The sequence below is a fragment of the Patagioenas fasciata genome, chromosome 4, assembly GCF_037038585.1.
Source record: "Patagioenas fasciata isolate bPatFas1 chromosome 4, bPatFas1.hap1, whole genome shotgun sequence".
NCBI classification, from domain to species: Eukaryota; Metazoa; Chordata; class Aves; order Columbiformes; family Columbidae; genus Patagioenas; species Patagioenas fasciata.
Genome location: NC_092523.1, coordinates 12,015,271 through 12,133,883, shown reverse-complemented (window position 1 = coordinate 12,133,883; position 118,613 = coordinate 12,015,271). Strand labels below are relative to the sequence as shown.

The window sequence follows — 118,613 nt, the reverse complement described above, 5'->3', positions numbered from 1 at the left end:
GAGAGTGATTGACAGTGTAATGCAACCAAAACACTGACAGAGAAAACAGGTAGATTAATTATCCATTAAATTGATACTCATCTACTCCTCAGAGTTCTAGTCACTGGAGCTGAGTCTGCTTAACAAATAAACCATACGTGAGTCCAGTGCAAGTATGTTATAGAAACCTGGAGCCTGATCCTAAAATCCGTGAATTGAAACATGTGCTTGAAGTTAAGTATGTGATTAATACATTGGCAAACATTGAAATCTGGTCCACGCTAGAGTTCTCATGATGCAAATATTAAAACTTCTCTCCAAATCTCTGCAAGTGATCACAGCTTGCCAGTCCAACATGTATTTCATCTGTGATTGGTAGCAAGTCCATAGTAGCAAACCTCATTAACTCCAGGTTAAATATACTATAAAACATACACAATGCATTCACATTAATTTTGCATGCACACATTCAGTCTATACACATATAAGACACAAAAATGGAAGTGAATATAAATAAGAATACAGAATTGTAAAAGTATTCATTAGGGAAATATGAAGATGAAAGATGACTTCTGTGGCTAGCAAACACTAAAAAGCCTGACACTGGAAACTTGAAAAGAGCTGTTCTTACCCTTGATCAGTTAAGAACACTGGTGGAAGTATTGGCAATAATGTTTAAAACATCATCTAACAGATATTTCCTTCTGTGATACAGAGATATTATCAAATGCAATAACAAATGTGGCAGTCAATTCATGTTATAATGATGACATACTTTGCAGTTTAACAGCAGCTGAGGATGAAGTTAGACAGCTGGATCCTGATTCTAGAGTTTGGCTTTTTGATTTTATTTTTTATCTTTTTTATTTTTTTTTTCTATTTCTTATTTTATTGGGCAGTTCAAATAACTTGTAACTGTTTTAAAAGTTGTCTAAATTGCATAATAGTTCACGTTAGCTTTCTGTAAACCTTAGAACTGTGGTGATGCTCCATGAATAGCTCCAAGTGAGACTGGAAGATCTCTGACATTTTTAAGGGCTTCTAATTGAAGAGCATACAAATAATCATCAAAGGGTAGGTTTTTGATGGGAAAGGGTAGGTTTCTGATGGGATAACTCTGCAGCTGATAAAATTAACTGAAATTGGAAATAAAAAGTGTCTGGAAAAAAAGGATGACTTTGTTTGCATTTTCTGCAGACCACAGGAATAAGAGTCACATGACAGTAAGAGAGTGAGGGCGGAGGTCACTGTGGTAAATAAACTTTGACAGATAAAATGTTTTCTGCAACTTATTTAAAAAGTAGGGGGTTTGCAGTTCAAATCTATTCCAGACAGTGATTGATTCTGGACTAGTTTTTCAACTCCTTCTCTGCTTCAGTTCCTCCATCTATTAGATGTCAATGGTAACAATTTCTAGCATGAAGCACTCTAAAATCACAGGAAAATAAGATTTTACTATCAAATTGCAGATTTGTCGCTGTGTGATAAAAAATGAGACTCAGTGAGCCTGTGTGGTCTGCAAGAAGGTCAACGTCTAGATGGGCGTTGCCTCCTCTCCGATGTTCAGTCTCTTCACTGAAACCCTAGTTCATGACTGTGAATATGCGCTTTTATAGACATCTGAATTCCATGTCTCAGCAGGGTAAAGGCAATGTGCCAAGTTACTCAGGGTGATGCCTCCAAGCATCCTAATGTTTAATTTGCCAATTTGGACTGACTTTCAGCTGACAGTTTAAATTTCTTTCTTTCTTTTTTTTTGTTTTTTTAAATCTTGATAAGTCACAATCAATTCTCCAACATGTTTTGTTCTCCTGGCTTAAATTCCTCTTTATCAGAAAGAATTAATCCTGTGTGTGTTTGTTTTTTTCCTTCTTTTGTGTATGTTTTCTTTGTGTGTCACATCTCAAGTAGGAAATTCTAATAGGATATTAAGGTTCTCATAATTTAAAGACAGAGTAGTAAAAATAAAATTAAGGTACCCCTTAGAACATGTCTTTTTTTAGCCTTTGTAAACTAATACCATACTTCATGTCATTGGAAAACCTCAAAGCTAATAGGTCAAAAAAGATTAATTCAGCATTGACAGAAAATCTTCTACTTGCTTATAAGTTTTTGAGATGAAATGTCCCATGCTTGAATCAAAATTCATTTGGAAGGCAAGGATGATCTCAATTTTTATATGATACAGAGGAAGAAAAAAACCCCAAATGAAATGTCCTTCCTCTCACTTTGAGAAATGTGACCAGATGCTCTCTTCATTATATGATATTAAAAATTTGAAGCAACTTACAAAAGATATTTGCGTTGATACATAGACATATAGGCATCTTTGATTTGTTGTCATCCAAAACCAAAAGAAAAAGGGTAGCAAGTAAGGGCAGGTTCTTGAAGTCCATGGTATTATTCATGTCTATAAGCTGTATCCAGTGCTCGAAAGGTGATATGTCTCACAAAGTATTTTCAACCAAGCAGAAATCAGCCCCTGGCCAGTAGCTAACTGACCGACTCTGCTGTGGAGTAATGCATTATTGTGCAAAAATTGCTTCTGTGTTGACAGATCTTATCTGCACAATGAGAGCAGCCGTTTGTCTGAAAAGTTTGGTTTTTTGGAAAACAGATTTCATTATCAGCCAGCTGCAAAGTAAGTCAGCATTTGAACAACCAGGAACAGGAGAAATCGCCATAAATATCTTCACATGTTAATAATGTGTTTGATTCTGGAAGGTCTGAAACATCTGGGAGCAGCTGGAGTGTTTGCACTATGAAAATCAGCTGATGGCTTTAAGGTGCATGAGAAGTGTCTGTCTACGAGTCACCTGTCCACCTCCTTGTAAATCTGTTAAAAGGCAGAATATGCATAGACTGGCTGATATTCTCTATTTTTATACACGGAATAATATAGCAGCAGGTGACTCCAATATAAGGTAAGTAATTTGTGGACATTGCACAGTATAAACTCATCAGGCAGCAACTTTGATACTGGCAAGACTTCTGAGCAAGCCAATTTTGAGGAGGAAAAGAGAAGACAAGGTTTATTCCATTTTATTTGATTACCCAAGATGCAAAAATCCACCCAGCCTTTCTGCTAGTAAAGCAACCAGAAGACCCATTAGGGATCATGCTAGAGCTGTATGTTATGTGCCTCACCACTTAGGTTAGGTTGTCAAATTAAATAGCCTCTGGCTTTGTGATCCCTGTCTTTCCACTCCCACCCATTGTTTTTTGCCAAACTATGTTCTCCAAATAGTTGCAGCAGACAAGTTTGGGGAAACATCAGGCAAAGCAAGGAGGGATTTCAGAACTGACAAATCTGAGAAACTGTAATTTTTTAACAGTTCCTGTCTTGTTATTACCTATATGCAATATTGTAAATCAGAGTGAGTGGCAAGACATATTCATTACTTTATAACGATATGAAGCTAAATAGGAACCTTCATTTTAGCATGGAAAATAGTGGGAAAAAAACCCAAAAACATTAAGCCGATAAGCATTGATAAACTCTGTTTTCAGTGGTGAGACTAAGAAGCAATATGAAGAAGGCAAAGAGTAAATCCACACACCAGACAATCACTTCCATCTTTGGTGCAAATACAGATGAGGTACTACTCTTTGTGATTAAAATTACAAGCTGCTGAGAAATGAACTAAGAGCAACAAACTCCTTTTGCATTTGTCATGAAACAGCTATAATTTTATGTGAAGGGATGACCTGGATTTGAGCCAAACAGCCAGCTGGAAAATATACAGCCAGTTTTAGGACCTCTATAAATTACTAAGTTGATTCCTTATGAAGAAACAAAGCTAAAAGTGTTCAGATCCCCTTGAAACACTGCAAGACTCAAATTGCAGATACGTCAAACCAAATGGTAGAGAGTCTAATCCTTCTCTTCTCTTCTCTTCTCTTCTCTTCTCTTCTCTTCTCTTCTCTTCTCTTCTCTTCTCTTCTCTTCTCTTCTCTTCTCTTCTCTTCTCTTCTCTTCTCTTCTCTTCTCTTCTCTTCTCTTCTCTTCTCTTCTCTTCTCTTCTCTTCTCTTCTCTTCTCTTCTCTTCTCTCCTCTCCTCTCCTCTCCTCTCCTCTCCTCTCCTCTCCTCTCCTCTCCTCTCCTCTCCTCTCCTCTCCTCTCCTCTCCTCTCCTCTCCTCTCCTCTCCTCTCCTCTCCTCTCCTCTCCTCTCCTCTCCTCTCCTCTCCTCTCCTCTCCTCTCCTCTCCTCTCCTCTCCTCTCCTCTCCTCTCCTCTATCCTGCTCTTAATATGCTAATAAATAAAAATGCAACTATGTAGTTGCAAGGTGTTCCTCCCTGATAGTCTTCTCAAGGAGCACATACAGTCAGTAACAGTAATGTGATTATGTAATGATCTGTAGTTTTTAGCTAAATAAAACAGAGTAAGCTTAACCTCTAAGAAAATGTTTCTCTCAAGTGAAAGGAATTTTACTCTGATTGGGCTGAATTCCAGAACGGTTTAGGTGTATCCTGAATTTTAAATATAGTTAGCTGAGACATTGACCATTTTGGAGTAAAGAGATTGGGACCTTGAGCTTCATTCAAAGTATATGAGGAGTCAGAACTGTACCCAAGTTGTCACTGAAAAGACGTATTTTGCACTAATATTTTCTAAATTATGAAGGCTTTTAGGCTAAATATATAGTCATTGCTGCTGTTGAAGCGAGAAATATAAAAGCACAAATAACTGCCATTACTTGAAATAGAATCAGAACACATAGTTCCACAAAAATAGCCTAGATGTCATCTTATTGTTTTTTCCTAGGCTAACAAAGGTATAGCTCAATACTCAAACTCATTATGCTTCTATTCAAAATATCAGATCCAATACATAATTAAAATACGGTGCAATAGCAAAATCTGGTCCTAGTCTCTAATACTGTGAGAGTTCATCAGTCTACCCAGGTATATAAATACAGAACTAGCAAAATTGGTTTTCTAATACTGATGCTGAAGCAGAACAACAGTTGAATCAACACCAAAGCCAGTTTCACAATATATGTTGTGGAGCTGGATATACTGATATGTAGATTTAACTTCAGTGACTGCACTAGTCTCAGAGCCTGGAGACACATTTTTTAATACACAATGAAATTATTCTCGTGACATCTCTTGTAATATTATCTTATTGTTCAAACAGGATTTGAATATGAAATATATATTTATTTATTTTTTTTAACTCTATGAATTTGTTACAACTGTGTCTTTAGAACAGCTGCTTTGTTCCTCTGGGAGAATCTCCCAATTAGTGGTGGCCTTTTGTAAGAATGCTTTTTTGGATGAGGCTTCTTACATCTTTGGCTGAAAATTGGAAAAAATAATCCATAGGATCTTATTGTTGCCTTGAATTTTGAGGCTGTACTTGCTTCTGCAATTAGACCAGCTCTTTTTCCATTACTTTTCTAAATCCATTTATGGTGCTGCAGAAGGTAATATGACCAATAATGGAATATTTAGAAGACTCCCATAGAATAGCTTTAATCCGATCCTCAATAGCGTGTAATAAAATTCTATCCTTTAGTAAAGAGTTATCTGATCTTGGAAAAGAACCTTTACCACCTTGCTTTCCAGTTCTAAATAGACATAGTTCTGATAAGACTGTTATTAGGATTTTCCTTTCTGAGTCGTGAATGAATTCAAATATCCCTTTTTAAAACTAGACATCTAACTGCTGCATGTACTGCAATGAATTGGGTCTCCTCTTCCACTGCAGACTGGAACCTCTTCAGAGCAACAAACGACTTTACTCCCTGCCTGCTCAGCCTAAAGCTTACAGTCAGGGCCCAGCTACTACTGAACTCTAAATAAGTGCATTGACTTACAATCTCACTCTGATTTAGCCTGGGTTTGTGGTTTGATAGATTTCCCAGAAGCTTCGAGAATTTAGTCAGAGATTTTTTGCATGCTTGGCAAATGGCTTAATGCACAAGCAGGAGTGTGGGAATACACTTCCCCCCTCTCCTCCTTCTCTCTCATCAATAGTAAAAGACTTCATCTGTGAAATTTTCTAAAGTCGATCAAAGTGCAACAGTGGAGCCACAGAGGTAGACGTAAGAGAACAGAAGTAGTCAGGGGCTGAGCAGTTCTGGGATCGGTCCTACAGCTTGTGTATAAACTCTTATCTCCATCACAGCTTCCTTGATCTTCTGTTGGAGACCTTATCCCAATGAGGGCTATGGGCAGTATCAGTTAGTCCACTCCATACAGCAGATGTGCTACAGTCAGCAGTGTGCTTATTTATTAAGAGCAAGAAGGGACAGCAATTGCCTCACTTTTGTACTTACTGGAACATGAACATTATGGAAAGGTCTTTTTTTTGTGTGTGTGTGTTTCACGGGGTTTTTTTCCATGTCTTTTATTTATTTCTTTCCACACAGGAAGTGGATTTAGTTCCATTCAGACCAGTTGACCTTTAAGCTCTCAACAGATCCCTTTCATGGATTACAATAAACACAGTAGCTAATTGCACAGGAAGCAAGAATGGGAAAACTGGAATTTCTTACTCAGTATCTTATGAGTGCTGTGTGATTCCTGCCCCGAGGGGAAAGAAACAAGACCTGATTGGATTAGATTATGAGGACTAGGGTCTGAGAAGCTATCTCAAATAAGTCTTAACTGAGATTAGGTACTGAGATCCATTATTGCAATATTGAAACGTCTCTCCTCAAGTGCCATTGAAACTGAGAAATACCTAAACTGCAAAGATGTGCATACCTACAGCTGCCCCTCTGCATCTATCCTATGTCAATGCAGCTGTGACGATGCTAAATACTGTAGTTAAGCCAAAGTCTATGTAGGGAGCTGGGGTCTCTGCTCCACAGCTTGCTCTTCTAGGTGCTCTTGAAGGGGTGCTATGCTGTGTTTTTTTTCTGGCTCCTTGTGGTGGTTTCCTCTTTCTTTAGAAAAACCCCAAACAACAAAAATATGTTTTGTAGGGAATACACCCTTTCAACACAGCATACTCGTGACTCTGCCACTTGCTCCAGAAATGTGGAATCAGGCTTTGATTCCATTCATTGGTTAAGGGAGTTCAAACTAACATCTCTCATCTTCTAGTAATATTGGCTGAACTAAGTCACTGTCAGGGAAAATGGCAAAAACTGTGCTTCTGTGAGAAAAAAAACATTTAACAATTGTCATTTCTGAGCAAGGGTGAGGAACAAGCATTACTTATGAGTAACTCTGCTTATTGAGCAGAGTCACCTGGGCTTGGTACTTGGGTCTCAATTTTGGAATTTTATCCAAAGACATTTTTCATGGGATGGTCCTCAGATGCTAAGGACCTAGTGTAGAGTTCTGGACTCAGTCTTGGGAGCAAGTACTTCAGAGCAGGTCACCTGGACATGAAGTCCCTGTATCATTGTCAGTTTTAGAGTTCTTTCTTTTTGCATGTTTTTTTAATTGCACTGAGTTTTTGCCTATTTTTATAGTGCTTTCTCTAAAAGCAGTGGAAGTGAACCCTGAATGGGCTCTCCTAATGGAAAAAAGTCTTAAATCAATGTGAAATGTTCTCAGAAACAGGTTGTCCACATGCATCCTTTCTTCTTTGTGGGTGGCTTTGGAGAATAACGATCTTATTTCTTATACAGAGGCAAAAAGGTGAGACAGGGGAAAAAAGTTGACCCAACTGTAACCATCACTGTAAGCAGCTCAGGGGGATGAGGATAATGCAAACACAGTTCCATAAGATGGAAGTTGCTTTATTAAAAGCATCTGGCATGCAGAGAAATGGGATATTTTGGCACCATCAGAAACTTTATCAAGACCTAACCATGTAAGGCTGCACTGATTGTTATTTATATCGTCAGCTTTGAGGGGGTATGGAAATTATACCAGGAACCTTATTAGTATCAGCATGACAGACATGGCCAATTTTGCTGCTTTAGTGATTGTATTCATTCCATCGCACAGATACAGCAAGCGGCCAGGGAGAAATCTTCCCCATGCCTTTCAGCCTTATTATGGAGGAAACATAAAAAATGGAGAGCAACTACAAAATTGGCCAGGCAACAGATTTCAGAGACTGTTACCTACCTTCTAGAGTCATGGACAGGTGCTGACATCCCACCTGCCTGTTAACCGACAGAGGAAAGGAGATTTCTGTTTTCTTGAGAAATTAACTATTGGCAAGGGGAAAGTTTCTAGAGATAAAGCTTTAAAAATTTGTGATTGTTTTCTTCAGAGGAGAGTGTAATATAAACTGAAATAGTCAAGGGATGACACACGCCATTAGCGGATGTGCAAGTTATCTACTGCATGCATCCAGTGTGGCAAAATCCAGCACGAAATTGTTTTAGTTGTAAACCTCTTATCACTTTGGGAAGTTTTCAGTCTTGCAGCATTTATTTTCCTTAACTAGGTCACCTGATCCTGAGCCAAATCAAAGAGATGGCTGATTTGTTGTCTAAGGCAAGATGCTGCCAATTATTAGTATTTCCTATATAATACAAACACCACTATAGGTGTCACATCTCTGACTTATCCTTAATTTTCAGGCAATGTGTATCTGTTACAGTCTCATTTTGCATGTTCGCTGTGCTCACAGGTTTTGCTTCAGAAAGCCCTTATTCAGGTCTGAGCAGCTGATATATCTGTCACAATAGCTCTGGTCAAGGGAAAAACTGGAAGAGGCTTGGTTTTCAACGGGCCTGAATGACTGTTATGTATATTTGAGGGCTTTGGTACTTTGCATGTTTGCAGACTGTATCACCAGAGAATTACAGAGGGGACAGACTGATCTTGACGAGCCTCAGTCTGTATAAAGAGCAGAGCTGCAAAAATGCTGCTGAAAAGAAAAATCATAGCTTGAAGTGTAGAATTTTCCCTATGTGCTTGCTACTGCTTATTGTCTGCACTTAATAACATATCCAGATTTTTTAAAATTCAAACTCCTATGCAATCTGACTTTAATCTACTAGTTTTATATCAGGTAGATGAGTGGAAAAAGGCATGCAACAGAACTATATTTTGAAATTCTGCATTCCTATGGGAGTCTGTTAATTTTCAAAGGTTACAGTTCAGGCTTTAACTGAACAACTGGGATAGAACTTAACAGTCTGAGAGTTTTAAGCATGCCTTAGCTGAATTGGATTTAAAGTTGTTGATTTTTTTTTTTTTTAATCAAGGTTTATCTTTCATTCTGTACTAGCCATAATGTGTTTCATTTACTAGATTCTTTATTGATAGTAAACCAAGCAACAAAGCACACATGAAATACAGCCATGTTGGTAATTGAAACATCTGATTTAACTTGTCTCTCCACTTTGGTGCAGTCATTCCTAATTGCTTTACCTCTGAACTTTTATTCTCTGTGGATTAACTAGACAGGAAAACTTATTCTGATAGCCTCACTCGTAACTGGAGTTACATTACGTTCAACCAGTGCATCCATCCAAATGTTTTCCCTTGGGCTGAATGTCAGTTTAATACATTCTCTTGTCTTATTCTTTGGGTATCACAGGAAAATCTGAAATGTCTAGACCTTGGATATGCTATTTCCAGGTGGGATTTTCATATACAAAATTGATCTCTTCTTTCTAATAATGTTCTAATCTGATCTATCTTTTGCAACAGTTCCCTTTGAGTCCTTCCTTACAAAGGCTAATTAGATCTACTACAACAAATGTACATCTGAATTGACATTTAAAAATCTATTGTTAATTTTTTACCCTTGTTGTTAAAAACCAGTTGGAGAAACAACACATATCCTCAAATGACTAAATGGTATAAGTTTTCTCACTGTCAGTGCAGAAATCTTTCTGCATCATTTACCTATGACATTGCTGCTTCTCCTGAACATTATTACATCTGCAGAGAAACTTCAGGATTCCTGGTAGCCATTTGTACTGAGAAATTACCTGCCACATGCATTTGTCTGTAACTCCAAAAGAGTGTCTCTCATTTCCTGATAATGTTTTATGCTGCTTTGTTTAAGATCAGGTGTCTGTAATCAGAAACTTCCAAACCTCCAAAGACCTTCTTGACCTATTCTCTTGTAAAGTGACAATAGATAACTGAAGTTATGTACTCCTGTGTTTTCTGGGGAAAAACTGCTGAAAAGGTAATCACTTTGTTATTCTCAAACGAGCTATTAAATAATGATAGAGGATCGCATGGTTTCTAGTAACTGCACTTGAAGTGCAGCAGACAGACGTTAAACATCCTGTGCCTCCCATTTGTGTAAACATTGGTTTGGAAATCACTAGGTTCAGTAGTCTTCAAAATCTTCGGTAACCACCTGGCTACCATTAAAAATTAGATGTACAAGCCTCACTTCAGGACATGGATGACCACTTGGGAGATGTGGGTTCAGGATCATGCCCAGACCGTGACTAAAACCTGAGCTGGTGTGACAGCTGGCAGCCAAAGGGTTGCTTTTCATACATCACTCAATAAGGTGAGAGGGAAGGGAGCAGAACATCAAAAGGACCAATAACAAGGACCAATGACAGCATATTTATACCTTGCAAGTCATCACTGCTTCAGGTCCTGAAAAATTTAGCCAAAATACAGAACCACAAAAGAGAGGTGTCTGCTTTCCTATAAGGGAATTATGTTTTTCCATGCTTCTAAGGCTTCTGTGTCACATGTTTAAGATTGTTTCAGGATACACGCTGTGCCTAGTACCTGTACCCGAGTTAGAAAAAGCATTATTGTCCACTGAATTCATGAGAAATGAGAGCTTCCTAAGATAGGTGCTGATGGCAGAGACATGAGTATTTCCCTTCATAACTTGTTGTTGAGTACCCATTTGAGTGTGGTGATGGAGTGAGTAGTGTTATACTTCAGAGTTAAGGGTATGAAATAACTTTAAATATTATGTAGAGATTCCCACAGAGATAATGACAGCCAAGAAGAGAATTTGATAAAGTAGGTAAGGGAGGAAATGCTATTAGACAAATTGGAAATCGGGGGTAATGTGGTGAAAAGGAACAGTCTGAAGAATACAGGAGTATCTGGCAAATGTTACATAACTAAAATTGTTCCGGCCAGCATTGGGTAGAGAAGAGCCAAAACCCAGAGCAGGCTCTGGTAAGGACCGCCCAGAAAAACAGAACTGGAATGGAAAAAACTTGCGAAGCACTTTCCAACTGTCCCAAATTCCTTTGTCAGTAATGCAAAATGCTCTTTACTGATTGCCTTGGATGGGGCTGGAGGTGGTGAGGTAGCGTCTCAGCTTTAGCATGGGCCCAGCAGCTTTCGCGCACGCGCAGGTCAGACTGGAGGGGAAAGATGAGTCCTCAGTATTTCTACAGAGACAAAAAAAAACCCAAAACTATTCTATTTCATTGCTGAATTTTGCCCAGTCTACCTACCATCATTAAGCCATTCATTGTCTCCAGAAAAGGCATTACCAGTGCAGCAGCTGTGGTGTTTCAGCAAAGCATCTTAAATTAAATCACATGAAGCTGTTTAATTTCTTATTTTCAGATTCCAGTAAAGCCTGTTTTCTGGTTCAAAAACATCTTGAGTGCTCTCAGCTTTTCATGACCTACATTCCATGCATTAGATAGTCTTGCCCTGCCCCCCCACCAGTGACAGACACCCAAGGACAAAATGTCAATAATATTTTCCCCAAAATAGAGATGATGCACGTCTGAGTCAGCAACAGAGAAACCGAAGGGTATATAAACATTACAGACACAACAAGATGAAATGATACAAAAGAATCTGCCAGAATTTGTCTTCATAGTTTTATATGAACACACAGTATATTCACAATCAAAGCAGAATTATTTGCCTTTCAAAGTCTTGAAGGTGAAATAATTATTATTTCTCCATTTAAAAGATATTGTTAAATTATGCATCTTATTTTTTTCTATGATTCCCTACTGTGTAAATTGACCTGTGCAATTGTTTTTAATGTGTATACCTCAAATGTGTGATGATGGAATTCTAATTTTTTACTTTAATACTTTTAAATGACATCTATTAGTATGACTTATTATATTATATTTAACTATATATTAGGTATAACTATATATTAGGTATATATTCTTGAAACATGTCTGAGCAGTGTTATTGCTGAAGTTGTGAAGCAAAGGTACAGAGAGATTTAAAGACAACCCAGAACAATCAAAATGTGGTAGCTTGAAGCTTATGACAGCCAGAAAATATGTAGCCCCCTTAAATGTCTAAGCTTTCTTTTCTGTCTTTATCCATATGATTAAGATCTCATACTTTGGAACATTTAACTTTCTTGATAGTATGAGATTAAATATTGTGATCCAAATGGGGGTGGTGGTGGTGGTTAATGTGTTTTTTTTTAGAACAAGAACACAGATGACGAACTTGAGAGGGTACAGAAATAACAATGGTCTTTTTTTGGCCAAGTATCTTGTATTTTTCTGGGGCCAGTAACATCTTACAAAGAAATAAAGTAAGAACAGTAATCAATGATATGTAGCCCTTGTATTATTTTCCCAGGAAAATATTCCCCTGTGACTTGGGGAATTTGAGCTTCAGTTAGTATCTGGATTTTTGCATGCAATAATGTTCCTAGAAAGACTTTCTTTCACTAGTATATCTGGTTGCTATAAGAGAATCAGTCTACATACTCCCTGTATGTAGACTATATTCTCCTTAAGCATCTGAATTGTGTTCTTGAAGACAAAATGATAGATTACACAACCAGAGCTGGTTCTCCCTTTAGGATGGTGCTTTCCATTCAGCCTTAAATTGGTTGACTGCTTTGGTTAGATTGACTCATGGTTGCACAGTTGTAGGGTCTTCATTCCTAGAGATTTTCAAGATCAGTCTGGACAAAATTACAGGTGGTTGATCCAGCATTGGTGACCAACCTGCTTTCAGTGGGAGTCTGAACAAGATGACCTTCAGTGGTCCTTTCCAGTCAACATTTCTATGGTGCTATGATAACTGATGTGGTCGAGGAAGTCTGTAATATCATTTCTTGTGGTGAGGCATTTGTAACACTTAGGACAGTAATTGGGAAACGTGGATCGAGTATAACAGTATTTGTGTCTGTAGTCCCATTCACATTAAGGAGAAGTGATTATAGATTGAGACAGTTCATCCACTTGTATTAGCAGATCAGTTGCATAGACTTCAGCAGAATATGCTGGATGGTTTCAGCTGCTGGATGGAAAAGTGTTTAATCAGAATTGCAACGTGGCAATGCTCCAGCCAGTGGTTTGCTGTGACTGCAACAGAGGGCCTTTGTGCCTCCATTTCTGTGTCCAAAAAAATCTATGTTCAAATTCTGTAATATGCTTTGTAAATATTCTGGTTTTACCCCTAATAAATTGTTTTTCTGTTTTGATGGTAACTGTGGATGTTTCAGATAGGCCAAGTAAACTGAGGTAACAAATTTTCTTACATACACAGAGAAGAAATTTGATGATATGAACCTCTCCCATAGGTTTTCTAAGGGAACTTTGATGCCTTCAGACACCAGTGTTTTTAGTTCATTGACCCACTGAGTACAAAGAATAAGTATTTATGAAGTACATACACTCCCTTTGAACAGCGGGGGGAAAATTAGACATCTCGGAAAATACAAAACACATGTATTAAGCAGGGAGAAGATTAATGCTAACCAGTGGGAAAAACTAAGAACGGGGGTTTTATATATTACGAATACTATCCCTCTCCAGAGCATAGACTCTGGATTCAAGCCTATGGAATGGTGTATCCATTGATTTTAGAACCTAGGGTCTTCTGTGGCTAGACATTCTCATCTGTTTTTTGAAAGAATTAGGTTTATGCTTTTCTTTAAAAATAGGACTCCTGAAGATGAAAGTGATACCCTTGTTTTATATAAGAGTTTCAAGCTTTAAGCATTTACCAGGAAAAGAGCTGGTCCAGCTCTTGTAGAGCATTTGACCATATTGATCATTCCAGTGCTCTGGCACCCTGGGCTGTGCTTTGCTGCTGTGCCAAAAGGAATCCAAGGTCCATCAGGGAACAAAGCCAGAAGGGGTACACGACTTGTGACTGGTGCAGAGGAGGGAGTCTTGGGTTTTGGTCCATTCTAGCACACTTAAAATTTGCACTGAAAATGATTTGAACAGGGTATGAGAAGAAAAGTTCTACTAAATATATGAACAATATTCTGTCTTTTTCAGGATAAGGATTTTCTTGGAATTAGGATCATCTCTAAATTAATTTCTTGGACTTTTTTGGGCACAACTGTAGGAATGTTTGTTCCTGTATCACAGATGGGCACAGAGGAGACAGCACCTACGCAGAAATTTTTGAGGCATCGGTACCTTTATTCCACCAAAATCCTCTTTTTGTGGTCTAAGTTCCTCCGTGGCTGCAGCTCTCGATGGCTTCCTTAAATCTACATGGTTTAAACCAAGGCCTGAACCCAGACCACCTCAGTCTAGCATACAGCCTTACTACAAAACCATTGCTCTTCAAATGTATAGTACTGCTTTAATAAGCAGTCTGCAGGCCTTTACATTTGTAGATAGTTTCCTCCTCCGATGATTGTTCTCAGATTTCCTTCATTTTTGAAGAAAATCCTGAACCAATGGTGCTTGATCAGAATCCTAGCAGGTCATCGAGCCTTGGGGTATGAAGCCTTGGAGAGCAAAGACAAAATGTAAGCTGCTTTAGCTCAAGATAAGCTTCAACCTTTCTGCTGTAGACAAGAGGAAGAATTTAATTCCATGGCGCCGAGTTTTCTGTGTTTGATGCTGAATGTAAAGGAAAGCTTTGCTGGCACTGGTGGACACAAAATCAAACTGTATGAAGTTAGAGGCCAAGCCAAACAGTGGAAAAAGCAGTGCCTGACTCTTAAGCTCAACTGTAGGTGATATAACACCTTAGGTTTTTCCAATCAAAAAGTCAGAAATTTCGAGGTTTTTTTATTTACTATACAAAACTCATTAAAAATATCCAGAATGGTTTGTAATTTTCTACTTTAGTTTCACAAATAAATAATTGAACAGTGAACTGGACTCTGGGCAGCATAAATTCTGGTACCCAGAATAAAATTCCTTATACCAGGAAAAATTAAACCTGATGTGATGAAAAAAAATAATGCACAATGAACAATTCATATTTTAGGAAATTAGATGTGTAGGCACATATGGAATCTTTTAATATGCCACATATAAATTTAGGGACCAAAATCAGTCACTCAGAAAATAATTCATTGCACACAAACTTTTTTCTTCCATTGACATCATGCAGCATTATACCAAATGAATTAACAAAAGCCTACTGATTAATTTTCCAATGACTTCTGAGTTTTGGAAAATTCAAATTCTTTCATTATTCATTGTGTCTAGGCCACGTCCTAGCTGGAGATTACTGTCATTATGAGTTAGGTGACTGGATTTTGTGAAAGCTCTTTGTCTGGCTCAGTGCACCATCAGACAGGTCTGAGCACCTTGCAGCAAAAAAGTCACCAGGGTTCAAACTGATGTGAAGGATGAATTTTTAGGCACTTAATTTGGTGATGATGCAGCCATTGGGACAGTTAAATCCACCAGAGAAACAATAATCAGCTTTGTTGCAGAGGGGGCAGTGTCATCCTAAGCTGTGGTACCCATTTCTGACCAGGTCAGAGTTCCTATTTCTTTTCTAGTGAAAAAAAGAGAGATATATCATCATATGTCATTGCTGAACTCAGCAGGGTGCTGTCGAACAGTTAATTTATAGCAGAAGTAAATTGACATAATTTATAGAGACCAGCTGTAGAGGAGAAAAATGCACAGAAATCGCCAATTTTTCACAGCTACTATCTGGCAACAGCAAATGATGAGACTTAGGAAGCTGGGTATCTATTACAAGCTAAAAATACTATGTTATGACTGTCAGCTTGTCACTTTGTGCCTCACCTTGTCCAACAGGTTCCTATGACTGCATTGATTCTCCTGGGCTTCTTATTCCATGTAGTTTGGCCAGGCTCAGTTCCCATCCCACAGCAAAGGTTTAAATCTTTGTTCACTCATTTTCAGACCACCATTCACTTCAAGGATCTGTCTTTGCCCCCTGTTCTATTCTTAGTAGACCATTTCTCCTCTCTGTTCTCTCACACCCAAGTTCATGTTTCATCTGCATTGGCATCACTTAGTTTTCTGTGCTGAAATGTCTGTACCCCAAAAAAGGGAGAATCTGGAAGAGACAGGTATCCTATTTTTCATTGTGAAAGTTGAGTACTCCAGGAGATGTGAGAAGCTTAAGACCATTCAGTGAGGACAGAATTGGTGCTGCTTAACATTTGAAACAGAAGCTGTTTCTGCTGAGCCCATTTAAGCTATTAGTTCATAGAAGTTTATCTTGTAAAACTTTGTCTAGATTTGGTGGAAAAAAATGAAAGCATGCTCCCCATAAGAAAGCATTATTTTTACCATGTTTCTAATACCTGTTGTAGCATAGGCTTCTAGCTTCTCCAAGAAAATGTCTGCATACTTTAAACATTGCAAAACATGTTCAATTTTCCCAGTTTTATTCTTGGAGAAAGCTGAGGATTTTCATAATTTTGGCAAATACTTGTCAGCAGAATTCAGCCTAAAGCTAAATTTTCCACACAACATGTAAAATCTCAGCCCAAATGGTTCAGGTCTGACAAAGCTATAAGCTGTTGACTACAGAGTCTTGTAAGTGGAAGTATTAGGAAATTTTAATAGTAGGCAATGTCACCAACTCCACATTCATAGAATATTTTAAATATACTATTAGGTCTATACATTAGATTATGCTAAAAGTAGTACTAAATAACAAACATGTTTTTGTCAAACCTGAAACACCGTAAAAAGCTTTCCAGCCTTAAGCTGATGTCTAAATTAAAGTTCTGATCTTGTAATATATCCTGAGCAGAGGCAGTCAACACTTTTCAGTTGTGATGTTGGTATTCCCACAACAGCCTATTGGCAAAGCTTCTCTACCTTGATCTGCTAAATGAAATTTCTGTGGGAGTTCCTGTGCTCTGCAGTTCATACCCTGAAATCTCCACTCTGTCATTATATGGACCAGCTCTCACTGAAGTCAAGTTTCCTCAAGAGAGTATTGAGCAATAACTGAATACGGACCTCTGTGTGTAGAAACATTTTTACTGTAACTCTAGCTGTGTAGTGTTTCTGTGATGTTTTTATGATAAGGGAGAGCAGGATCATGTTGCAGATGTGGAGGTGGGAGTGAGAGAGCAGGCCTAAATTCTTTCTCAGTTGCTGGAAAGCAGCTGTTAAAGGCATGAAAACAAAGAAGAAAGAGAACACTTGCTTCAAACAAATAGGTCCAGTAAAGTTTTACAAAGTTTATACTGAAACTGTGGTGGGCAAACAAATGGAGAGTGGAATGAGACATCAGTAATCAAAATGAGGTTTTGTTGGTGGATAAAGCTGGTAGACAAACTGATGAAAAGATGGTCTTCTTTCTTTCTCTCTCTTCTTCCCTCTCTTTCTTCCTTTCCTTTTTATTTTTCTCTTTTTTCTTTTTCTTTCTCTTTTTCCTTTTCCTTTTCCTTTTCCTTTTTCTTCCTTCTTTCCTTTCTTTCTTCCTGGGGTTGGAAGGGATCTCTGGAGATCATCTATTCCATCCCACCCTCTAAAGCAGGTTCACCTAGAGTAGATTTCACAGAAATGTGTCCAGGTGGGTCTTGAATGTCTCCAGACAAGGAGACTATATAACCTGTCTGGGCAGCCTGTTCCAGTGCTCTGGCACCCTCAAAGTAAAGGAGTTTCTCCTCATGTTTAGATGGAACCTCCTGTGCTTCAGTCTGTGCCTGTTGCCCCTTATTCTGTCATTGGGCACCACTGAAAGGAGCCTGGTCCCATCCTCTTGACACCCACCTTTGAGATATTTATAAACATTGATGAGATTCCCTCTCAGCCTTCTCTTCTCCAGGCTGAACAGACCAAGCTCTCTCAGTCTCTCCTTGTAAGAAAGGTGCTCTAGGCCCCTAATCATCTTTGTAGCCCACCACTGGACTCCCTCCAGTATTTCCTTGTCCTTCTTAAACCGGGGAGGCAGAACTGGATGCAGTACTCCAGATGCAGCCTCAGCAGGGCAGAATAGAAGGGGAGGAGAACCTCCCTTGAACTGCTAGAAAAGGGATAAAAAAAAAGACACATAAGACAAAAAGAGACATGAGACAAAAAGTATTAAATGTCTTGAAATAGGCACATGGTAACCCAGCTCTATAGCTACAACTTCCCCTTGATATTTCACCATAAACTAAGATACCCTCCTACCTTCTTCTACTAAGTGTAGCAAATCCCCAATGCTCATTTGGATTCCCAATGTCTTTTCTTCTCTCATGTACATTTTCCCTTTCCACCTTATGTCATTGCATAACATTTTTGGTAGCTTTACAAAAATTTATTTTGCTTCTATAAGGCTCCTATACTATTTCTGTTATCTTATTGCACAGAGACATCTGTAAGCACTGGCTAGAAGGTCACAGCAGAAGTATCAGTTTGTTGGATCAAAGAGAGTCTGATGAGATTTTGTGCTCGAGACTACCTGGAGTGCAATGACAACTCAGGTTTAGCAACAGAGACAGGAGCTTTGTTCTTCTTTACCTCTTCCTACTGATGTGGGTTTATTCTGCAGAATCAGAATTAGCAAATGCAAGAACTCTCCAGTCCCAACCTTTGTTGATAACTATCTTCCTCCCTGAAGAACTTATTACTGTATTTAACACTAGAAGACTCTCCGTGTTCTTTATTATCTTTGAGAAAATACAAGACATTTTTAATTGCAGCTGCTGCTATGGGACTAAAGGGCTGCTATCTGAGCTTTTACTGTAATGTCACAAATCACCAAGATCAAGTTAATGTATTTGGGACTCTGGTTCTAGTTCTTCATACCAGTGGAACACAAAAGCTTCCTTCCTGAAAGTGGGAGAAAATTTTCCCCTTCTTACTCGTTTAGGGAAGAAGCACTTCTCTATAGCTCCCCTGTCCCATTGATTAGATGGAAATAATTTCTACTACTGCATTGCACTTCAGACACAGTTCTTTGGGGTGATCGGCTGTTAGTTTGTTCCACTGCAGAGAGAATGCTCTTCTTTATCTAAATTCACAATTCCTGCAAGTATGAATCAGGTTTTCATTTGCTTCTGCTCCTCTTAACAGTGAAGACGAAGGTGGAAAAGATCAAGCAGGGATTAATTTTCAGTGTGGAGAAGCTTAACCACCTCTCTCACTGATTGTTACAGACTAAGTCTTTTGAGAACAAACACTATTTTAAAATAAACTTTTGAAAAAGAGGAGGATTTAGCTCTTAGAGTACAATGGGACTATATTGAACAAATCAAGGATAATCATGCTAAATTAATTCCCCCTCAGAATGCCAACTTTCCTGAAGGTATTTAGAAGACAAACACTGATACAAATGAACTGTGTTTCTAATAATGTGTATGAATAGAGTCCAGGCTTATGAATTCTTGAGGAAAATGAATAAAGGCATTTTCATGCTGGCTCCTTGGCATAATGATAAAATAGAAGGTCTGTACTGCTGCACATAAAAGGTATATGAGTTTTCCCGAAATCTAGAGTCATCTCTTCAACCTGTCAGATCTATTTCCCTTATTCTTGCTGTGCTGGGAATGCTGGTTCTTAACACTACTTAGACTTTTTGTCCTCCTCAAAATTACATCTCTGGTAAAATGGAGTGGCAGGATTAATATATAATAGGAATTCAGAATATTTGCTGAATCTGGACTTTATAATAGCATGGCATAGAGTCTCACTTCAGAAATAAATTAAAAATGACTTGGATAACTACACTTTTAAGTCGGCTGGCAAGCAGACAAGGGACCATAAATCAAGGTTAATGATAATGGCAATGTACCAATTTGGAAGGGAAGATGAACATAAGGAGTATTGCAAGAATTGGTGCTGGGCCCAGCTTTACTAAAAGCCATTATTTATTATGTTAATGGAAACTAAAGAACACTGAAGTCAAAGAGGTTTCCAAAATCTATGCAAAATGGAGAAGACATCTTGCCTAGTTTCAGATATGAGAGTATTACTTGCTTAGAACATTCTAGTTTTCTAAATTCTCCTGAAAAAGAATGTACCTCAAAATGAAGTGACAAGGCTAAGAGGAAGGATATACTGTCTACAGGCACTTTTCTACAGGTTTGGAAAAAGCCCAGATGAGTATAGTACTTAGATGACTGAAGTACTTTCAGGATGAATAAATATGATTAAATCTGGAAAAAGGTTAAATTATGTTCCCAATTGGATTTGCTTTGGACTGAAATATACAGCTGGGGAAAGATGTTTTGAAATCTTAGGCTAAATAAAGGAGTTTCAGCAGAGATCAAGAAGTAAAAATCAGCTTTTAACATTCAATAGTTTCAGAATTAAGTGTTATACTGATTCATGTGTAAAGCGCATATAGGTATTAAATAATTTAATTACAACAATAATAAAGAAATGTAGCTTGAATTTGAAGAGTAACAATATTGAATAAGAAGTCAAAGAGATAGTTCAGCAAATCATATATTGAAAGTTCAAGATAAAAGAAGTAAGTTTGGCCAAATTATGACTAAGAGGAAAAAGAAAACCTGCTAAAAGTATTTATTTAAAGATGAAAACAGCAAGAGGAGTGACAGCCCAAGGGACATGAATAATGAAGATGAAATCAGTGTGACTATAAGCTAAATATTAAAAATATTGCTTAATACTAAATTTCTTCAGACTCTGAAAGCTTTTGCAAGAAAAGATGGAAGCCCAGTAACATCAGAGTTGTGCTTTTTTTGGTGTTGGTTTGATTATTCTTAGGCAGTTTTATAAAACAACAAGAGCATGCTGTGGGGCATGTTTTCATGCTGATCGTGGTATGGGCAAATTAGAAGTGAAGTGAAGTGAAGTGAAGTGAAATATAAAAGTAACCCTCTAAAGACAGAAGAATATCTATCAATGGTCCTGTAGTAAGTTTTGATCATACTTTTAAGGCTTGGCCAAGGAAAAATGAATGAGACAGAAGAAGTAATGAAATCACCTCTCTAATCCAGTGGCTGGGTCCTTTCCCTGAAAGATGGGAACACGTTCTTCCAATTCTGCTTCATTTAGAAACTGTGCATCCTATTTCTACAGTATCCATAGTAACTGGGCAAGATATTTAAACAGGTCTTACATCAAGGACTGGAACCCAAGTCCACTCTCCAAAAGGAATTCTTTAAACGAAAAAAAGAAGAAGGATTATCTCTTGGCCTAGTGAATCTTTTACAACTCCAGGGAAAGCTGGCTGTCTATAGGGGTGTATGAAGTAATCCTCCAACAGTTCCATGTTTAGATCCCATTCCTGTGACATGTGTATTCGATATTCCTTAGGCTAAGAAAACAATTGGAAATAGGTGTTTCATGGGCTATATGAGAGCTCTGCCCACTGCATTTAATAGGTGACAAACCAACACTACAACTGCCAAAACTTTTGCTGTCATTTCCGTGAAGAACCTTGCTCAGTAGACATGCTCTAAAAATGTTTAATGGGCAGCAGAGATAGAAGGGTATTCATTGTCTCCCGATGTAACTGATGTGTTGGACTTTTCTACATCGTCAGTGCTAGAGTATATGTGGTTGATGCTGACTGGGTACATAAGTTACTGACTTTATCTGACTTTATACTGCTGATTCTGAAAAACATAATGTGCTGATGGCACCATCCGGCTGGAAATTCACTGGAAAGAATAGTCACACAGTCAATAAAAGCTCCAGAGCTGACTTTCAGAAAGCAGGAGTGGAGGACTGGTATCTCTAAAGGCTACCTATTTGCACTGCGTCACCTGGGTTATTAATCCTGAAAACCTTGTCAATTGTCTGGAAACAATTTGTTCTGAATACCTTCAGGAGTTCTGGACCCTGTTTCCACCTGCCACAAGCAATTCCCTGAACTGCAGGTAGTCCATTAACCAATACAGAATTCCTGGTTAGGGTTTAAAATTAAGACTTTTGCTTTTTAGCAGCTCTGTTTGGATTTTTATTGACTGGATGTAGTAGACTATTGTGTCACTTGCCCTATAAAATACACAAGCTGTGAATAACATCAGTGCCAGAGATAAAAATGAAAGGCCAAGGTCTGCAAAGGGGCTTAAGGTACTTAAATCCAAAACATAGATCCTTGGAACTTTTTCGTGCTTTTCAAAGAAATTGAATTCCCATCCGTGCAGATTTCTAGATGTCTACATTTCTCACATTGGAAATATTCTTTCAAAATCCTGACAGCAGATCAGTATCTAAGTCCTCTCAGGGTTCCTACGCTCAACATCTCTTCTTGTGATGTCCCTGTCCTCTGGGGCATGGTCTCAGGACATGTCCCAGTTCTGCCCAGGGCAAAGCTTGGAGGAGGAGGTGAAATCTCTCTTTAATCTTTGACAGAGCAGTGGTTAAGACACTCCGTGGACGAAAATTCTTGTGGTGTCTACTCTGGCCCCAGTGTTTTTGCTGAGATCTGTATATCCTCACATAGGTCAATGAAGCCTCTCCTGTCTGTAACTCCCCTCAGTCTTTGGTGAACATCTTTTATAGAAGAGCAAGTGCATGTCTAAGTGTCCACCAGTCTGTCAGGAGAGAATTCAAACCATCAGGCTGTTTGTGGACAGACTGACTCAGGTGCTCTTGAGGTTTCAAGATGGATCATGTCACTGTGCATAAGCTGTTGAATAATCAGTGGATTGTGGAGGAAAGTGGTGAAGAGTCTGTTATCACTGGTAAGGCACTGTGTCTGGTGCGCAGGCAACATAAACAGAGCTCTCCTACCTAGATGAATGCCCTGATTGTGTGGATATTTGACAGTGGGAGAGATCTGCATCTTCATTTAAGGTGATTTGTGACAAAAGTGCTGAGTTAAACTGGGGCCTAATTCTAGGCAGAACTCATCCTAGGTCCTAAGAAAGGGGATCAAAACCCTGTGTTTTCAGGAGCATGGCAAGCAATCCATAGGCTGGTGATGCAATAGAAAGCAGAAGATGTAACCTAGGTTCACTGAAGTTTGGGAAGTTTCAGTAGGAGTCCCTAACCACTAGTCTAGAGGCTATGCTAGACTGAGGTAAAGCACTCATGTGATAGGATGTAATGCAGAAAAAAAAAGAGTCTGAACAGGCACAAGTAAGCCATGACTTTAAATATTCAGGGAAAATGGATGCCTGGGTGGCAATCTCAGGAAAAGCATCGGGAACATAACAGAAATAGTTTTCTGGTTTCTTAACTAGGTATACCTTTACCTCTATCATAGGTCAGCCCAGGATGGATGTTTAGAAAGCACTTATACGGGGTTAGATAGTGGTTAATAGCTTCAAAATACTGCAAGCAGCCCTTCCACTGTCTGCAGGGTGTGTTGAGAGTGATGCTGAAGAAGTGGGAATTGAAGCAACATTCTTTGGGTGGGTGGATCTGCTTGTCACCATTGGCAAGGTAGGTTCTGTGTCAGGGCTGTGCCTGCCTTCAAGTTTGCATTTTTAGACAATGTGTTCTCGTCTCAGATCTTCAGATATCCCTGATGTTTCATGTCATTACTAATGATAAAAATGTCTCTGTCTTTTTTTTCTATTAAAGACCTGCTGTCTAGCTCAAACCAGATCTTCACTTTTCTGAACACTTGCTAATATCTACCTGGACTACTGTTAAAGTAAAAATCCACTCAAATGTCATCTCTGCAAAACGTAATTTCCATCTAATGCTTGAACTAGACCTAATGAAATAAGATGTTGAGAAAGATTTATGAGTCACCAAGGCTCGAGTTAATGTGCAGATAGCTGTGGAATTTCAGATGTTCAAATAAAAGTACTCACAGCTGGGGTAGGAATTTCCTAATTTGCCAAAACCCCTTAGAAAATAACCCTCCAACAATGGTAACTGAAGATTTAACCTATATGTGTGCAATTTATTTTTGTTACCATTTTAAATAGTTCTTACAATCAGCAAAAAATAATTATGGAATCATCTTCATATACAAATGTTCTTCTGAGGGTGAAGCAACAAGGAAGAATAAGACAGACCTTTCTGACTGCTCTGCTCCCAAGAAGTCTCCTGAGCACATACACCTGATGGCACCTGCCCTGCAGAACAGCTGCCGACACATCCAGAGTCCTCTGGGAAGTCTTTTACTCACAGCTGATTGAGGTTTCATCAGCTTCTAAGCACAACATATATGGTGTAACAGACCAGCTTCTGCCCTGAATACTCCTTTGAAATATTCAGTGATATTAAGCAAATGTTTTACTTAGGTAAAGGCTGCACCATCAATTTCATTATTAAAAATAATAGAGGATTTGACACAATGGAAAGCTGATTTACGAATATGTTACATGCCAAATCCAACTTTAGGGTTTTTTGTTCACTTAATGTTTTTTCAAGACATTAAATGGTCCATACCCTGTGTTGTTTTCTGCAGGAAAGATGGAGTGCAATCCACTTTTATATGTTTCACACTTAGAGTGAATGTTCAGAAGAGGGATAAAAAGATATTTGAGGAGACAGGCAGTGCTTATAATAATGTAGCTGGAATTGCTTAAGAGTGTTATTATTTTTCCAGTGTATATATGTTGGCATAATTCTGTTTTGGACACAGTTATGAATGTATATTAATAAAAAGTTTTTGACCAGTATAATTCCTTCCCTGGTCAAAATCAGCTATACAAGTGTAAGCGTATGTATATAAGTGTTTATACCATTACCAGGTGCAGTTGAAGCAGGATAATCTTTTGTCTAGGTAAATCCAAGTCCTTCATCTCTTCAGTATGCACCAAAATGACACCAACCTTAATGTTTAGAAATGTGACCATTTTTTGTGAATAAATAATAAATGACTTTACTCTCCTCTGCATTTGGGGAACTGTCCTTAAGTGGACATGTTTAAAGAGATGCCTCACTTCCAATAGAGACACCATAAATATTCAGGTTTTTGTAGTGTCTTTCAAAAGCTAGTTTTGTCAAGTGTGCCAAGTGTTTGATGTTGGTAGTCCCACACAAGCACTTAGAAATGTGTTGTTGTTTGTGATCTGATTTTGGATAACACAAGCATTGCCGTGCTTTGATGAATCCTTGATGTTTTAGTTCTTCAGAGGAAAGATGACAACAACATCAAACTTCAGTCAGGAAACCTCCATTCTATTTCAGTTGCAGCCAGCTATCCAGCTGCAGGGTAATGGAAATGTAGAGCATTCAGTTTAAAACAAAACAAAACAAACAGTTTGTGAACGGGCTATCTCATACTTGGACAGTTGGTTGGTACCATCCTATAAGACTGTATTATAGACCTGGTAGTACTTCTGTACTAGTACATGGAGTTAGTTTAGGACTAGAAGCAACAATTCCATGTCCATATTAGTGAAGAGACACAGTGGAGAGGTGCAGCAAAGACACCTCAGTTGATGTGTTGATTGAGCAACTTGCCTCTCCATCCATGGCATCATTTGCAACTCAGGTGACCCACTAATGGTTAAGTGAAGTGGAGTCTGAATGCATTCATTGGTGAAGAAATACATCTTCTAAAGCAGTGGGAATTTTACGCTTAATAGAGCAAATGATCTTAATTCTGTTCTCAGAAGTGAAGTTAGATGTAAACTCAACTAATTTCTTTATAATTTGTGGGTCATTGGAGATGAAAAAAAGGCAGCACTTTTAAAGGTCTGACCAAAAGTTCATTGATGTCTATGGATACTGCTCTGTTGTTTTTCATGATCTTTTCTCCAGCCTCTTAGTAAGTCTGTATGTGCAATGCCTGGGCTTCCATGGTTCGTTACATTATTCAGAGTTCACACTGAGATGGAATGTGTTATATCAGTTTGAAGAGAATAAAAAATCATTACAGAATTGTTCCAAAGCCATCTGGGAAAACCTATCATAAAATGAGGTTATATATTTTCAGTCCTTTATGTAGCCAGTCAGTACGTGTCATTCCGAGAAAAAACAGTTGAGTTAGGATCATGTCCAGTTCACTGTATGTTTTCAGGAATTTGCTGTAACAAATGAAAAATCAGTCTGTCCTACAAGGAGAAGGAGCCTACTAGACATCACTGGGTGTGGGGACTTGGACAAGCTCTACAAAACAAATATCTTCCAAGGGATCAGCAACATCAGATGCTATTTGAGCACTGATAAAACAAATGTGCTAGACACAAGCAGTTCAGAACAGGCTAGGGTAAATTTTATACTTTGCAAAACAAACATCTTTGCAAGTGCGAATTCAGCATTCAGTCAAGGAAGCAGTTGGTTTTGTTTTCCCTCATTCCTTTTTTTTCCTTGTTAGTTGCTTTTATTAAAGAGGTCTTTCTTTCATATTTCCTAGAAGATTCCTCTCATTCTCTTGCTATTTTTGATAGGTATGTTACTACAAAAATATTGCTGTGCAAAATTATCTCCTACAGTGTCAAATTTCTCTTCATGTTCAATTTGTTTTAAAAGCAGTTTTGTATTTAAATATTGTGTAGTATAGAAGCACTAAACCATATTAGTTATCATGGCCTGTATGTGCCATAGCAGTATAGAGGGCTTTATATTTTAATCCTTAACTTTTTTCAAGTGAGTAGCTGTTTAATGTGAACCTGTTTCAAGACCATTCTACTTTCTAAAGTCCTTCCAATCAAACTGGATAACTTTCTGATATAATTATTTTTTAAAAATACGATCAAACTTGTGATAATTTTTATTCTGTATTGTAAATTTCGAACTATGCTTACATGCATAAAGAAAATGATGTTACTCTCATATAAACCATTCTACCTCCTAGACAGCTTGTGTATACCTGCTCAAGTACAGTTAAATAGTCTAATGTTTAGGACTGAGTTTGGATATATGGCAACAGTGTGCTCCTGTCTGTAGCTCTAATAGGAGATTTAAGCCCATATTTAATAGAGTAGCTAACTTAGGGCTGAAATTGCAGACTTCCTAATGAATCTGTCAAACTTCGGCTGTAGCTAAAAGCGAAATGTGGCAATGGCCTGTCCCTTAGATGCTGGTGCTCTGCGTTAGTTAAGTGCCTTTGTGTCCAGGACAGGGCTGGAGATGGCATGGGTTGGGATGGCACAGCAGAGGGGGTTCACAGTGCATGAAATGTGCTCCCAGTGCTGCAGCCAGGCACTGGGAACTGCTGAGCACTGGAACCCTCACATGTGCCCTTCGGAGCCGCATCAGGCCCACTGGGATGTGTGGTCATCCCATTAGCATGCATCATCTGGACTTCTGGGCACAGACACTCTTTCAGAGACTCAACTCATCAATGGCTTTTAAAGAATAGTTGGAGATGTCTCAGAATCACAGAATGGTTGGGGTTGGAGAGGACCTCTGGAGATCATCTAGTCCAACCCACCTGCTAAAGCAGAGGTAGAGAAGGTTGAGCCAACACTAACCTTTTGGGTCATATACTAATGACTATAAATTGGACCAGGAAATAAGAAAAGTGGGCTAATTGCTTCATTTTTTAAAAATTTATTTGAAGGTTTCCAGCTACTACTGCAGCCTGAGAGGGCTCCTGGCCAGGCTCTGCCTCTAGGCTGCTGTGGTGAGGCAAGCATGGATGTGCATGTGGAAGGCTTTACAGAGAAAAGTGAGCTACCAGTAAAACTTCGATGTTTCCTGGATTGACAGCAGCTGAATGAGAATGTTCCACATTGCACTTATAAATTTAGATTAATAGTCAATTACAGCTGACTTTTTTGGAGCTAGCCTATAACATTTCTGCCTGCCTTTTTCTCTGTAGTGGGGATATGTATCTCTCACCTTGTACCTCAAAGAGCGGTTTGATATCTGTCTTATATTACTTCATCCGTTCCATCTTCCCACCCATGGATGATTGTTCCTGGGAGAAGTACTTAGGACTTTGTGTGGTCCAGCTTTGAAAGACTTTGGATGTAAGAATCAGCCTCTTTCCTTTGGGAGGTCTTTGCATCCCACTTTGTTTTAGTGGTAGAAATGGTATTCCAGTTTAAATTTTCCTTTTTCAGTTCATCCTATGAAAGTCCATTTAATTATATCAGGCAAATAAGCCAAATCTAGTTCAGCCAAATTGACACTGGCTAAATTCAAATTTGATGAGTCTAACTTCCCTTGAGCTTGGCAATGCATTGTGCAGGTGGCAGAGCGGTAAAGCAAAGATATTCCCCTAATTGTGTTGGATGTGGTTCCTGAGACCTGAAGACACTCATGCCTTGGCATGAGCCTGAGTGAAAGCTGAAAGCCTGGGCCCACATCTCCATCATCCATCCAGATGTTCCATCAAGTTTATCTCTCTTTATACCAGCTGCTAAAATAATAATAATAATAATAAAATATGCTTACAGAGCTGAAGTCTTGAACTTTTAGCAAAAATCTCCTGTTTTTCAGTCCATTGGTATTTACCACAACTGGGACTGAATCTTATTGCTCCCTGCTTCACTTCCTGACTCCAGGCTACAGGTAAATTGGAAATCTTTTGTGGCAGACTGCAGGCCACATGTGACATATGCTGGGTGTTTTGAGTGGATTCTGGAAAGAAATTTAGCTCTAATTAGAAGATGGAAACACTTTTGTGTCTAATGTGCAATTAGGGAATCGCAAATCTTTAGTGAAAATCCAAATAGCTGGGATAAAAAAATTCCAAAAGCCTAATACCTCTTGTAACACTCAGGCCTGGCATTTAGATTAAACATCTCTCTTTCAAAGTGTGACAGTCTTCATTCTCCCCTTCACAGCCACAGAGCGTCATTTAATGTCAGGTGCCTACTGAGGGAATGGATTGCTTAAAATCTGACACTTACCTTTGTAAGAGCAGTTGTTTGATGGGAGTCAGGCCAGGTTTGGATTGCTTCCAGAGCAATTCCTAGAGCAGGAACTGTGAAAGTCCTGTAAAAACAGCAGCCTGAATCATTTATGTGCTGTCCTTTGCTATTGCCTTATCTGCAAGCAAACTAAAAATAGAATGAATGATGGGGCTCCAAGCAATTATGTTGAGTGGAGCATTTGAGATGACAGTGTGTATTTAACAAGAAATGTTTTATAATTGAAACAGAAATAGCAGGAGCTAAATATAGACTTTTAAATTCGTTTGGAATCTGGAGTTGGCAGTTTTGTATTTATGGTATTTGTACCAATTTCCTTATTTGAAGCAATATGAAGTGCTTGCCTTTTTTTGTTTTTTTTTCCTCTAGACTCCAAGCTTTTCAGCGATCCAACAGTTTCGGTACACATCAGCATGGAATATCTGATAATTACAAGTCAAAATTTAAAATCTGGTTTTGCCCCTAGACAAAGTTCCTGTGAGGAAGGGGTCAAACTGGGTCTTAGTCAACTCTCAAACCGTAGCGGGGGAAACTATACATTTCTGTCAAATCTCTTTGTTTTACTTTCACGAGCAAATCCAGGGTGATGTTACTTTCACTCTGGTTGTAAAGATACACAAGTTGCTTCCTCCCATGCTCATCCCAAGCCAGAAGTTCTCAGGGACACCTGAGTCTGGTGTGCACAATTTATTGCTGCCAAGTCAAGCTAGAAAGTACTCCTGTGTTATTTCCTTCTTGAAAAGCTGTTGCAGAAATCTCTGCACCACACTTCCCCACACATTGCAGATGTTCTCCAAGTTCTTCTGAGCAAATAGGAGGCAGACTCCTTCTCTGCAGGACAGGCGTTGCATACCCAACAAAAAGCAAAAGCATTGCCCATGGATAGCTGGCAATTAGCGGGCAATACAAAGTGTGGCAGAAAAGCAACCAGTGGAATGTAAATCAAAATGCCAAGGTCTCTTAGTCCTTAAATTTCCCAGCAAATATGCACTAAGCCACCAGGAGTAGTTCTCTTATCTAGCTGCAACTGCCTAAAAATTAGGAGTCTGGTCTCAGCTAATTGTCTCCCCTGTAACTGGGGCTAAAGGGGATTCGTCCCATCCTAACACAGATGTTTACTGCTGCTCATTGAAGGCGTACCTGTCTCTACCAACTATTGAAAAAGCCTGGATGCCAGTTCAAAGGTAAATAATCCTATTCTAATACTAGAATTACCCACGAAAACTCAAAGATTAATGTGGGCCAATAATTAACTCGAAGGCATCCCTTTAGGAGAGATTTCATACAAATTTTTTCTTTCCAAAACAAATTATTTGGCTAAAATTCAAGTGCTGCTTCAGTTCAATCGCAGCAGAAATACACAAACAAACAAGTTTTTCATTAAAGACTGCAATTACTGAATAACAAGATATGACTTTCCACCACATCCTATTTCTAACTGCAGGCTTTTTGAAAACACACCAGTAGCCCCGTCACAGAAATGCTGTTGTTGACTGAACTTGCCGGTGATGGAGTTTTCCAATGTCAGCAAGTTTTGTCTTCACCTCTCCATCGATTCTGTCTGTGGGTGAGTTAAGAATTAAGGCAGGAGGGGCAAAGACATCACTGCATCATCTTTCAGCCCTTCAAAAAAAAACAAAGAGCACATACTTGGCAGCACTTTAATTTCTATGGTTACTGATGAATAACAGCACAGCTGGGGAACTGTTGCTACAATCCATGAGCAGAGATAATTTAAGAGGTCACACATTAGCAGATCCATTAAAAAAGCACTTTTTTCAGGGATAATAAAACCGAAGACTCTTGCATTAGTATCGAGTGGACTACACCACTAGTCATAAACTTGCCCCCACTACCGCCATTATTTAGAAAACAATAAGAGGAAGGATGGATCTTTATTTAAGACAACAAAACAGGGCTGGTGGTTTCTGGACAAAATCTTGACCAGTAACACAATCTGATTGGATTTTGTCACAGTCTCAGATGTTGTTGTCTCCAGTACTAGTGCAGGCTCTGTGCAACTTGAAGAGCCTTTCTGGCCAGGAAGACCTGTATCATGGCTTTGCTTTCTACCAGGGGAACGTTGACACAATTTTCCAGTGAAGTCCGGAAAAAAATAATTGAGTAACCCTGAATCAGAATGGTTTGGGAGCTCTGACACAGACTTATTGCGAGACATGGGTGAAATGGCTGGTTTGTGCTTTAAGTTTTGATCTGTACTTCCTTTCATATCTATTAGAGTACCAGCCATGAAGCCCTGGTAACTTCACAGCAATGCAATAATTGACAAAACAGACGTTAAAGGCCTTTTAGGCAGGGAAAGCCTATTGCTTTGTTTTACACAGTGCCATATTCAGGAAGGAAATGAAGGCAAGATTCACCTTTATTTGGTGTTCCATGTCCTAGCTGTGGGCTCCTCTGAAATAAATCCATTCAGCCAGAGACAACAAAGACTTTCAGAATTTGCTTTTACTTTTTCAAATTCAAACAAGTAACATGTAGTCAAGGAATGGAACAACTACTATTTTATATGCCTGCGGGTAGAATTGTAAGGGCACTGTTTTAAAAATATAAAATAATTATTAGTGGGCTGAACCTGTGAGTCAGTCCATAGAAACAAACTGTTGCTGTCAATGCAAATGTTGCAATTTTACATTTCATTGCGTGTACTGCAGGATTAGTACCAGAAAAGACAAATAAAATCCATGTAAGTCCTTTTGCAAGACTTGTCTTTCTACATATTGTCTCTACACACACTGGAACAAGCACATCATTGAGAATAAAACCATTGACATCAGTAGAGTTTCACCTGGGACGGATTTGGCCTACTTTTACTAATTGCGTCATTGTGCTCAAGCTATGCTGAACAATCCATTAGTGACCGACAGCTGAATTTCTAAAAGTGTGTGTAACTTAAGTCTAACCACCAGCACAGTCAAAACTACTCTCAGTAGCTCCTCTGGGCAACGAAAGACACCATGAGATTGAATAAATAAATATAAACAAAGAATGTTTTTCAATTTGCTCTCCATCTGGAGTACTGGATATTTTTCCAGCTCTGAAATCAAGGCATGTTTATACACTATTAAAGACAGTCCTCTTTATCTTCTGCCATCTCTGATGATCCCAGGGGATTGAAGAGCATTTCTATATATTAGACTTACTTTTTGCTGCATTAAAAGAATAAGTCAATATGCCATGGGCTGATTCATTTTAAAAAAATTGTGCTTAAATCTTTCTTTTCCTAGTCTAAGGCAAAGGTGAAAGTATGAGTTTTATTTTTATTTCTTTATTACTAAATCCCTATTTTCACCTCCCAGTTACATTCCTACAAATAATTAGGCGTGCCAGACACTGTTCCCGGCCCTTGGAGCCGAGGTGGCTGTTTGTGATGCTGGGCTGTCGAAGCAGTGACTTGAGTGTGAGTAGTGGTGGCCACACATAGCTGTCTTGTCTTGGAGCAAAGATGAGCTCACTAGCAGAAGGGCTTGCTCTATGCCAGCTGGACTGAGTGCCTGACAGCCTTTCTGTACTTGTTTATTTTATCAGCAGAGGTTTAACCTGGCCATCTGAGAGGTGCCTTTCACTGGGAGATACAGGTTGGGTTCTCGTGCTTTTTTACTTTTGTTTATTAAAGAGGAATGGTATTGACTCATCCCTTTTGTGTTAGATGCCATATGAACAGGTTGTTTCCTACAGAACTTGCACTCTGACTGATGTATTTAATGTAAAACGCAGGACTTAGGTAATAAACACCCCCACCCTAGCAACCTTAGCTGTTGCCTAAAATTTCATTTCTTGAGATGCAAAAAAATGAACTAATCTGAAACGTTGTTATAGCTCTCATCTTCTTTCCCTCTCTGGATCACGTTCATATGGAGAACAAGTCTGATAAGAAGTGGCTGAGGGAGCTGGGGCTGTTTAGCCTGGAGAAAAGGAGGCTGAGGGGAGACCTTATCGCTGTCTACAACTACCTGAAAGGAGGTTGTAGCATGGGGGGTGTTGGTCCCTTCTCCAAAGTAGCAAGTGATAGGACAAGAGGACATGGCCTCAAGTTATGCCAGGGAAGGCTGAGGTTGTGTATTAGGAAAAAATTCTTCATGGCAAGGGTTGTGAAGCATTGGAACAGGCTGCCCAGGGAAGTGGTTGAGTCACCATCCCTGCAGGTGTTAAAAGACGTGTAGATGAGGTTCTTAGGGACATGGTTTAGTGCCAGAGTTAGGTTATGGTTGGACTAGATGATTGTAAGGGTCTCTTCCTACCAAAACGATTCTATAATTCTATGATGTATTTGCTCAGTTGCAGCTCTTCAGGAGCGAAGAGACCACCACTCCACCAGTGGGACATATTCCTCGTTCCCCCCATGAAAACTGAAAAGGGCAGAGGTTATAGGTGGATATTCGCAGGGTTGTTTCTGGATCTCACCAGAGCTGGCTGGGTGCAAACACAACAGATTTGGGGACATGCAGATATAAACTTACAGGTAACTCCCCTAAAAGTCCAATTATCTCCCCCTTCTAGTCTGGAAAAGAGTACCTTTATTAGTGTCTTAGTTCTCCTCATGGACAGCATAGAATGCTGCCCATCTCACCCCACAGAGACCTCTGAAAAAACTTATGAACTGTACACTGTAAGTGCCTGTTTCTATTCAGTGATTATAAAGGGATTTGAGACGATCACCTCCGCTGCACCATTCGGTCCGTATCTAAGGTCAGGAGAGGCTGGTTCAAACATCAAACCCCTATACTAATTGTAGGTCTAGGCGGAGGACTGCTCAGCTTGCAGCTTGACGAAGTATCACATACTGTAAGTGATTTCCTCACTCAGACACTATCCACAGGCTAAAACAATGAGAGTAAATCTTCTGTTTCTCCTGCATGTCCCTCCACACCCCAGTATATTCAAGGCCCTTTGGCCAATGTCCAGCTTGCAGACGAAGCCCAAGTTTTTCCCCACCCTGTCTGACTTGTACTTGAGGAAGACCCGCTTTTTCATTTCACAGAATCGGCAGTTTTGACAGTTTTTTGGGAGCTGGAGTTGTGTCCAGTGAAGCACCCTGGGGCCTGCATTTGTGAATATTCCTGGTAGATGCTGACTAATGCGCACCTGCTACTCAAATGGGTCCCAGTAAACATACTGGTTGTGGTTGGGGTTTGCTGTTGTCTCAGATGTGCTGATTCATCAGCGCCTCTCCCCTTGCATGATGGTGTTATCTTCTCCTTTCTTCTGGAACTGAGTCCAGACCCTATCATCTCTAATAGCACAGAGTTCCCAGGAAAACAAATTACTCTTCGTGAATCGCCTCATAAGGCAGGCATTTGATAGTCCTCCACCTCTGGTGATCTACAGAGGTTCTGTGTAAATAAAGGAGCTGATTCATCATTTTCAGAATTGTTTAACTCTACCTAGTCTGTTAAAAAGACTATGAGCAGGAAAATATTTCAAAAAATATACTGTACATGGCCAGTTTCTATCCTCATCTTCATCATGCTGTCCTTCACCTCCTCCCTGTCCATTCAAACTACCTGCTGCAAGTCCATCTATTTTAACGCTTCTCTGCATTTAATGTATGTTTGCTAATTTCTAAGCACTCAAGCAACGCATTACTTTACAGTTGATTAATGAAATGCACAAACCAATATCAAACTGAGAGTGTTCTACATTTTGTTTTAAACACAAAAAAATATCCTGTCTGGTTACTATGAACTAGATAGTACTTTTTGAATTGCAGTAACTGGTGGAGACCCTGCTGTGGAACCGTAGCCTCACTGGAGATATGATACAATTACGCAGTTGACAACACTCCTGCTCGGCTTCAGCCAAGCAAATCAAGGAAGGTTTTGTGCCATGGGCTTTAATGAGCACAGATGCAGATGGGACCCACGGCCCAAGTCTAACCATCTACTGTTGAGCTGTAACTCTACCTCTGACATCTTGTGATGCCTAGTTTCAACAGGAGGGACTCTAAAACCATTCAGAAACAAGTAGTAAAGACACTTCCCTGGGAAGTGCATTGTAGGCATCTCAAGCTAAGGAAGGAGCCAGATGATGTCCTCCCCTTCCCTGAGTCAGTACTTCAGAGGTGAGTGCCACCTCCTTGCTGGTTTTAAAAACTCAGACTTAGCCACGGAGGAGGTCTGTGGGCTCTGAAGTCTCCTGGGTGTCAATTGTCATCCTGAATTAGGTTCTGTAGCAGCAGAGAGGAGCAGTGGTTTGGATGTATCTGTCTACAAGGTGCCTCCTGTTAGCAAGTCCTGTGCCTCTCCTGTTCATAATTTGTACAACTTCTTATTTTTGTGTTCCTGCATATGGTACCTTTCTCACTCCCAGTTGTGTTATGCAGTTTTGAGCAATGCGATTACACTTAGTTAGTTTAACACTTCAAAAATAAAGCCAGAATAAATATTGGTATGTTTAAAAGGTGTATTGGACAGTTTAGATTGGGACAGCAAATAGTTGCCTTATTTAAGACAGATTTCTTGATATAAATTTTTCAAGGAAATGTCTTAATGATTATATACAGTCCAAAGAGGTAAATAGGGCAAGAGCAAATAAGCTTTTCAAAATTCAAAGATATGTAGCATGTAGCAAAAGTAATTCAGCACAGAGCTTACACAATAGATTTCATTTTTTCTTAACAGAACAATAATTGAAAACTGACTTAGCCTCTTAAATAAACCAGTGACCACTGGGAAAATCAGAAGATTGACCCTTTGTGCCTGTTTATAATAGATTTTGGCAGTGAGATAGTTGATATAGTCTCTATAGGATGCAGTTATTATGTCTTCCAGATGTACTTCACCTTTTTCTTGGATAAAAAAGCATCTTGCCATAGAAACTATCAATTTATATACTCCTAACCCAAGTCATCAGCTCCTTTAAGATGCTGAAAAAACACTCTTGTGATAGTTATGCTTCCATTACCATTCAGTACAGATATCTTGTGAGTGCTTAGATTTTCCAACGTGAGTACATAGTTTCAGCTCAATGTGCGTGTAGAGCTTCTAACATGAGGAAGATCAGTAGTATGATAAGAGTTGCTCAGTGTTTGCAGAGGGACGTTTAGCAGGTCCTGCCTTGGTTTGTTACTCACAGCGGGTGGAAGTAAAAAGAAAAATGACAATAGCTTCTTCATGTGTTGCCTTTTATTATTTACTTATGTGTACAGGATGATGCTACTGTTTTCTCCAGTTCTTTGAGGGAACTCTATCAAACACAGTTCCCAGAAAAGAGTTAAGCTACAGATGGCTTAATGCTGCCATGCCAACTAGTTAAGAAGAGCATGGGCCACTCGTACCCATGGGTGAGGACTCCAGGGGACATGAGCAGGAGTCCCACCAATGCCAAGCCTTGGCCAATGTAAACTGTCCCACTGCCAAAACCCTAGAGCCAGGAAAGTAAGAAGGGAAGCCTCTGGCTATAAATGCACTTGAGTAAAGGAGGATTTCCAGTATGTTCATGTGACTGGATCAAAAACTATAGTGGCACTCATATAGAGTAGAACAAGAATAGATTGAATGTCATGAATGTTTATGGGGATAGGAACCAGGATGTAGTGGAGTAGAGGAGAAGGAAGGAAATGGGTAGAATGCTGTGGGACAAGTAGGGAGCTGTGGGCATCCTGGATATGGCTTGGAGGCTGAGAGGGAGAGGTTGAGAAGGACACAAATGGTTGAAGAGAGGACTTATTTTGACAGAAAATAAAGCAAGGCAAAATGTTGAGTGGGTTGTACTTGCTGTCATATGCTGCCACATCTCTGGGCTGGTAGCTGAAGAGCTATGGGTCCCTGCTCCCAATGGCTTTGTTATATCTGTGTAACTTGGTTAAGCCTATGGTGACTGAATTTATTGCTTTTCCTTTTTTTATAGGCCTCATGTGAAGTCTCCTGAGGCAGAATCCATGTTCAAATACAGGAAACCTGGGTGACCCACTAGCTCAGAGAGCCACGCATGCTGGTGAGTGCATCTCAGACACCCTCAGTGCAGCACTGAAGATCTTCTACCAGCCCTACATGCTCCTTCCACCATCACATGAGCCAGTATGTCTTGGCCTCCTGTGACCATGCAGGCTCACAGATGTGTGTCTGTCACACGATCTGAGGCATAAGATTTCTACAGGGCCACCTCATTATGTGACTTTGTATACAGATGACTTGTATTGACATTTTAAAGGGATAGTGGTGGCTGTGACAGGGTGGACTAAGGTTATAGCAGAAGAAACCTAGCTGAAAGAAAGACTAGAGCCAAGCTATGTGAGCCAGTGGCCCACCAGCATGGTCCACTGACAACGACGGGTGAGACTCTGCCCTCTACAGTGCTGTGGGACAGAAAAAATAGCTTATAGCAAGGCTGGGGTATACAAATGATGAAGGGAAGAAGCAAGAGAGAGTTTGAACAACATTGTCTCATGTCCCAATTTTACCCAAAGATAAAGCTTTTGATATCTTGAGACACAACAGTAGGCCAGTTGCAAGGAGTAGGAGGATTCTGGAATGTAGTTTCTGGAAGACCATGTAGCAACATTTCTGCAACTGATTTTTCTGAGGAGTTGTTTGTGGGAAATTAAAAAAAGAAACAAACCCATGGTTATTGTTCAAATTGACCAAAATTGCACACAAATAAGAAATCTTGTTATTGAGTCTTCGTGGCTGTCTTCTGGCTCTTCTACTGAGACGACTACGCCAGCTGGCAGCAGATGGACAGTGGTTTCTGAGATATTGTTTCCTGGAGATAGGAATATTTTTCAGGAGAGGTGATAGGCAAGTGAGAACTTTTCTTCATGGTACTGAGCTGCTGGAGTAATGTTATTGGAAGGTGTTACTTAATTTTGCAAAGTCGCAGCTCTAAACAGAGCTGTCTTCCTGTGTTTAGCAAAGACCCCAAAAAGGGATGAATTCTGTCTATAAATTCCTGTTTCTTTCACCACTGTGGAATATCTAATGTTACACATGCTAATTTGTCCACATTTGGGACTTTAGCTATTTCACAGTATCTTTAAATTATGAGGTAAATCAGAAGAGGCAGTAAAGCAATATGGTAAAATGTATTTCACTGAAATAACAAAGTTGAAACAGCCAAAAATAAAATGGAATTTGACAGGTGGGAGGAGAAAACAGCTGTGTCAGCTGTTACTGTGCTGTGTGAACAGTTTAATGCAATCATAAATTCTCTCCTGGTCACACGAGCATAGATAAAAAGGTTTTTCACATATACTCTTCCTCTGCTTTCATCAGAAGTCCTCCCCTTGAATCACAGCCTGCTTCAGTAATGTGGTAACATATGGTAAGCTGTGTTTATGGAGTGATGTGCAGATGTTCCAGTCCGAGTCCCCGCAGATGCTCTTCTTGTCTGGGATGCTGGGGATGGGCAGGTGCTGTCAAACCACATGGTCAGAGGCGCTGGGTTCAGGCTGTTCCTTATGCTTTATGCTTGCTGAGATGGGGAAACCCACAGCTTCTCTTCCTTGTACTCCCCTTGTGACTCTTCCAAAATGCTATTGCTGCTCAGATTTAACCCATACTTGTGACCTTTGCCGTATTTAACAGATTTTGCACCCTGTCACTCCCATAGTTCATGAATTTTGAGTACAAAGAATTCAGGCATTTTCCAAACTGCTAGACCAGTTGTATTAGAGAAAGGATGATACACGAACATGGCCTGTTTGTGTGTTATGGCTTGACTAGAGGATAGCAAAGCACTGCTTTTATGGAGCTGTTGTCCTCTTCTGCCTCCCCAGGTTCCTGCATGTGGAGTAGGCCAGTGCACATCCCTGGTGCTGTGGAGGTGGCTTCAAGGCCCCGGGCGCTGCTCGCTTCTTCCTAAAGTATGTGGACTCTGTAAGCTGCAAACCTTTTGCTCAGGAGCCACTGCTTACTATAGACTGCTCAGCATTGGAGGGTTTTTTTGATGGTTTAAACATTGATTTGCTTGCTTTGCTGCACACACACTGTAACCTGCATGAGACATGGCACAACCTGGAGAAGACAAAGCTCCGGGGTGACCTTGTTGCGTCCTTTCAGTACTTAAAAGGATCCTATAAGAAAGATGGGGACAGACTTTTCAGCAAGGCCTTTTGTGATGGGACAAGAGGTCACAGCTTTAAACTAAAAGAGGGGAGATTCAGGCTAGACATGAGGAAGAAATTTTTTACAATGAGGGTGGTGAAACACTGGTCCAGGTTGCCCAGAGAGCTGGTAGATACCCCATCCCTGGAGACATTCTAGGCCAGGCTGGACATAGCCAAGGACATAGCCTTTTACAAGGACATAATGAGGTGGATAGATGATGGCAGAGGTGGTCTACCTTGACTTCACTAAAACATTTGACACAGTCTCCCACAGCATCCTTACAGCTAAACTGAGGAAGTGTGGTCTGGATGATCGCGTAGTGAGGTGGACTGTGAACTGGCTGAAGGAAAGAAGCCAGAGAGTCGTGGTCAATGGGGCAGAGTCCGGTTGGAGGCCTGTACCTAGTGGACTGCCTCAGGGGTCAGTACTGGGGCCAGTATTATTCAATATATTCATCAATGACTTGGATGAGGGAATAGAGTGTACTATCAGCAAGTTTGCTGATGACACCAAGCTGGGAGGAGTGGCTGACATGCCAGAAGGCTGTGCTGCCATCCATCGAGACCTGGATAGGCTGGAGAGTTGTGGGGGGGGAAATCTAATGAAATATAACAAGGGTAAAAGTGTAAAGTATTGCCTCTGGGCAGGAACAACCCCACGTTCCAGGATAAGCTGGGGAATGACCTGTTAGAGAGCAGTATAGGGGAAATGGACCTGGGGTTCCTGGTGGACAGCAGGATGACCATGAGCCAGCACTGGACCCTTGTGGCCAGGAAGGCCAATGGCATCCTGGGGTGGATTAGAAGGGGGGTGGTCAGTAGGTCGAGAGAGGTTCTCCTCCCCCTCTACTCTGCCCTGGTGAGACCACACCTGGAATATTGTGTCCAGTTCTGGGCCCCTCAGTTCCAGAAGGACAGGGAACTTCTGGAGAGAGTCCAGCACAGGGCAACAAAGATGATGGAGTGGAGCATCTCCCTTATGAGGAAAGGCTGAGGGAGCTGGGGCTCTTTAGTTTGGAGGAGACTGAGGGGTGACCTTATTAATGTTTACAAATATATAAAGGGTGAGAGTCATGAGGATGGAGCCAGGCTCTTCTCAATGACAACCAATGGTAGGACAAAGGGTAATGAATTCAAACTGGAACACAAGAGGTTCTACTTAAATATGAGAAGAAACTTCTTCTCAGTGAGGGTAACAGAGCACTGGAACAGGCTGCCCAGAGGGGTTGTGGAGTCTCCTTCTCCGGAGACATTCAAAACCCACCTGGACACCTTCCTGTGTAACCTCATCTGGGTGTTCCTGCTCTGGCAGGAGGATTGGACTGGATGATCTTTTGAGGTCCCTTCCAATCCCTAACATTCTATTGATTCTGTGATTCTGTGGACGGGGCTCTGAGCAACCTGATCTGGTTGAAGATGTCCCTGCTCTTTTCAGGAGGGCTGGACTAGATGACCTTTGAAGGTGCCTTCCATCCCAAACCATTCTATGATTCCATAGGTGCACTGTGTATGGAAATTCATATACTGCCCAGGAAGGAAGGGCTTTAGACAGAGTTTGCCTTTGAAGCGTGGAAATAGTACAATGTAATAATTTAAAACACATCAAAATGTGCTTAAGTAGTTCGGGAGGGTGTGTGCCTCAAAATGTAGTTTGCATTAAACCTTCAAGCTTTTCAAAGCATTTATAGTTTACATAGCTATAGGTTAATCCACACACAATCTATAGTTCTGAATATGATCATAGCAACCACAGATCAACAAATGATTTCCCTGAGCTATTTAGGCATACCACTGCTCTTAGGACCTCTGATTTTTAATTAAAATGAAATAGTTCTAAACATCTTGAGGTAATCAAAATGATAATATCTTCTGCAGGATGCATTTGTTAAAGCAACAGTAATTCCCCTATGTGAGTTTATTCCTCAAAAATATAACTGCAACTTCATTAGACAAATGATATAATCAATTTTTTTTCATAAACTTAAAATGCAAAATACGCTTGCAGTTCTGTTGCAATTCTTGGGTAATAAGATAATTCCCTTTCCCACATTTTACATTGTAACTCTTGAGATAATTATCTTATTAACCTACACTATAATTCCAATAAATATGCTATATCACAAATAGTTTCTAGTTATCTCTTTGTCATTCATAATGCTTTCAGAAAGAACTGATAACTGTATTAATATTATGACTCCATATTAAAAATAATGTACACACACACCCCCCTAACTTTGCACATTAATTTCTGGCTGAATTCTGACCAAAAAAAAAAAAAAAAGTAATAACCAGAAGAAAAACCATTTGACTAAGTCTGCTAAAAATCTGTTTATTTTTGCATCTGAATACACTTGCATGGATTGAGTTCTGTAAATAAGTGTGTGTCTGTGTCTGTCTATGTGTGTGTGTGTGAAATCTGTATCTGTAAAATGAAAATGTTGCAACATGTTGCAATAAACCACTGGATTTCAGAAGTTTCTAGAGAATAATATTATTCCAGGTGTTGCCTGGATACATATGGAAGAAAAAAAAAATGAACAAAAATCACCACAGATGTAATTACTTCAAGTAGCAGTCGAAGGAGAGACTTCCACTGTGGATGAAAACTTCCGGTCAGTCAGTCTGGTCCTTCTGTCCAAGCTATCTCAAAATCTGAAAACTCCTTCGAGTTTCTACAAAACCTGTTGACTTCCTGCTCTCTCATACAGCAAAACTTACTCATGAAAGTATGTACCCGTTATTTCATTTTCTCTGTCCTTGGAAAATGCACCTCTGTCCTTATAATTTTCATGCTAAACACAAGTGACTATTTTCACTTTCTCTTAGCATAGGACCTTGGCTCTGTCCCTTGCTTTCCATGTCTCTCCACCATCTTCTAGATTAATGCAAGTGCTTGGTCTTTACTCTCAAGATTCATCATAGCCTAATATTAATTTTGAAAACTTTTTTCACTGATAGGAAATTTACTCCAGCCTCCATGATGCCATCCTTGATGTCAGGTGTTGGCTACCTATTTTCTCATAGGTTTCCTTTTGAAATTAGGAAGCTCTCAGAAAATGTCCAGATATTTTTCCGCCACCTTCTTTTACATCTCACCCTTAATCTCCTTTGATACCACATGAATAAAAAAATTGGCTAAAACTGGCAACGGGAACATTGAGATTGCTGCACATAGCACTTATCCAGTACTGACATTAATTTGTTCATAGTGCATTATTCTTGTTTTCTGTTTAAATTGTAAGGTCTTGGAGATATATTTGTGATATCATTTCTCATGCATTACAGTAAACCTTTCTCCACCAAGAATCTACAAAAACATGATGAAAAAATTCTATATTGCTAGAATAACAGTCATGCCTATTCCAGTATGTTAATTACAATTTAATATTGAATCTGTATTCAAGAAAATGTCAGATTTAAGGACTAACACAGATATAGTTAAACTTGTCTTGAAGCACAGCATTTGACCTGATGATACCTTGAGTCACCTCAACTCTTATGAGTCTGTATGGGACCTTCTAATTGTTTCTCTTGAGCTTCTATTGCATCCCTGAATGAGAATTTGAAAACACATGGGAGAATCATTCTGGTAATTCAGAGGTAACATGAGAGTTCTGAGAAGTGGTAAGACACGCCTCACTACTAATGATGATGCGATCACGTTCCTCTCAAATGAAACAAAACACAATCAATCATGCTGTGAATTGAACACCTAAGGAATGTACATTGCTGTAGAAGTTTTTGCACTCTAACCTCAATTGAAGGAAAATACAGCATGAGTCTTTCAACTCTGAGTTTTCTTAGGTCAAAATGAAAAAAAAGTAATTTTTTTTTTTCTTTAAACATGTAGAATCCTGGCTTGTGACATTGGCTGGTGAATCAAATTTTGGATAATATTATTATGGGAGAAGTCAAGCAAACAGAAAGATGACTCAAAGAGTTTAGTGCCAGGACTGTTTCTTAACACAGAGGAAAATCATCCTCTGGTTGCATATGGAATCCTCCCACAATGAACAGGAAGCCTGGCAACAGAAATAAAACTGCAAATGCTCCAACTTTTGCTCTGGAACTGGCCTCACAGCTGAAGCATAACAAGGAGACGCCAGAAAACCGGACACCAAGGAGGAGAAAACATAACATGGATGAGTATTGCTTTGCCTATTTCCTTGTTTGTCAAAACACACAACCTGTTATATAGAAAGATAAAATTCTCTTTCATCTACCCTCCCTGTTTAAAAAACCCAATTGAAACATAAAGCACAAAGTGGGGCAAAAACATAGAGTGAAATTTCTTAAACAAGTACTTTCACTGTAAACACGACGGACTGTGCAGTCTAAGTAGAGTACAGCAGGACAGCACTGCACCACCTCCAAAATATCATCTGGTGACAGTTGTGGGGCCACCCTGGAGCCGAGCCCACCAGTGAGACCAAAGAGAGGCTCTGACTGCAGCCATGCCTGTGGATTGTGCCCTGGATGAACATTGCTTGGTGCAACTGAAAAAATATACAAGGTTTTTATCTGCGGCATCACGTAGCTCAACTGCAAGAATATTCGTGTGCTGAGGGAAGAACTGGGCTGCTGCTTGGTCAGCTTCTTAGGCACTTGTGTGTTTCTTCCTTTTTATAATTTTGTCAAATACTGGATGGTGGTACCCTTCCTCAGGTGGGAAAGGTGGTTTTTCTACAGAAATACTTTGTGAAAATTGTGCTCCCACTGCCCCACTCTTCTGGCTGTGGGATTTATTCACAGCTTTGGACTGGAACAGTTTCTGTGGAGCTGGGAGACATTATTTTAACAAGAAATTGTAAAGAGATCAAAATAAGCACAGAAATCCAATTCCACCCTATATGTATCAAAAATAAATATACGACTGGGAATACTCCCCAGGAGATACGTTTTTCCTGGCCCCTCCATCACACTAGTGAAATACAGCCAGTGCTCAGTTTTGGACTTAGCAAACACTCATCATTGATAAACCAGATGGAAAAACCCGAGTTTTTGTGTGGGCTTGAAAAAAATCACTAATTAATGACACTCAGAGAAGTACATTTTTTGAGAGGAGTTCAAATGGCACCAGCTGTTCCGGAAAGGAGATTTAAAGGACCTTGGTACAGTATATAATAAAACTATAGACTGTTGTTTGGTCATCCCAAATAATGTGTGTATATGCACACAATTTCCTTCAAAGCAAACCATTTCTTTAAATCTCTCCCTAGTGACTGGATACAGATTAGGCTTGTTTTGACAGTTATCATATAGTTCCACTTTTGGACAATCTGATAGTACTGTAATCATATAATATTTTAAGCTCGTCTTTGACATGCTAAACATTGAATTCTTCTGGTTTCCCACTGTATCACACTTTTCTCCAGATTTGAAGTCAATACTGTTGCTCTTTTTCTCATCCTTTACTAGTTTGTGCCCTGAGGAAGCAGTAGTCTGGCACCTGGTTTTTGCAGGCAGAGACAGAGTTACTCGTAGAAATTTTCACTTTCCACAACACAGTTTCCATTCTCCAGGCAGGCCGGCATTTTTACAGGTCTAACTTTGTATGTGGCTTTTTTGAAACTAGGGCTGAACAAGAAACAATTCTGTGGTCATGTTAAGGTTGTAAGGATCACATTTTCCTACTCTTCTGTGACGCTCCTGTATCTTTTAGAAAATTATAAAACACACCCTTGTCTCTCAAATACATCTCTGCAGGTCAGTGGTTGATGAAAGCAATCACCCATGTGGAGAGGAAAGCATTCAACTTGTCTCAGCTTTGTCTGACCTAGAATGACAAAATTGCTCTTTAACCTCATAATTTTGAAGGAGCTGTTGCACACTTGAGTCAGCAAAACCAGGCTGGTTTAAACTTTTTAAGCATTTTAGACTATGCTGTATGTCAAGTCTGTTTTCATCTTTATTTACCAGTCCACCTATTCTCCACATTTTATTAAAAGAATTTTTACAATTACTTGCAGCTCGCCAAGGAAAATAATAAGCAGTGTCAGGTCTAGGATTATCTTCAATAACAACCCTAAAGCACACACAAATTCTCCACTGATGCCTTTCTGAGATTTTGTCAGTCAGGAAGTTCCTAATCCAATTAAAGTGTTTTACTGATGGAATGCTGATTTTTTACTCGTAGTCTCATGTAACACTAAGCATGGTGCCCTAGAAGTGTACGTGTACATTGCATGTCACACATATTAAAAAAAAAAGTCTGAGAATACCTGGGAACTCATCCAAAAATGAAATATTCAGCAAACTCTAATCTGAAAATTGCTTTGGTACTCTTAGGTATAGCAGAAATTCATATGAGTGGGCCAGTCAAGTAATCTTAGCCAAGCCTTGACAATCTTTTGTTGCGAGTTGTATGGGTCTGTTGGTTTTAAAATGTTTACCATAGTATGTGTTGCTTAACATCCTCCTGGGTTACTAAGAGACTTGAAAATATTTCATCACATCCCAGTGATAAAAGCATGTAAATACGGTGCAGAATGACTTGTTGAATACTTTTTTTTTTTTCCTCATTGTAAACAATTTTATCATCACAGCTCATATTTTTGCTACAGGGAATGATGTCTGTCTATAGATTCCTGCTTTGACTCTTATATTTTACAAAAATTATTTGTTACACTGTTAAAGGAGGTTTTGTTCTCAGGCAATGGTTTTCTGTTCCTAATGTACAGGCATAGTGTGCAGAATGTGCTGTGCAGCATATTTGCAGGAGAGTTTCTTTTCTCTGGATGCTTTAGAAGGTGTCCTGGCCCATGGATCACCAGTCGAAAGCGTGAGATATGTCTCTATCACAGTCACAGGTCTGACCAAACTGGGACTCCATGTTGGTCCTTCCATGGGCTATTATCCACCTCCTGGCTATCTCTCTGTGGCAAGAATCTGCCCGTCTAAACAAAATTGTCATTATGGATTGAGGTATTTTCTCTAACAAAGAACTTACAATTTTAAAATATTCTTTGTATAAAAACAGGAATAACAGTGGATAATTTATGATTTGGCAAAAAATGCTTTTTTAGCAAAGCTATGAGTACAGAGATGACAGGTAGGTGAACTGAGCTGGGAAGAGCACTCTGCAGGAGGCTGGAAGAACATGGGCAAGCGACAGGGGCTATTGCCCACTGACACTGAGTCTTTGGAGTCTTCTGAAAATCTCAGCAGATGATATATACTAAAGCTGATCATAGTTCCCAAACAAACATTTATAAATAATGTGTAAATTTACTTCAGGAAATCCACTGGGAATTGTTCTATCCACACACTTGCTGGTCTATCCTTCGACAAATACAGTGAAGAAAATCCTGAAGGAAACTGTGTTCATTTGAGAGACATATGCTGTGGGAATGCTGAACAAATGTAACCAGATCACAAAAATTTGAGAAAGAAAGAGGCAAACTAGCCAGCGGAACTGTTGCTCTCAGCAAAGCCTGCATTTGTATCTCTTTGTGCCCCTGGAAGCAAATGATGTGAAATGCTCTGCTTATGTTTGATAAACCTGGGACTTGACTTGCTTGGAGAAGAGTGAAGCTTTATGCTTCTGTTCCCACCGACATGTTGCGGGCAGCCTGCTGCAATCACAGCTGACCTTCCCGTGGTTGGATCTGTCTGTCTCAGATTATACTATCACATGGATGTCTCCTGCAGTGAGCTCCCCTTGGCTGATGGTGCTCCTTGGGCCAGCAAGCCCAGCTAAAATGATTTGGAGCCTTACTCTGATCTCAGGGTAATGAGAACTGGGAATAACACAACTTTGCTAAGGTCTGTAGAGGTACAGTGCTACAAAAGGATGAACAGGCCTCTGTGGTGTTCATATGGTTACATCTGAGAGACCGGTCATGCTGACAGCATGTGCTCATATTAAATCACCACTCAGGTTTGAAAACACATTGAGTCAGTAAAGAAAATACGTGAATAAAGGCAAACAGAAGAGAAACCTGCTACCCTGCAGAATGCACGATAAATATTTTATTACAGTGGCAAAGAGGCTCTCAGACAGAAATGGCAGTTTATGAGTCTACTTATCTTTACAGAAAACATGTCCCTCTGGGAAACCTGTATCCACAGAACTTCAGCTGTGAAGATGGTAGGGTTTCCATTTGGCCCTCTAAGCCTTTTTCATGAGATCATCGCTCCTACAAAAGATTATGTTAGATATTAATGTATTTATCTTGCTACATCAGCAAGGGAGATTTGTGCATTGAGTGTCCTAATTCACATGAACAATCTGTTAATTTTCTTTTTTTTTTTTTTTTTATAGGAAAGAGCTTTTTTGCTTTAACTGAGTCACATCAGCAGAAATATCACATCACAGAGGAAAGCAGCTTGAAATACCCTTGGTAGGCTGGTGGTTTGACAAAGTCACAAAGAAGAAAAATGCCACTATGTGGGAGACAAGTCATTATGGCCACAGGGGAAGCAGCGGGCTATGGCTCTTTCAGGCCTACTTGGATTCAACTTTCTGGTGACAGATTTAGCTGCCTTTATGTGGCAGCTTGAAAGGAGACATTCCCATGGCCAAATTGTTTTGGACTGAAGTGATTTGACAGGCTTTGACCCAGCTCTCCAACCAAGTTAAAATGACACATTCAACTTTGTTTGGCATTTGAACTGGGAGGGAAATGACTTTTCTGTTCTGTCAGAGGCCTCTTTTATTTAATGCCCTGTAAAGCGGAACAAACTACATATAATCATGACATCTTGTGGTAGTTGTTCAATTATTGTCCAATGATTTAGTAGAGAATTGGATGCCAAATTTCATGTCATCTTTCTCCCTCCATGCTGCAACTCTGCAAGTTCACACTTACAATTTCTACTGCTCTGAGAAGCTGGATGTAGACGACTTCAAGAACCTTTGGCTTATTGTTGACTTCAGAGGAAAAGAATATCTTGCTCATTTGATCGTGCAGGTCTGGCTTAACACACAGGTCAGAAATTCAGTGATAACTCATTAAAGTACGGTTATCCAGATATTCACACAGAAAACAATAGAGTTTTGATAATTATTGAGTGCAGAGTGGCTCCGGCCCAGGGAATGGGCCTGCCTTTGTTGGGTCATGGCTTTGTACTTGTACTGAGAATAAATGGAGAGAGCCTTTGCTGGCAGCATATCAATTCCAACAGCTGTTAAACATCTGCACTGAGCTTGCAAACAGTCTTGGTGAGCAGCCACCATCACCCTATGGCTGGGGCAGAGAGATGTGGGGTGTTAGAAAGAGTAAATCCCCAAAGCCTCATGGTACCTCTGCTGTGATTTTACCTATTTCAGCTTTGGTGCTCGGGTGTCCAACTCCTGCCATGAACTGGGTGAGTATCCAAGGACTCCATGAAGCTCATGCAAGGTGTGTGACAGATCATATTACTGTCCATAATCCTGACATTTTACTGAGTATCCCATTTTACCTGCCCATAATCCTGTTCCTGATGGTGCATTATCTGCAGTGATTGGTCTAGCCTAAATTAGCAGCTTTTTAGAACAGACTGCACACTTTCCTGCCAATTTGTACAGTCCTTATCAGCACAGAGGGACTCAGCATTTCTCAGACAGTTTGGATGTTGACTAAACAGTCATAATAAATATGATTAGCTGGAACAGCTTAGGGATGTATTTCTACAGAGGTGTCTGCTTTTCTCGTCATGTGTTTGGTAGGTATCTTTGGGGGTCACCAGGTCTTCAGTTTTCTTCTACTGTGACACAGCTGATTTCTGTGTCTTTTTTCAGAGGAAGGTGGCTTAAGCTACATACCAAACAAACACCTTTGTTTTGTTTTTCTGGGCTACAAAGCCTTCATAAATTGACATGTAGTCTAGATGCAAGACATATATACAGCTGTGCTTGCCAGCTGTGAGCAAGGAGGCAGGAAAAGAATGCATCACTTCAGAAGAGCTCAGAGGTGATGGTGACATTGCATGTGTGGAAGATAGTGAAATAATGCTGATGATCAGTTAATACTACAGGATGTGGTGTGACAGATCAGTGCTACTGGTCTCTGCATTTTATGTAGTTGGGCATCTCTTTCTTCCCCACGTGCCCCTTTCACTGTCAGAGATCCTGGTGTTCACACTGGATATTGGGCACAATGTGCTCCATCTGCTTCCTTCAGGTCTGCACAAATACAAGCAGTACAGACTGGTTGGGTTCCCCAGATACAGAAAATAGATGAAGGTAATAATGAGGCCCCATGGTCCCCTAATATTTAATGACAGATATTTAACTGTATTGATTTTCCTTTCGTAGGATGATTGCCACCTATTGGACATTATTGAAAGAGGCAAAACAGCACCAAGAAAATAAATACTTTTTACTGGGATTTTTTTCAGCAAAGAAGGCTAAACTTTTGACTGCTTCTTACAGTTTTATAGCTAGACAAAGAGCTTCTATTGGAACATTCTGAATTACGGTACCTCGCTGGAAAAGAAAAAAGAATAGAGGCAGAAAAATACAGGGAACAGATTATTTCTGGCAAAGAAAATGAAGTTCAGGAAAAAAAATACAGGTAAGGTTTAACAAGATAGTTTTTACCAATCTTCCTGATGTTTCAGTTTTGGCATTTTGGGGTTTTTGTTTGTTTCCTCCTTCCCCCCCCCTTTTTTTTTTCCTGAAGTTTTTTGAGAGTGATTATCTTTAATTGACCTTGAACTTGTGGTGGTGTAATTACTAATGTTGAAGATGGACAGGTCTGCCTAACATGTTGTCTTTTCTAAAAGAACATTCCTTTCAATTAAAAGCTAACAGTCTGTGGTTGTTTCTAACTTAGCACTTCTGAGCTAAGATAACCCAGGTTGTACTGCTACTGCAGACTCCACCATGAGCCATTTCTTCACACAGTCATATTACCTACTGCTTGGCAGTTAGCAAACTACCTAAGGAGTCTGCGTCTCCAGGGATGGATACCTGGCTTTGTTAACGTGGAAATTATTACTTTTACTCACCTTTTCGTTTTTCGGGAACAGAATATACGTTGGGTCTCTTCATTTAGTTGGCTGAGAACAGGGGAGCAGAGGCGCAGATGTTCTCCAAATGTTCTCTTGCTATGGTCCTAGTTAAAAAAGCTTCTGTCTGACCCGTCCGAAATTGTACTTGTGTTATTACACACTTGGAGTCACCAAATTCTCTGATAAAGTGCTTTTAAAACAATACCAGCCACAAAATTTTACCTGAGCTCCGTCAGATTTAGATGGAATCAAAGAAGCCGCTATAGAACTACTTGGTCGTGTTGTGGTAGTCTGTAAAGACTTAGAAACTTTCATATATCGACACTGCAACAACAGATGAAATCGTAAAACCCCACAAGGACAAGAAGGGAATCTGCTCCGGTAGAATTCAACATTCAAGTATTGAAATTGCATTTATTTAATAGCCCAAACCATAATTAATCCCTGATTACTATTATAATACTCAACTTTTTAGTTTATAAAATAATCTCCTTGGCTTGATAGGATTGCTCACAACAGCAATAGCAACAGGAATTTACTTTTAAACATGCAGTTCATAGATATAATAAAGGAAATAATGAATTTGTTTTTGACAGCATATCTAAAACATTCTGAATTTTCAAAGCCTCATTAGTCTCTTTTCCATTTCTGAAAAAAAAAAAGATAGTTAATATATCTGAAAGAGAAATATCCTAGTATGTTCAATAATGCCTATCACTGTCATATGGTCTTATCAGAACATGTTTATAATACTTCATTTGAGTATATTCTGACCTAAACCAGAGATGCAGTTTCAGGTATCCCAGGCTTGTTACTGCTTTTGCAGTACTGGAAACATTGTAACCAACAAAGAACATATCTAAGACTTAAAAGTTTGCATTACTATACTTTTTTTTTTTCAAATATTTATAAATTAGTTATTTTCAATTAATTTTATCTACAGAGTTACGCACAATTCAAAGACAGATTATCTAAAATCCCAATCCTCTCCTGCACTGAAAGAGTAACCAAGTACTTTAACACAGAGGCATATGAAGTAGATCAGAAAAGCTTCGCAGACTTCAAAGGGGCTTTCAGAAATTATTCCCATCCTTTAATACAGGTTTATCACTGTTGGTGTTCTTGATGGCTTTATTCTTTTTTCTTCAAATTCTCTTTTCTTTTGCCTTTGTTCAGTTTATTCATAATCCCTGGTGGGAGAAGTTTTTTAATTATTTAACTTCTGTAATATGACAGTAAAGTCAAGAGACTTATTCTTTTATGTAACAGAAACTTTACAAAGCAGTGATCATGATGAATCTTCATTTTTTTTGTATTTAATTGAGTAAATATGAATAATTTGCAGACGTGTTGCTCTTGCTCTTGTCATTATTATGTTAACAGTCCCTGAGACCAAGTTGGACTTGATTCCAAAGTTATTTTAAAACTTGGCACTTCTCTAAGAAAATCTCTTTCATTTTCAGTGTTTGACATATAGTCTCATTTCCTCCTGATGTTTGAAATACGGTATCCATCTCAGGTCCATCCAGCCTCTTGCAAGTTGCTTAGTTTACAATTTTGACCTCAGCCTGCCCATAACAGGTTTATTAACACAAAATTCTGCCCACCATGAAGGTCTGTTCAGAGCTTTGTTGCCTTGAAGGATCTCTGCCCACATATTTTTATATAACTGCAAAATAATAACAAAAAAGATTAATTCATACAGAAAATAAAACCAATAAAACTTCTGCACGATAAACTATCTAACTTACTGGTTGAAATGAGATTGTGATTGAATTTCTAGATAACAAATGTGAATAATTATGTACATGCAAGAACAAGCACAAAGATAAATCACAGAATTTCAAAGTACTGTAAACATCAGGTATCTGTGCAAATCATTTAGGCCATCCTTGGGATAAAAGCAGGAAACCAGTAATGTTTCTAATTTCTTGTTTTCAACTTGAGTTGTATTATCAAAGGTAGGAATTTGGAAACAAGGTTCTATTAAACTAATCTTTATTCTGTCCGAACCTGAAGAGTGTGTCTGAAAGCACTCATGCATGTCTGTTTTTACCTTTATTTCAACACATTTCTGGAAAGTAACATAACTTCTCTACCAGATGTGAACTGTTCAATCTGAGCATAAGAAATTCCTCTCTCGTAAGCAGGCTGTTAATTCATCATCTTCATCAATTTGCAATTTTATGTGGAATGGTTAAAAAAAAGTACATGGGAAGCAAAGTGTGCAAAAGTATAATATTAGCAATATTTGGCAGTTCATAATTAACTGAAGCTTAAAACTTTAAATAATATTACAGAAAGATGAGGAAAGGAAGGCCATATTTTCAGCAGTAAGTTGGAGTACAGTATAATACAATGTTAACGTAGTATAAAATCAGTCAGTGATGTAAACTGAAAAACCTTTTTTCTACATCAAAAGATAGCTTAGCCATTTATATTTGTGATGATTTAAATAAATATTGAAATATGAGATATTTTATCTTAAATATATTTTACCTTGATTACGTGGGCTAGTGTTAGCTATTTGTTCTATTCCAAGTTTGATTTAATATTGTCTAAAACGTTTTAATTAATCTTGAAATGAATGTGGCGATAACTTCCATACTTAAACTGAGATTGTCAAAGCTTCTATGGGGAGATTATGTCCACACCACCAAAGTTTCTTTTAAATAGAATCTGAATTCTTATTTAGTGCTTAAAGTTTCCCATAAACATTTGGAAACTTTTCTTCTGCTTCAATTATCATCTGTGGCCTGTGGTGCAAGGCATTCTGCTGCAGTATAACATAGATTATTCTGAATGAAATTCATTTTCCTGTTATGCTTGGATAATCTATTCTTTACCATGCTGTAATTCTTACTAAAATGTTTGCATTGGTTTTCAGAAGTTGTGAAGATAGCAATGAATAGAGAATTAAATATATAGACAGCCTGGAGACAAGGAGCTTTATTAAGTATTTTCTTTGAGTGAAGGATTGGCAACCTTTTTCAAATTTCAGTTGAAAATATTTACAGAAGTTGAAAACCACAGACTTAGAGGGAATTCAGAAAACCTTCCTGAATTCTGCAGAACACGGGTTGGATATCACTGCTTGAAATTATTTCCTTAATGCGAGTCAATGAATTTACAAAAACCTTACCAAATATTTAGTATACGAGGAAGTCAGTAGTGTTTAGAGTCATATCTGCATGTGTCACATATTATATTCCTAATATTAATTTCCAACATTAATTCCTAATATTAAAAGCCTCTGTGGGTTTTGTATTTGCGTGAGATAAGAGCTAGCCAAAAAAGAGCTGGCCAAATCCATTACATGACAGATTTATCAGCTGCTGCTAAGAAATCTCCATCTGACTGCTAGAAAGAGGGTAGTACCCTAGGAACAGATCACTGTGTACTTGTACCATATTTTACATTCCTGCTTGTAGCTTCTGCTCACAGCTTCTGTTAGAGGTAGAATAATGGGAAAATGCAGTTTTGGACAACAGAGATGTTCTTAACATTGTTACAGATAATGTTTCTTCTCTTAGAGTTACCTTTGAAGCTTCCCTTCCATGATCTCTTTCATTAATTTAATCCTCAAAAATCTACAGAAAGGAAAACAAAGTTTCCAGGGATGATCACAGTCCTCTCATTGAGGTGGCTGAAGATGTAGAGTCAGCCTTTCCTCCTTTATTTGTAGAAACCGTGTTACCAAAGTAATCATTCTGTTAGGCCGGTGTCTCGTTAGAAACATCTGGGCTGCCTTCTGTATTGCTTGATCACCATAGGAACGATGGAAAACTTTAGACATGAAGACACCGACTGAGAATATTGAAAAGCATCGAGTACACTTGACTCAGCAAACCTGTCAAACTTCCTGGCAGCCTCCCCAGTCTCGAGTGATTCTCTACAGGGTCCATCCACACCACACCAAACTCCAATACTGTGACACCAGTCTCTACTAACAGTTATCGTACAGCTTGGCCCTGCTGAGCAGGGTTGGCCAGTAAGCAGGTATTTTGGTTGGCTGAGACTTTGGAATGAAATACAGCTCTTTGAATGTGTCAAGGAAAAATAAAACAATAAGAGAAGGACCATGACCTAGTATAGCCAAATCCATTGTGCAATCACATCCTGAATCCTCCTTGTAGGTCTGGTTATGACACTTCAGAAAGGATATGGCAGAACTAGGAAGGATGCACAGAAGGAAATCAAGCACTCTCAGAGGAATGGCCCCTTCAGATAGTAAATGTACACAGCCTGGGATTAGGAAGCATTTTTTCACGATAATCATAATTAAATTATGGAACAGGTTTCTGCAAGGTGTCAGAGAATGCAAAAGACAACTGCATGGGAAAAATGAATGAAAGATAGATAAATCTGTGGCTATTAAACAGAATAATACAAGGCCAGGCTGTACAGGGCTCTGAGCAACCTGATCTAGTTAAAGATGACCCTGCTCATGGCAGAGGGTTGGACTAAATGACCTTTTAAGATGCCTTCCAAACCAAACTATTCTATGATTCTAAATACAACTGCCAATAGTTAAGACATCAGGGAAAGAACACCTCAATATTCCACCTGTTTCATATTTCATATTCATATTTCATTTTATATTTCAGTGTTCTCCTTGGCTACTGTGAGTGAGAGAGTATTCTCTGAACTGGATCAAATATTCCAGCCATTCTTATGCTCTTGATTCAACTCTTGCTTTGTGTAATTTAGACTATACAAAAAATATCTCTGAGTCCTAACAAGGATGGATTATATATTAATTAAAGCAAGGAGAGGTGCTAACAAAACAGCATCCTTCAAGTCTGTATTAAGATTACTGAGATCCCCTGGGTAATGCTGTACCTTGCACTGGTTAGTACAAGACAGGCAGAGAAGAAACACACCTTAGTACCTCTCCAAGGTATTAAGCTATACACTAAAGACGTATTTCTCACTAGGAAATCTTAGGAGGTATAATTTTTATTTTTTATTTTTTTTTTTCAGTTCACCAGCACAGATGCCCACAAGAGCAATCTAGAGCAATACTGTATGTATTTCCCTTTGAAGCCTATCTTCAGCAAACACAAAATGTCATTTTCTGCTGACATCAATTTACCTCTGGTACCTTCCACTGAAAAAGGGTCTTCCCTTTCTTTTGTAGCTGTGAAGTGTCTCCTATATGTTATGCCTATTTGCAGGCAACATCTTTCTTAATGACTACACCTGCAAATTTAAAAATGGGTTTTCTTACCTCTCCACTAGCTTTACCAATGGCAGAGTTGAGAATGAAGTCAGGAGGAGCAAAGACATCAACCAGTGCAACTGCATCATCTTTCAGCTGTTTAGAGACAAAAGACATACATTTGGCAACTTTTGTAGTTGTCTATGGCTACCTGTGAACTGCAGAGCTGCATAAGAATTATTTTCATGAAGTACCAGCTACTGGTAACTTAAGAGAAATCCACAATGAGGAGTCAAGATTCATTTTGCTTTCTTTACTTCCAGGGTAACTGCCAAGAAAGACTGCATTTTAGATGTTTTCCTCTTTTGGTCAGGGGTTTTTAAACACATTTTAAACAAGGTGGTACTGTTTACACCACATAAACATGTAATTAAGAACTTTAAAAACATAACTTTCAGATTCTTCTTTGAAATTGTACTTACCAGTTTGAAAACCTCTTGTGTTGAGAAAAATATTCCATGAGCTAACAGAATAATGAAATAAACAGAACTTGATTGCAGCATTTCACTGCCTTTCCAATGAAGATTGCAAGGCCACAAATGATGTAGTGCTCTTTTATAAGATATATTGCTTTTCATTTTTTGGCAAATAAACTAGGCCTAGATCCAGAGTCAATGAATTACTAAGCTTTACAGAAAATTTTTCAGAAACTAATAATGTAAAATCCTGCTAAATTTACCCCTTGAAGTATAGAATAAATGATACATCTCTTTTTTAGTCTTTGTATACTATATTATTATTTAACGACAACAAACAATATTGAAGGCTTACCCTGCAGCAAAGCTCCAGAATAGCATTCTGGATAAATCTACCAGCTTGTTCACCTGAAGCATAGCCACCTGCAAATACATTCACAAATAAGCTTATACCAGTTAAGATTTCACTGATACAATCCTTTTACAAAGGAGTTTATCAGTACAGTATTCAACAGACTAAACAGAGGCTCCTGTGTGATCGCATTGACTGTATTTCAATAATGACGTGACTGCAAAACTGCCAATCTAAGACATTTGGATCCTTTTACATTAACAAGCTACACCACAGCATCTGGCTGCCTGTTCTCCATCCTCTCCCCCAAGCACCCGGACCACAGCAAAACTTGTGAGCCCTCCACCAAGTCCGAGATGGATTCATTTGTAGATCCAGATTCCTCCTGAAAATTTTGTCCAGAGTGGGTGTTTTACATTACACAGGCAGTAAGAAAATGCTCTGATCTAAATCCTAATTAGGATTCCCTTTCCCTGCCAAGATGCAACATGGGAAAAAAAAATCCTAATCTTTAAGTCAGGCCTTTTATAAAAGTGACACACACAGTATATTCAGGGAGTTGATCTCACCTTGGTAGAGCACAGCCAGATGTTTACTTAAAGACCAGAGTCCATACAGAGCACTGAGGTTCTTAAGCACTGGCTGCAGAGTAGCTGGTATGCTGGGATCATGAGTGTAGTCATGATATCTTTGTAAGACTGTTTGTTCAATAAAAGCAATGGCTAACGATCGACAGTAATACACCTTAGGAAACAGAAAAGAAGGACACTGAGTAACAATATACCAGGAACCAATCCTCAGCTGGTGCAGAAGTGCATTGCTTTGGTGAAGTCAATGGAGATTCGTTGATCTAGATCTGCTATCTAGGCTGAGACTGAAGAAAGTCTAAGAAGAAACTGTAAGAGAACACTCTTTCTACAATGTTTTTGCAAAGGTTAGTCATGAAATGCCTCTCAGAAATAAGATCCTAATTTCCCACTGTGTTCCACTTTGGGTAGTCTCCTATAACATTCCAAAGGGAGGGCATATTGTGTGCCTGTTACCAGTGTAATTTGGCACTTGTAGCCAGACTTTATGAGATCAAGCGGCTACATCAGAGAGAAGACCACACCAAATTAGATTTGATGACTTTAGGATCATTAATCAACTCATGTAACTTTACGAAGATAAAGTTAGGTTTATATGTATTTAATATTATGCAAAATTTCATAGAGAGGATAAAATCTTCAAAGTGGTTCAGTAACTTAGTGGGAACTTATTACAGTCCATTCAAATAATAAATAAAAAATCTGATCATGTCAGCAGGAGTGGATTCTCTTTATGGATTGCAGTAGATTGCAATATGTTTTGAAATAACTATACAACTAATCCTTGCCAACTATCTAATCAGAAAGGCAAGTCACCAGTTACTGCTAATATGGAGTATAAAACCTTAAGTGATTGTACTCACACAGGAACACTTGCCTACTTTTATATACTTCATCTTTGCTGTATCGTGGCATATGTCCTACCATGAAAGAGACCGTTGACTGAAAACATTCCAGTTGGTGAACAGAAAGGGAAAATAAAACCATTACTGTTCTGGTTGATTTGTTGCAATGCTGTAAACTGGTGTTTGTTTTTAGCTCATTTGTTCAGGCATTTTCCAAAGATTACTGTCTCTGTCTTCACAGCTGTTCAGTGGCATACTTACATCCAAGCTCAGACACCAGTATGAACTGCAAAATACACACGTATTCTCTGCAGATTTAGGGAGGACTTCCCCCTTAATAGATGGATTATTTTATATATGAATGTCAGTTCCCTAGTCAGAATCAAATAAGTCTTACCATGGCAAAGTAACTGTAGAAAATTAATTCCCTGTTCTTTTCATGTATAATTCTATTTCCCTCTTTACCTTTGCTTGCACTTCTGTATTGTTTCTATCATGCTATCTCAAAACCACAATAGCCTATGGATAGACTACGAATCTCTTCCAGATCTCCCATAGCAAGAACAAATATATATTAGTCAGGCACCGGGCTGACAGAAAAGTGATTTTTCATGCCCAGAAAGTTTTACATTAAATATGTACATGTCTTTAAAGAAAGCTTGTAAATTATTTTCAGATGTTTTTGAGGCATGCCACTTAAAATAAAAAAATCCCACTGTCCTGATGATGAATGGTAGGGAGAAAACCTAATGATCTAAGGTATATCAATGCCTATCTCAAAAATAGTTGTGTGCCTAAGTATCTTTAAATTTTAGCACATTTGAACATAAAAGCAAGGTGAGCAACCTTCACACTGCTGAGCAAACCATCACCTTCAACACATTGGCCCTGGCACCAGCCTCTCAAGAGCTGGCCAACTGACAGGCAATCAGACCTGAATTTCTGGCAGTTTCCATTCTGAATTGGACCCTGAAAGGTTTCTCTAATAAGCTGTGTCAAGGGTAAAAGCAGGAAAGGTTTCCTACACTTTATCAGTGGTTTCACACAGATAATCCTCTGCTGAAGCTAGCCTGGCTTTTTGTAGGTGCAGAGTTGAATATTCCTTCCTGCTCTTTGTTAATGAGCTTTCCAGAAAAAGTGACAGTCACCACCCTCAGGGAACTGATGTCTCACCTCAGTGACAAATGACAAGCGTTCTTTTCTTGGATGCAAGCCAGTTTTTCTCATGTAGGTAACGGAAGAATTTAGGGAGCTTGGGAATATAGACTGAAATTTGGAGTTAAGCCATTCCTAGCTGTTAAAACTCACTGGTGTGAGAGTGGATCTGCTGTATGTAGATTGTCACTGTTTCCTTTTCAGGTTCCAATGCTGTCAGTCTGGTATCTTTCATGACTACTTGCGCTACAGAAATTAGAGATGGAAAAGACCTATTAGGTCATTTAGTCTACCTACCTGCCAGAGCAAGATTCTTTCCTACCGTATGTATTTGGCCACAAGAGCAGATGGAGATGTAATAATCGGATGCTGCAGTAGGTTTAATGGTAGTAAATTCAGTCTTCACAAGCTGGGATATCGAAATTACAGATATCACCTAGCACATGCCTGCAATGTTTCTCAAGGGAAATATATCTTGGAAGATGATGATAATTGTCCTCCTGCTATCATGTTTGATATAATGCACATGGACAGGTATTACATTTTATTAGTTGTACGACTTGCTGCTTTATGCCTGAGGAAATTGTACTTCATAACACAGGAAGATAAAACTAATAGGATCTGACAAACTTCAATGAAAATTAGTAAATAAAATAAGAAAGCTGAGTAAGTGTTACCTGACAGTTGTTTTTTGCCTCAAAATCACTTTGCCCAGACTGCTTCTCCTTGCTCAGCTTTAGGTCACTTTCTCGGAGCAGGTAGCAAACCAGCCATTTGTATGCTGCTAAAGGAACTGTGAGACAGAGAAAAAGCAAATTCTTAACATCCACATTTATAATGCAGAAGTCACATGCAGATTCTACTGTAGTCTCAGTTTTTGTTACCCGAGATGAAAAATGTTAATTAATCAATCCATTAACATGACACTTTGCCCACCACTGTAGATACAGAAAATAAGAGTTTGGTAAAATAGTCAGATTTTAACTGTACAGTGAAGATGTGCCATGCCTGACCACACACTAATTTAAACTAATCCCAAGCTAAAAGACAAGGTATATTTGTGGATCAATTTAGTCACAAATATTTTCTGACTCAATCAAATTTTTTTAGCTTGTTGCCTTCTTCCTATATTAAGACTTAGGTCTACAAGGTACTCAGTCTCTTCTGAGAATACAAGAAGACAGTTCACATTTCGTGGACCTACCCATTTGCAATTGAGAAATGATGCTACATACTGTCAAGCACAGGACTTCTAACATTGCAAAGGTGGCTAAATGTAATAATATTTTAATTAACTGCTTTGTACATACGTATGTTAGAATTTAAGAGCAGCTTGGAATTATTAAGGAAAACCAGTACTCCAGCATCAAGTCCTTCTATGAATCCTGCTTGCTTGTGTCTTAGCTTTAGATTTAATATAGGATATTGTTTAGGCAATTCTGAGTGTTCATATGTTGCCTAAAATTAAGCATCTAAATTAATAGTCCAGTTTCTAACAGAATGCATCAATAAACAGATTCGGATATTTTTAAAACTATAGTCTCATTCAATTGGTATTACAAGAGAGGAGAGAACATGTGCTTAGGTATCAGTTTGTGCTCTGCTGGATTTCACAAGTTGGAGACATACAACAAAAAAGAAAGCAGACACTTGTTTTGAACTAGTCTTTTTCTTATAAGCCTTTGTATTTTGAAGTTATTCAGATTTTACCCCATAGTTATTATGATACTACGTCACTTGGTTCTGTGCATCACTATCTGAAGTCCAGCTTTTTTCAGTTATCTGAGCACTGAACTGGTTACTGAATTCTAGGAATCAACTCAACTGCTCCTTATATATTAAGACGGGAGTTTCTTCCCTCAGTATGCTCTTGGTTTCACAGATTTACTTTTGCTCAATGCTCTGTGACTATCTCATTATCTGTTAATTTCTTTGTTAATTTTTGCCTCCAAGGGCCAATCTGGGCTTTCAGTGATACAAAAAGGGGAACAGCAACTAATGTCATACTTTATTATAGCAGAGTAAGCCAGGAAAACTGCAGGGAATTTTCTTTCACCATTACTCACTTTTCTCCTTGTAACCAAAAGCAACTGTCAAAAGTGGAGACACTTAAAACCTTTTCAACATATTCCTAAATTACTTGTATGGTTTTCTACAGTAAAATAGTTTAGCAATATAAGGTCATGGCAATCAATGGCCCTCCAGACAGTGTCACTTGAAACAACAATTAGGTGGCAAAAAAGCCCTAGATCAGAAATGCTATTTTAGAAGAACAAAAATATCTGATGCTATCCCCCATTCTAGAATTAAGGCTGGGGACAAAAGGACATATTTTGAAATGTAAACTATGCTCTCAGCAAATTGAAATGCATATAATACAAAGAAAGTCAGCAAATAGTAATATGACTGTCCTGGTTTTGTTAAAAACAAGTTTCTCTTTTAGTGAATTTTCTTGTCAGCTAAAGCCTTCTTACTAACTGTGTTTTCCTGAAAGCTCGATAAATGTTTTGGTAGACATAGCATGGTATGCAAGGTCGCTGGACTGATAAGGATGGATGTACATCCCATGAGAGGGGCAACGAGTAGTGAACTGAAACTGACCAACTAAGTATTCCATCCCATTCACGTGATACTTCATATAAAAGTGGGAGATCATGAGGATCTCATCCCTTTTCCTTATGGCTGACATTAGGAGAGGACCTCGTGAGTCATCCCTGTGAACTGAGGCCTAGTGACAGACTGAATCCAGTTCCAGGTGGCCACAGACTCCAGTCCAGGACTTCGGGTGCCAGCCCTACATCTGCCAGAGCAGTTGCCAGGATTTTTCAGGATTGGTTTTGTATATTTTGTACTATTTTCTCTATTTTTATTAGTAGCATTATTAAAACATTTTTAATTTTTCTAACTCTCTTCTCTCTGTCCTTCTTTGCCTCCCAATTACCTGTCCTTAGTGGGAAGAGGGAGGAGCTAAAGGGGAAGACGGGTGGAGAGGGGGTTAACAATTCATCTGCCATGGTTTTATTGTCACCCCACAATCAAACCTTGACAATGACAAATTTCTAATAAGTAGCAGAGGTTCACTATCAAATTTCTGGATTATTTCCTTTGGAAAGGAATTTAAGATTCTAGAAAGAGTTTAACAGCAGCAGAATACTACCTGAGGAGTCCATGCAATCTTCAACACTAACGGCTGTGAACTTCCAGCCAAGGATATGATCGTAGTCTCGCAAAAAGTTTATGGTTCCAAAAGGGGATTCAAAAGGAGCTTTATCTGAAATACCAAAGAAAATAAAAATGATTTATGAGAAAAGAAATCAGACTCTTTGGAACTAGAAGGCTATTACAAAGCCATGCATACACTTGACAGGCCAGATGCAATTAGGCCTTAATGTTTATTTTATTAGGGTCTAGTCCAGCCAAATGAGGACTGGTGGACAAGTGCTGAGAAACCTGACATTGCTGCCTGTATGCCACATAAGATTAAACTCCTGTTGCTGAGTTTTGCAGTTCTGCAAGATGCTGATGAAACTCACTGCTAGAAAATGGAAACAAAATCATTTATCTAGAGAAATACAAAATGTGCTGATGGATATTTTACCAAGTTAGGCAATATGAACTCTTTTAAGTACAATGAGCAGAGGGTATTCAGACTTACAACGACTTTGGGAGTAGTTCCACTGAACGTAATTGCATTCTCAGAGAGTAAGATTCTACTTAACCTGATTAGGGCTGGCAAAACATCTAGCTAGCTTCTGCAAGACTTAGGAGAAAGAATATTTGTCACAGCAAATATTTGTGTATTGTTAAAGTATCATATGATGGAGTCTGTAGCACATTATTTATGCTCTACAAAATGATTAAATGACTGTCAAGTGTTTTCAGCATGAAATTACCTCCTAATTCCATTAGCTACACACTGTTGGGTCTAGCATAAGATTCCACAATAAAAACATACCTCTTATGCAATTCATCCAGCTCATTAAGTAGTTACTGGTTTGCTGAAGCAGGACATTGTTATCTCCCTCATATGTGCAGTTTGGATCATTGTCATTTCGGATTTCACCCAGGCGATTAACTTAATAAGAAAAAGTGCACAATTTAATATACTGCAATGTATTAATGGATGCTAAGAGAGATTAAATAATTATTCTGTGATAAAATGCAAGAGAGATGTCTGTTCCTGTATACCAATAGATGAGTTTGAAAGTTCACTCGTTAGCTTGTGAAAATGAATATACCGGAAAGACCTTAGAAAAGTGTGGCATTCATCTTACAAGGGGAATTTTAATCTATAAAGTCTGTATCTTTATTTTTGGAACTGAGACTGAATCACATGTACAGTCTTATTCTGTTCAAATGCTGGTGAAGACAGAGCACAGTTTTAGATCTTTTTGTGGTATCAGGTATAAAACGAACTTTAAAAACACAGATGTAAGGAAAAAACCCTTTTCAAACAGCTTGCTAAAATTCAGACATCATGATGCAACAACAGTCAAAGAATGCATCAACATAACCATTGTCTTTCTGATCAGGGTGTGCCACAGTCCGTAACTTACTGGCAAGGTAACCGTGTCCTCCACAAGCTTCTCGGCACTCCTGGGCCGCCTGCTGGGCCGTCCAAGACGACAGTGGTTTGCTGGCAGCAGACAAAGCATGAATCTCACGTCCCAAATCAGCCTTTGTGCAAAACAAGCTACAAGTGAGTAATGACTTTCACATAGAGCAAGTTTATGACTGGTTAAAGCCATAGCTTTGTGTAGTGCTTTAAAATGAACAAGAAAGTAACTTGCAATACATATATAATGTTTTCTGAGAACTGTGTAAATCCAGAGCATGGACACATGGGTACATTTAAGCTCAGACATGCCAGCTGGCATGGCGTTGCATTGCACAGCTCACTGCTTGCCAGTCTCTTCCTCCCAGAGATGGAGAAGCAGGTGATTGAAGGTGGCATGTCCAGAGAAACCTTCTGTCCCCTCTGGGACATAAGCCAACCCTCTCTCCTTAGTCACCAAGGGGGTATTTTTAATATTTAAACAATGCCCCACATGGTTTTCGCATGGTTTGGCAACCAATGACAGAACTCGAGGGAATGCCAGGGAGATGTGCCAGGGGAGGTTCAGGTTCGACATTAGGAAAATGTTCTTCACCCAGAGGGTGCTGGACACTGGAACAGGCTCCCCAGGGAGGTGTCACAGCCCCAAGCCTGACAGTGTTCAATAAGAGACTGGACAACACCCTCAGACACATGGTGTGAAATTTGGGTTGTCCTGTGCAGGGACAGGAGATGGATTCAATGATCCTTGTGGGTCCCTTCCAACTCAGGACATTCTATGATTCCATGAGATCTTCCAAGCATCAATTTTGCAAAGAGAAGGAAATAATAATCATAAGGATTACATTCTTAACATTGTTGGCGAGCAGATTTTTATCTATCACAATATTTTTTTTCTGTTAGCCACTGTTTTGCACTGGAAATGACCAAAGATAAAATATCAGATAAAAAAAAACCAGATTCTTCTGTGGTGTGTGCAAAGAGGAGAAATTAGAATACCCAGTCATTAATACACAGATCTTCCATAAGCTTTATTTTAGTTGTAAAAAGCTGAAGTGTTTAAGTGAGATCTGAGTAATACATAGCCAGTATGTAGGCCCCTAGTAATTAATATTGTCAAAACTTGAAAAAAAAAAGTATATGCTATAAAAATATACTGCAGCTATTTTGGTTGAGAATCAAACCTTTATAAAGAGGTAACTTTCAATGGCCTGACTCTGGATGAGAAGTTCAGCATTAAGACTCAAAAATCTTAACTTTCCTCTCAAAAAATGTTTATCCTAATGCATGAATATTACTTGCAAACTCAAGTCAGACTCACAAAGTCTGTGCAGGAATTAAGAATAGTAACATTTCAGAAAGTCTTTGATATATGAACCCTGCAGTATCATTTAAAACATTATAAGCTGAATTTGCATTATCATCATATATTTATGATAAACAATTCAGCAAGGGAACATGACCTTAAATCCCACAAACTTTATCCACTCCATCAAAACAAAATTTCTGAATGCAACTTCAATCATTACTTTGTATCTTCCATATTTCTGAGACATTAACCTGGCATTCTTGATTGTAACATGGCCTAAGACTTTTAAGTCAGTCTTTCATTTAACAATTTCCATTTTATTATAGTAAGAACTCAGATAAGGAGAAATGTGTTAATATCTCACCTGTCTCCGACTCCTTTGCTTTGTTAATAAGCCTGCATAAAATTCTACAAAGTTCTTAAACAGGGATTTGGAGAAATAATCTAAAGCATATGCAGCGGCCAGATAAGGAAGAAGACGCCATTGCTAGAATAAAAATTAAATAGATTTTATTGTAATCAACATGTATTTTTTATATTTATGTGCATGTAACTGTCCTACAATATTGAACCGATTAATTAGTTTTTACTTTGTTCAAATTGGAAAACTGTTTTATGGAGAAGAGAATTTAACAATAACCATCTATAAACATAAGTAAGTGCAACTATTCTATACATGAGCTACGGTTACTTTATTCTCTTTCATGCATTTTATGAATTTGTGATAAACATTCTGCTAAACAAACCCACTAAACAAAACCAAAAAAACCCAAACCAACCAAACAAAAACCCCAACCAATCAACCAACCAAACCAACCTGAAAAACCCAAACCACAATGCACTGGGAAGGAGCAAAAGAAGCATCTTTGCTGCTCCATGAAACTTGGAGCCCATGAAGGAAAAGAGAAACTGCTTGAGGAAGATTTTGTGGTGGAGCAAGAATGGAATGAGAAGGGAACTGAGCAAAAATGAGAGACTCGAAGAATGAACAGAAGCAGAACCTGGCTTATTTAGAGCAAGTGGAAAGAAGGCAGCTTTTGCCAGTTTGTAGAAACCCATGAAATCTTTCAAAATTGCAAGACCTGGAAAAAAACCACCATTTTTTGCCAAACTGGGCAGGTTTGTTTTTAGGACTTCTTATATATTAATCTTTCTCATTCAGTAGATCTGAATTTTCTGTATTTCTGAGTTACCCTACATACTCTTGCTCTCTTTTTTCAAAGCAAAAGCTGTTTCTCCAGAAAAAAACAGTGGTTATACTCCACTCAGAATTAGAGCTAGCTTGAGACCTCACCACAATGAATGTCATTGACTTCTATACTTTAAAAGAATAAAGGCTAAAAAAGAGAAAATTAGCACAGCAGCAAGAGGACTGGCATTCTTAAACAAATACTAGCTTCTACATCTGCAGTACGTTCACATGTGCATAGAAGACGGTCCTTCTATAAAAAGGTTACATTTTAGAAGACAAACGTTTCTACGTACTTCAAAGAAACATGAATATTTGGGGTTTTGCTATTCCAAGAACTTTTGTCAAAAGCCTGGTCGTGCCAGGAGAAGTCTAAGGAGGTCCTAAGTTGGAATGAACCCTCACAGCTGCATTAGAATGGCACTTCAGATGACATAGACAACTTTAGTGTCACTATTTTCATCTGCAGTAGCTCTGAATATGAGTTTGAATATATAAAAGTCTGTACATGTGAATTTCAAACTATTTACCTGTGTTTGGTATTCAAGAACAGGTACTTCTTCTTCATCAGTTGGTCCAAACTGACGGCGAGCTGCTGAGAAGCGTATGGCTATTGATATGGCAAGCTTTAAATTGGTCATGGAAATTGCTGTGATCAGAACTCTGCCAGTCGACAAGGATCCCAGAGATGCACTAAAACGCTCTTTAACATCCTGAATGAATAAAAGGCACAGACGGAATGGTGAAGCTAACATTTCATTTACCTCCCCCATAAAGGGACAACTCTGGTAGCACGATCAGAAGCCCACAGGACTGGCCAGATTTATTTCTTAACACATTCAGATAAGGCATCCTGGAAAGACTCGAAGTAGTTTCTCTAAATTACTTTACAATCAGTGGTGTAGCACAAAAAGCAAGAAGTTAGTAAGATCAGCAAGGTGAGTTGAGACATTTCCAAAAGGCAATTAAAAAGCCAGCATTCTGACTATCTCACATGAAATGGTCAACAGCCTTATGTAAATGAAAGTACTACTTGATTCTTACCTTGACTGAACTTGAGTACTTCCCATCAGCTGTGATATCTCCAGCTATATTGAGTATGTTTTCTTTAGGTATCCTGACATTGTGGAACATGGCAAATCTGTTTAAACAAATACACAAGCAATGCAAAATCTACCTTAACATAGTCTGAGGAGTCTACATTACAGTGAAAAGGTCACAACAAAGACACGATTGTACAATGATCTCAGGCATGTCAGTGAACTGACAACAGCAGCCATCAAGCCAGGTAGGTAATTTTAGGAGAGTATGCCTGGAAGAACAGAGGCTTTCAGACTCAGGACAGCAGAGGAACTTCAAGATGGAAAATTATTTGTTTTTACTCTTCAGTTTGTTTCTAAAAATTAAAGACGATGCTTAAAAAAATCAAAACAAGCACTTCATTGGCTCTAGCAGACTATTTCAGCAGCTTCATAAGTAAGGAAGTAAACTACTAATGGAAAGATGAACAACATATTCTGTTTGAAGGGGAGTGACAGATAAAGTTACTTATTAGAGACCTTACCCAGAGGCAGTTTGACAGACACTTTCACTGACAGCCTCGAAACCTGAACTGAACTCTCAGTCTGGATGAGTTTAGGTAAGTTACTGAGCTTGATACCTCAGCTATCGAAAATCTTGGGCAGATGAACAACTTCCTTCTCCTGCTTAGAACCTGACTGGGCCATTCTGACTCCTAGTAATTCCCTGCCACAAACAATTCTGCTGAACCACGTCCTTTACTGAAGTGTTGTTCAGTCCAGTCTGAAGATTGCTTTGGAATAGAGACACGACATATGTTTTGAGTCTAAAATATAGATCTGTAAGGATCATTCACATTATTGAAACACAAATGAGGACATCACTGAAACAGTGCCCTGAGAAGGAACTGAATGGAGAGTCTTCCTTTGTGTAAACTCAAACTAGGATTTCGGTCCCCTGGAATGTGGCATTTTAAAAAGGAACAGCAAGACAACCTTTTCTAAGCTCTGCACCCTGGCAAAAACAAAGGAGGAAGTTGTCAGAATAGGCAGAATGTCCTGAGTATTCATATTCTTCAGGAAGAAGAGTATGAACTGTGTCACCCAAACGGGCAATACAACTTGGCACAACAGCAGCAGCATCAGATCCACTCATGAATATCTCAGTATCTAATAGCACTTGAAAAGCTGTATTTGTAATCAAAGCAAATTCCCTTTTCCTGCCAATACAGGCTGATCTATTTAATAAGGCTCACGAGAGCCAGGTCTTTCACATTAATAAATTACATAAGGGCTGCATTGCTGCATGTGCTTTAAAATTACAAGTTGTTTCCAAGGAAACATATCTGCATACAGAATTTATTCAGCCTTAGAGATACACAATATTTTTGGACTTAACCACAGAGAAAAGCATGCTATCCTAACCAAGAACCAGCTGCTTATTGGCCTTAGCCATGCTAAAAAGTGGTTTATTAAGTGCCAGTTTCAGTGAGATAACACTACTCTGTAACAGAAGCAAATTCAGAATTTCCAAAAATATGATTTCCATTTTCGTTGATATTTTTTCACATCACTGAAAGTAAAAATAAATAAATTAAAAAAAAATCTAATTCAAAAAACATCTTTTGGTTAAATTCATGTTCTCTGCTCCTTATATCCCAAACAAAATCCATCACAACTGACACTGTGTAGCAATTCCAATATTTTTAAGCGATAGCATGCATTTTAGACAGAAATGGAGTTTTTAATTATTATTACCTACTCCTTTAATTACAGGAGAGCATGTGTGGCAAGGTTTAGGTCCCTAAGTTTAGCACTATATTTTCGTCATCACTGTACGCCCATAGAACTACAAGAAGGCGCTTCCTCCTCAGAGCTTGAAATCCAAGCATAAGGCAAGAAGCTACAAATGTGTTCAAACAAACGGTGAGGTAGATACTAACTACTGAAACGACACCTGCCAGTCACAGCATGTTGGCAGCTAAACCTTAGCATTTTCTATAACCCATTAGAGTGAAGGAGAATTTCAAGGAGGAATCCAAGTGACAAAAGCGAGGGAGCTTCATGGATGCTTATCAAGTACCCCTCACAGTAAGAAAAGATGCATGGAAGAAAGCAATGAAATATTATTTTAAAAAGAGATTGAATGGGTAATAAAATGGTATCAGACTAAAGGAAGAGTTGACCTGAGAGCTGATACAATCGTTGGGGCACAGATTAGGAAGAAATTTCAACAGGCACCAGCTCTTGGGCCTTCTCTTCACAAACATATATTTGGAGCATGTTTAGTTCTGTGTGTGATGAACAATAAGATTCACGGTAGTAACAGCAAGGAACAAGATGGCAAATTGCCTTTTTGTGTTTTACACTGTAGTCATTAGTACAATTCATTCAGCAAAGCTACGCAGTTGCAGATAATTATTTCTATTGGTATGTGCTTAAAAAGCAAATTCAAATCTACTAATATATAAATTTATATACTAATAATCTACTTCTGAGAATTCAAGCCTACTAATGCTGAACACGTGGCAGACGTGTGCCAAGCAAAACAGCTCTGGAAATTACCTAAACAGTTTTACCTGCTTTCACCTGTTGTGATACAATCCCAAACAGTAAATCTAGACAAGGCTTTTGTCGGAAAGGGTGAAAAATCTTGCAAAAAAGTTTTATCATCTGTCCAACATAAATATAATGTAGCTAATTCTGTATCACATAAAAGATTACATAGAATTATTTTGATTTAAAATCACATGTACACCCTTTTTAATAACTTTTGTCACAGCTAGTGAACCAGAATACTAAATTTCAAATCACTATATAGCAATCTATTTTCTTAACATCAAAATTATCCCAAATAACAATTTTTAAAATATTAGATTTTTTTCCTTTATAATTTCTGTTACAGATACAGTATTTCCTTATTTTCCTGTAAGTTGCTATGAAAGTAACTGCATGTAAGATGGAAAAAACTTTAAGAAGCAAAAGAGAGAGACAGAACTAGCAATTAAAAATCACACAGAAAATTCCCATGCATAAAGAAATAAGATATTTTGCCTACAAGCACCAGTGCTGAAAGTAAAAGCAGAACCTTACAGGACCTGGGAGATAGGTGACCTTGTGAGATCATTGCCAACTGCTGTTATGCTCCTTCTCCAAGAACTTTGCTATTTGAAATTGTTAAGACATACTGGCCAATTTGAACTTGATATCGGAACATATTAAAAATAAATAGTAAGATTTAATGAAGTCAATGATCACATTTCTAATGGTTATTAGCCTAGAAAGCACAGTGAATAGACATGGACTACATCTGTCAACGCACTTAGGGGAAAAATCTCCTTAAAGAACTGAACAAATATCTTGCAATAATGGAACTGTATACGCAGTCATGGGGATATCATGTACCAGCAAGTTTGGAAAATGGCTAAATTTCACATGGTGATGACAAATCCATGGGTTTGAAAGCCACCCTACTTAGGGCCTCTTCTGCATAGCAAATAGCGTGACTGAGATTGAGACTTCTCAGCAAGAAAGACAGATAGCTATCACTTTAAATACATATCATAGGTCTCTACAGCAATGTGCAAATTTGCATCACGTAGTTCAATGTTAAAAAAACTGAATCACATAGATTTCTACCTAGATTATCTGAACAGAGTGAAGCGCTACACCAACAGTAGCATTCTTTTTGTGTTATTTGGCCAGTAGTTTAGGGAACACTTCAAGCAAAGTTAATCTTACTGACTTTAAATCATGCAATAGTAATTCATCTGGTGTGCAGTAATGCTGATAAGAAAGGAGCAGCTGGAAAAGCTATGAGCTCCCTTTACTAAATTAATAAGCTGTTACCTATCATGCAAATAGCTCAAACATACTTTGGTGAATTCCAGACTCACTAAAACGTCTTTCCTGCCAGCTTTTGTTATTGACTACCTTAGAGACGGTGCAGTGACAGCTCCTTCAGTCCTTCCAGCCAGAAACAGAAAGCAAGTGAATGGTATGGGAGGGCTGTGAGTCAAGTGATCTCACGGCTGTTTATGGGATACAGTGAACCTTGGGAAGAATAACACTTCAAAGGTTTGGTGAAAAACTTGCAGAAGGAAAGAAAACAGCCACATATTCCAGACTGAAACTCACAAAAAGGTTAGAGTTGAGGAGACTTGCAGAGAAGCTGGGGAAAACTGTGAGGCGATGGTTTAGCTTTATTTCTACAGCCAAGGCTCTCATATAAGAATGCAGCTCTGTAACAGTAATGCTCAACAGCAATGATAAAACAACATAGCATTTTCTAGGCCTCCTAATCCTCTCTTAATTGACTTCATGAGACACTCACTTTAAAGTTCTTATAGTCTGAGTGCCATTCTTGCAAGGAGTTCTGGATGTGCAGACACATATAGCGTCTTACCCATATAGTGTCCTACCTTGACTGTGGAAACTACGCAGAGAGAGCAAAACAGGGAAATGTCAATGATTCCTCTGTAAAAATCACTGTTTTGATTTTAAATGTAAACATGCAAGATGTGTCTTGCAAAATATTTGGATTGACTGTGAAAGTCACACTGTTCAGAAGGACGGAAGGATCTATACTGCTGTATTCAGATAATGTAAGCAGAGGTACAGGCATTTTTAATATTTAGTTTTATTTTATAGCTGCTTCATTACTATTGCAATTATTTGTGACTCCGGTCAGAAGCTGCAAGACAATGAAAATACTAAACGAGCATAAGCTTGTTTATTTGAGAAGCAGGACTGATTTCTGCACTTGCTTTCCTATTCACATCCCTGTACTGTCCTTTTCCCTGCACTGCACCAGCCTGTTCTGTGGCCTTGCAGTGAACCAGACCTGACAAATGATCTGTTTGAAGACAGCCAAATGTTGGGCTTTTTTTCTGTCAGATTAGTTTTCAGGCAGTTCCAGTTCCCCAGCTGAGTCCCCTACACAGCTACACAAATGTTTGTCCCAGCACAAAGTAAAAAGTCAGCGTGGGAGTAGAAGCAAACAACAAAAGAAGCTGAGTATGGAAATTATCTTCACCAAAATACTGCTTCAGACTGTAAGATGAAGGTCCAAGAGACTATTTGGGCTTCAACCATGCATTAAAACCATGTATTACAGCTCCTATCTTCCCAGTAAATATAACCACAACCATCGCAAAATCTAAATAAGAGTTAAGAGGATAACTACTAGGAGACAAAAACCCTTTGAAAGACTGGACTTTAATTTGTTCTACTCTCAAACTAGCAGCAGAAGAATCTCAATGTATTATTGGCACTGGTACTGAAATAGTGACAAAGAAAAAAAAGAATTAACCAGTTAAAAGTCATCTGTAAAGGCCTGGAGTTTGTGTGACGTATGCCATCTTCATCAATATACAAGGAATTGCAGAGGGGGCTTTCAGAACCTCCAGTCTCTTTCCAGGAGAGATTCTTTTACACCATTTATTGATTATCTGCCCAATAAATCCCCTTTACCCATTTTGTCTTGGTTCCTTAATTTTGGTTTTGGGATCCAGAAAGTTGAATCTGGCCTCAGTGATTAGTAGAGAACATGCTGAACATCTTAGTGTATTGTATTTGTGGAGAGACTGATCACATTTTAATTGTACATAAAGTGTTGTTAAACAGATAATAAAAAACTTCAGTTCTCCAAAGTCCACCTTTCTAATTAGTTACAGCTAACAATTCTTCTTCCCCCAGAAAGATCCTTTTCTCCCCTACAAAGAACTCAGTTAAAATAAACAGCTTTCTGTCTGGCAGCAGTTTGCTGTACCTTTGATAGCTTCATATCACAGGTTTTGTCTGCTCAACACACTGTACTGTCAGCGGATACAGACGAATGAGCTCAGAGCATGTTTTACAAAGACAAGGCGTGTTAAGCACCACTTCAAAAACACAATTATGCCTCATTTTCAAACTCTTCTCCATGCAGATTCCATTAGGCATCATTTCTATTTCTGGAGCGTGGAAAGCAGCAATTTGCTGCCACTTAAAACTGGGCATGACATTGGTTCACTACCAATTCAGTGGCAATCATTTACTGATGTGTTCTGAAGTAATTGGTAATTTGGTAATGCTACATTGGCCAGGGCAGACAAAAAAAAAATGAAACAAAACACTAAAGGGAAGAAACAGGAATGCACATCAGCACTTATCCAAGCTCTTGGTCTATGTCCCTCCTCTTATGCCTGTGACACTTCTTAGTGAAAAGCCCTGGTCACAAATATCCAGAGTTCTTTCAGTAGTTGTTTTTTCTTCAGCTACTTGCATTTTGAGACCTCAGTGAACAGCACATTTCAAAGATTGCCAGAGCACTAGCAACAAGTGGACTTTTTTATATTATAAAAATATATGCTGAAGCACTTGCATCCCCTGGTGGCAGTCCTTTTTATTTTTTCGTAACAGAACACAAAGCCAGTCTAAAGTCTCCATGAGGAAAATTGGAATTCTATTTTTAATCATTTAGGCATTGATTACACAAATCATTTTAAATGACAGAAAGAAAGAAAAAGATTTTAAAATATTTTGAAATGATTTTGTCTTTTGTTTTTGTTGGGGTAGCTGAAGTTAAAGAGACTTGCAAAATCCATGTGATTTTTGGACATTCCAATTATGAAGTTATGAGAATTATTTGGAAAGACAAACTTGAAAGGGACAGATTAGTCAATTGGATTTACACTGCAATAATTCCCACATTACTTCTGAAATTCTTTCTCTTTCTAAAAACATTACATATTGCATTAGCAGGAAACCAGACTTCAGCCAAATTACCCAAGAGATCAATTGTTTTCCAAAGCCAGAAGGGACAACTACAATCACCTACTCTCTTCTCTTACCTAGCAAAAATCACTGGCATTTTCCAAGGAAGCTCTGAAATTTCTTCCCCATGTCCTGCATAACTGCTTAACTCTCTGTACCCATATTGAAAATCAGTTGCATAAACTTCTTGAAGGGCAGGAACAAAATCTGACACCTCTGCCAAAGACGTTGGACTATGATCTGCACTCTGACCGTTTATCCTGCGTGTAATTAAATGGAAATCTATCTTTTACTAAGTGTCTATGGTAGTTGAATCAGACTTCACATATACATTCAAAAAACTGGCAAAGCATGCAATAGAGACTAACACTTGTAGTCACAGCATAATGGAATGTTTTCTTATCACCATATACAACAGGCTTCTATACCGCAAGCTGTGGTTTCTCTGGGATAACTAGGAAATAAGATTAGTAAACTGCTTAGAAGAACACCTTGACAAGGCAGCGTCTAGTGAAATATCTCCCTGTGAATCTCTGCATTTTGCAGATCACGCAACCAACAGCTCATTTTCAAGAGTGGCACACCCTGTTGTCTCTGCAAAGAATTGCAGAAGTACGGAACCACCACCTCCCCAGTCCCCATCCAGGGCTTCATGTACCTCTGAGAAGCAATGTGTACAAGTCCTGACATTTTTGTTGGCTCAGTGAGATCAGGAAGGTTGCGAAGTGAAAACTCGTTCTCCAGTTCTTGTGAACAATGCTGGCATCTAACCTCAGACCTCTCCAAAGAACACAGACAAGGCAGATCAGGAACACAGGCTCCTAGAGTTTTCAGCTGAATGAAGAGTATTGGTAACCTTGGGCTCTCTCATCCCCCTACCCTCATCTGCAGGTGCTGATTTAAATTTAAGCTTTCTAGTCCAGACACTGTCTTAATCCATACTTAAGAGATCTAGATCCATGACTGGGGCTCTTCAGGCACTGCTGTTAGCAGAAAATATATTATTTTTTTAAAGCAGCATACACAAAGTAAATAGAACAATTAGAATGCCCTTTAAATGCTTTAAATGACGTGATGTCATAACTAAGATAAGGAACTCCATCTGACATTAAGATAGCAAGTAACTGGCATCTCTTATTTACAGTGTATTAAATATATTATCATTTCAGATTACTCAGTTATATCAATATTTAAAAAATGCTCTATTTTTTTTCCCAGTAGATCAAAGGATAAATTATGTGAATTTTGATGTTATGTCAAGCACACTCTTTTCCTTCCTCCTGTTGCGCATAAAACTATGCTGCAAATTAAGAACTAACAACAGAATTTGAACATTTCTACAGAAATATGCAGCTGAATTACATTTGGATTACGGAGGTCCATGTTGCTGTGCCATCTGGTGGCTACTAGTTTGTAATGCAGATGCAGGCAAAAATTCCCACAAGAACTCAAACCCGCTACTTTTCCAGGCCTTTTATCACATTTTTTTCCTCTATAAAATTTAATTTTCTATTTTTTTTTTAATTTTTGTCTATGTCTTCATATAACAGAGCATAAATGAGCCACAGAAACACAAAAGTCAGTGCTATTTTTGCCACTACAGGCTAATTGGGGTTATCAGGAGGGTGGTAAAAACAAACTGCAGACCTACGACCTTCAGGAAAGCCAGCCAAGGCCCTTACATTTGAAAACACGATACATTAGGATGTCTATACTTTGTTTACTGAAATGGCATGTTAAGAAGGACGATGAATACATGTGTAACAAACTCAATCAACAGAAAGAGGTAAATTTGAGGCATAGACACACCCCCACTTACTGCATGTAACTAATACATGGGGTTAAATACTAATTTTTATGTAATGGCTGTTTTAAGGCAGAAATCTATCTCAATTTTCTCACTGTCTCTCTTCCCCATCAGATGCTTTTGGTTAGTAAAGCAGAGACACAGTTTCATAGAATCACAGAATACCAGGTTGGAAATAAGGCCATTGAAGTCCATGACTCAGAAATGGAGTCCAAGTACTTTTTTTATTTCAACTGTACACAGAGAATACAGGAATAAAATAGCCAAGTTTCTCCTTCTCTTCTGCAGTGAACAGAATTAGTCCAGAAATCCCATGGTTTAAACCCGATACCTAGTTTCTCTACTGCGTCACATTAATCTTACATCTTTACTAACAATAAACCTTATCTGTGGACCTTCAATAGCCTTCCTGTGGGCTGGAAATCGACAGACAAAATAATTAAGGGCTTACAACCAGATGGGTAGAGAGGCTGATTAAGTTCTTTACTCAGAACTTAACGGATTTAGGGTTTTTTTTCATTATTATTGTTGCAGAGTCTATGACTGCAAGAATGCTTGGGGATATTCCCAGAGTGCCAGTGGCACTTCATATTCTAAAAAGTGAGAGAAGTAGAAAGACCATGGTTATTCAGATTGAAAAATATTGAATTTCAGTATTTTCTATCTGGCTTATTTTTGGAAATACCTGCAACTTAAAACCACTCGCGAATACCTCAGAACTAAAGACAGAACTGACACAGGAGGATACCCGCACCACTACGCTGTGATATAACCTAGAATGTTTCCTCCTTCAAATGGATTGACTTACCCATTATCCAACCCATTCTGCCCAAGTTTCTTCCCTATGTCACCTACCATCACACCCGGCATAGGTAGGAGAGTTTTTGTATCTCGAATCTGCATAGAAGTGGAACAAACCATTATTTCAGTTATGGCACAATTAAAGTTATCAACTGAACTTTTCAAACAGTGAAAATATTTCCAACTTCTATTCTGTTATTAACGTCAAAGAAAGGTCTCTGTTTTTTCCAAGCACATAATCCTGGATGTAACTTGTACTTACATATCCTCTCATTCAGGACATAGATCCTTCAGCAATACGACACTAATTACATCACTGTATTAAATATGCCTTAACACTGATGACTGCTCTCAGCAGACTAGCAGGTGCACACATGCATAGTAAGAATCAATAGGTCTTTTATATAGCAATCAGCTTTGAGATATTCCCCAATTTTATAATAAATTCTACTCAGTCCGCAACTAGTTCATTTTACTATGTACACCTTAAATACTGCCATATTTTCTGATGTCTTTAATCTTTTAAACTAATCTCTGCAGTAGAAACCTGCAGTTTTCAAGCAGATCAGCCTGCAGCATTGGCAGACATAAATCATCTTAAGCCTCATCCAAGACTTTCAGGATTTCATACAGCATAGGTTAGTTCTAACTATACAGTTAGCATGACAATCTGGAGGCTTTTCAGATCTTTTGTACTTTTCAGAATTTTCTGCAGAAACCTGACAGTATAAAACTGGCTTTACGACCATCAAAAAATCAGTGAATATTTGAAAATGGTACTCTTGCTACAATTGCAACAAATGTTGAAGGCATTAATTAAAGAATATACCGGTGAGATATAAATAACAGTATAACAGAAAGTCTTTAATTTGAACCCACTCCCTCCAAAATAAAAAAACGAGACAACACTAGCAATATTTCTACCCTACCTGTACAATAAAACTATGTAATCCTTGGCACTGTCCATCAGGAGTATAGAGCTGGGCGTACACAACTGCATGGGTAGCATGTTTCCCCATATTACCAACCCAGAACTTCGCAGCTTCAAAGTCAGGAGTATTGATGATAAATTCCTGTAGCCAGCAAAGAAAGGAGCAAACTATGTAAGTCATAAAAATCAAAATACGGCTGGTTTTTTTTCATGACCATGGTAATGTTTTGAAAACATTCATTAACTACCAGGGTTTCATTCTGTACTGTACTCCAACAGTGGAGATTGTTCTTACTGTGTTCAACTTTGGAGAGAATACATGCAGCTAGGAAAAAAATTAGAGCTGAGAAAGTCCATTAGTTCATTGTAAAGCCTGAAATTCAGCCTTTCTATTGCTTATTCAAACATTAAAAAAAAAAAAAAATGGGTAAAGCTAAGTGATGGACTCAAAAGCACTCAAAAGCACTTCCTAAATCTTAGGTTAAGCTGAGCTGTGAGTCCAGTCCATGTGAGGGACTGTGAGGGCGATTTCAGCAGTGAGGACTGAAATCTGCGCAGGGATCACATCCTTCCTTCTCAGTTTTGGATGGGAAGGCAGCCTGGCTGGCAGGGTGAAAGGCGGCACGCTTCACATTCTGGAGAACTGGGGGGCCACGAGTGGTGGGAATTCTGAGGAATACATGTATCTTGAAATTTAGACATAGATTCAGCATTTAGATTTTTGCATTACAAATAGTGTGCTTTCTGGATGTAAAAGAAGTCTGAACTCAGAGCATCACAATCTCAACAAAGATTTATTAATTTCAGTCACTCCTACTGCAATGCATTCATCATCAACCTAGAACTCAATTTCTTTAAACAGAACTTTTCATTATGCCATTCTCACAAGTTTGGGTTTTGTGTTTGGTTGTTGTTTGGGTTTTTGGTTTGGGGTTTTTTTTTTTTGGTGTGTGTGTGTGTTTTGTTGGTTTATTTTGCTTTGTTTATTTTTGTTGTTTGTTTGTTTGTTTTTTTTCTTGTTTGTTTGGGATTTTTTTGTTCATTTATGTTTTTTTCTCTTTCTGGACAGCGTTATGAATGTCCAATGTTGCATAAATGATCTCTGAATTGCTTTTATATGAAAAAATGCAGACTGCAAAGCTGTCCTGCTGAAGAATATAAAATCTTACGTTTCGAATCTCTGTTTCTCATTTCTCATTCTTTTGAAGCCACATGGTGATGTGACATTGTTTGTTGACAGTAATAGAACACAGTTCTGTGTATTACAGCGCAATAAAATGCCACAGTCTTTGGGGGACATGATGAGCCCACCTTTCTGGGACATTACACACATTTTAAATTCAACTTGGCATAAATCAAGCATGTAGATGACAAAGAAAGAAAGAAAGTTATATCAGTCTCCCCTCTGAACTTCTAATTTCTTCCCTCTTAACATAAAACTATGATGAGTTCTACTCATTTACTGAAAATTTTTTAGGACATTGAATTTATTTGTGCAGTAGTGTTGATTTCAGAAAACGAAGTATGAATAGCAAGCACTTTCCTAATGGAAAAAACAGTTCATTGTTTTCTTCTTTGGATCTCTCTGACAGTCTTGGTATCTTGCTTTTTGTACTTCTTTTTCTCATCCTCAGAAAATAATCTATTAGACAATTGCCTAAAAGACAATTTAATCTGCACATCCAGCTATTCCTTAAGAGACACAACAAAGGAGAAGAATGCTATCCTTATTTTCTACCACAACCAGAAGCTAAAATACCTACTTGTACAAGAAAACAGAAATTGCTGGGTTTGTTACATTTGGGATTGAACTTGATTCTTGCTAATCAAAGAAATCCACAAATCATTCTGTTCTGTTAGTAAATAACACAGTTCAACAATGTCAAACATTATTCCTGTGCATTAAAGACTAACCTGGGTGCTTCGATCAAATGTGGCAGTAGTTCGTATGCCTTTGGTATTAGTTCCATGGCTGAGTTCAGTCAGAGCAAAACATCCGAAAATCTAAATAAGGAAACATAAGGCACAATTCAAGACTACTTTGTAACAGAAATTAAAACTGTAAGATTTTCAAATGATTGCAAGTTCAGCTGGTGGAAAGTAACTCACAATCGCAAGAAACCAATCAGATGTAACCCTAAGGCTAGGACATCATGCCTGCTGTAGGGTAACAGGTATTTTTTTCCTTTGCTGATGGTCAACTCATTCAGGCAGGTATGGATTATTAATTCCACTGACAAGTATTCTGCTGTCTGCATTGAAAGAACTGTTGCGTAGCGAAAATTGGCAAGTCTGCTTGTGTTACAAGCAGTTCCACGAACTCCCAAAGTCAGGGGAAAACCAGAATGAGGCTGTTTATTTTTATAATTGCAAATAGCCTACATTACTGAAGGAGATACATTTATATCAGATCAATATATGGATACACTTGGTTCTCAGCAGCATTTGGGAACATCAGCTCACACTAATATTTACATACTGCAACCCCTTCCCCTAGACTGGTTTGGCCTGTAGCACATACTCTCTAGTAACAAGCCTTTGAAAAGCAAGTGAGAAAACCAAACCAAATCAGAAAACCTGAAACCTCAGGCAAAATTTTTCTGACAAATATATATCCTCAGGTTTTTGCTTAGACTGAGAGTCATTTAAAGAATTCATCCCGATCTTCAACATGGGGTATCCAATCAGAACTGTGTAGCAGTATATTGCTATCTACAAGCAGACAGATAAACACACAACTTCAGAAAACTAAATAAGCAAGGAAGGTGAATGGTTAGGAAAACAAGCAAACAAATAAAACAGATAAGAAGTGGTAAAGAACAACAAAAGTAGCATGAAGCTCAGTCTGAGTGCACTCAGCATATATATCTTGCAAAATTGAAGAGGGTCAGGCCAGACAGTGAATGCTGCCCACATGGCCAAACGGCACTGGCAGGAGGAACTGTTTAGGATTGGCTCTTTCTATATCAGAGAGGCCGCACTTATTCCGCAGGGCAGTCTAAAAGAGAGCCAGGAAGCAGCACAGTGGCTACCAGTGATTGTCAGGGCTCAGTGCTTCAACCCGCTCCTTGGTCTTTTGCTATTTAGAAGTACCCGGTTAGGCAAAGAGAACAGAAATAACACAAGGGTGCAGGTACTGCCATGGTTCTGACAGTGACAAATTCTCACAAGTTATCAAAAAAAGTTACCTCCATGCTGTAAACCTGTTTCAAAAAGCCTGCAAATCTCTCAGAAGCACTCAAAATTGCACCTGCAAATACCTGTAAAAACAGAGAATTATGAATGAAATCAGTGACCCCATGATGGAAAGCACAAATTGCACACCGTTTGTCCGTTAAAAAGGCCAAGGAAAGTAGGCTGCACACTAAACTACGACTTGGTCTATAGCTGGAGGAGGTAAATCGGGATTTTATCTCATCAAGGCCTCTCTACGGAGGACTGAAATTTTCACAGCTCTAACCTGTTGAATCCTTAACTGCAAACTCTTAAAAAACCTTATTAAGCTCAGTTTCTACTTGTTCTTACTGATGTCCCCTTGAACAAAGCAAAACTTTAAAACTGTTCTAGTTTGTTTTATTTCAAAGGGATTGAGAACTGAATATAGCTGCTTCAAGATCAGGCTACCTTCAAGCTACCTTCAGTTTTTCCAGATGGATATTCACATAACAAAACTACAATTTCCAGACTCTCTCCAGCCACGTGAATAGTAATAATTAATTAATTCTACTAATATTATTTGATTAGTTATGTCAAGTATTCTTTCTCAGAGACTCATCTAAGGAGGAATTGATGAACAGAATCCTGGCCACTGGTGTCAGTGAGAAACCTTCACTGGTTTCTGTTCCTTCTGGATTCTGCCCTGAATCAACACACTGATGGTGAGGCAAGGAAGTTTCTGATACCTGTTATCTGTAACAAAGACACGGTCACCACACTGGGCCAAACAAACAAGTTCTTTGGCTCCTAATGCCATAGAGAGGAGGAGCTGTAGGCATCAAAATAACTTTCTGTAGCTCTGTCTATACCACCCCACCTTTACTTTCCAGGAGGGATTCCAGTGGAGACAGGGCTTAAGGACAAAAATCTGCTAAATTCATCCCACAGCTCTCTGATTCTTCTAAGCAGTTAAAATGAACTTCATTTTTGAAAACAAAGGACTGGGGAAAGCTTTAATAAAATAGGTGGCAAGACAAATACAGTATTACGAGAGACTTAAATTCAAATACACACCACTATACATCTTGAACTGTACTTACACCACAGTGTAAGAAATACTGGAGACACGGAGACCAATCATACATTCCTACACAGATGATCATATGAAGTATCTTTAAAGGGTTCTCGATGATCTCTTGCTGATTAAGAAAATCATACTCAAAGAGCCTTTTACAGCGCAGAAACGTCAGCTCCTGATATTTCTCACGGCACAAATCTTCTCCAGGATGACGTGCAAAGACAGAATCACTTTCCAGAGCAGAGAAGATTCTGTTCTTCAGGGGGAAAAAGCTGACATGAGAATGTTAATCTAAAAGCATTAACAAAACCAGTTAATGTTTTTCTAGGATAACATTATGCTTCAAACTACATTTGTTTGATAGGAAGATGTAAATTTATAAAGCCAAAACTCCCATGAAAAAATATATTTAAACAATCTGTCATTATAGATACAGTTCATGCAGCTGTATTTTATGAAAGCTCCTCTGTCATAAGGTAATATAAGTGGGATGGATTCATTCTCAGTGTTAAGAGAACAGTATGGTAAAACTAACTTGCTTTTTAAAGCAGGTTTATTATTTCACTCTATGAAGCTGCTGGCAGGATCTGAAGGGCAACAGCCCTCAATCTGAGAATAAAGGGAGAACCCCAGGGGTTACATTCAGTCAGAAATATCCCATAATGCTAAAGCCAGTCAGATCCAGAACAAGGCATTTTTTATTTCTTTGATCCATCTTCTAAGATTTTAACAATTATGGTGAATGTTCAAGATTAGCTTAAATCCATGCAAATCTATACCACCTTCGGAAAAGTCAGTTCTGTCTCCTCCTGTACCTCCAAGTCATGCATTCCCACACCATCTCTTGTGCTGCAATTAATCTCTTTTTTCTGGTAGGGTTAGCTTTCAGTGACATAGGCATGCTAATGTGTCCAGCTGCAGTGCCACATAAGCATTAATGCAGGCACAGAAGATTGTAGGAAATTATGTCACTCAAAGGAAGACAGAAATACTACGTTTGACAGTGGCATGAACTTAGGTCAGCTTAAGTGCATTGTAAAACCATGGGATACATGATTTAATGCAAACAGTACAGTAAAACAATATAGTAAAATATAGTTCTTTCTCAGCTTGAAGCAAACACTGAAGTTCTGTAATATAGCACCTGCTGGTCTTCCCTGTACTGATGTTGTAATGAAATGAGCCTTATGCGATGAAAAAGTAGGTTGCTTAAAAGTTCAGTTCTGTTCTCAAAATTGGACGTGTAAAAGCATTTTTTCATGCTCCACATCTACAGAGTATTATAGTAGGGGAAACACCACAAAACCAATTGTCAAAAGCATTGTATGTGATGAAATACTTTGCAAGTATGACCCAAAATCATGCTAAATCAGAAAGAACCTACATTAGTTATGGTCAAACCACTAGTTAATGGAAAAGACCACATCAATTGATAACCTGTGGAACAGGTTATGGTTGTGTCATTACAGGCCAAGGATTGAAGTGGATTCCCACGAAATGGGTCAAGCCATGGCTGAATAAAGACAACAAAGATTCAATGGATGCAGATGGACAGGAGGGAGATAAGTTGTGAGGGCTGTTTCAGATGTAAACCATGGATCCTAATTCAGTGTTATAGATGCTCACAGACCTGGAAGATAAATTGAAGTCAATCCATAAGGAAATTCAACAACTTATGAACTACACCCAGAAGATTAAAGAAGATATAGGGCTTTTCGGCTTGGAGGGGTTAACAAACTGGCTAGGGTTAGAAGGGTGGTTTAAGAGCTTTTTACAAAGTGTGTTGCTTATCTTAGTTATAGTAGCTATAGGGTTATTGTGTCTAAGCCGTGCTCTCTCTTGCTTTAAAAGAATGTTTGAATGAATAGCGAATCAGGCTCTACTCGTACAAAAAGAAAAAGGAAGAATTGTTGCAGAATGGCTTAAAAATAAGGGACAGTTGTACGAGCAGAGCCTGTTCTGAAGGTCTCAGCGTAAGTAGCAAGACTAGGCTGCAGTGGGAACTGCTGACTGTTTCAGTAAAATCAGCAAGGTCACCGAGACCTTGGCAGAGTTTCACAAACAGCTTTCAAGAGCACAAGAATGTAGAATAAGCATAGCTAGCAGCATGCAAATGTGACTGTTAGAGCTTAAGCCAATTAGTAGGTGACAGGTATGCATAATTATCGTGAACTGTATAAGTATATGCTGTTCGGGCTAATAAATCGAACTATGCTTTATTACTCATATTGAGTCGACCTGTGTGTTCCTCCGCCGCTCAAATATTATTAAATTAAATATTCTCCCTTTGAAAATTACAGTTGCTTCTACTGGTATCTCCAAAATTAAAACATTTACAATTCTTGCAAAGTTTACCTTAAGCTGGATGATATCTTCACCATCTAGTAACACTGCCATCTCCTTCCAGTTAAAGGAAGCTTTCTTACGATATTTGCAAAGTGGTCCTCTAGGGAAATCTGGTAGCAAAGTATCCCATGAATTTCGGTTGCCAGTGACTTCTTTCAGCTTCAGTGTGGATGACATTGTTAGCTGAACTGCATCAAACAAGAAAAGATACATCACAAACAGAAGCACCACAGATGTCTAATTTTTAATAATAATAAAAAAACCCAATTGGGTCATTAATTGCATCCATAGACTTGTTCAAATGTATAAATGGAGCACTGCAGAACCAACTAAAGCTTGCCCTTCCGATTTTCTTATTCAATTGGTTTGGTACAAGCTGAGAGAAAAAAATTCCTTTGATCAAATGTAAATGAATTACATAGTCTTTGTTATCAAAATATGAGTTAAACCTTTTAAAATAAGCAAAATATGAATGAGGGACAACATTGGTTAATATTGCATAATAAGAAAGAGGGGACAAGATAAAAGATCCAGGGAAAAAATAACATCTTAAATAACATAATGTGAATAATTGTAACCTCACTTCTAACTTAAATGCAAAAGAATAAAATATAAAAGAACCCAAACATGCACACAAAACCCTGTTCAAATGCAGCACAGACCTGAATTGTTTCCACATTACTAGTTAACTTTTAAACGACTTTTAACTAAATGGCATGTTGGTTATATATTAATGTTTGCTATTATATAACTGAAGTGATGAGCTGCTGTTTGTGCATAAACCTGAGACAGAAGACATCAGGGAAATGGTAGGAGTTCTGCCCTTACCTTCCACTGATTGAACATATGAAAGAGTAAGTGGGTAACAGAACCTTTATTGCATGTACCGCAATTGCAAGGAACAAACTTCTGTAAAATTCTACATATATGCATGTCCTTTGTCTGAGTTAATCTTGTCCAGAACTGGGCTAGCTCCCATGGATCCCCTTGGCTATGAGAGCTCTGTGCTACCGGGGTATATCTGCCCATGCCATAAGGAATATGGTGCAGAAATAAACAGGTGGCTTTAGAGGGGGGAAACATAAACACCTCCGGCCCTGCATACTATTCCATTGCTTTGACATGGTGAACATTCAAAATTGTGAAACTAAAACAATTATCAACACGCTGTCCATCATTAACTTCATTGATTTGAATAGAACAGATGAATGGGACAAGCAGGAGGCTCTGTCTGCAATGGACCTGCAAAGGTAAAGACTAAACCTGCATAAATGAAGTGAAACAAAACTATCATAGTAATGACTTCTACAAAACACATAAAAACTATAGGGCATTTCTCCTACATGGAAGATACAGTTTTGGAAAACTGTAAGCGCATAGGTATGCACTTCTTTTAATTGTCTTATTGCCATACTCAAGAACAAACAAAGTATGCAAAGTATGAACTTTGCAACCACACTTCATTTTTCCCCTCTTTCCTCCCTAAGTTTACACTTTAATTTCTGTTATTTGGGGGTTTATAATGTTTTTACTCTGTCTTCCCACTAAGCATTTTTTTCTGAATACACTTATTTATTCTGTGCTGAGTTGGCCTCAGACTCTTGTGATCAAGAGCAGTGAGGCCCCACAGTCTGCTGGCATTTTGTTGTTTGTATATACGGCTGATCCGAGCGCATCGCAGAACGTCACAGAACCAGCAGGATTTCATTACCAGTACAACCGCACTGGTTTTGGAGAGAAGGGGAATCTCGCTTTGTGGTAAAACCTGGCCCAGAAGGTAAAGGTTTCTAGCTCTACTGCTTCCAGCAGCAGATGTCGGGGTGCCCTCTGCTGCTACCGCCTCGAATCACACCCAGCAATTCCTGCTGCTTCCTGCAGGTGGCAGAGATCTGTGTTATACTTGTAAGATGCAAAAATGATGGGGCAGAGGAACACAAGTTGGCCACAGTATAACTAGGAGACTGGCTGGAAGACACAATTCTCAGAGATGCTGGGAGGACATGCAGGCCCAGGGCTGGCCAACGGCTCAGGATGGACTATGAACATCATAAAGCACAGAATCTGCTTGTTTGGCACTCTGCTTTTGCTTGTACCCCCCATCATCTTGACATATATCCTTGCTATGTTTCTTTCAACCTAATCCTCTTATGGAGGTCACTTTCTAGCTCTCTATGGTGTGGACACAATAGAAGAGAACCTCAGGATAGTATTTCTGCATGCGACTTCCAAATGGGTTCCAGGAGGGTGCAGTCCCAGTACTCTGCAACGGTACAGAGGTGGAAAAAAAAGGGCATTGGGAAGGACCGTTTCAAACTGCAGCCAAATAAACAAATGTTACTCTTCTAACTAGGAAACAGGTAAATCAGGCAGAAGTTCAAGGCTTCTGTCTCAGAACAGAGAAAAATTTGCATCAAAATACTGCCGTTATTGCATCTAACTATTTACATTGCCAATCAACAAAATTGCTCAAATGGGAAAACCTAAGCATTCATAAAAAAAGATCCTTTATTAAAAAAAAAAAAAAATGAAAATCACAGTTTCTCTCTCTGCCTTCATACAATGTTTTAATATAATTGTGTTCCAAGCAAACACTTTCAAAACTAATCAGGAAAACAAAACAGCCAATTACAGAGGGAAAGTAACAAAGGATGGCCCTAAAGAATAATCACAGTGTTAATTTCAGTATTAATTTCAGCCTGGTTCCGACACTTTGAAATTTGTGTGTGGATGTGGCAGTAAAAAACAACACATTATTTTTCAACTTGCTGAGAACTGCTGCAGTTTCACTGAGAAATACTGAGTTGAAAACTTTTTTATGTGGAAGATACTCTTGCTAGTAACTCAAATTCACAAGTGGGCAACTACGGTATCCAAAGCACACAGGCACTTTTGTTTGCAGTGTATTATCGTGAATTATCTTGCACAATGATGATATAGCTCAGGCACATGGTCACTGTCAAGAATAACGATATTACAACCTTATTCTGTCAGAAACACCATTACGTGAAAATGCGGAGCAACTAGGAAAATAAAATAAAAAGCTTGCCACGGCAGTTGCCCAGAGAGAGGCACCGGAGAGGTTACCGGCAGGGAAGGAAACTTCTTATTTCGAAGTGCTTTGCGGTTTTATTGTACAACCGCTTTTTGAACTGTACCGATTCTGGGCGGGGCCTCGTTAGTGCTGGCAGGAGGAAAAACAAACAACTACGTAATATATTGGGTTTTACTACAAAAATATACCCTGATTTATTTCGGAGTCAGGCAGCCAGGTAGCGCTCCCAGTTTTGAGCTCGCTTTCAGAAGGCGTCTCTACGCTGAGGCACCGTAGCCACTGCCCCGACGATACCGACTTTCCGCAAATAAAAGCTAAAAATTCTCCAGCCTCCGCCTGCCTCAGCAGCCGGTTTCCGGGGTTGCTGAGCTGCGGCTCGACACCGCAGCAGCGTCTCACCGCGCCCCGCACGGCGCCAGCTCCGGCTCCCCGGAGAGCACAGACCGGCGGCGCGTCCCGCCCGCTGACGCTGCGCCGTGAACCGGACACCTCCGCCCTGGGGCGAAGGGACGGCGTACGTACCTTCGGCCGCCGCCGTCCCCGCCTCAGGAACTGACGAATGCAGTCTGCGACGCGCCCCGCCTCGTCCGGCGGTGGGAAGGTGGCAATGGGGCTGGTGGGCACGGCAGCCGTGTGGGATGGCGGCGCCGCCGCGCTGCCCCACGGCTTCTGGGCGGCCGTGCGCGTCTGGCTGGAGAAGCCGCAGGTGGCCAACAGGCGGCTGTGCGGCGCCGCCGTCGAGGCGGAGGGGACGGTGCTGCTCGGGGAGGGCGGAGAAGCGTTTCCCCCTCTCGTCGCCGGCTGGGGAGGCGGGAGCGGCGGGGGGCAGGAGGGGCGGGCGGCGCCCGGCGGGCCTGCGGAGCTTGGCCGGCTGTGGAGGGAGGTGCGCGGGCAGCTGCCGGCGGGGCAGGGGCAGCTGCCGCCACCCCTCACGCCGTGGGGCGGCCCGGGTCGCCACTGCGAGCTCCGCGCTGTGCTGAGGACGCTGCTGCCCCGGGGGCGGCCGCTCGGCCCGCCCGCCCCGCCGACCAAGGAGCTGGCGGTGCAAGGTGAGCGGGAGCCCTGGGGCGGGGAGAGCGGATGGGATGCTGCGCCCCGGGCCCCCTCCTGGACGGGGGCGCCGGGACCCTGCGGGTCTGTTGCAGACCTGTGCCATCCGAGGTTGTCCCGTGAACGAGATAAATGCCACTTTCTTTCCCGTCTTGTGGGAGTGCAGGTGGATTTTTTTTTCCTTACAGTGTGCTTATATTTTATTATGTTTTGTTTTTATCTTTTTTTTGTTGTGCTAGGAAGTGTCAGCAGTTGAAATAGAAAATACAGAGGTCAAACACATGTAGGACTTTGGCTTAAACAACCCCAGCTTCAACCTTAGGAAGGTGTAGTAGGGGAAGAGCTAAATGTTACTTATAAGGTACTGCCAGGATGGGAAAAACACTTGGGGAGGCTGGACAGCCCGCTCCTGTGAAAAAGGTGTAGAAAATGCCTTGTCTTTTTGTTTTCCTTAAAAAGTAAAGGCAAGAAGCACTGTCATCGTGCAGGTTCCTGTCCTGACTAAGCTGCCCACACAGAAGTGCTGCTGTGGTGCAAACCTAATCACAGAATCACAGAATGTTAGGGGTTGAAAGGGATCTCAGAAGATCATCTAGTCCAGTCCCCTGCTGGAACAGGTACACCCAGATGAGGTTACACAGGAGGGTGTCCAGGCGGGTTTGAATGTCTCTAGAGAAGAAGACTCCACAACCCCCCTGGGCAGCCTGGTCCAGTGTCTGTCACCCTCAATGATGGGAGAAGTGGCGGTAGCATTTGAAAGTGCAGAGTTTGTGGAAATAGTAGGCAGCTGTGACACCTGCCTGGCCAAGTTGACCCGTTTGCATCAGCTTTCATATAGGTCGGTATTGCTTAAAAATTAAATTTGGTGTTTTTTGGTTTTAATGTTTTGTAGGTACTTACATTATATGATGGTAATTTGCTGCAGTAAATCCTATTAAAGCAAGGAAACTTATAGGTTGGACGTTGACACATTTTTAAGATAAATTTTGGATAATTTTTGACAAGAATCACAATTCCAGATGCAATTAAATTTATAATTCAAAAAGACCTATAGCCCTTTAGAGGAACAGCTGACTTAGGATGCTTTTGTGGCCAATGGTTGTTAGGAGGAGGGACTGAGAGAGCTGGGTCTGTTCAGCCTGTAGAAGAGAAGGCTGAGAGGGGTTCTTATTTATGCTTATAAATATCTCAAGGGTGGGTGTCAGGATGGGACCAGACTCCTTTCAGTGGATAGGATGAGGGGCAATGGGTAGAGACTGAAGTGTAGAAGGTTCCATCTGAATATGAGGAGAAACTTCATTACTTTGGGGGTGCTGGAGCCCTGGAACAGACTGTCCAGAGAGATTGTGGAGTCTCCTTCTCTGGAGACATTCAAACCCGCCTGGACACCTTCCTGTGTAGCCTCATGTAGGTGTTCCTGCTCTGGCAGGGGGATTGGACTAGATGATCTTTCGAGGTCCCTTCTGAACCCTGACATTCTGTGATTCTGTGATGCCATATGGAGTATAGTAAATGCTTTTAGAGTCACTTTTTCAAAAGGATATAGAGACTAAATATTAAGATCAAAAAAACAGTGGCATGTCAGTACTGGTTTATATCGTGCCATTCATATTTTGCTGCAGTCTCCTTTTTATTTGTAACTTATTTCAAAAGAACACACTCTTCCCCCTCTCTCTGTTTTTACATGTGTAGGAGTTAATTGTGGTACATGCATGGTTGATACTAGAGAATGAAATGTGACAAAAGTTGCAGGATATCTTCTTGAGCTATGGTAGAGGCACTCAAAGGGGTGGCCAGCCGTTTGTCAGCCCATCTCAGCTCTTCCAAAATCTCTGGTTTTTGGAGTCTGTCGCTGGACTTAAACATTTTGTTCCACAAGTGATAAATACCATTGAAATCAGTAGCATGGTTACTGAACATAGCTTAATATCTTAACATGATAGGAATGACTTCACCTAAAACCAGGTTTTCTCAGGTAACCTCCTTTTGGAGTTATGAGAGGTTAATTTAGAGACAGATAATGTTGTGTTTTTCCCCCGTGTTTAGGCCAGGAGCTCTAACTGGGAAAGCTGCATGTCGCTAAAATGGAAGTGTAGCTATACGTAATTGTAATAACACAGCAGAACTGATAGATACTGATAATACTATTGATTATTTTTTAGTATTACATTGCCTCTTTATGTAATACCAGGGTGATATGTAAGTCTCCATTAATTTGAAATGTGCTTCCCAGGATTCCAGTTTTACTGGGGAGAAGGGCAAAGCAGCAGTTTTGTGCTAGAAAAATCTCACTGTCTGGCTTTTACTTTATTCCAATGTTTACGTTTAAAGAACGTGAATAGTTTTACTGATGAGCCTTAGGTATTTTGTTTAACGTCATGCAACAGAAGGTGAAATTTTGAGAATTCAAACAATTCAGTAGTTTCAGATGTCAGGCACACTGAGAAATTGACCTTTTCTTAGCATCGCAGTTCTTCCTGCATTGTCCTAGATCTTGTCTCACTAGTTTGCGCTTAAAAGTAGTAAGGAACCAAAAGTTTATTGCAGTGCTAACCAGGATGGTTAGCACCATGGACTAATATATTACTATTTACATATCTTTCAGATGTTTACAATGGAACTGTGACCTTTCTGCCTTTGGAGGAAAACAGTGAAGGAAAATACCAGGTTAAAAAGTGCAATATTTATCAAATTCAACTTACACACATAAAAGATGAAGAATGGTAAGTGCTGGGAGAGAGGAAGCAAACCTTGAATTACTGTAGGGATTGCAGTGTGTTTTATTGTTGGCATCTATGTGAATTGGTTTCCATAATTTGGTGCTTGATTGGTAAATGGCAGTAGAGGTGTGATCTTAGTGCACAGTATTCAGTTAAAAATGAAACATCAGCAATACCCAAATAAACACAAAACAAATCTGCTTCAGTTTTTAATGTGTGCATTGACTGTACATGTGTGTAGTCTAGAAGAATATGTATATTCTGATCAGGAGGAATGATCTATGCCTGTGAGAGGGGTCAGGTTCTGTGGGAGTTAGTAAGGTTGAGGGTGAAATTGGAGCTGCTGTTTGGAACTGCTGGGCTTCTAGTCATTGAACTGTAGACCATTGCAGCTTGGTCCTGAGCATCTGAGGGCATAGCCGTAATGAAATCTAAATAAAGGCAGAGATGATGGAATAATTAAATGTACCAACTGATGTATTTTTCTCCTAAACTTTCTTCTTGTTTTCATGAACTTCACAAATTCACTTTTACTAGTTAGTCTTTGGATATATTGCTAAATCATGTTGTTCATCACGTGTCTCCTCAGTCATTGTGTTAAGTGTAGCATGGACTCTCATGTTCCATGTTTGAATTGGCAGGTAATGAGCTGTCTTTCAGAGGAGACTATTCAATTATTCAGTAACTTCACTATTTTGTTTTCCTTTTGGTTTTGTGTATTATTTATTTCCTTATTCCCTGGTCTACTTTTACACCTCTGGTTGTTTGTTTTGTTTTGTTTTGTTTTTCCACTTAATCATTCTTAACTCTTTTTATGAGGTAGCTGAGATAATAAAATACACTGTATTCATAGTAAGTTTTTATTTTATTTTTAAAGGTGTATATCTATTGTAGCTGCATTTCCAGAAGACTGGTTTTCAGATGGAATTGCATACCCCAAACTAGAATGGCTTGGAAACGAACTTTTGTCCAAACTAGCAAAATGGTCTGTAGAGCAAAAGCCCAGTGAATTTAAAAGTACACTCTCACTCATTTCAATAGCAAAATACAGCAAAGTTTATCAAGACCTTAAAGAAAAATACAAAGAGATGGTAAAGGTAAGTTTGGCAGTAAATGCAAATGCCGTAGCAATGTGCTTTCCTATTTTTTTTTTGTTTGTTTGTTTGTTTTAGTGAAACTTCTTCCACTAAATTCTTTTTGTACTAAAGGAAGCAATTTAATTTAAATGTACATTTTTTTGGTGGTGTTTTTTTGTTTGTTTGTTGGTTTTGTGTGTGTTTTTGTTTGTTTGTTTTGGGTTTGTTTTTAGTTTTGGGTTTTTTTCGGTGTTTTTTTTGGCAGAGGGGTGGAACCAATTTAGTGTTTATAAGAACTGAACTGGAAAAGCCAGATTTGGAGTGAAATTCACACTAAGTATCTAGTGGAGTTAGGTATTTTCCAGAATGTTTCTCATGAGATAAGAAGCAAGCAGTAGGTCAGTCATTCACACTAGAAGACATAAATAAAGCACCTCGTTCTCCAAAATCTGAGAGTCTGGAAATAGCACCAGTTTGCACGTAGGTTAAATTTCCTATTACTCTTCTTAAGTTTGGATGCAAACGTGTTTGAGTTAGAGGAGCAATGCTGTAATACTTTTTTGTCCTGAGGATCCTGAAAAATGACAATGATCATCTTAAGTGCTGTATGAAAGTAATACCTATATCCTTATACACGTTGTCTTCAAGCAAAAATATTGGTAAATGCTTCTGTAAAACATGTTGTGAAAATAGTAAAGGTTTTACTGTTGATATTTCTGTACTAATAGAAATATATATGTGAGAGGAAAATTGGACTTGTGGGTGAGGTAGTAGTTTATTCTTCAGCTCTGCCATAGAATTAGTATAGCGTGGAGCATTTTAATCTTTGTTTCAATTCCTCATTTACAAAATAGGGATAATAATCCCACCTGCTGTCTTCATACTTCAGATTTTGAGTCTTCGTGTTCTCTTCTGCCAGGATAATTCTATGCCTGTTGTGAAAAAGATTTACAAATGCTCATGTTATCAATGTTGCACGTAACAGGAATAATATAAGTATTTTTCTCTGAAGGAGTTAAGTAGAAGTATGTATGCACTGTTCCAGAACAGATGCATTGGTTTATTTGTTGTGAGCTGCACATATGGAGCCATAATGTCCTTGAAAACTTTATTGACTGGATGACAGCAAACATTCTTTACACCATCATTCTTCTGTGTGACTCACAAAGTCAAGCAGTCTTTATTTACCTTCTTTGTGTATAACTTTAATGAGGTTAAAATTCAAATTCATGAAGTGCAGAAACCTATTGAAGTCAGTGAGTATCCAGATCAAACTGACACTTCTTTAAGTGATTTTAGATGGTGCATACAGTAATTATATGTTTTCTCCTGAAGGTATGGCCCGAAGTGACAGATCCTGAGAAATTTGTTTATGAAGATGTTGCCATTGCCACTTACTTGCTGGTAAGGGACTGCTTTGCTTAGTAATATTCTGTAAGGTTCTTTTTCATAATAATAGGAATCAGTATTTTAATTTCATAGGTGTTGCATTCTTTAAAATAGAATGACCTGAAGTTATTACAGGCATACAAGGCAAAAGAAAGGAAGTAGGAGAAAGGGTGTAGGTATTTGGGGGGGTGGGATATTATATTTTTTTTGTTGTCATTTAAGCAGAGACACAAAGTTCTTATTGCAATATTTTCAAGCATAACTTAAAGTGGAATTCGTGTCTGTATTAAAGTTATGTTGTATTCTGATGTTCACTGTTGTTACTCTCAACAGCATTTCAGGGATTTGCAAGTAATAAAATTCCTACCTTCTGCTATAACTTATAACAGAATTGAAAAAAAAAATAGTGTGACTAAGTAAAGGGAAATCAGTTGAGTTGTTTGTTTTTTGTTTTTTTTTGTTTTTTTTTTTTTTTAATACTGCCCTATACCACAAAAATCAGCACAATAACAATGAAAATTAAGTTTGGAGAAATACTAAAACTTCTTTGTGAAGATATGATAAAGATTTGCAGTCCTGTGTCACAGAAAGTTCATGACAAACACAGACAGGATGTATTTATTTTTTAAGTGATAAAACAAAAAGCACTGATTTAGCAGACAAATGGTGGTTAGACAGAACGATTTGGAGATCAGAAGCAATTGCTTTATACGTATTTTTACCACTTGTTAATTTTATGCTAAAGACTTTTCACTGCTTTGCCTTTCCCTGATAAAAGTTCAGCTCAGATCCCATATTCAAATGCAATAAGGCTGATTTTATAAGCTAGGAATGCAGTTAAATGCATGGTATGGTTTTCTAAGGCACCTACCTATTGAAGAGTCTGGGAAAATTCTGCCACCTACAGTCACTACAAACTTTAAGTTTTTAAACAGTATCAAAATTTGTCACTGTATAGGCACGTAAATGTTTTTGGCTGCTATCCGGAGTATGGAAAGAGCATTGCTACCTTGAAGTATAATGTAGATACCTCTTATCTCTTCTCTAACTCAGTATTTGTAGATAAGTTAGCTCATTTACAGATCTTGTTGAGGACTAATTTATTTTGATAATCGGCTGTTTAAATGTAGAACCTCAGTTTATTTTCCTATGAAGATTTTTAAAGCTGTCTGAGGAAGCTTGACTGACTTAGACCACTCTGCAAATTTTGTCACATTGATGTGACAGAACTTTATGCACAAGAGAAATGGTCAAGATGAAGTGGTCAGATACTTGGATCATTGTAGGTCCCTTCCAGCTGAACTATTCTATAATACTGGCTTGTGCAAAGAGCCATGTCATTGACTTACCATTTTTACCACCATGATAATTAGTTCCTATATGTTAGGATTTATAATAGTTGTAGCTACAGGAGAATTCTGTAATGATGCTCTTGTGCATAAAAACTTGCAAAGCATTTTTATTAGTGTTAGTTTACAGTGATAATGTTTTAGCAGACGTAGCAGTAATTTTCAAATAGTTGTTAAAGTAATCTAATAATTGGCTTCTATAAATGAAATCTTAAAGTATGGTATTAATACCCTAGCCTTCTTGCAAAAGAAATTCAGGTATCTGTATGATGGTATATAATAACTCATTATTTACAAGCACGTTAAATGGGTGGTTAAGAGAAGGTAAGTCCAGTGTTAAATTTATGGATTTATGGCATCTACATCTGACCTGGTTTTACTCTGCAGGCATATTAAGGTCACGTACAGTCCAGGCACATGCCCAAAGAAGCAGCTATTCAGTTTGCATCATGAGAAATTTGGCAGGAGGGTGTGATCTGTGTAGGAGGTGGTTAGGGATTACTGGGGCACAGCCTGGAATGCAAAATTGCAATGATCTGTACATTTAAAAACGTAAGCGCAGGCAGATAATCTCATGGATTATCTACAGCATCTTTCCCTCTGGCAAAACTGGCAAATTATCAAGCAGCAATGTTACAAATAGTAATTTTTGTGATTAAGTACTCTTGGTGATTTTGGTTAGTTATAGCAAAAACCAGGGTGCAGAATTGATGAATGCATGCTCTGTAGCTTCTCATTGAAGGAAAAAAAAGTGTTTGACAGTAGTAGAAAGAGACTAATCCATGCCCTGCAGGCAAACTTCTAATTGTTAACTAATTATGAATTATGTAACTATGTAAAAGTAATTATGTACAGAGTAGGGACTAGAATTGGATTAAAAGCTTTGGGGTCTCTTTAACCGATGTAGAATTTGGAGCGTCTGACTTGCTAGATAAGTTACGCTTTGTTTGATAGAAAGTGATGTTAAATGTACCAATATATAGCCAAATGATTACAAAAAATGTTTTGGTGCCTTTTTTTTTTTTTTTTCCAGCTCTGCCCCAAATTCTTTCTTTAATAGAGTAGCTATAAATACTTCTGTGGTGTGACTTGCAGAGACACTGTTGAAGTTTGCTTGCTACTTCCCTTGCTTTATCTCTTGCACCATTTGTTTTGGCAGCTTTTTTTACATTTATGCTGACCCTGGCCCAGGGCTGTATAGCCTTGACTAATTTCAACTTCCAGTGACTCAGAATGGAGTGTAGCATGTGTTTAGCACTTAGAAAATGATTGGTATTTTGCAGCCTAATTAGTGCCAGTTTTAGTGATTTGAGGTTTTTGTTTTTGTTTTTCAAGTTATTTTCTCTTCTGTCACATCTGCATTCTCCCAGCTTTCTCCTTTTATTTCCAATAACCTTTGCTGCTTTCTTGAAGGGAAACTTGAGAGCAGAAGTCTAAAATATTTTATTTTCTTGTCTTAGATTCTTTGGGAAGAAGAGAGAAAGGAAAAAGGATTGACCAAGAAACAGTCATTTGTAGATCTTGGATGTGGAAATGGTCTACTGGTTCATATTCTAAACAATGAGGGGGTAAGTAGAGTGGTTTTTTAAATAACAATTAAAAAATAGTGATAGTCAGTATTCCTGTTATGCTTTCCTTTTATCTGGCACACAAATAGCCAAAATTCAGTTAATTCATGTTGCTAATATATGATTTTGTCACTCTAGTTCCAGGAAAAAAAGTCCTAGCAGAGCTTTAGAAACCTTTCACTTATCTATCTGTTTTTATTAGTGCAATTCATTTCCATTCAAGGCTATTTTTCTGAGACTAAAAACTAAGAAAAGAAAAAGTAAAGGTGTGATTTAGTTATGCTGTAGACAAAGAAAAAAGGAATGGGGAATCTTAACACAAAGATTCTCTCTCACCAGATATTTTTAATGAAGTTAATTTTATCAAAGTTGAATTCTACTTGTGCTGTACTGTTTTTCTATATATTTAAAAATGATCTTGGGATTTGTTACCTGTGCAATGGTTAACAACATACTGTGCTTTTGGGTGTGAAAATGTGGCAACAGCAAAATTCATTTTTTTGAGGCATAGTTTCTGAAACAAGAAGAAGAATGGTCAGTGAGATTGGAGGGAAAAACAAACCAACCACAACAAAACAAACAAACAACAACCAAAAAACCCCAAACCAAAACCGCAGTGAATTCAAGTTCATGCAGGTAGAACCGTGTTTGGACTTCAGCAACCTAACTGACTTCAGTTGTTGAAAGGTGGTTTTCCCAGCAAGGGCTGCTTAGACTGGCACTCTTCTCTGAGCCATGTGGGTACTACAGTAATACCTTACAAAAGGTTTTAATATTTTAAAAGCAGACAAACAGAAAACAATACTCTACTTTTACCTTTGTAGACACCCAGATTTTCAAGAGCAGTCTTGATAGGTGTGCCCAGGTAAAGTTTCAAACCAGTTGTGTGCTAATGTTTCCCAGTCCTTTCTTATTTAGAAGAGACAGAGGGGATTAGAAGTACTCAGCTCCTGCCTAAAATGATGCTGTGTTTTATTCTGTGTCTAAATTTTAGTATGAATGAAATAATCAGTGTTAAAATGTATGTTTATTGAGTCTGTTTGGCAAGTTCTACTAAAAGTAATACTTAAAAATGATACTTCTTGTTGTTCAAATATTTCAGCATTCAGGTAGAGGAATTGATGTGAGGAGAAGAAAAATATGGGACATGTATGGACCAGAAACTCATTTAGAGGTATTATGCAAATGTATGTCAGTCTTACAGATTTGTAACTTTATTCATTTGTTTATTGCTTCTGGTTGTGTTGATGCAAATGTAATCCAACATATGGGTTTGTAGACAGTTGTCTAAAGTGATCTGTGGGTTTGCTGTGATGCCACCCATATGTCCTGTGAGACCATAAAGTAAGTTGTAAAGTGGATCATTAGACAAAAATGCTGTATTTGAGTATTTGGAAGTTGCTTACTTTTTAGCTGAGAAGACTAGCGTGATGTCCTACTGCATGTACAGACATACACGCTATAAAACAATCTTTGATTTTACTGGAACATCAATATTCAGTAGCATTGTTTGTACCACCATACCTCAAAAAGATGTTATTAGTATCCAGATTCAGAGTAGTTTATTCTTGAAAGTGATTCTCACCTTCTAGTGCTATGTGCTATTATGGGGACAAAATTTTTGAACTTCAAAGTAGCCAATCCTCAGCCGTATTGACCTTGTGGTAAGTAACTGCAATAATAGCCTTTAAAAAAACTAGCAGGAAAATGAGCCTGAAAGAGGGATTATATTTCAAGTTCCACGTTAGTATTTTTATGAGAACAGGAACAATTTGAGCACAGGAACATTCACTCTAACTCCAGCTGTTCTTGGTCTGATACTCATTAAAGTGTGGAACTGATGAACAGTTGCCCTTTGGAGATGAGGTGTTGCTGGTCTCTTATTCTCTAGACTCCTAAAATTTCTCACTGTTTTCTCAAAAGTTGTCAGCTTCCAGTATATTAAAATAATTTTCTGTCTGTAGTTATTCTCTAGTAGTTTTTTTGAAATGTTAATTTGACATATCTTTGAGTGCTAACAACTTAGCATTAAATCAACAAAAGAGCAGCAGTTTTCACAGATGGGAGACTGAGCTTTCACAGTCTTGTGCAGCCTTCTCTTTGCCACTCTGCCATTTTGGGTGCAGATTGCCAAAACTGCCAGATTCCTTTGCTGCAGTCTGCAACCAGATCTTACTGAAAGGTTTCAAGAAACAATCCAAAACATGAAACTGTAGTGCTCCTTCATTCCTGTTATATATTCCTACATATTGAGTCCCTTCTGATCATACCAAATAGAACCTTCTCTTTTCCTTCATGTTATATATTCCTTTTCCTGCCCAAGTTTCAGTATTGTGGAAATCTTTGAATTTTGTACATTAATTTCATAGTAAGGTCTGGCTGTTCACAGCTTCTCAGATTTCTTGACTCTATCCCACACAATATCCTTGCCTCTAAATTGGATGGATGAACTGCTTGGTGGATAAAGAACTGGATGGATGGTTGCACTTAAAGAGTTGCACTTACAGTGCTTTTTGGAGAGGGGAACTGGGATGTAATAGAGGTAGTCTAAGATTGCTGAAATTCCTTACAAAGTGTTGTTTTTTAATTCCTCTATAGAGACACTATGATGCACATAAATGTGACTTTTGACTTCCTAAAACAGGCATTTTGTATGTAAAGTATGGACGTAATCTTCAGGGCATTTCCTAAAGGTCCGTGGAGATTCAAATTTGAAACTTTTTTTTCAAATCTGCCCAATAATTATTTAATAATTATTTTGAGGTTCATACACGTTTTTAGAGAAGAGTATGTTTATGTACTTCTATATTATCAATGTCTCTAAGTACCTTCTTTGTTGAACTTAGATCTAGGTAAGAAACTGTGTATGAGGAAGACAAACATGAAAGGCACTCTAGAACTTTTAAAATTTGACCTGTGTGGAGAATTAATCCAATTAGGTGGTTGTTTGTTTGGATTTTTTTGTTTTGACATTTTTAAGACTATCAGAATAGATTATTCTTGAGACTAATAACTACTCTGTGAGTCAATATTGTGGTGGAAAGACTTCTGTGCTGAACTCTGCTGGGTCCATATCTATTGAATTTTCATGAGGAGATTACTATTCTAAAGGCCAACAAAGGAGCCTTCTTTTTGTAACCTTTCATTTCCTATTGTTGCTTCTGATTTTGCATGTATCATGAGGTATTCTTGGTACAACTTGGAAGGGGATGAAATGGCAACGTAGACAAGAGGGAAAGTGTTATCTGGATTAGGTTTATTATACGTGAATGATAGTATGTGAAGAGTGGTGTTTTGGGTACTAGGATTTGCTTTGGGAAGAGTCTGTGAAAGAAGAGAAGACAGTAGTGAAGCTGCATTCTGATTAATTGCTGTGTGAGTCCTAGGACTATAAAACATAGCAAACTAAGTGACTTTCTGAAAAATTGAATCCAGACATACATGTGACAGAATGAGAATGGCAAGAGACATAATCCAATGTATGGTATTTGTTTACAAATATTTAGCGTGCCAGGTATCTTAATCAGAATTGTTTTGTCACTCTTTGTCTGACGAATATTTTGTGGGTAGCTGTTGAAGAATTACTTTTTTTAGCTATAAAAAATTACTACCTGGCAAAAATGCAGATTGAGGAAAACATTGGTGTTTGTGGTTCTCCATTTGTCAGCTTGTATGACTTTATATTGCCACTTAGCACTTTAAATGCATTTTATTTGTTAATAAAGAAACCTGTAATAAAATTTACTTGATATATTATTTGGTTTTTTTAGGAATCTACAATCATACCAGGTGACAGTCATCTCTTTCCAGATACTGATTGGCTCATAGGAAACCACTCAGATGAATTAACACCATGGATACCTGTAATTGCAGCTAGGTATTTGTTGGGGGGAGGGCAACAGGAGGGAAGGAATTGGAAAACAAAACAAAGCATAATTACCTATGTGCAGTTGGTGAAAACGATCACTTTTGCAGCCACACCTGCTGCCCTTGCAGGACTTGCTGCTTTTGATGCCAAATGATTATTTTTACAAAATGTTTCTCTTCCTGTGGAGAAGCACAGATGGAATATTTACTTTCTCATAGAATTCAGTACAGCATTTTGCTTTTGAAGTTAAAAAAACAGAACTGATTTTTATTCTTTAGATGCTTATCTGTTGTTTGGTTGTTTTTTTAATAAAATTTCTGTTGGTTCTGCCTTTTGTTGAACTGTTGTGCTCTTCACAACCACTTACAATAGTTTAGTATCTAGAGATTTAGTCCTGCAAACCAAGTTGGCACAGTAATTTGCTACAGCAAATATTTTGTGAAACAGTATATTTGGTTATGCTAATAGATCTACTGGAAGAGGAACATAAATATTATTTCGTGAAGCTCTGTCACTTAACAAAAATTTCCAGTATTGCTTGTATCTGATGGGATATTTGTTAGATTTTTGTGTTCTCTGGAATAACTTTCCATTCAGCAATTTGTTATCCTTTTTGTAGGTCTTCCTATTCATGTTGCTACTTCGTGCTGCCATGCTGCTTCTTTGATTTCCATGGAAAATACAGCCGAAGACAAAGCAAGAAAACTCAGTACAGAGAATATCTCGATTTTGTTGCCAAAGTGGGATTTGTATGTGGCTTTCATGTGGAAGAAGATTGCCTTAGAATTCCATCAACAAAAAGGGTAATTTTGGACTGTGTAGGGCTTTTATCTTTTCTGTTGTTGTTGCTGACTGTCTGAAGCATATGATGTTTGTTCATTATTGTTGTTGTAAGATGAAACTGTAGTCTGTTGCATTACTTGAGACAATATGCTCTGTAGAGAGAATAAAAATACTCATCGTTTTCTTGGGGTAATCTGCTTTTAATGTCTTAGGTACGATCCTGAACAAAGAATGGAAGGTTTTATGGTTATTTCTTATGCCATCCCATAGGATGGAAAACTTATGAAATTAATTTTTTGCCTTAATTTTTCCAGCTGCCTGTGTTGCTTATTTGTACCTAATTTTTCATGTCCCATAAAAATCAAAATGAAATGTTCTCAGAGTAGGAAGAGGTGTCCAGCTTTAATTTTGTAAATAATCTGGGGGTCAGGAATAATCTTTTTGTTCTCTGCTTATATGGCATGATGGATTATGGTTTGATTCCTAGATTTCTTCTGTGGTGCCAATATTTGAAAATTAAAATTAAAAAACTCCCAGGTGTTAATGAGCATTGAATTTGTCTGGCTATTTCCTGTAGGTAGATTTAGAAGTCTGCATGCAGGAGTGGGGGATGTGTGTAAGTATGGGACTCTGTGTAAGTGGTGATTTACCTGTTTCTACTAAAACAGGTTTGCCTTATTGGAAAAAATAGGACCTATCCACCTACAGATTGTGCTCTGATTGACAAGCAGATAACACAGTTCATTGATAATCGTCAGACCTGTGCCGTGGTCACGTGTGACGGAAGAGTTGGATTCAATCACAAGGATTGCACGGATGGCGGCTGCAAAGAACTGCCTGAAAATGCAACTGAGACTGCTGGTACAACTTGGATGCCTGGATTTCAACCCAGAGAAAAAGTAGAACAAATCAGAAATTGTGCTTCTCTCCCTCGGGATTTTGTAGATGATGTTGTTCTCAATGTGGCAAACTTGCTGTTAAATGCAGCCCCTCAAAAATCATGTTCTAATAGGCATGGTGAAAATACGGATACCTGGAATCAAGGAGGTGAAGTTGTCTTTCCTTTATATTATTTTGCTTTTGCTGGTAAAGGATGTCTTTTCCAATGAATTTACATGTTTGTAAATTTAGTGAAATAGATCTTAGGAAATACCAAAACAAGTACAGTAGCAATCAAATGTGCCTTTTTTCTTGGTGTTTTCTTGCACTCTGGGATACAAATAAGGCGTATAAGAATATTTTTAAATTGGTGTGGGTTTTTTTCCCTCTACACTTCAATACTAGGACAGAATCAATTTTTATTAAAAAGAAAAAGTAAACCAAAACAAACTCAAAACAGAACACTGCATCTGTTTGGGGAGAATATTAAGTTTCTTCTGCAATGGTCACATAATAATTAGCTATACTTATGTAAGAATTCTGTAAGAATTGCTTTGAAGTGCCATTTGTTTATGACATGATTAGCAATATTTAGTTTAGCTTTGGGAAGGGAAAGAATACAAGTCACTGTTAATTCAGCTCTCCCTACTACCATCATTCAATATTCCTTTGTCCATTTCTGTTATTTACTCACTATAGTTTGTCATATGTTACTGGAGAACCTTTGAGCCATTCCCTGTACTCTCTAACTACATCATGAAAACAGTGCTTATTGCAGTGAGGATTACCACAGAATTTCAGGGATTGGGAGGGACCTCGAAAGCTCATCCAGTCCAATCTCCCCACTGGAGCAGGAACACCCAGATGAGGTTACACAGGAAGGTGTCCAGGCGGGTTTGAATGTCTCCAGAGAAGGAGACTCCACAACCTCCCTGGGCAGCCTGTTCCAGTGTCTGTCACCCTCACTGGGAAGAAGTTTCTTCTCGTATTTAAGTGGAACGTCCTGTGTTCCAGTTTATACCCATTACTCCTTGTCCTATAATTGGTTGTCATCGAGAAGAGCCTGGCTCCATCCTCGTGACACTCACCCTTATATGTTTATAAACATGAATGAGGTCAGCCCTCAGTCTCCCCTTCTCCAAGCTAAAGAGCCCCAGCTCCCTCAGCCTTTCCTCATAAGAGAGATACTCCACTCCGTCATCTTGGTTGCCCTGCGCTGGACTCTCTCCAGCAGTTCTCTGTCCTTCTGGAACTGAGGGGCCCAGGACTGGACACAATATTCCAGATGTGGTCTCACCAGGGCAGAGTAGAGGGGCAGGAGAACCTTTCTTGAGCTGCTAACCACCCCCCTTCTAATCCACCCCAGGATGCCATTGGTCTTCCTGGCCACAAGGGCCCAGTGCTGGCTCATGGTCATCCTGCTGTCCACCAGGACCCCCAGGTCCCTTTCCCCTGTGATGGGTCATTCCCCAACTTATACTGGAACCTGGGGTTGTTCTTGACCAGATGCTACTATATGTTGCTGTAAAAAAAGCAGGGAAAACAGAAAATGTGTCTTAATGTGGAAATTCTGACTTGAGTCCTGTAGAATGAAAGCTGCTATTTTACAGATAGTAATCATATAAAATATATATCATGCATGATATTGGGAGTACAAAGTTGCTGCGGTACTGGTAGATAATTCATAGATTCTGTTCATGATCATTAATTTATAGAAAAGCTAAATTTTCATAGGATTTTATATATGCATTTTTAATAGCTATGCCATTATTTATTGCAGAAAGCCTTTCCTTGAAAGAAGTAGCAGAACACTTAAATAAAGAGACTTTAAAAAGGCTGAAGAGTGAATATGGAGGCCTGCAGACACTACTTAAGAACAATCACCAAGTATTTGAAGGTAAAAAAGGGGTTTTGGGTTTTTTTGTTCTGTTTTTCTTGAATGACCTGTTTTATCTCCTCTCTATGTAGTTGAACTCTGACAAAATTACTATGGTGGTGTTTTTTTTTAATTGCTTTCCATACGTTTGTGGAAAGCTGGATATCCTTTATGCACCCATTGCTCCAAGATACTATTAGTAAAACCCTTTTGAATGAGATTGGTAGGGCATCAGGTGTTGTTCCAGACCGACTGGATCTGAGAAGACAGCCCTTTAGTTCAAGTGGCTAAATTAATGCTATTGTTTGAGTTACAGAATTTTTGTTTTTCATATAAAGTATTGATGAATTTGAGGCTCTCAAATGCAGAGAAAACTCACTAAAGCATTTAACTGAGACATTCTGGCTTTACCAAGCCCCACAGTGTAAATACCAGCACAAAACTATTCTCCATAAGATCCGGTAACTGTGAGGCTCATTGTGTTCATAGAGCCTGTGGTAGCATGGCAGAAAGACCTCTGTAGCAATTGGTTGGCAGAGTTCGTCGATAGCTGGTTTTTGTTTTGTTTTGCCTTTTTGTCCCTGTTGTAATGTAGTGATGGTGTGTTTTATTTTCTCGGGTTTTGGTTTTGTGGGATTATTTCCTTTTGGACAGTGTGGAGTTCTGCAAAAGTAAGGTCTAGCTTTGCAGTAACACAAGGTCTTCCATGTGTTAGCAGTATTCAAGGCTGCTTCAAATTTGGAAGTGATAACTTCTTGTGTCCCAAGAATTTACATCAGCTGTAAAATACTGATCAACCAATCCATGGCAAATCACCTTGACTGTGCGACCTAATTGCTGCCAGAGGTTAATTTAGACAAATTTAGCACCCACTGAGGATTTCCTTTTGAACTGCCATCCATTGAAAAGAGCTGGTCACACTGTATTCATTGTGTCTGAATTTGATTCCTTGTCATTAGGGGTGGGTGGGATAGATTTACAACCTGTTAGATGGAGTGTGCATTTGAATTTGTCATGGATGCTGTCTGCATTTTACCTGTGCAGAAAGATTAGGATTAAAGCCAATTTGTTCTCAGTAATTTACATTCGATTGGAAGTCCCTGGGGCTACCGTCGAGACCATTTGGTTCTTTCCTTTAGTAGCATGTCACCTTAACACGGGACTTGCACCAGCAGGTGGTCTGGAAGGACATTGCTTACACCAAAGAGGGCAGAGAAGAACATGGCTGTAGCTCATTTTCTCAAGTGTTTTTCTTTTAAAGACATGAAAAATGGATGGATGTGCACACACACACACACAGAGGAAGGGGCTTGGCGTAACTGATGTGTGCCAGTTTCTTTTGATCAAGAACCTTGTCCAATACAGGACTGATTTTCTAGGAAAAGATTGAGGAAGATTTTAAAGCTTTGCTGAACCCACTTCTGGACTGGCTTTGAATGAGCTCAGATCTGTCTGTGTATCACAAGGAAACCTGGAGGGATAAATTCATCCAGGCCTAAATGTGTGATATTAAGCTTTCGCTGGGCTTCTTACCTTTTGAATATTGATTATAACAATGCACAATGGTATCAGTTATCTATGCCAAGCTAGAAGCGTGTGATACAGAAGGTATGATTGAAGCAGTGTATGAATATAGAGCATGGCAACTTAGAAATCACAGAATCACAGATTCGACTGGGTTCGAAAAGACCTCAGAGATCATCAAGTCCAACGGCAGATTCCTCCCTTCTCATTTTCACTGTTGTATTTAATCTACGTTTTTTTCTTTCTCTCTTACTTCTCTTGTTTTGTTTACACATTTAAAGAGCTGGCAGAGGTTCACAAATGTGTGTGTGCAGTTTATGGTCCCAACATAGCAAATTAATTAAAAGTGCCAAATCTTTATTAACCAATGATAGTTCGCTGTTGATTCATATAAAGTATTAGTCTTGTCGCCTCTCTGGTGCAGTATATTTTTGGGTCAGTGAACTATTGTCTTTGCAAGAACGTTTCTGTATATCAAAAGTGATAGGAGACTCTTAATAGATTTTTTTTGCTGATAACCACATGTTAAAGGTGGAATAATAAAGTTTTGAACATGGGAAGGATTACAGTGCTTGAAGTTGGAACTTCCATGTCAGGACTTGTAATCTAAATTCAGAGGATTTTAATCTAAATGATCCTAACTGCTATATTTAAAACAAACAAACCTCTACAAAGGTAATACAAAGGTGCCTCAAGCTATTCAGCATCACAGTAAAACATCTCACAGGGAAATCAATCAATTCATCTTTAGACTGTGTCTATATTACCTCGCTCTGTTGTGCATTTCTTTCTGTTTCTGTACAAGTGGCACAATTGGTTTTGCCTGAGCGATCCATTTGTAGAAAACATATTTTATTCACTGAATGTCACCATGCATTTTTTCCAGTACACTTCCCATGGTTGTCTGTTAACAGCTGCATTTTTGTTTGTCTTTAAATCTTAGTTCTAAATGGGAGAGTTCATATTCGTGACTGGAGAAAAGAGAAACCATCAAGGAAAACTAAGCCTGAAGTGAAACGACGCCTTTCAGCTGAAGCATTTAAAACACGTCTCTGTTGGTTTTTCATTCATCATCCTGATGGTTGTTCTTTGCCTTCTGAATCTTGCCCTTATGCTCATGGGACCGAGGAGCTAAGACAGTCTCAGATTATTAAAAAGAAAAAACATTTACAGTAATAAAATGCTGCCACGTAACTGTAAGCTGGTAAATATAACTGGATCTGTGATTGACTTCAGGACTGCCTGGTGCATGAAGATCTGTACAATATGGAGGGTTTTTCCTCATTCCTGTGCATCTTATTTTCCAGTTGGTTTACAAGTTCTCCTGTAATTCTTTAATATTTTTATTAACATGGAAAAAGGTATAGTAAAGTATGTATATACTTTTGGATATTGCTATGGCTTGTCTAACATGCATTTGTATAAGTAGAAAAGTTAAAAAACTTTATTTCCTGGGACACTCTTAATGATCCTTGATCAAATCTAATGTACATAATGCAGCATTTTCAAACCCTGAAAATTAGCTGTTTTGTTCCTGATTTTCCAGGCGGATATATGACTTCTTATAACTCACAGTGGCTCTTGGGAGTCAGAAATTTGAGAGATTTCAGAGCAGGCTGCCCAAAGAGGTGGTGGAGTCTCCTTCTCTGGAGATATTCAAAACCCACCTGGATACATTCTTGTGCAATCTGCTCTGGTGAATCTGCTTTAGCAGATGGGATGGACTAGATGATCTCCAGAGGTCCCTTCCAACCCCACCATTCTGTGATTCTGAGATTTCACTCTTTCCTGACCTAACAGCTTCCTCTCCATGTTGCTGTGGAATAATACTATATATTACCCTTGCTTTCTTGGTCAGACCTGTTCTTCCTTTCCTTCCTTTTTTGTACTGATTCAAAATGAGTGTTGGTTTGAAAAGTAACTTTCTGGGAAATTATTGTGAAAGTCTTCACATGTAGGTGTAAGTTTTTAGGGCTCTGTAGGCCATGCTGTCCTTTCCCTCTTCTTTAAGGTAAGGAGTAGCAGTAGAAAATGTATTTAATAATATAGGAATGATAGGGTTTCTGTTTATCGGCTAACAAAGAAATGTCTTGGCACCTTGAACAGGTTATGATTTTCTTTGGTAGACTATTATTTTCTTTAAAGGTTTAACTTAGCAGAAATACCAATTATTACTAAGTGATAGTCATTGAACTAGTGTCATAATTCATATCAGTCAGCTCTGAAGTACTTGTAAAGTTCAATATCTGCTGTACGAGCTCTGAGACAAGCAATCATGTTGGCTCTGGCCTAGTTTGTGTACTGATAGTGTGGAAACCCTGCTCTGATTTTTTATTTCTGAGCCACGTAAACTGCAGCTCCTATGAAGCAGGGCAGCACAGTAAGGGAATGCAGTTGCAGTTGATAGTGTACTTTCTGTTGTAAGAATCTCAGAAATATATTTAGCCTATTGAGGCGACAAGAGTTGAGAAAAGTCATGGAATGTAATCAAGTGATGACATTGCTTCAGTTATCCCTTATTTGGCTATAAGCAGGGTAAAAAGAGTTCCCCAAGATATTTAGTAACTGTGGTAAACATATTGATATGTTTGGGGAGGAAGAGCCCCCTGTAAAACTAATTTCATGCTCTCTCCAGATGGAAACTGTTTCCAGGTGGTGCAAAGAGCAAAACCAGACTTTCCATTCTTTTCCAGTCACTGGTATCTTCTCTTAATGATTCACCTTCGGGCAGGATGTGTGTTTGGCTTGAAACAGATTATTTCCTGAGTTAGAGTTCACCTTTGGAGACCCTTGGAATTGTAGGCAGTCAGCGTTAAAAAGCGGGAAGAAGGTTGGATGTATTTTGGATTTGCTTTCTTTTTTTTTCTTCCAGTAAACGGGGAATGAAATACCTGCTTGACTCATTGAAGTCACAAATACACAATAACACCAGTGAATTAGCTTTAAAACTACCTTTTTTATTATTTGTGCAATGTTATGATAACTAGCATAACATACTGTATTACTGTGGTACGCTGCCTCCTTTGCATTGACTTCGTTTCTGAACTCACCAGTGTGCAGATCTGTCACAGATGGATGATGGTTCTTCCCCTTCCTCTTTGGCACCACTGCAGGTAGCAAGCCAGCCAGCAATCTCCTGTAATTACAGAAACTTCCCTGTTGTTTGGAGAAGTGGTAAGGGAACATTTTTGCATCCAAATACCTTCCCATTTAAATGCAGAATTATAGAAGGCTGGCAACTGCTGAAGGTGTAAAATAGAATCATTGCATCGCTTTGGTTGGAAAAGATCTTCAAGGTCATAGAGTCCAACTGTTAACCTGATACTGCCAAGTCGAGCAGAAAACCATGTCCCTAAGCACCACATCTACATGTCTTTTAAAGACCTCCAGGGATGGTGACTCCACCGCTTCCCTGGGCGGCCTGTTCCAATGCCTGACAACCCTTTAACTGAAGAAATTTTTCCTAATATCCAACCTAAAACTCCCCTGGTGCAACTTGGGGCCATTTCCTCTTGTCCTATCACTTGCTACTTGGCAGAAGAGACCAAACCCCTCTGTGCTGCAACCTCCTTTCAGGCAGTTGCAGGCAGCGGTAAGGTCTCCCCTCAGCCTCCTTTTCTCCAGGCTGAACAGCCCCAGTTCCCTCAGCCGCTCCTCATCACACTTGTGCTCCAGACCCCTCACCAGCTTTGTCGCCATTCTCTGCACTCTCTCCAGCACTTCAATGTCTTTCTTATGGTGAGGGACCCAAAACTGAACACAGGATTTGAGGTGTGGCCTCACCAGCACCGAGTACGGTGGCACAATCACTTCTCTAGTCCTGCTGGCCACATTATTCCTGATACAAGCCAGGATGCCGTTGGCCTTTTTGGCCACCTGGGCACACTGCTGGCTCATGTTCAGCCGGCTGTCAGTCAACACCCACAGATCCCACTCTGCCAGGCACTTTCCAGCCACTCTTCCCCCAGCCTGTAGCGCTGCCTGGGGTTGTTGTGACCCAAGTGCAGGACCTGGCACTTGACCTTGTTGAACCTCATACCATTGGCCTCAGCCCAATGATCCACCTGGTCCAGCTGCCTCTGTATGGCCATGCTACTCTCCAGAAGATCAACACTCTCACCCAATTTAGTGTCATCTGCAAGCTTACTGAGAGTGCACTCTGTCCTCTTGTCCAGATTGTGAATAAAGTCTCAGTCATTCAGGTGACACTGTCATTTTACTCCTTAGTTTATTAGCATCACTACCCATTAGTTAATTTGGCTTTATTTGAAGCCAATTTTATAAAAGGAAAACACTTGTTGTCATAGATACCTTACAAGAGTGAGAATATAAAGAGAATTTAGATATCAGATTGTGATCAGAAATGCTGAGATCTGGAGATTTTGTATTTTCATCTGTAGATGAGCTACAGTTTCATTAATTTTATAAAAATATTCTAAATTAAATAAGAACAGAAAAATCTGTGTTTACATTAAACTGTGTTTACTTAAGCTTCTGTAAAAGACTAAATTTTAGTTTTTCACCAGATCCTTAAAACTGTAAAAAATCACAAGACAGTATTCTCACTCATGGAATATCTACATATAGCTTCAGAACAGTCTATTTTCTGCTACATTTTAATCCAGAAAGATTTTCTGTGTATGTATCATTTGAATTGTCTGTTTGTAATACTGCTGTTACTATTTTATGTTACAAATTATTCTAGATTTAGAGCAATTCCTAGAGGAAGCCTTCCAGCTTGTCTGACAGCAGATACAGGCCTATAGGTATGCTTATAATAAAATTAGGCAGCTTCTTTGTGGTTTTGGGGCTTGTTTGTCCAGATTAAAAGTTTTAAATGATAATTAACTCTTTATCTGCCATGGACTTGTCAGATTTTTGTGAGCTGGAGTCTGGCTGTGGCTATATAAAGTAGACAAGAATGAGCGATCAATAGCTTTGCTTAGGGCATCGTTACGGCAAATGTTTCAGAATCAGCAGAGATGAGAAATAAAATCTCTAACAGTCCTACTAAGTGATAGCTACAACAAATATTGAGACAGGTGTCCACTAAAGTGTCTAAACATTTGGCATCCATGAAAGTCAGACATTGCATTTTGTTATTGCTGGTAACTTCTGTTTATGTAATTGAAAGGACGTTTTCGTGCAAAAATTGCGATTGCTTGGGAGTTCACTCAGAGTGTAATGCTGTCACGTTACCATGAGGAATCCCTTTCACAACCACCTTTTTCTGCTGTTATATCATGCTGGACCTGTGAGTAGCATCTTGAGATTTTCCTTCGGGCTGTTGGCACATTTCCTCTTGCAGAAGCAGGTTGCTGCAGCATTTTAACGGTTTCGTGTCTGGGCTTCACCTGTTGTGAGTAATTTTTAGTGAACACTGTTATTTGGACCTGCTGTGTTTATGCAGTTCATTTGTATTATAACTTAATGTTCATATTTATTAGGTAGAAATACGTAAATAATTTAGTGCTCGTTTACCATCTTATAAGTGCTGCGTTAAGCTACTTCTAATGGGGTGCTTCTACAATACTGCCAGCTGAAATCAGCTCAGCAATTGCAGCCCAGCTCCTGTCTTCCCTCTACAATTTTATTATTACAGGTTTCAATGGCTCTAACTGGCTGAGTGTAGCTTCAGATTCCTTTGTGGCAGGAGCATTATGGCAAGTTTTTGTTCAGAGATCAGTGGATCCATCTGCAGTAGCTTCTTGGTGAGACACCTCGAGCTTCACCCAAAGCCGTGTGTCCTGCCCTTCTCAGGTATGTGGTGCTCTGCACATTCCAGGGGCAGGGGGTGGCTGCTGAGGCTGAGAGCACCTGCCACACTGTGAAAACACCCTCGTTCAAGCTGCCAGTCAGTCTTCTTGTCTGACAGCTGCCCAGACGCTGTCTACAAAACCAAAACAGTCTTCTCCCGGAGAGCCTGCCCTGAATTTTGAATACTTTGGTGATTGCTTCGCTATAGTAGCAATAAGGAAACTGTCCTTGCTGCTAGTTGGTATTATGAGTGTGGTGTACACAGAGATACAACAGCTGTGAAATTAGAGTCTTTGCTGTGGATTGGAGGCTTCATGTTAGTAGGTTTTAATGTAGTGAATGAACATGGAACTGAGAGATGAAGGGGAAAATTGTTTGCCCTATTCTCATGTACAAAATATTGAGAGAGCAGAGAGTTTTCAAGTTGCCTGTCTTCTGCCAGTGCATCATGCTTTTTTTTTTTGCTTTCCTTGAATGCGTAGCCTTCCCAGGGGCAATGCTTTTACTTTGCAGCAACACGGTGTCTTCACTGGCCTTTGGTGCATCATGAGGAAATCCATCTAGTACAGGCATTGCTATCCTTATTTCTGTTATACTGTGGAATAACATAGACATACTAATTATGGTCTTTTTTTTAATCTTCTATTTTATTTAATGTTTGTTTTGTCAGATTGTTTTATGGACTTTCAATCCCATAGTGAACACATCACCTGTTAGTATTGATCTGATAGTGCCATGAACATGAATATTGAACCTTTGCATTGGGTTTAGCCTAAGAGTCATATTCTCTCTTGTATTTGGAATCTAAGCAGGTATGGAATGCTTTCGAGTGAGAGAAGTCTTCTGTTTCTTGAAAAGCTTTAATTATCAGGTATTTTTGTCCATTCTTTATTGTTTTGTTGGGATGCCTCATCATAGAGGCTAACAGTAAAAAAATGCAGAAGAAACTTCAGTAATGGCCTGCAAAAGTACCTCAGTGTGAGGGCAGAATCACTCGCATCTGTTATTTTCATATTACAAAATATATGGGTGCTGTGCTGCTTTCCAGCATGGCCAGCAGGTGGGGAAAGTGGAAAAGCTGCAGAGAGAGAATTCCAGCAGCAGCTGCATGTCCTGGGTTCTGCAAGTCCTGGGGCTGCTTCACAGAATCACAGGATGTAAGGGATTGGAAGGGACCTCAAAAGATCATCCAGTCCAATCCCCCCTGCCGGAGCAGGAGCACCCAGATGAGGTTACACAGGAAGGTGTCCAGGTGGGTTTTGAATGTCTGCAGAGAAGGAGACTCCACAACCCCCCTGGGCAGCCTGGTCCAGTGTCTGTCACCCTCACTGAGAAAAAGTTTCTTCTCAAATTTAAGTGGAACCTCCTGTGTTACAGTTTATACTCATTACCCCTTGTCCTATCATTGGTTGTCACTGAGAAGAGCCTGGCTCCATCCTTGTGACACTCACCCTTTATATATTTATAAACATGAATGAGGTCACTCTGCAGTCTCCTCCAAGCTAAAGAGCCCCAGCTCCCTCAGCCTTTCCTCATAAGGGAGATGCTCCACTCCCTTCATCATCTTTGTTGCCCTGCACTGGACTCTCCAGTGCTGGCGAAGGTGGGCTAGTAGCTGCATTGCATTTTGTTAGACTTTGTAGGCAATTGGTTCTTGCCTCGTTCTTCCAGGGTATTTCTGTATCTTTCCCTTGAAAAGGTAACCTGCTTTTACTTCTCCCCAGGATCTTTCTTCTGTATAAATATAATTGCCTAAGTAAAGTAACTGAAGTATATTACAAGTAAGTGATGTTAAATTAATAATTGCCTTGACTACATGAAAGAGATTAGATTATTTCAAGTCATATTTTTGCAATCTGAAATGCAAATTATTATGAAGAAGCTGGGTATTTAAGTAATGCTGCACTGGATTTTTATTTTTTGTTTTGTTTTGTTTTTTGTTTGGTTTTTGTTAGTTCTGTGTGTGTGTGGTGGTGTTTTATTTTTCTTATTCTGAAATGTTGCTTTCTGTTCTAAAAATGCCTGTGGAATTATAGGTGTTGCAGTGGATGGGAGAATAGGGCGGTTTTTGCCATCTCTTCTCTTCTGGTAGGTTAGAAGGTCCTGAATTGTCCTGTTACCTCCTGATAAATGGAGATGTTTCTCCCTTTCAGAGGCTTCTTGGAATCTCTGTACTGGTAGTGGCCAAAACAACAAACCAGAAAAATGCTGTACAGTGGTACATATCAGTGTTCTCCTAGAAGTCCTTATGTGAAGAAGTGTCTTTATGGTAAAGTGCCTTTTGAATTTATTTATTTATGTATTTATTTTAAATTGGTCAGTTAACTTCTGAGGGTAAAATAACCACTGCAATAGGAAAAGGTGTTTGAAGATATTTATGAACTTCGCACCCTCAAAAGACTAGTGGAGAACTAAACGAGTAGCAAACTACTGAATTCCAACTGTCTCAGAAAAAATAATAGATGAATTGGTTTGCTTACAGATGTTCAGCAAGCAAGGGTGATCAGCAAGGTGCTGGCTGAGCTCAGACAAAGTTACCTTATTATTAATAAAATGTGTCTCAGACTTGTAATTACTAGTAGCTCAACTTACTGCATAAAAAAGCTTATCATCTTTCTTGGTTTTTGACACCAGATATTTAACATCTATTTCCATTTGACACAGAGCTTGCGAAGCTGATTTGCATGGTGTCTCAGTCATTCAACCACTCCATTTAAACATTGATGCTTTCCTCAGAAAATATTTATTCTTTGGATTTATTTGGAGTTCCTTCAGTTTGTACTACCATGGTTTGTTTCTTTGATGATACTGTGCCATGCGGTATTTCTGCTAAGGCCTTGGAAGGGGTCATAAAGAGATTTGGAAGCAGTAATGTGATGACAAGGGTGAAAGAAAATGAGTGACTCTGGTGTTGGCTACCATAAGAACAATCAACCAAGTAGTAGCTGTCCCTCTCCTGGACAAATGGAGAAGAGAATTCCACAGACAGCAATTTAGCAAAACCCTAGAGAAAGAGCAACTTCTGGGCAGAGACATTCTAACTTTAATAGTAATAAAAAATTATTTGAGCCAGTATAAATGACACTTGCTGGTCATTAAAGAAAGTTCCAGTGCTGATCTGTCACTGCCAACCTGGAGACAGGTCGCTGGAGCCATACTTCAGTGCATCATGGTTGGAATCTTTTCCTTGATCATCGCTTTGACCACAGAGTAGAGGTATCTCCACAGCTGGACAGGAAGCCCCACCACTCCTATGCTTCACTTACTTATAACCAGTTTCTGGTATTATGGAAAAAGGGCAAATTGCCACTTTTCTCCTCTGGGTCCAGAAGAGGACCCTTTATTAAGGCCCTGCAAAGGCAATTAACTGTTTCCTTTTAATTTCTTTGAGATACAGGATCAAGCTTTGAGATGGGTTCAGGTTCCTTTGAACACCTTTGCTGCCATTACTCATCTATCACAGCACTCCACCTCTGCACTTCGGTAGATTATGGGCTTAATTTTGTAAAACACAGACATATTTTGTAATTTTGTCAACGGGCAATTAGCTTTCCTGGAAATACTATTCTTAAATCCATGCACTTAATGGGAAATGGCTTTTTATGTGTGTTTCCTTACAAATGATGATTCTCAGTGTTTAATCACTGATGGAAAAGAATCCGGCAGCTTCACGCCATTTTGATGAATAGCAGACTGATGTTTCTGATAGAAGAAACAGGTTATGCCCCAGCTAGTTCTTTGAAGTTCTTTCCTCTGTGGATCATTGTTAGACCTTCTGTAGGCTCCAGATAAGTTTTCTGCTCTTTGCACAGTAATTTCTGCCAGGTGTTGTGACGTTTGATTGCAATGTCTGCATCTGTGGAGACCAAAATGGGGAATCAGCTGTATGTTCTTGGCAGAGAAACCTATAGGTTGAGTTTCCTCCTCCAAGTGGCTGTTGAAGAGAAAGGGAGATAAGACAGATCCCAGTAGGAGAGCACAACCAAAGGTTTTGAAAGAGGATGAAAAGCAGGATTGCACTTGTAGTCCTCGGATCTTTCTGAAAGAAATAATTACTGCCTACATCGCACACTGTATGTCCGCAGGATTAGTTCTGGTTGCTGGCTGGCTCACACTGAAAATAGGTTGCACTTTTTGTTGCTGAATATGTCAACCATTTCATTATATTCCCCCAGCAAGTGGAAGATGTGCAGGCAAAGATGAGATCTGTGTGTGCTCAGTTCTTTTTCAAGACTTTTTTTTAGCCTAAGTCAAGCAGCCTTGTACAATTCTCCTTTGACTCATTAACTGTCAAAAGCAAATGTAGATGGGAGGCATAAAACCGTTGCTTTCAGAAAGGACAAGTATAGCTGCAATATGGTCTTCCTCCATGTGGAAGCATCCTTCACATGAATCCAGGCTTAAATATAAGCAAGCACTGACACGTTACATGACATTACATGACATATTTATAATAAGACAGGGAAATATGTGAAGAGCAATTCAGTTGCCTAAATGTGAAGGGCTGTTTGAGATTCCATTGTCCCATCTCATCTCCTGCCATCTCACCAGGTCTCCAGCTGCTGGCCCAGGGGAATATAGGGCATCCGTTAGGTCCTTTAGCATATATTGTGTGAATATGTCACCTGTCCTAGAGTATCTCAAATGACACAAGATACTTATGCTTAGGTTAATGAACAAAGACTATGTAGATGAGAATAGTATGAAGTTTGTTCCTAGCTGGTTGAAATACAACTCAAGAGACAGATTAAGCCTGCAGGATGTGTAAAGGGTCCTTATGCACAAGGTGCTTGTTTTAGAGTCCTAAACTGTATTTTTTTCTAAAATGTGGATGATGGTATAAAGATTAGGCTTATTACATTTTCAGACTATGCCACATGGAAGATACTACGAGAATTTTGGGGTGGTTGTTAGTAAACAGGTGGTTAAAATGGAGAAGATAGGAGTTTTTAATGTTAATTTTGACAACTGTATTAAGAACATTAATGAATAATTAAAGGAAGGGATGAGCAAAAATGGGTGAATGGCTTCAGTTGAATGTGCAGTTTTTCATGAGAGTCACTGTGTGTGTGAATGTCAGAAGCAGGATTAGTACATGTTCAGTACTAAAACATATTATGTAGGTATGTTTTAAATGCACAGTGCAATGATATATGTATCATGAAAGAGGAAACTCAATCTTAAAATCTTTGATTTTGAGCTTTGGTACAGCGAATCCCAGGGTGGCTGTATAGTGTGCCAGGGTTGTGCTAGTTGTTACATTCCCTGAATGACATTATTCTGATGCATAGCTGAGTTTGTAACTAGAAAGGACAGTCCCTGGTGGGAGGGAGACAGTTCCTGGAGGAAGAATGAAAGGGTGAGACACAATTATAATTCAAAGTTATTTTGATTAATTGCATAAGTGATTTGAACTCAGTGAGATGCAATCCAGTAAGTTCAAGTGCTAAATACATAGGAAGTGATGTGTGTTCGTAGTCAGGGAGGGAGCATTGTTAATATAACATGGGAAGTTATTGACTGGGTGCTGCTATTCTAATGGATTACAAACTGAATAGGGATCAGTGGTGTTTGCTGCAAAAGGGGGATAAATCTAATTCTGGGATTTATGAAGAGGAAGATGATGCATAGAAAGCAAGAGGTGAGATCACAGGTGAAGTAGAAGGTCCGGTTCTGAACACCATGACTTAAGAAAAATGTACATACATTAAAAGAGGAGGGGATCCATAAAAATTATTAGATATTTAGAGATCAAAGGGCATGATCTTCAGGTGATATAAATCACTTCAATCTCAGTAACTTCCAAAGAACTAAGCTGATTCACACCAGCTGAGGAGCTGATTAAATGAGTTATTTTTTAAATTTTCTTTATAATCTAACCTTAACAGTGGCAATTTACATTAATTTCTCAGTGCCATCAAGTTTTCCCCAAGGCTTACAGGGAAGAATTATTTGAGTGTCATAATTTAACTCTCGCTTTTTTGTTTAAATTTTTATTTTAAACTGAGCTATAGATTTTTTTTTGGTTTCTATTTTAGCATTATTTAAAAATGAACACAGTGAAAAAGGGAAAAAGGAAGTACTTTTTAAATACGAGACATAATTAACCTCTGAACCCTGCCTACTGTCTCTTGATATCATTGCAGCCAGAAGCTTAATAGGATCAAAAAAGGGTAATAGATAATGAGAAAAATCTTCTGACATTTTAGAGGAGATTAAAATAAAAAATACTTTACGGGATGAAAAAGGACATAAAGCTGCATGCTTCAGGACATAAGAGAGTCTTGATATATGTGAATGGAGGAAAATGGTTTCTTAAAGAGCATGTTGTCCTGTAGTTGCCCTTAATGGGCTTGTCTTACTTTGAAACGTCTCCCGTTACCCTTGTCAGATGGAGGATGCTGAAGCAGATGGGCACAGGTCTCAATGAATCTGGCAATCATATTTTGTCCTCACTTGAATTCTGTGCTCCTGCAGCTAACCTTTTAGTGATGGGTAAAAGTGACTTGAAAGGGCTATTTAAAAAAGCAGCAAAGGCAAGCTTCTTTTCTGTCTGTGTATTAATGTCTGTCTGCATATTCGTATCGTATTCATGCTTACCACCACATTGTTTCAGCATCCTTTATGTATGTATTTGTTTAAGTAATTTTTTACCCTGGTGTTAGGGGTAAATCATTGGGATGAAGAAAGGTTTCTCCAAGGGTTGATCTAGGAAAAAGTGGACAGCAATAAAGAAAAGTGACAAAGGAAGAACATAAAAGCAATGCTTGGGTACTTAGGGACAAAATTAGAAATGAGAAAGTGTAGCTGCAGCTAAAACTAGCAGGAAACATTAAAGATGGTAAGAATGGATTCCAAAAACTGTGCTAGTTACCCAAGGAAGTTTAGGAAAAAATGTGCCTGTTGGTGAATGAGAACCTAGTGGTAGACAATGGGGAGACAGCTGAAATTCTCAAGGTCTTTTTTCCTCGCTGTTCAGAGGTAAGCTGGCTCCCTGACTTCTGCATGTGCTGCTGCAGTTTGGGAAGGAGGTGACAACCAACAGGGGAGAGCAACAGCTTGCAGGAGTGTCAAGCTAATTTTCACCAGGGGCTGCATCAGCCTTGCGGTTGCCTTCAAAGGGCCAAGTGTAATTTTAGGACTGTATAAATATAACTACTCCTGAAAGTGAGTTTGACACCCCTGGCTTAGAGACTACTCAGAAGGACTGGTTTTCTTAAAATCTGGGGTGGTGGCGGTGGTTGGGATTCACCTGAGGGTGCTGGTGCAGTGACTATGAGGCTGCTGTCTGTCATTTATCAAAACTCACGACAGTCAGGGAAGCAAGTTTGGGGACCTCCATCCTGCATTCGGAATGGATGGCTTTCTTGGCAAGGGTTTGCACTAGTCTGCTTGCGTGGATTCTCAGCTGAGCTGCTTTAATACCATGATTAATTTTTCATGGTTCTTTTCTTCCCTCAAGCCTACATATTGCTCTTTGGATTTGTCGGTGACTCATTTCTAATGGTCTAATGCTGTTAGAGCTATATTCTAGTGAAAAGATACGTGAGCTTTGGTTGATTTCTCCTGACATTGGGTAGGTGTAGGAAATGTTATCTTCTGAAGGGAGACACTGGATTTTCATCCTTACTGGCTCCTCATGGTGGTCTTCCTTAGAATTGACAGATTACTGTAATAACTGAGTAGCCCAGACCGGGATGCTGAGAACAGATTTTACTCCTGCAGTTTTGAGCATGCATGTTAAACATCAGATGTGGGGTGTTTCTGATATGATGTGATCTGTGCCTTATGGAAGCGGCTAACTGAGTTGAATTATTTAGTTGAACTAATAGATCCTATGCACATTTTAAAACTTTGTTTTAGCTTCTTTCACACTTGCTTCCCTGGAAAGCCTTTTCCAAGCCACTTGAACAGCATCACAAAATCTTTTTGCAGCATCTTGCAACTGTTTGAGGAATATGTTAATACTTCTTCTACGCTGTGTGAAAATCATGTTTGACAAAACCCTGATTTGGGGAATTGCATCTTTTCCTGTGAGACTGAGCCAAAACAATGTGCCTACAATGATTTATGTTAATAGAGAATCTGGCCAAATATGTGTATTTCTGGTGTACACAGAGTAGAGGCTGTGTATCCTTTATGCTGTGATCTGACTGTTGTCTTTGCTTGACACTCTTTGCACATAAATGCCCCAAACCAGAGAAAAAAATGGGCTGAGTTGAAGAAAGTGAAACTTCCGTTTCCATTTCAAGTGTTACTTTAAAAGTTTGAAAATTTCATAAATGTCACCGTTTTTCTTTTTTTGTGGTTCTTAGCTCAGTGATAAAAGTCTTCAGATGGCAGTGAGCTTCAAGCTGGTTGCGTATTTGATTGCTTCTTCATGAAGCTGTAATAGATTGATAGAACTAAGGGCTGTAAAAGGCCTGTGACTTTCTTCTAAAGATGCACTCTGTCTTGATTTGAAGATCTCGGTGCTTAATCACTCCTGCAGTTGAAACTAAGTCTTGTTTGCAATTTGGATTTGTTCGACTTGACC

The 118,613-nt window shown here is 39.0% G+C and overlaps 2 protein-coding genes across 6 annotated transcripts; one reads left to right on the top strand and one right to left on the bottom strand.

Moving 5' to 3' along the window:
• Positions 1-50,057: 50,057 nt before the first annotated feature.
• Positions 50,058-87,010, bottom strand: ACOX3 (acyl-CoA oxidase 3, pristanoyl). Of its 4 annotated transcripts, none has more exons than XM_065836764.2 (18): positions 86,761-87,010; positions 83,196-83,374; positions 80,863-81,096; positions 79,795-79,866; positions 78,521-78,610; positions 76,605-76,748; positions 75,683-75,771; positions 66,337-66,433; positions 65,823-66,005; positions 64,468-64,590; positions 62,796-62,916; positions 62,195-62,314; positions 61,397-61,510; positions 58,917-59,032; positions 56,222-56,396; positions 55,656-55,723; positions 54,894-54,980; positions 50,058-51,332 (listed from the first exon to the last, which is right to left on the bottom strand). In XM_065836764.2, the coding sequence occupies exons 2-18, from the start codon at positions 83,361-83,363 to the stop codon at positions 51,213-51,215; spliced, it is 2,121 nt and encodes a 706-aa protein (XP_065692836.1). In that variant the 5' UTR covers positions 83,364-83,374; positions 86,761-87,010; the 3' UTR covers positions 50,058-51,212. The 4 variants fall into 4 exon arrangements, with proteins under 4 accessions (XP_065692836.1, XP_065692834.1, XP_071664635.1 ...); XM_065836762.2 differs by lacking the exon at positions 86,761-87,010 and adding an exon at positions 86,427-86,668; XM_071808534.1 differs by lacking the exon at positions 86,761-87,010 and having other exon boundaries at positions 80,863-81,112; positions 83,196-83,367.
• Positions 86,713-112,649, top strand: TRMT44 (tRNA methyltransferase 44 homolog). Of its 2 annotated transcripts, none has more exons than XM_071808535.1 (11): positions 86,713-87,287; positions 89,894-90,011; positions 90,886-91,105; positions 92,420-92,488; positions 95,283-95,390; positions 96,493-96,564; positions 99,161-99,267; positions 99,878-100,061; positions 100,710-100,902; positions 102,701-102,817; positions 105,264-112,649. In XM_071808535.1, the coding sequence occupies exons 1-11, from the start codon at positions 86,798-86,800 to the stop codon at positions 105,494-105,496; spliced, it is 1,911 nt and encodes a 636-aa protein (XP_071664636.1). In that variant the 5' UTR covers positions 86,713-86,797; the 3' UTR covers positions 105,497-112,649. The 2 variants fall into 2 exon arrangements, with proteins under 2 accessions (XP_071664636.1, XP_065692838.2); XM_065836766.2 differs by having other exon boundaries at positions 86,719-87,287; positions 100,710-101,088.
• The last annotated feature ends 5,964 nt before the right edge of the window (positions 112,650-118,613 follow it).

Coding starts and splice junctions, on each gene's coding strand:
- TRMT44 (XM_065836766.2), top strand. CDS start 86,798: ATGCAGTCTGCGACGCGCCCCGCCTCGTCCGGCGGTGGGAAGGTGGCA. Junction 87,288..89,893: donor CAAGGAGCTGGCGGTGCAAG/GTGAGCGGGAGC, acceptor CATATCTTTCAG/ATGTTTACAATGGAACTGTG. Junction 92,489..95,282: donor CCATTGCCACTTACTTGCTG/GTAAGGGACTGC, acceptor TTCTTGTCTTAG/ATTCTTTGGGAAGAAGAGAG.
- ACOX3 (XM_065836764.2), bottom strand. CDS start 83,363: ATGTCATCCACACTGAAGCTGAAAGAAGTCACTGGCAACCGAAATTCA. Junction 81,097..83,195: donor AAGATATCATCCAGCTTAAG/GTAAACTTTGCA, acceptor TTCCCCCTGAAG/AACAGAATCTTCTCTGCTCT. Junction 55,724..56,221: donor TCTGGCTGTGCTCTACCAAG/GTGAGATCAACT, acceptor ATGTATTTGCAG/GTGGCTATGCTTCAGGTGAA.